Here is a 130,202-nt window from a genome sequence, read left to right as displayed (position 1 = left end):
TGCTGTGGCTCACGCCTGTAATCCCAGCACTTTGGAAGGCTAAGGCAGGCGAATCACCTGAGGTCAGGAGTTGGGACCAGCCTGGCCAACAAGGCGAAACCCTGTCTCTACTAAAAAATACAAACGTTAGCTGGGTGTGGTGGTGGGTGCCTGTAATCCCAGCTACTCAGGAGGCTGAGGCAGGGAGAATTGCTTGAACCCGGGAGGTGGAGGTTGCAGTGAGCTGAGATCGCGCCACTGCACTCCAGTCTGGGCGACAGAGCGAGACTCCATCTCAAAAAAAATAAAAAATAAAAATAAATAAATCTCCAAACTGTTCTGCCTGATGCGCAAGCCCTCCCCAATCTCAGCTCCCACTAGCACTGTTCAGCTCTCCTTGGGCCAGATCCCCAGTTGTCCTCTCTTCCAACTTCCAAGGTTATTCCTGCCCCCCTGATTTTGCCCACTCCCCTCCCCTCTTCTTTACCAATCTAAACCTTACACGTTAGTTAACATACAAAACAAATCTAAGTATTTTCCTGTGAGCCCTCCCTGATATTGAATACATAATGCTCTCACTTCCCATGGTGCAACCTCACACTTGGTCATGTTGTCTGGTTTTTGTTTGCATGTAGTTTCAGTGTGTACATAGTTCCTGCAACTAGATCATAGGGTCTCTGAACATAGGGAACGTGTCCTCTTGTAACATTTCTTCCCTAGCACCTAGCAAAGGTCTGGGGACATGATAGATATTTGTTGCTTGAGCCCTGCCTATCCAAGAAAGGGTAGGGGTGGGGGTCACAGTGGGAACAGCCTTAGGGTTCAAGACTGATTGATGAAAAATAGGAAGCAGAATCTAACTATTCTGGAAGTAATCGGGCCCATTGGACAAACTGTCCTTTTTTTTTTTTTTTCTTTTTTTTTTGACACAGTTTCACTCTGTCACCCAGGCTGGAGCTCAGTGGCACATTCTGGGCTCACTGCAACCTCCACCTCTCGGGTTCAAGTGATTCTCCTGCCTCAGCCCTTAAGTAGCTGGGATTACAGGCATGTGCCACCATGCCTGGCTAATTTTTGTATTATTAGTAGATACTGGTTTTCGCCATGTTGGCCAGGCTGGTCTCGAACTCCTGACCTCAAGTGATCTGCCCGCCTCAGCTTCCCAAAGTCTTGGTATTACAGGCGTGAGTCACTGCGTCCGGCCATACTTTTTATTTTTTATTTATTTATTTATTTATTTATTTATTTTTGAGACGGAGTCTCGCTCTGTCACCCAGGCTGGAGTGCAGTGGCGCGATCTCGGCTCACTGCAAGCTCCGCCTCCCGGGTTCACGCCATTCTCCTGCCTCAGCCTCCTGAGTAGCTGGGACTACAGGCGCCCACAACCGCGCCCGGCTAATTTTTTGTATTTTTAGTAGAGACGGGGTTTCACCGTGGTCTCGATCTCCTGACCTTGTGATCCGCCCGCCTCGGCCTCCCAAAGTGCTGGGATTACAGGCGTGAGCCACCGCGCCCGGCCCATACTTTTTATTTTTAAACTGGAAAATATGGAGAGAGTAGTCTATCCGGGCATTCAAGGCACATATCTAGGAAACCTAGGAAATACCAGTGAGTCCACATCTCGTTTCAAGACTTCTCTATATCACTCTGCCTGTACTTGCTCTCTAGAAAAACATATCTGGCCTGTGCCCCAACCCCACCAGGTGTTTCTGCCCACTGATTACACTGAGTGAGAGAATGAATTCGTCCTGAAGAATTGACTCAAGCGATGAGAATTTCAGAGAGCCTAGAAAGCTGGCAGGGAGTGTGCCACTGGCATGGGGAATATTACTCTAGTAAGACAAACTGCCTGTTCCACTCATCACAATCAGGAATGGCTTGGAGGAAAGCAAGACAAAAAGCCATGTGATAATCTATACAAATTTTATTTTGATATCAATTTGTATGGAAACAAGCAGGTGTCAGCATTATGCAGGCACAGAAAAAAGGGAAAGAAAAACTCCAGTGATAATTTATCTTGTATTTACACCGTTTGGTTTCAACAAGGACAGGAAGCTTTACTGTTAGCTTCCTGTGGGAACTCCAGTTTCTGCACCTTCCCCTGCTGCCTCTCAGCATCACGATATAGCAGGGATTTCTGGGCCTTCAATCGGCAAGCCAGGCACATGAAAATCGACTCCACATTCTGGCTCTCTTTGGGGTCCTTGGCCGATGTCTCAAACAAGAGCATGTTGTGGGCATCAGCAAATTTCAGGGCTAAGTTGGAGGGCACCTGGATCTGTTCCCTCAAGTCACACTTGTTCCCCACAAGCACTTTGGGGACTAGTGGGGGCACAGCATGCCCATTGCATTCTTGGATCCACATTTTGAGGTTGGTGAAAGATGTCATCTTGGTGACGTCATAGACGAAGACCACGGCATGTACGTTGCGGTAGTAATGCTCGACCATGCTTTTGCGGAAACGTTCCTGACCTGCTGTGTCCCACACCTGAACCTGGAACATACAAAAACGCAGAGATGGAGTCAGAAAACGGAACAAGAACAGAGAGGAGAAAACATGGTTTTGTAGCACTATAAAAATGAAGTGACACGGCGGGTACAGTGGCTCATGCCTGTAGTCCCAGCACTTTGGGAGGCCGAGGCGGGCGGATCACCTGAGGTCGGGAATTCGAGACCAGCCTGACCAACATGGAGAAAGTTCGACTCTACTAAAAATACAAAATTAGCCAGGCGTGGTGGTGCATGCCTGTAATCCCAGCCACGGGGGAGGCTGAGGCAGGAGAATCACTTGAACCAGGGAATTGAAGGTTGCAGTAAGCCGAGATCGCGCCATTGCACTCCAGCCTGGGCAAAAAGAGCGAAACTCCATCTCAAAAAAAAAAAATAGAAAAAGAAAAAAAAAATTGAGTGACAAGCCATGACACAGGAAGTGGTTCTTTGACAGATGAGCAGAATGGACTTATCAAAGCATAAAGAGAAGTTTCAGGATTTGTCAAGTTTTTCTTAAGATTGTTAACTGAAAATTTTGAGTTGAAAAAAATCTTAAGATTTTTAGTTGAAAAACTGGATGTAAATTGGTCAACTTTTCTGGAGAGCAATTTGGCAATATTATCAAGAACCTCAAAAATGTTCATAACTCTTAGGACCTGAAATCTCACTTCCAGAAATCTATACAAAAGAAATAGGGATGTGGTCAAAATTTTGTACTAATATTTTACAGTGTTATTTAGAATTTTTTTAAAATAGGAAAAACCTAAATGCTCACCAGAAAAGGAATAGCTAAAGTTCATGTCTATACAGTGGGGCCGGGCACAGTAGCTCATGCCTGTAATCCCAGCACTTTGGAGGCCGAGGCGTGTGGATCACCTGAGGTCAGGAGTTTGAGACCAGCCTGGCCAACATGGTGAAATCTCATCTCTACTAAAAATACCAAAAAAAAAAAAAAAAAAAAATAGCCAGGCCTGGTGGTGTATACCTGTAGTCCCAGCTACTCGGGAGGCTGAGACATGAGAATCGCTTGAACCCAGGAGGTGGTGGTTGCAGTGAGCTGAGATTGTGCCACTGCACTCCAGCCTGGGCGACACAGTGAGACTCCGTCTCAAAAAGAATAAATAAAAATGAAAATATATCTGTACAGTGGGATATTATGCAGCCATTAAAAATAATGTTTTCAAAGACTAAATTGTAAGAGAAATGCTCACAAAATACAAGTAAGTGAAAATGCAGAATACAGAATTTTTCTTTTTTCTTTTCTTTCTTTTTTTTTTTTTTTTTTTTTGAGACAGAATTTCATTCCTGTTGCTAGGGCTAGAGTGAAATGGCACGATCTCAGCTCACTGCAACCTCTGCCATATGGGTTCAAGCAGTTCTCCCACCTCAGACTCCTGAGTAGCTGGGATTACAGGCATGCACCACCACGCCCGGCTAATTTTGTATTTTTAGTAGAGATGGGGTTTGTCTATGTTGGTCAGGCTGGTCTTGAACTCCCGACCTCAGGTGATCTGCCTGCCTCGGCTTCCCAAAAGCGCTGAGATTACAGGCATGAGACACCATGCCCAGCCTCAAAATTTTTCATATGCTATGGTCTCAATTTTTTTTTTTTTTTTTTTTTGAGATGGAGTCTCGCTCTGTCGCCCAGGCTGGAGTGCAGTGGCCAGATCTCAGCTCACTGCAAGCTCCGCCTCCCGGGTTCCCGCCATTCTCCTGCCTCAGCCTCCCGAGTAGCTGGGACCACAGGCGCCGCCACCTCGCCCGGCTAATTTTTTGTGTTTTTAGTAGAGACGGGGTTTCGCCGTGTTAGCCAGGATGGTCTCGATCTCCTGACCTTGTGATCCGCCCGTCTCGGCCTCCCAAAGTGCTGGGATTACAGGCTTGAGCCACCGCGCCCGGCCTCTCAATTTTTTAAAAAAAATGTTAAACATAAATATATGCAAAGCACAGACTGGAAGTGTACACATCAGAACATTAATGGTTATTTATCAGCAATGAGACTATAGTGATATTTATTTTCTTCTTTTTAAATATTTTTCCTTATTTTCTTCTGCAAGTATGCATTACTTCAGGGTTTATTTGGTTTTTTGTTTTTGTTTTTGAGATGGAGTTTCACTCTTGTCGCCCAGGCTGGAGTGCAATGGCTTGATCTCAGCTCACTGCAACCTCCACCTCCCGAGTTCAAGCAATTCTCCCGCCTCAGCCTCTCGAGTAGCTGAGATTACAGGTGCCTGCCACCACGCCCAGCTAATTTTTGTATTTTTAGTAGAGACGGGGTTTCACCATGTTGGCCGGGCTGGTCTCGAACTCCTGAACTCAGGCGATCCACCCACCTTGGCCTCCCAAAGTGTTGGGATTACAGGCGTGAGCCACTGCACTTGGCATTGCATTACTTTTTATTTAAAACATATATATATATGTATATATTTTGTAGAGACAGGATCTTGTTATGTTGCCAAGGCTAGTCTCGAACTCTTGGCCTCAAGCAATCCTCCTGCCTTGGCCCCAAAATGTGCTGGGATTACACGCATGAGCCACTAGCCTGCATTACTTTTTAAAGAAAACAAAGGCCGGGCACGGTGGCTCAAGCCTGTAATCCCAGCACTTTGGGAGGCCGAGACGGGTGGATCACAAGGTCAGGAGATCGAGACCATCCTGGCTAACCCGGTGAAACCCCATCTCTACTAAAAAATACAAAAAACTAGCCGGGCGAGGTGGCGGGCGCCTGTAGTCCCAGCTACTCGGGAGGCTGAGGCAGGAGAATGGCGTGAACCCGGGAGGCGGAGCTTGCAGTGAGCTGAGATCCGGCCACTGCACTCCAGCCTGGGTGACAGAGCGAGACCCCGTCTCAAAAAAAAAAAAAAAAAGAAAACAAAGTTAGTGTTAAAATCTCACCTTCAAACCCTATTTATTTATTTATTTATTTATTATTTTGAGATGGGAGTCTTGTTCTGTCGCCCAGGCTGGAGTGCAGTGGTGCGATCTCAGCTCACTGCAACCTCCGCATCCCAGGTTCAAGAGATTCTACTACCTCAGCCTCCTGAGGAGCTGAGACTACAGTCTTGCGCCACCATGCCCGGCTAATTTTTATAGTTTTAGTAGAGAAGGGGTTTCACCATGTTGGCCAGGCTGGTCTTGAACTCCTGACCTCAAATGATCGAGCCTCCCAAAGTGCTGGGATTACAGGACTGAGCCACCATGCCCAGCCTCCAATTTATTTTTAAGTTCACTTTTTGGTTATGTAAAAGGTAACTTAAGTCACTGGATTTTTCTTCTGTATCTCAGCTTTTGGGATAAAGGCCAAATTGTGAAGAAAAAAACTGCTATCTGTAACATATGCAAAGACACAACTCCCAGGAGACATACATTCAGCCCAATATATTTCCTTTTATATATCCAACGTCTTGGACAAGGGAGATTCATGCTCAGAATGATGGTCCCAAGGCCCTATACAATTCTCAGTTATCAAAGAAAATTTGATTATGGCCACTAATTGACTGCTATGGCTCTTAAAACGAAGTATAGCCTTTATTTGGAGTTAGCAGTCAGTAAGTATAATCTGGTAAATATAATTGAATCTGTCGGCTGAGTGAAGATTTTACAGGGCCCTAGAGTCATCATTCCAAATATCAGTTTTCATTGTCCAGGCTCCCCATCATCTCCCTCTATTGACACGGTTTCCAAGTTCCTCTGGCAAGACCTTCAGATTGAACCCTTCTTCTATTCCGATTTCTGTGTCCCTCGGCCCTCGGCCAGACTCTTCTCTCCTCACTCCTGGACTAGAGCAAAGTATTTTGGATTGTGGATGTTTCCATTGCAGGGTCTCTTGAACACGGCTTGCTTGCTTGCTTGCTTTTTTTTTTTTTTTTGAGATGGACTGTGGCTCTGTTACCCAGGCTGGAGTGCAATGGCGCAATCTCAGCTCACTGCAACCTCCACCTCCCAGGTTCAAGCAATTCTCCTGCCTCAGCCTCCCAAGTAGCTGGGATTACAGGCGTGTGCCACTGCGCCTGGCTAATTTTTGTATTTTTAGTAGAGACAGGTTTTGCCATGTTGGCCAGACTGGTCTCGAACTCCTGACCTCAGGTAACGAAAAAGTGAACTTAAAAATAAATAGGAGGCCGGGCGCAGTGGCTCACGCCTGTAATCCCAGCACTTTGGGAGGCTGAGGCAGGCGGATCACGAGGTCAGGAGATTGAGACCATCCTGGCTAACACAGTGAAACCCTGTCTCTACAAAAAAAAAAAAAAAAAAAAAAAAAAAAAAAAATTAGCCGGGCATGGTGGCAGGTGCCTGTAGTCCCAGCTACTCCGGAGGCTGAGGCAGGAGAATAGCGTGAGCCCAGGAGGCGGAGCTTGTAGTGAGCCAAGATTGCACCACAGCACTCCAGCCTGGGCGACAGAGCTAGACTCTGTCTCAAAATAAAAAATAAAAAATAAATAAAAATAAATAAATTGGAGGCTGGGCATGGTGGCTCACTCCTGTAATCCCAGCACTTTGGGAGGCCCAATCACTCCTGATCCACCTGCCTCAGCCCCTGAAAGTGCTGGGATTACAGGCGTGAGCCCCAGTGCCCGACCTCTGAATACTACTTTCTGACCAGTTTTCCTCAATCCCTGCTTGTATCAGCATTCCATTCACCTCTTCAGGAAACTACTGTAGCCCTCTACTGCATGTGGCATCACATGGATTCCAAATGTGGAATTCTGTCTGCCATAATTTCACCCTTCCCAACCTGGTTTCAAGCTACTCAGCTACACCGGGTTGATTCCCTCCTCTGTACTTTGGGTCATGCTAGTCCACTCCTCCCCTATAGAATCGGCTGCCCCCTCATTGCCCTATCAAAATCTCACTCATTCTTCAAGGTTAAGCTCATGCTTCTGGCTTCTTCCTCAAACCTTCGCCAACTTCCCTTCAATTTTCTTTTCTTAGGAATCTCTGTTGCACTTTGAGTCTGCATCACACCATTTCGAATAGATTTATGTTTTCTAATTGTCTCGTCAGTGCTCTTGGCATCTCTCCAGCAAGACTGTAAGCAGTCTTTTTCTGCATCAGACCACACTCGTCACTGAGGTTGTCACCATCACCATTATCAGCAGCAGCCACGTTATCAAAAGGCAGTGATGGCCTGAACCACTGAAACTACAAGCAGTCTGGCATCCTAGATATCTGCCAAGGCGATTTCAGAGGGAACGTCTGACTGTAATCACACAGAAAAAACATAAGTCCTCAAAGACTGATTTGCTTCTGCAAGCAAGAGACAGAAAATATTTTCATTTCTTCCACCTCTCCGTGGTGTTCTGAACAGGAAGAAAGGGAGAACAGACCACAGGAGGAATGGAGGTCAGTAGGAAGACAGCAGGCATAGCCCAGGAATATCATTACCACTTGGCTCCTGATCCCCACTCCCCACCTCACCCCCCCCAGCAGTCTTCACTCTTGCCTTTTGCCTCTGAAGAAGGCTGAATCCCTACCAGCCCTCAGGCATGTGGCAGATGCTTTAACACCATGAGCTCAGGACTCTAAAAATACCTGCCACTAGCAGGAACATGGGTGGGAGTGTGTGAGGTGATTGAGGCTGAGTAAGGTTGGCCATTTGGCTTTTCTTTGGCTTCATAATTGCGTATGCCGCCCAAGTTGCCGGAACTGCCAGGAGGGCCCTCTCTGCTGGAGACCTCCTCTGTCTTTCCAACGCTATTGGGAGCCTTGAAGCTTTTATTTGGAGGCTCCAAATTTAAACTGCAGGCACTGCTCCCTTCCAGCTCTTTGTAAACCCCACCCTGAGTTCTTTGCAGACGTGTCTGTCGTGAGAGGGGAGCCAGGAAGCAGGCTGCTCGCAGCAGAAAATAGAAGAACCAGTGGTGTGGCCTCAGAAGCATCAGAAAGGAAGATCACAGCAGGCAGGTTCCCTAAACACATGAAATGATCTCATTAAAAAAAAAAGTCGCCGGGCGCGATGGCTCACGCCTGTAATCCCAGCACTTTGGGACGCCGAGGCGGGTGGATCACAAGGTCAAGAGATCGAGATCATCCTGGCTAACACGGTGAAACCCTGTCTCTACTAAAAAATACAAAAAATTAGCTGGGCGTGGTGGTGGGCACCTAGTCCCAGCTACTCGGGAGGCTGAGGCAGGAGAATGGCGTGAACCCGGGAGGCGGAGCTTGTGGTGAGCTGAGATCGCACCACTGCACTCCAGCCTGGGCTACAGAGTGAGACTCTGTCTCGAAGCAAACAAACAAACAAAACATCAGACAGGGTCTCACTCAGTCACCCAGGTTGGAGTGCAGTGGCATGATCTCAGCTCATTGCAGCCTCAACTTCCCCAGACTCAGGTGATCCTCCCACCTCGGCCTCCCGAGTAGCTGAGACTACAGGCATGCACCACCACACCTGGCTAATTTTTGTATTTTTTGTAGAGATAGGGTTTCCCCATGTTGCCCAGGCTGGTCTCAAACTCCTGGGCTCAAGTGATCTGCCTGCCTGGGCCTCCCAAAGTGCTGAGACTCTACGTGTGAGCCACCATGCCCGGTCTCTCTCTCTCTCTCTCTTTTTCCAGACAAGATCTCATCATGTCACCCAGGCTGGAGTGCAGCAGTGCAATCATGGCTCACTGCAGCCTCGACCTCCTAGGCGCAAGCAATCCTCCCTCCTCAGCTTTCCGAGTAGCTGGGACTACAGGCATGCACCAGCACACCCAACTAATTTTCATATTTTTTTTTATTTCGTAGAGATGGAGTCCTCCTTATGTTGCCCAGGCTGGTCTGGATCTCCCGGGCTCAAGCAACTATCCTGCCTCGGCCTCCCAAAGTGCTGGGATTACAAGTGTGAGCCACCTTGACTAGCAGTGATCTCATTTTGTTTGAGAGTTAGGTGTTCCTGTTCTCAGCATCTTCATAAACCCCTGGCCCACGCCAAGCAGTGAACGCATCTCCTTCCTCTTTTGCAGCTGCCTCTCCCCTCACCCTTTCCTCCTTTCCTGTGGGCACCACATCCATACAGTGTATGGGGGTGAAGACTGCCTCTTAGCCACATACATGTACCCCAGATCCTTGTTTCTCTCAGATGGCCAATGGAGTATAGTGAAGTCAAATCAATTTGGGTGCAGATCTCGGCCCAAGTCATGTTAGTACATGACTTGTTAGGTGTCCTTAGGTAAGTTAGGTTACCTTAGGTAAGTCACTTTCTCTGTCTTCAGTGTCCTCATCTGGAAAGTGATGATAACAATAATAAGGTAGGGATGCTATGAGGATTAGTAGTCCTTGTAAGTACATGACCCAGTGCGTAATATACACTCTCCCTTCTTTCATGACCTGAAATCTCCACCATTCAGTCTAGATGGGCAACAGTTTGAGCAGGCACTGTTGGAAAGGCAGCAAGCATCCCAGCTCTTCTGCTCAGAAGCTGAGTAAATGCCAGACAAGTATTTTAATCTCCCTGAACTGAGCCTTGTTTTTCTCACCTCTACAATGGGACCTTGATCCTCCTATGGTTGCTGGGATGATCCAGTGAAATAATACATGAAAAAGGACTTTTGGAAAATGTCAAGCACTCTGCAAATATTAGTTGTTGCTCTGGTCTCAGAAAGGCCATCAAGCCCTCTTCTGTCGGTATGGTTCCTTGAATCCATTGGTTTCTCATCCTGGAAATCATAGAAAGCTTGGCTTCTCGAAGGTGAGACAGAGCTAAAGGCCATCCAGTGGGGAGGGGGGAGGAGAGAGGAATGCTGGCAACATGCCATAGGTGGCCCGGGGACAGGCCCGAACTGATGAGGTGCTAGAGGAGGATGGAGGGGCACAGCGTGGGGAACTGCCAAAGAGAAATCTAACCTTTTGAACTATTTTCTGGGTGAGCTTCAGCAAGCCCCCCACCCCCTGCATGTGCTCTTAGCTGACAGGGGGATTTCTTTTCCCTTGGAAACATAACTGGCATCTTTCTATAGATGAGGCATGAATGTCCTTTTGTTGGAGGCTGATGGGGGAGGGTAGAAGTGCAAAAAAAGGAGACAAATACATCTGTAACCTTTGGAGCATGCCCCAGTGGATGATGGGAAAAGTTTAAAAGAAACCTGTTTTCAACTAGCTGGACTGTCCCATCTGCATCTAAGATCTACACACAAAGCTGACACAGAGAATGGCAAAGGAGGACAGAGACAAAGAGAAACTCACACACAGAAAAAACCAGCAAGGGAGACAGAGAAACTCACACTGATGGATAATTAACCATTAAGCTAACTGGCAGAAGATAGAAGCTCAGAAGCACTAAGGAAGACGTGATGTCATTCTGATTTCAGGCAGCTTCCAAGGAACACTTAGCTCAGCCTCCATCCACTTGATAATGTAACACAGGAAGGTATTTTTTTCCCCCAGTGATCAGTAGAGGAACAGAAATTCACAGTCCTGAGCTGTACCTGCTCTTAGCCACAGCTGACCTGCAGTTTATTTGGTCCCCAGGGCTGGGGCACAGGGAGTGCCCAGCCTGTGGGAGGAACCAAACTATTATAGACAGAAGTGCAGCTTCCATGCAAATTTACAAAGAATGATTCAAAAATTAGTTTCTTAGCCTCCCCTCTACTACATACCCTCCCTCCCTACACACACACACCCCTATTCAGCATTTTCTAATGCATTTAGGAGACAGACTCAATAAATTTAGCTACATCTGTAGGTGACAGACACATCACAGTCATTAAGGGAAGTTCCACTCTTCCTTTGGGGGTTGGGGGATACCTCCACCCTTCCTAGGCTAATGTCAGGAAAGATTGTCAGCTATCTCTTATGATGTCCCTCTGAATTCTTGTCATAGGCAACCTTGTGGGTTGGATGGACCATGGAGCTAGGCTGGAGAGAGGATTTTGTGCTCTTCTAAGCCAGGCAGCATGATGTGTGGAAAGACCAGAAGGGGAATTAGGAGACCTGAGTTCTAGGTCTGGCCCTGTGTGATCTTGGGCAAGTCACTTTCCCTCTCTGAGTCTCAGTTTCCTATCTGCAAGAGGAGGACACTGGATTACAGAATCTGTAACGTCTCTTTTATCTCTGAACATTCTCTGCATTTCACACCTGAGTTGAGACAATCAAAGTGCAAAAAGTAAACCCAGGGCTCCCACCTGTAATCCCAGCACTTTGGGAGGCTGAGGCAGGTGGATCACCTGAGGTCAGGAGTTCGAGACCAGCCTGGCCAACATGGTGAAACCCCATCTCCACTAAAAATATAAAAATTAGTTGGGCATGGTGGCAGGTGCCTGTAATCCCAGCTACTCGGGAGACTGAGGCAGGAGAATCACTTGAACCCGGGAGGCCAAGGTTGCGGTGAGCTGAGATCGTGCCATTGTACTCCAGCTTGGGCAACAAGAGTAAAACTCCCTCTCAAAAAAAAAAAAAAAAAAAAAAGTAAACCCAGTTGAGTTCCGTGTGTCCTGAATACAAATTGAAGGAGGCATCTGAAAGGCTCCTGAGGCCTTGGGCTATAACCCTAAGTCCCTGGCCTACAAGAAAGAGCAAGACTGGCTGACTGACATTCTACCTCCCTCTGTCAAACTCCCCCAATCTAAGGGACTGAATATTCCCCTGTAGAGTGGAATGCAGTGGTAAAGGGTATGGTCTCTGAATCTGGGTTGAAATCATGGCCCTGTAACAGGAAAGGCAGGATAGTGAGGTGGCGAAGTGCTTGGGCTCAAGAGTCAAAGACTGAAGCTCAGATCCATAGGCCATTGGGTTATTTCATCTCTCTTAGCCTCAGTCTCCTTATCTATAAAATGGGAATGATAACAATAGTGCTGATTTGATAAAGCTGCTGTGAGGAGCAAATAAGATAATGCATGTAGAGTGCCTAGCCTGGGCTCTTTGCTTATTCAATACATAGTTATTATTATTATTATTATTATTATTATTATTATTGCCTACTCATTGGAGGCTTTTCTTGGTGTTCATACAATTGAGTTCACCAGGACTCAGTTGTAAATGCTTTGATGGGGTGAGGGTGGGGAACATAATGATTGGAGACAGCAAATGGGGCTTCAATACCCTAGGGATGGCCTTGAAAATTAATTACAGCGTGACTCTAACTACACCAAATCAGTTGTCCCTAGCAGGGGTTCATGTATGTGCTACCCCGGGACACAGGCAGGCAGCCCAAAAGAGGCCACACCGTTGCTCTTAGACTGAGAAGAACTGGCTGAGACCTCTCTACCACTCTCCTGCAAGGGCTGGTATGTTACAGCCCAAAAGCCTTCTATTGCTGGCCATGGTCTAGGCCAGACCTCGGACTGTCACACCGGACTTTTCTCTCTCTCCCAAAGGGCAAAGCCCTTGGCAGTCATCTCCAAGCATGGCTTTGGCATGTATTCCTTGAACAACTTCAGGCTAGCCAGAGTGTGAGGCCAAATCTTCTCCTATCTAGATCACGTGCTAGCTGCCAGGCCCTGCCATCTTCCCACAGACATGCTGGTCTCTCACCTGCCAGCTCTGGTCCTGAGACTGCAGCAGCTTTACAAGAAGCAGGGTCACCATCTCCCCACTCTCACACGCTGCTCTGAGCTCCTTCAGAATCTGCCCTCAGAGGACTCCTCCATGAGCAGTGTCACAAGGCTTTGTCCTCTTGAAAATATCATCTTCCCAAAAAAAGCCTGTATTAAGCACTTATCTGCACGTGGTGTTGTGCTGAGTTCTGTTTCTAGTGAGTCACACTGTCACAGGCTCTGCCCTCTGGGAAAAAGTCTGGAATCTTTGCCAGAGACTGTAAAGTCCAGTTTGGCTAAGTACTGGGGTGTTAGAAGAGAAGGAATGGTTTAAAAATTCCTCCGAGACCACTGGGTGGTGACTCTTCCACTCGTGTTCATCTCCCATCCCTCACTTTCTAGCTTCCTCCTCCCTCCTTCTTTAGATTCCCAAACACTTCATTTTTTTCCATTTAAATTTCAGATGGGCTTATTTCCCACCTTTTAAATCCAGGGAACTCTTTGGCTTACTGTAACACTTGATTTTAAGCAAATGAGAGCATTAGGTTTTTGAGGGTTTAAGAGCCCATCCGTAAAGATATTTCTACTTTGGATTACAAAGGCATGTTTTAGAAATTCTAGAATCGTATAGCCTTACATTAAAGAAGCCAGACACACTAGAGGAAGTCTTAACCAAGCAAATGTCAACAGCCCCAGGAAAGGACAAAGACAAGATGCTGCCTTTGACTTTAAAAGGAAATGTAGCAATTCCCCTTCAAAATGCAAGGGGCAAAAAAGATCACAATTTCAAAATAATGTTCTATCTTCCTGACCCTGGGGCTCTCCCTTATCAGTACTGAGCTGTCCATCTTCCTGACATCTAGTGCGTTGGCCCAGTTTCTGAAGCCATTTTTAGAACATGTTCATTTTAATAATCAAGGAGTCAGAGTCTTGCACAGTTTCAAGTGTTTCATCAGTTACTCAGCCCTTCTCTCCACGTCACTCAGAGGAGGGGCCTTGTGGTCACTTTGGCCGTTTGACCAGCAAGAAGGAGGCTTACTGTTACCCCTGACTCTGTCTAGGGTCCAACCATACGCTCAAGGAAAGGCCAGCTGTGAGCCTAGAGGAGTTGTCTTCAGTGATTCCATTGCCTTTATAGAGGCCCCCCTCTGCTCCCCTGACACAGGAAGTTGCCCTTGTTATGTCCTCCCTCCCTCCATGCCCTGCACATTGACATATTCGTGTCATATCAGGTTTCTACCTTTTCTGAATTAAAGGTGAGCACAAATGGTCAGACAAGAATATTTGCACTTAGCCTATTACATAAACTCATGGAGGGGGGAGGATTGAGCATTTCCCTGGCCCTCGGTTAAGTCACTGCATTTTTACAAAGACCTTCTGAAGACAATACCAACAGAATGAATAAGGAGCAGTTCATGTATTAGATACCCCAGACAAGTAAAGAAAATACCATTCCAGGGGGCCTGTTACAATAAAAAACAAGTTTTGTTGATTACAAAGGGCTGGCTGGTGACCCTGCCTCAATTTCTTTAAAAGGGCTCATGGCTTTCTGCCAGAACCACCTCACTCCACCCCCATCTCAACTCAGCCCTAATCTTAACTATAAACTGCAATTTAAAATAAAGCAGCTTTTTCATTCTCCATGGATTTCCATCCTTTCCTTCCCTCTAATGACTTGAGGCTTAGCTGAAGTGGGGTTTTGCAGCCTATCGGCACCCAAGCGGTAGAAGAGACATCAGGATGTGTAAAGTGCTTTGGGATCCATCCCACAGACTAGGACCCAGAGATGCCTCCTGCCTCCCTCTGCCCACAGGTGCCGCTGCTCGGGCTAGGGGTCAAGGATGGGATCCAACATGCTTTTCCTGGCAGGACCTGTCAGGCAGGAGCAAAGGGTAAGAATGCAACCATTCTCGACCGCCCTAAAAAACTGAGTGATATGGGGACGGGACCCCGCTGAGAGAGGTGAAAAGGGGTGAGGAGGGGCCGAGGGTCCTCGGCTCAGCAAGAGGCGAAACCGCCACGCGCTGGGACGCTGGACGATGACAACCGCTACAGCTATGCCTCGGGCGAGGTCCCCTCCCAGGTCCCTCCCTTCCTGGACCTGACCCCCGGGATCACCTTGATCTTCTCGCCCTCGATTTCCACGGTCTTCTCCCTGAAGTCCACGCCGATGGTGGCTTCAGTCTTGTCTGGGAAGGTACCCCCGCAGAAGCGGAAGGTTAGGCAGGTCTTGCCCACGTTGGAGTCCCCAATCACGATGATTTTGAAGATGCGAATCTGCACGTACTGGTCCAGCGACGAGTCAAGCTCCAGGGACGCCAGGCCAGCGGCCGAGGCGGGCTCCAGGCTCCCATGGCCCAGGATGGGCTGCGCCATCTCCCCCGGACCGAACCGGGGCCCCAACCCCCCTCGAGGGCTCCACACAAAGAGAACGTCCACGTTCGTGCGCTCGAGGCGAGCGAGCTCTGTGCGCGTGTGTGTGCGCGCGTGTGTGTGTGTCCGCCCGTGTGTGCGTGCGCCGGCACCGTGTGCGCGCGCGCGTGAAGAGGGTGCCTCTCATTCCGGGCCCCCCTCCTCCTCCTCCAGCGCACCCTCCTTGCAGCTCGGAGGCACCAACACAAAAGCCAGGGAGAGGAGGAGAGAGGGAGGAGAGTGGACGAGCGGCGAGCCTTCTGCCTGTGTGCGCCCTCGGACCGGATGCTCTGGCGAAGGACCCTACGGCGCTGCTCCAGCCGCCGCCGCGCCTCGGCCCACACTCTCCCCTGCCTGCACCCCCGAGACCGACCGGAGGGAAGAAGCCTCAGGAGGAAAGGGAGGGGGTGGGGACAGCAGCACACGCCACCCCGGGATAGACTTCTTTCTCCTTGCCCCCATTTATATTATAAGTTTCGGGCTCCCCACCCCCACTGGCTCGGAGCGCACGGGATCAGCGGGCAGGGAGCACAGCTGGGGAGGACAAAGAGCTGCACCCTAAGGCATCACTGGATCACTTCGGCCTCCCTGGAGCAACACAACTCTGCAGGGATGGGGTGGGGGCTAAGGCACCTCTTTCACTTCGGGAGCAGCCGGCAGCTGAGCCGCGCCTTCCCGGTCCCCGCTACCCCGTCCCCTCTACCCCCACCCTCTACCCGACCCGCGCCTTGGGATAAAGGGATGTTCTGTCTTATTGAGTGAGCAGGTGCACTCACGGGCCCCAGGCAGCCTGAGAGGGCGCTGCCAAGACACGCAGTGGGTTGTCCCGGGCCTGCACAGTTGAGAGGAGGGAGCCAGCGGGCGCGCGTGTGCGTGTGTAGGGGGTGTTACTGTTTCTGTCACAGACTTGCCAGATGTAGGGGGGCGCGTACCAGGCGCCAACATCCCCTCATCACACCACGAGCACCCATCCTCTGAATGTTCAGGAGAGCGGCTCCTATTGGCTGCCGCAGTCGGTTGTGTTTGGCTGGCCAATGGGGAAGGCTCGCCGCGGGAGAGGGCCACACAGAGGCTAGGAGAAGGGGGGAAGCTAGTGGTGGCAGTTCCAGCAAAAGGGGACTTTGTTTATGGGGCTAGCCATTACTGGCCCAGGTGGAGGATCTTGGGACATGGCATAAGCTCCACAGTGCCTTCCACTCCCAAGCCCTCCATATAACCGTAAGTCCTTCCAGAAGGGTGGAGTTTCAGAGGGAGTTGGGAATCCCTAGGAGGGTTCACTCCCCCTGCAGCTGAATGTAGAACAAAGTGGTTGAGTCTAATTTGCCAGAAGCCTAGATTATGCTTGGAAGATGATAAATGAACACAATCTCCTTACAATATTAGGGGGCTGCTTCCCAAAGCTTACTAATCATCACACACATCTTGGTCAAGACCAGTATTCCCTCTCCCTAAAGTCATCCGCAGATTCAGAATTTGTTTGAAATCGACTTTATTGGGTACAATTTACATATGATAAAGTGCACCCATTTATTTTTAAGACTTCATCTCTCCCCCTACATATTTCATAAGCTAAGGTAACACTGACACATGTCACTAGCACTGACTTGTGAGTTATTGCTAATGCGATCAAGGTCAGGGATTCAAGCATCACAGTTGAGCTGCCATCTTATTTGGGAGGCTGAGCTGCAGGAAGAGACAAATATGACCAAATCCATTTCTGCTGAGAGAAAAACAGTTTAGTGCATAAGTGATATATCTGAGAGCAAACTGGAATGTAACTACTCAAGGACGTCCAAGTTACTCAGAATGGCGTCTTCCAGTTAATAAGTTTATAAGCTGAGCTAGCAGATATATTTACAGCTATATCATATATGCAGGTCGCCCATTCCTAAAACCCTAGATTATACTACTCAGCATTAAAACTACCCAGATAAGGATTTAATCTTAGTTGGCTAATCCAAAATCATCCTTATGAATACCAGTTTTCATTGTATTATGTATCAATCATCATTGTACAGTATTTTTGGTTTTGGTTTGCTGGATCGTTCCCCTCTGTATTGGAAGCTAATGCTCCTGATGATCTTTATCTACAGCATAGCTTTAAGGCGGAGAGGGGTAACTATTAATTAGGCACATCCTGTACACAAAGTAGAAAGGGGCTTTGCCCTTTGCCAACCCACAGCTAGAATGCCAACTTCCTGAGAGATATAAAAAAATAAACATATGTACATAATAAGATTATTTCAATGTATGCTTCTAGCAAAAACTTGTCACTGAGTCTACTTTTGTAAGGAAGAAACTTTGATTTCTGAAAATATGATATCTCAAAATGGGCTTCTTGCCCTAATAAAAGGTGTCTGTTACTTCTGTGGGGTGAGACTTTGGGGGACTTCCACTTAGATTGTTTGGAATTAATTCAATGAGTATATATTGCTTTTGCAAAAAAAAAAGATAAAAATATAATTTTTAATTAAAAGGACAGGAAAACTACCGTATTGTACCTATTGTAAAAAAATTAAACGTACTATACAATGCCCTTTGTGTTAATTGTGCATTATTAAATTACTGACTTTCAAATACATGCAGTTGTTTTCATAGGTACCTAATTATCATGATTTTGACAGTGTTTTCCAGTCCCTTTCGCAATCAGATATAATTAACTTTGTATTTAATCAATCCATGATCACTGGTTTTTAGAAATATCAATAAAAATCAATGTCTGCAAGGCTGTTAAAATATTAAGTAAATATAAATAATTTTTACGTTACTCTGGAATTGATATTTTCAATATTTATCTCCTGGCCTAAAGTGATCCACCCTCCTCGGCCTCCCAAAGTGCTGGGATTACAGGCATGAGCCACAGTGCCTGACCATATTTTCAATATTTATCCAAAGGAGCTCTAGATAAAATGTCACCCATTGCCTGCACTTCTGAACACTGATCTACTCTGCTTAATGGGTAAGGGAACCCTGGATCATTTTCACCCAATAAAGACTACTTCCTAGGCCTGGCACAGTGGCTCACACGTGTAATCCCAACACTTTGAGAGGCTGAGGTGGCAAGATTGCTTGAGCCCCGGAGTTCAAGACCAGCCTGGGCAACATAATGAGACTGTCTCCTAAAGAAAACCAAAAAACAAAACTGCTTCCTTGGTTAAACTTCATAAAAGAATGTCTTTGTAGGCCGGGCGAGGTGGCTCATGCCTGTAATCCCAGCACTTTGGGAGGCTGAGGCAGGTGATCACCTGAGGTCAGGAGTTCAAGACCAGCCTGGACAACATGGTGGAACCCTGTGTCTACTAAAAAGACAAAAATTAGCCGGGCGTGGTGGCATGCGCCTGTAATCCCAGCTACTCGGGAGGCTGAGGCAGGAGAATTGCTTGAACCTGGGGGGCAGAAGTTGCAGTGAGCCGAGATCTGCCACTGCACTCCAGCCTGGGTGACAAAGGGAGACTGTCTCAAGAAGAAAAAAAAAAAATTATATCTTTTTCTTTTTTGAAATAGGGCCTTGCTCTGTCATCCAGGCTGGAGTGAACGGGAGCAATCACTGCTCACTGCAGTCTCAGTCTCCTGGGCTCAAGTGATCCTCCCATCTCAGCTTCCTGAGTAGCTAGAACCACAGGCACATACTACCACGTCTGGCAAATTAAAAAAAAAAAAAATGTTAGAGATGAGGTTTCATTATGTTGTGCAGGCTGGTCTGGAACTCCTGGTCTCAAACAATCTTCCCACTCATCCTCCCAAAGTACTGGGATTACAGGCATGAGCCACTGCACCCGGCCCTGTAATTTCATTCTTTATCCCCATCCCACCAAAATAAATAAATAAAATAAAATAAGTAACTTCATTACCTGCAAAGTTAGGGCCAAACTCTTTTCCCAGTTCAAATCTGGCCCCACCATACTTGCCTGTGCTTATCACTGCTTCTTTTTCTTTTTTTTTTTCTTTTTGGAGACAGTCTTGCTCCATCACCCAGGCTGGAGTGCAGTGGCACAATCTCGGCTCACTGCAGCCTCCACCTCTCAGGTTCAAGCGATTCTCCTGCCTCAGTCTTCCTAGTAGCTGGGATTACAGGTGCACGCCATGGCGCCAGGCTAATTTTTGGATTTTTTGTAGAGACGGGGTTTCAACACGTTGGCCAGGCTGTTCTTAAACTCCTGACCTAAAGTGATCCACCTGCCTAGGCCTCCCAAAGTGCTGGGATTACAGGCATGAGCCACGGAGCCTGACCACATCAATACTTCTTAGTATGATGCCCCCTGAAAATGTGCTGGGGTTTGTTTTTTCTTAAACACTTCCAAGCCTTTTCATTTAACAAACAGCATGGTGCTTCCTCTATGACACTTTACAAATATTAGCTCATTTAGTCTTCCGAACACCCTCATGAGATTGGTAGATGAGGAAAATGAGGCACAATTAAGTGACTTGCCCAGGTGGCAGAGCCATGATTCAATCTGGGTTGGTCTGGATCCAAGGTCAACATGTTTAACAATGAAAAATGTTATCTTTGGTCCCAAAGTATTCATCATCTGAAATATCATTCCTTTTCCTCCACGATTTGAATTTTACTACTCATCCTTCAAGATACAGCTCAAATAACTTCTTGTATGAAGTTCTTCCATAGCGATTCCATCCCATAGTCTTCTCTCTTGCTCTGTCCGGCACGACACCGGATATTAATTTCAATGACCGGTGTATGTCATCTCCCCAACTAGACAGTGGCCACTTCCTATACAGATGCTACGTCCAAGTAAACCCATTGTAAATTGAAAATATCTTAAGTCAAAACTGCATTTAATACCCTGACAAACCCATCACAAAGTCGAAAAAACGTAAGTTGAACCATGGTTAAATCCAGATGCTCCTCGACTTACATGGGGTTAGGTCTCATTAAACCCATCATAAAGTCGAAAAATTGTTAAGTTGAACCATTGTGAGGGGTAAGTCGGGGACCATCCGTACTTTTCATACCCACTAGAGCCCCTTTTATAGTACAATCCAAGAGGCAAATGCTCAACAAATACTTGTTAAATCAATATGTAAGTTGAATATTTGAAACAGGCACATTTCATGCTCTGCATGCAGCCAAAACATTATTTCCAATTTAGCTTATATCTGGCAGAGTCAAAACACCTATTTATACTCAGCCCCTCACCTTACTCCCATAACTGAAAGTTCTGCTTAGAAGACTTCTCTTCCCATAAAGTCTGAGAAGCACAAACGCTTTTTGCTAACATCCTGCTCTCAAGCATCCTGAAACCACAGCAGGAGACCGTGTGTATCTGTAGCATCTGGTACAGCATCTAGGACACACAACTGCACTAAAAAATAAAGGTGACAGGCGGGAAGGAGAGCGCCGAATTACTCGTCCGCAAAACGGGTTGGGTGGGAAAGAGCCGGCAACTGGTAAAAGATGGCAGTACACGCCGGATCTGGGAAGCCAGGTTCCGCGCCTCGGACTCATGGAAAAATTGGATCTGGATCATAGCAAAAGAATCAGGAAGGCTTCAGTATCAAGTAACTAGTGGCCTAAAACCAAAAAACAAAGTGCGGTGCTGGGGCTACGCTGCTGTGAGATGCTGTTATCAGTTCCTGTCACCAACACAGCGACAGCACCAGGCACAACCGCCAATCAAAGCGGCCCCACGAGTCCCTCCTTGGACAGCTTCCTTAACTCGTTCAGTCCAACACCGTGCCACCAACTCGCGAATACTGGCTACCTAGAGCCAAGGTCTTTGCGAGCGTGCAGTCAGGTAGTGCATGCGCAAATCCTCTCGCCGTGCGGACCAATCGCAATGTGGCAGCGAGTGCTACGCCTGCGCAGTAGGCCTCCGGTCGCCGTTTCCCTTCCCCGGCTCTAGCAGGCCGGCTTCTCTGTCCAATGCCCACCCGGAGCTGGGAGGAGGAGTCTGCGTAGTGTGCGTGTGAAGAGACAGGGGGAGCTGGCTGGGGCTCGCGGTGTTTGACCCGTCGGTCGTGCGTGAGAGGAAAGGGAAGGAGGAGGACCAGAATAGCGGTCGCCGAAATGTTCCGGTGTGGAGGCCTGGCGGCGGGTGCTTTGAAGCAGAAGCTGGTGCCCTTGGTGCGGACCGTGTGCGTCCGAAGCCCGAGGCAGAGGAACCGGCTCCCAGGTGATTGACCCATTCCAGGCAGCCTCCAAGTCCAAGGGCCTGGCGCCTTAGGCTCTCTGTGCGTTGCAGCCCTCTACCCTCGCGTCCCCCGAGAAACTTAACACATAGTCGCGTGAATTCCAAATTGGCAGACTCCGAACCCTGAGTCTTGCAAGCGGAGGAATTGGTTCAGCCATGCCGACCTGACCTTCAAGAGATTTGAACCCAGTAGTCGGCCTGAGGCCTTTTCCGGGGAGCGTTTGCTGTTCAGGGATCCCAGAACAACTGGCCGTCGCCGCCTCCCCGCCATCCCCATTCCCCACCCCCCTTTTTAGAGCAATGAGGTCAAGTAGACTTTATCATTTACCGAATGAGACTTTAAACAGGACGTTTAAGACCTAAGCCTAAGTTTCTTGTGTGAATGAGGGTATTATCTGCTCAGCCTCGCAAACCATAGATGAGATCCATGGATTTGAATGCCCAGTGAAATAGAAACGGTGCAAGGCAAGTAAGGAGTCGGTCGGTTGTGCACCAGACACATAGAGAATTGGCCCAGAATTAATTGGAGATGCCTGAGCCGTGTAGTTCTTGGTGGTTTTTAAGGCTTCAAAGAAACAGTTTGCAGAACGCATTGTATTTGTCCTCCGTTAAGTTGTTCCATCAAATTTTAGAGCTGGAAGGGTTTTGTGGTAAAGTTCAACCCACTCATTTTATAGATAATAAACTGAGGCACAGAGAGGTGAAACTACTTGCCAAAGGTCACATCGTTAATAGGTAGAGCTAAGGATAGTTTGCTAGTCTCCAGGTCCTTAATCCCTTTGCTGTAACTCCATACTGCTTCCTAAAGTTGACCCCAAAAAGTTAAGAATGAATTCGGGTCTCTTCCCAGTAATTAGCCCATTGTACATCAGATATCCGTGAATTTATCTGAGCATGGCTTGAGCCTGCTTATTTTCGTACTGCATTACTTCATGGGGACAATGAATGATCCACCTGTAGGAGCTGCTTTAAAAAAAAATCAGTAATCTTTCAGTGTCCATCCCCAGGGCATTTGCAATGTCGGAAGTTATCCTTGAGGCTTTTACAATACAGAAACACCTGGGTGCTTTAAAAATAAAAAGTGGAAAATGTTTTCCTTGGGTTGTTAGGGTCTTTGCAAATGTGCATTTGAACAGTTTTTCCAGTTGCTATGCACAATGAAAATGTTTCCTGATAGGTGTATTTGAGTTATGTCCTGGGACATATTGCTCTTGGAACTTAAAACCTCTGCTTAGCTTTTAAACTAATGCCTTATCAATGGATGTCATCTTTGTGGGTTTTGTGCATTGAAATGATGGTGCTCTGTGCTTGTTGCACAGAAATTGAAATAACCTGAATTTTTATTTATTTTTATTTTTATTTTTTTTTTTTGAGACGGAGTCTCGCTCTGTTGCTCAGGCTGGAGTGCAGTGGATGCGATCTCGGCTCACTGCAAGCTCTGCCTTCTGGGTTCACGCCATTCTCCTGCCTCAGCCTCCCAAGTAGCTGGAACTACAGGCACCCGACACCATGCCTGGCTAATTTTTTTTTGTATTTTTAGTAGAGATGGGGTTTCACAGTGTTAGCCAGGATGGTCTCGATGTACTGACCTCGTGATCTGCCCGCTTTGGCCTCCCAAAGTGCTGGGATTACAGGCGTGAGCCACCGCGCCCGGCAATAACCTGAATTTTTTCATCCACACTGGCCTTTCAGACTTTGAGTAGTTGTTTTGCTTAAGTCTCACGACTTTTACCAGCATTCTAAAGTCTGACCAAAAGTTCTCATCAATTAAATATGCATTTGCAAAGTTAAGTTGATGTATTAGACATTGGAAAGTGGTTGGTGATGTTAGAACTACTGAAAAATACAGACTCCAGTGGTTTTTTCCACTGCATGTCTTTGTTTGAAGGCAGTCTACTGTAGAATATATTCAGACTTCCTGACATATCCATCCACCTCTTTGCATACACTTATTCTTTGTCCTTTGGCCATGCACCAAAGTATGACATCACCTGCCTTTAAAAATGGGTGAGGGTAGTGTTACAATTTCAAAAAGAAGTTCTGATACTCTCATTATAGGAATTAACTCTGTTTTGTGGCTTGATTACTAATTGCCTTTAATCTGATTTCTTTTTCATGTAGTAGCATCTACCATGTGTTTTTGCACAGGTGAGAAAGAGCGAGGTTCGTTTATACACCATTTCTCCCTCCACCTTACCTTTAAACTTCCTTTTTTTTTTTTTTTGAGACAGAGTCTCGCTGTGTTGCCCAGGCTGGAGTGCAGTGGAGTGATCTTGGCTCACTGCAGCCTCTGCCTGCCGGGTTCAAGCAATTCTCCTGCCTCAGCCTCCCGAGTAGCTGGGACTAGAGGTGTGCACCACCACGCCCGGCTAATTTTTTGTATTTTTAGTAGAGACGGGGGTTTCACCATGCTGGCCAGGCTGGTCTCAAACTCCTGACCTCATGATCCGCCTGCCTCGGCCTCCCAAACCTTTAAACTTTAAACCTGCCTTGCAACTATCTCATTGACATCTGTCACCATTGTCAGGTTCATTTCCATTAGATGTTGCATTCTGCCTTAAAACCATGATAGCTACTGTTTATTTACTTTATTTATTTGGATGCTCTGCCTCCTTCCAGAAATGATTGAAGGTAACTCATAGTCAACACTCTATGTCTGCATTCAGACACAGAGGAGCAGATAGGTTAGATAATAGATATTTTCTGTTCTGTAATATTTTGTTTGGTCACCAAACACTGCCGCCCATGTTATCAGACTGATCACCGACTCCCTGACTGTAGGTTCAAATGTTTGAACATTTTTCTCTATTCGGAATCCTTCTCACCTCTTCAAAAAGGAAACTGAGCTCCTTGTGGGCAAGGATCCTGGCTTCCTGGACACTGCCAAATGTGACTTCTTTTTGAAGCCTAAAGGATTAGTCTTTCCCCGTTCTTTCTGCTGAGACAAGGCTTTGCAGAAGAAATTCTTTGGCAACTCAGCCTTTTCTGTAACCAGTTAATAAGTTAGATTTTCTAGAAATTTCTAACTTTTTGAGGGAGTTACTGCATGTCTTAGCTTTCTTCTAGATCATGTTTCCAAAAGTTGCCTGGTCATGTGAATCGCGTCGAGGACCAATTCCTAACCTTCTCCAGGAGAGAATTCTGGGAATCTGTATTTTAACGAGCCCCTTGACATTCATATGATCAGGCAAGTTTGGTAAATACTGTTTTGGATGAGTAATGACTCTTCCCCTTCTGTTTCACTGACGTAAGGATTAAAAAACCAAACTGAGCAATCTAGAGTATCTTGTAATTTGTATCAAGCTCATGTTCTCATATTCAGAATAGTAGCAGCCATTCTCCTAAACTAAACACTACCTGAGGACATGGATTATGTCCTATTTATTTTTGTGTCGTTAGCATCTTGTACCATCTCTGGTACATGGTAAATTCTCATGACTGAACCCTAGTACAGCATTGTGAAGGACTTAACTTTGCAGAAGAGAGATTTTATTTTCTGTTATCTAAATAATTTTTCCTTGTGTGTCTGTCATCAGAATGGTTCACGCTGTACTATAGTTATTGCTACTCTGTTTCTTCTAAAATTCCAGCAAGGATTGGTACTAAAAAACAAAAAAAGGCTGATACCCAGGCGCGGTGGCTCACACCTGTAATCCCAGCACTTTGGGAGGCCGAGGTGGGCAGATCACCTGAGGCTGGGAGTTTGAGACCAGCCTGACCAACATGGAGAAACCCCATCTCTACTAAAAATCCAAAATTAGCCAAGCGTGGTAGCACATGCCTGTAATCCCAGCTACTCAGGAGACTGAGGCAGGAGAATTGCTTGAACCCGGGAAGTGGAGGTTATGGTGAACTGAGATAGCGCCACTGCACTCCAACCTGGATGACAGAGCGAGAATCTGTCTCAGAAAAAAAAAAAAGGCTGATAAACTTAAATAGTTGTTAGATTCCTTGTAAAGAATCATTTATCTACAATGGACAAACTAGGCTTGTCCTGTGTTTTTTGTTTGTTTGTTTTTTCCTTCAAACAGAGTCTTGCTCTCTTGCCCAGGCTGGAGTGCAGTGACGCGATCTCAGCTCACCACAACCTCCGCCTCCCGGGTTCAAGTGATTCTCCTGCCTCGGCCTCCCGAGTAGCTGGGATTACAGGCGCCTGCCACCACGCCCAGCTAATTTTTGTAGTTTTAGTAGAGACGGGGTTTCACTGTTTTGGCCATGCTGGTCTCAAACTCCTGACCTCATGATCCGTCCACCTCGGCCTCCCAAAGTGCTGGGATTATAAACGTGAGCCACCGCACCTGGCCATCCTGCGTTTTCTCCATGCTGGAAAAATCAGTTTGACACTCAGGAAACAAGTCTCAAGAACATATAGACCTCTTAACCATTGAGGATCCCTGGGTGCCTCAATTGTGAAGATGTGTTTTTGGAAAAGGCCTTTTGGGAGTATGGAAAAAACGGGAGATTGCAAAACCTACAGAAATGAGCTTGCTAGTTTAGCTACTATTCTAAAGCTAGTCTGTGATATTTGAGGTTACTCATTTATGATTAAGCAACCTGAAATAAATGGAATCTGGCTAAAACTTTTTTTTTTAAAAAAAACCAAAACTCTAAGTTTATTATTTTATTTTATTTATTTATTTTTGAGTAGAGATGGGGTTTCACCATGTTGGCCAGGCTGGTCTCGAACTCCTGGCCTCAAGTGATCCACCTGCCTCGGCCTCCCAAGGTGCTGGGATTACAGGTGTGAGCCATTGTGCATGCCCTGGCTAAAATTTCTTTGCAAAGAATTATTTAAAATGTTCAGTTAGCCAGGCATGATGGTGCATACCTGTAGTCCCACCTACTCTGGAGGCTAAGGTGGAAGGATCACCTGAGCCCAGGAGTTTGAGTCTAGTCTGGGCAACATACCAATACCCTTTCATTTAAAAAAAAAAAAAAAATTAATAGTAATAAGAATGTTCAGTCAATATCAGTAGAATTAGGAAGAATTTCTATTTTCTTCCTTCATTAATTCAACAAATATTTATTGAGCAAACACCTACTATGCGTCAGGCGCTGTTGTGCAGGTCAAACTGGCTTCTTAAGAATGAAACCCTAAGTGTGAGGAAGAAATTGTACTGTATGTATGGTTTGACTGCAGAAAACCTAAAATAAGTAAACTGGTGCTATAATGAAAAGGAGTAAGTTGGCTTTTCTATGTTAGTAAGACAAGTGAAAAGGCATGTTTCAGTATTTCCTAACATTTTGAAGCTGTGGGGAGAAAGGTTTGTGAGGAATTTCATAGGGAAAAGAAAATGGGGGGAGGGGGAATGTAAACAGACAATACTTAGTATGTTTTACAAAATTAAAGTCACTTTGTAGGTATGCAGAAAGTTTTAAAAGTTGGTTTATTAATGATAGTAGTGTATTACATTTCTTTTCAAGCAGTAGTTTAAATATTAACCAGTTTACTTTTTTTTTTAAGTCAATTTACTTTTCCAGCCTGGGCAACATGGTGAAACCCCGTATCTACAAAAAATAGAAAAATTAGCTGGGCGTTGGTGGCTCATGCCTGTAGTCCCAGCTACATGGGAGGCTGAGGCTGGGGAATCTCTTGAGCCCAGGAAGCAGAGGTTGCAGTGAGCCGAGATCGTGCTACTGCACTCCAGCTTGGGGACAGAGTGAGACCCTGCCAAAAAAAAAAAAAAAAAAAAAAAGTCAATTTACTTTTGAATGCTTTTTTCTTTTTTTTTTTGTTTTTGGCAAATTGAGACAAAAGCTGCTGAACTTTCTCAAATCTACACACTTAGTATTATCAGTGTGTGAAAAGCAAGCAGAAAGAGAATAAACACAAGTATGATCTTAAAACAAATTTGTTATAATGTCTGTATTTAGGGTCTGTCTTCTGGAGGAGTAAACAGAATTAAAAAACAAAAACAAAAACAAAAAACGTTTATTTTTAGTAAATGAACCAGGGTTAGGGGTGGAGGACAAACTAAATTCATTGAACTAAATCACGTGGAACTTTTCTTAACCAGTTTCCTTTTCTAAGCTCTGAGAGTTACCACTTTCTACTTCTGATGGTTCATTATTTTTGTAAGCTTCTGAAAATCAAAAGCTTGCCCAGATTGAGATAAGCTTCTGCCCCACTCATGTTTTTATTTTCATGATTTGTCATTATTTCCAAATCTCAACCATTTTATTTCATGTGGTGATGAAGAGTTCTAAAAGCAGGTAAGAACAGTAAAGAAAATTACATTTCCTTTTCTACGAGTATAGATCTAAAGTCTCTTATCTGTAATTCAGATATTGAAATTGAAATTTTAGAATGACCAAAATTTAAGACTATCAAGTTTTCATTTCTCATTTGCCAGTAAAACCTGACCTGAACTGGAGAGAGGCTACTTTATAATCTTTTTAAAATATCACTTAGCATGATTGGTCATATTAATATGTTTGACTATGAGTTGCTGCCCTTTACCTTGCTAGCTGTCACTATGTGGTATATGCCCCATATGCTTAAGACCAGATAATTCAAAGTTCCAAAATACACATGGTCCCCAGGATTTCAGATGAGAGACCACAGATCCACACTGGGCTTGTTTTACCCGTCTGTGGCCTAACATTATGAAAGCAAGGGGGAAATTCCTTCTCTAATCTCTGCAAGTATACATGGGATGCTACTACCAGTGTCCATTCTGTTTGTCTGTTAAAGCCTAGACAGGACAGGAACATATGTGTCAGCCTCTAGGCTAAGCTTGTCCAACCTGCAGCCCAACACAAATTTGTAAACTTTTTTAAAACATTATGAGATATTTTTGCGATTTTTTTTTTTTTTTTTTTTTTTTTTAGCTCATCAGCTATGGTTAGTGTTAGTATATTTTTTATGTGGCCCAGGACAGTTCTTCCTCCAATGTGACCCGGGGAAGCCAAAAGATAGGATGTACCTGCTCTAGATGGATGTTTCTCAATGTGTGGTCCCCATCCTAACAGCAACAGCAGCAACAGCAGCATCCCCTGGGAACTTGTTAGAAATGCACATTATTGAGCCCCATCCCAGATCTATTGAATCAGAACCTCTGGACCTGGGGCCTGGCCGGCTTTGTTTTATAAACCCTTCAGGGCATTCGGATACACTCTCAAGTTTGAGAACCACTGCTCTAGATTGGGGTCTGCCAACTACAGCCACAGGCCAAAGCCAGTCAGTCACCTGCTTTTGTGTGCCCCAGGAGCCATGAGCGGGTTTTGCTTTTTTTTATTTTTTTTTCCTTTTTTCTTTTTCTTTCTTTGAGACAGAGTTTCGCTCTTGTTGCCCAGGCTGGAGTACAATGGCGCAATCTCGGCTCACCGCAACCTCTGCCTCCTGGGTTCAAGCGATTCTCTTGCCTCAGCCTCCCGAGTCGCTGGGATTACAGGCATGCACCACTAGTGGCCTGTTTTTAGTATAAGCAGGGTTTCTCCATGTTAGTCAGGCTGGTCTCTAACTCCCGACCTCAGGTTATTCGCCTGCCTCGGCCTTCCAAAGTGCTGGGATTACAGGTGTGAGCCACCGCGCCTGACCTTTTTTCTTTTTTCTTTTCTTTTTTTTTTTTTTTTGAGACGAAGTCTCACTCTGTCGCCAGGCTGGAGTGCAGTGGCATGATCTCGGCTCACTGCAAGCTCCGCCTCCCGGGTTCACGCCATTCTTCTGCCTCAGCCTCCCGAGTAGCTGGGACTACACCTGCCCAGCTAATTTTTAAAGGGGTTTCACCATGTTGGCCAGGTTGGTCTTGATCTCTTGACCTTGTGATCTGCCCGCCTAGGCCTCCCAAAGTGCTGCGATTACAGGCATGAGCCCCTGGCCTACATTTTCTAAATGGCTGAAAAAAATTAAAGACAATTTCGTGACACATGAAAATTATATAAAATATAAACTTCAGTGTCCATAAAGTTTTATTGGAACATGGCCACATTCATTCATTTATGTATTGTCTTTGGCTGCTTTTATGCAGCATCAGCGGAATTGAGTAGTTGCAGCAGACACCAAATGGCCCAGAAAGCTGAAAATATTTACCATCTGGTTCTTTGCAGAAAAAAATTGCTGCTCTAGGTTGATAGTCAACAAACACGAGGAATAATCACAGAGAAGGTACACTGAGACCTTCCTTTATCTGAAAATGTCAGCATCTCCCTAGAAAAAGAAATCTACAGAACTCACATATTTCTATGTACGGGTGTTGTTATGATCATCACATCATTACATAGCTCTGCATAGTTTTACATCAAAATAACCTTTGTATTATTTTGGAGGAGTAAGAGCCAAGGAGTTGCTGGACACTTTAAATTTTGTCATTATAAAAAATATTTCATAGTCCAAAATTTTTTAGTTCTTTGGGGGAGAGAAACTCATTTAAAATTTTATTTTTCTGGTTTTCTTCTGAGCTTTAACATTTCTGTATTCCAGGACATATTACCTTTCATGCAAGATTGAACTGTGTCCTGGTTAGAGTGTGTTGCGTTTTATTTTGTGCAAGATTGGAGCCATTTAGATTACTCCTTAAATGGTTATTATAATGTCCCAGGTAGCCCATGGTTAACTTTGTATATCTACCTATTCAGTCATCTTTCTGTGTTTACTTCATTTATGGGAAAGACATGAAGGGAGAGGTATCTGATGAACTATTCATGTTTTTCATGATCTTTTCTGGAAGCTGAAGATTTCCTCACTGGGCAGCATTAAATTTTACTCTTAAAAACTTCAGCAACTTAAGAGTGTTCATTCAGCTGTCTGTAGTATTTATGTATGCAGTTTTTATGATGTTTTTCTTGATCATTTAATGGTGAATATCTGTGGGCAGTAAGTCTTGTACAGTGCACTGACGTTTAATCATAAATATGTATTAACTATTTTATTTTTGTATGTGTGTGTCTTAATAAATTATGTTTCTTAGGCAACTTGTTCCAGCGATGGCATGTTCCTCTAGAACTCCAGATGACAAGACAAATGGCTAGCTCTGGTGCATCAGGGGGCAAAATCGATAATTCTGTGTTAGTCCTTATTGTGGGCTTATCAACAGTAGGAGCTGGTGTCTATGTAAGTAGAAAAGCAGCGTGTGTAAAGAAGCTGCCAAACAGCTCCCATTAATAGACTCGATAGTACTCTGCTTTAAAACTTTTGCAACTAATTCCCCTTTCTCCTTTTGGAAAAAATTTCAAAAAGCTTTCTTTTAAGTGCCTGCTGCCTAATATCTTATGGGAGCCAATTCGGGAATGACTGAAATTTAATCTCATGTTGATTGATTTCTGCTCTTTTCACTTGTCTTTTTCCTCTTTACTTGAAAGCCACTGTGTTTTCCTAGATTCAAGTAACCCACAAAATTGTACCTGTTTTCTTGGATGTCACACACTAACCTGTGAATAAAGTCAAAATCCATTGCAGCTCCTTAGCACAATATTTGATTTTGACCTATTTGTCAGACATTTTATTTTTCCTCAGCTTGAGGTTCACATTAAAAAACAAAAAGCCTTCAATAAAAAATATTAAGTATTCCTAAAAGGAAAGCTATCCCTGAATCTCACCCAAAGACTAAATTACAGAAGCAGGGCTAGTATCACTGATTTTAGAATGGAGTTTGTTTGAGGTGAGAAATATGGTGTTTAATTGCTACGTAGTATTAGCACCATTATATCTCCTTAAATGAACTCCGATCAGCTTAGCAGGTCACAGAGGAATTATTCTGTGGGTGTTTTTTCCCTAACTTGGCAGGGTTTACTGTGACTAAGCTGATCAGTCTAAAGTTGGATCCTGTAAGGTTGAGTGAACCAACTTAGATAACACCTAGTAACACCTTGATTGAAGCAAGCTGTTTGTTTTACTTATTAAGCCATTACAAGTTTAGGGGTTTTTTTCTACATTGGTAAGACAGTGAATTTATCTTTGTTCCTTGGTTGCTAGGTTAAAGAAAGGGACGTGAAAATTATTTGAAGCTACCTATATCCTCATGCTCTGATGTGACTCCCAAATGGACAAGAAAAGTAGATAGTTCTTGCCTGTTGTGAGTCAAATCAGAGTAAGAAATAGGTGAGAGCTGTCTGATAATGTGATTTGATGAAATATACATTCTGCAATCCTGGAGCAGCATTTTTTTCTTTTTTCTTTTTTTAGCACAGGGTAACCAAAACTGCTTCCCTGCCTTTGTATTGAATGTTTCTTCATTAATTCTTAGTGCTCTATTTCCTTTTGTTTCTCTCTTGGCCTTATCTTTACCTACAGTTGTGCAGTCTCATCACCTAGGATCCCCTTCTAGATCACTAGCATCTACAGGTGCTTCTGGGAAAGATGGCAGCAACCTAGTGTACTTCTTAATTGTAGGAGCAACAGTCACTGGGGCAGGAGTTTATTATGTAAGATGCTTACACTAAAATATATTTTGGGGTAGGGTGGGTGAGACCATGGCACTAATGAAAACTTGATACATTAGAATATAATAAAACATTCACAGCATGTGCTTTCTCTAGGTGTTTATTAAAGGGACATTGTCAGTCACTAGTGAGTCCTCAAATCTCATTCTTCAAACTGTTGAAGTCCTACCAGATATAGCTAAAGCCACAAGTCTAATGATGATCACAAATCCTCATCATTACCTCTTTCTTTGAAACTTTTGCCAATTTTATAATGATTTTGTATGATACCAAATTATATTGTGCTTTAGTGCTGCATATCTAACAAGACAGTCTCAGACTAAATGTTAAATAAGCAAATAAAGGTAATGTGAACACCGTCCATTTTTGAATCATTTTAGGTAAAATGTAATTTTTGTGTTTTGTGGGAAACAATCAGCCAGACTTTGACTGTGAAAAGGCATTTTATTGAATGCTTCTGAGGAGATCCAAAAAGCCATAGAAATTGCAATATTCTCCCTATCTACCTTTCCACCTGCAGCCTCTATTTCAAAGTAAATTCATTTGGCAGTGTCCCTTTGTAATCTCTAATTTGGTCAAAAGTGGCTGAAGCAGTACAAGCTAACACATTCATGTAGATTGCTTTCTTTAATGCCTCTCATTCGTATTTCAGATACTACCCTCTGAGCCTTACTTTTTCCATTTCATATCTCTCAACTTTTCCCATCAGTTCCACCCCATTCATTCAAAAATAGATTAAAGCCTTTGTGTTCAGTATGTTGGTAACAATTTAAACCTGATAAATTCCTGGTCTGTGTTGCTGTACCAGAGTTGGATGGCTTCCACAGAGTTGACCATGCAAATTCTCTTGATGCCAAGCTACAAGACAGGGCTGGTCACTGTTCTTTTCTCCTGCCTTAGAAATATCTAAGAAGCACAAGTTCCTCTCAAGTCATTCAGTTAAATGCCTCATTGTACTCTGTGTTTATCCAACACTGGTAATAATGAAGCTACTGTATTATAAAGTGGTTCCAGGTTAAATGATAAGCTTTTGTCTACCTACAACTGTTATTGAACTGTTATGTACAGTTTTGTTTTAAATCATTGAAAACTTGATCTGAGGTGGCTTAGTTTTTTTGTCTGAAATTGGTATTAGTCTCAAGAGAACGATGAATTTAAAATCGATGTTCAGATTTGATCGGATATTGCTGTAAGTTGTTGGGAATGTTTGTATTAGTTTATTGGGCTGCCATAACAAAACACCACAGGGCCGGGCGCATTGGCTCAAGCCTGTAATACCAGCACTTTGGGAGGCCGAGACGGGCGGATCACGAGGTCAGGAGTTCGAGACCATCCTGGCTAACATGGTGAAACCCCATCTCTACTAAAAAATACAAAAAACTAGCCGGGCGAGGTGGTGGGCGCCTGTAGTCCCGGCTACTCGGGAGGCTGAGGCAGGAGAATGGCGTAAAAACCCAGGAGGCGGAGCTTGCAGTGAGCTGAGATCCAGCCACTGCACTCCACCCTGGGCGACATAGCGAGACTCCGTCTCAAAAAAAAAAAAACAAAAAAACAAAACAAAACACCACAGACTGAGTGGCTTAAACAACAGAGGTTTATTTTCTCATAGCTCTGAAGGCTGGAAAGGCCAAGATCAAGGTCAGACAGGGTTCAGTTTCTGTTGAGGGCTCTCTTCTTAGCTTTCAGACAGCCACCCTCTTGCTGTGTCCTCACATGGTTTTGGGGGGTGGGGGGCAGACAGGGAGAAAGAGTGAGCAAGGGAACTCTGGTGTCTTCCCTTTCCTATATGAGCTCCAGCCCTATCTGATTAGGGCCCCACCCTTAAGACTTCATTCAACCATTATCACCTCCCCAAAACCCCATTGCCAAATACCATCACATAAGGGGTTAAGGCTTCAATATAGGAATAGGAAACATTCAGTCCATAACAGTGAGCAGTATTTCTTCGTAACTTTTTTCTCTCATTTGAAGAAATGTTCCTAACTTAAGTATAAATATTACTTTGGCAATTCCTTTATTGGGAGCTCTTTACCTCCCTCCCACTTTACCCTCCAAAAAGAAGGGAGTAAACTGCCGACTTTCAAAAATTTTTACCATGATCTGCAGTGAGAAATACATTTCTCTTACAACCCATTTTATGACCACAAATACATAAAACAGAAACAGAGCTTCAAAAACGACTCTTACTAGGTGTCATGTAATTACTCTAGCTTCTGTTCTCTTCCATTTGTGTCTGCGTCTAATGCTGGTTGCAACCTACTAAATTGACTTCACAACCCACTAACGGCATGCAACCACGGTTTGAAAAACACTGATTTCAACAGTGCTTCCGCTGCTTGGATTGTAAATATGAACTTCTGATTCGGATTGATGTGAGAGTTTTTCCTCTTTTTGCTGGTAACTTTCACTAGGACCTGAGGCAGATCCTCAAATCTCAGTCCTCTATTTTTTGTTGGTGGGCAGAGCCAAAGTAGCCTTTAGAATATTTAATAAGATTTAGTATTTGGGCCCTTTGCCATTGTTAAACTATGGGATTGCGTTGCCTCATTCAGAAAATGACCTGTTGCCTTTCAAATCCCATTAAGTTGGATAAATGCCACCATATTCATCTGTTTAGAAAAGTTGTCTTCACTAATAGTTTTCATAAATTTATAGTTTTTCTTAACCTGACATGTATTCATGTCATTAATTGGAAATCTGTGCAAACTAGGAGTACAGAAACCCTTGGGGGAAAGGTAAAGAAATAAATACATTTATATATATATCAGACATACCAACCTCATTCTTGCTCTTTCCCGACTAAACCTAGATATTTCTTGGTCTGCTCTTCCCTTCATGTGTAAGCCATTAGCAAGTGTGAGCTGGGCTTAGGCTATTTTGGGATATTCCTCTCAATGAACATGGCCCCTGTTTATTTCTCTTTTCATTCATGTTGACCAGAGTAAGCCATCTTTTTAGGTAAAACCTCATCTCTCGTCTCGTCTCGTCTCGTCTCTTGTCTTGTCTTCTCTTCTCTTCTCTCTTCTCTTTTCTTGAGAAGTTTTCCCCTCTAGGTTTTTTTTGTTGTGTATTTGTTTTTGAGACAGAGTCTCGCTCTGTCACCCAGGCTGGAGTGCAGTGGTGCGATCTCGGCTCACTGCAGCCACCATCTCCCGGGTTCAGGTGATTCTCTTGTCTCAGCCTCCCTAGTAGCTGGGATCATAGGCGCACCCCACCACACCTAGCTACATTTTTTATTTTTAATAGAGACGGGTTTGCTGTGTTGGCCAGGCTAGTCTCGAACTCCGGGCCTCAAGTGATCCCCCCAACTTGGCCTCCCAAAGTGCTGGAATTACAGGCGTCAGCCACCGTGCCCAGCCAAAGTCCCTTTCTTAAATGTTTTTAAGGTATGAGTAAATACTGGACTTGTGTATTAGTATCTGATGCCAAGATAAAAACTCTTCCTGAAATTAATGTTAATTGAATTCGTTTATTTGATAAATTCAGTAGTAAATTCAAGGAGTAGCTATTGTCTTTTCACATACAGTACTTCTTTCTACTTCATTTGTCACAATGTTAAATGCTTCCAGGTTAAACCCAGTTCTCAGGGTCCAGGTTCCTCAATTGCAGCACATTGCCTGATGGGCTGTTCTGGAAGGAAGTCATAGAAGTATTCTTAGAATATGTTTTATGGGGTCGGGTGCGGTGGCTCACATCTGTAATCTCAGCACTTTGGGAGGCCGAGGTGGGCAGATCACAAGGTCAAGGGTTCGAGACCAGCCTGGCCAACATAGTGAAACCCCCACCTCTACTAAAAATACAAAAATTATCTGGGCATGGTAGCGTGTGCCTGTAGTCCCAGCTACTCTGGAGGCTGAGGCAGGAGAATCACTTGAACCTGGGAGGCGGAGGTTGTGGTAAGCTGAGATCACGCCACTGCACTCCAGCCTGGGCAACAGAGTGAGACTACGTCTCAAAAAAAAAAAAAAAAAAAGAATATGTTTTATGATACTTCCTCTGATTGTCTTTACTTTCTCCTACAATTAATTAATCTGAGATTTCATTTGACATATGTTCACTTAAATTCCTGTTTTGTTTACCCTGTGGGGTACAAAAGAGTGAAAGCGTTGTAGGTTTTTTTTTTTTTTTTTGAGACAGAGTCTCACTCTGTCGTCTACACTGGAGTGCAGTGATGTGATCTCAGCTCACTGCAACCTCCACCTCCTGGGTTCAAGCAATTCTCATGCCTCAACCTCCCAAGTAGCTGGGACTACAGGCGTGCATCACCTCACCCAGCTAATTTTTGTATTTTTAGTAGAGACAGGGTTTCACCATGTTGGCCAGGCTGGTCTCAAACTCTTCACCTCAGGTGATCTGCCCACCTCAGCCTCCCAAAGTACTGGGATTACAGTTGTGAGTCACCATGCCCAGCCAAAAGCATTATAATGTCAAGTCATTCTTGCCTACCTTTTCTTTAAAAGGTCTCCAATAAACTCTGGTGCTGTATGTTAAAAAAAAAAAACAACACAACTAGTCATAATGGTAAAATTACCCTTTTCCAATTTGAAAGGCTAGAGAAGATAGAATATTTGGAATATAACAGGTGTTTAAGCAAGGTGTTTGACCCCCTAGTAAATAATCTGTGTGTAGTTTTTCTGAATGAGATCCCTTCTACCTCGTGAGTTTAGGAAAAGGACAGACCATTGAGGGAATGATGGGTAACTCTCTAAAAATAGAATACAGGCGGCCATGTTTCTGACCACTATGTGAGTACGCAGCAAAAGCCAGAATGTTGACCAGGAAAACTTGTGTCCCAGCTTCCTACCCGGGACCCCTATAGATTGATTTCACAGCTAGTGTCCAGCATAGTCCAAACCCCCGTTCTGTGCTTCATATAAAGATTAGCCCTTTCTAGTGCTTTATTCTTCTAGTATAAAATGTTTTTTTCTTTTTTCTTAAACTGTACATTCAGAATAAAATATGGGGAGAATTCTTTACAGAGAGCCTAAAAATCTGAAACTGGAATATTTTCATCTGCTTACACATATTTTTTCCATACCAAGCATGTGCACACCCAGTATTTTTTATTTCTTAAGAAAACAACTTTGTCTTAGTGGTTTTGACATAGAGGAACTAACATCAGATAGACAAAAGCTTCTCATTTAATTGAAAGATAATATTACTTACAGTATGAGCTAGCTGTATGGTGAAATAAACTTTCTCCATGTTTGGATCTGCAGGCCTACAAGATTATAAAAGAGGACGAAAAAAGATACAATGAAAGAATTTCAGGGTTAGGGCTGACACCAGAACAGAAACAGAAAAAGGCCGCATTATCTGGTGAGTATTCCCTTAATTCTTGCTATGATTTGAGACTCACAAAGGGAAAGTTATAAACAGTTGGGGTGCTGTGATTCATGGATGTCTTGTAGAAGCAATGGTGGTATGAGATTGCAAGCATCTAGAAAGTATGGTATTACCCTAGAACTGGGAGTGATTTAAAGCATTTGGCTGAAATTTGGGTTTGAGAATAAAGCTAGTGATGATTATGATTGGTTGTTTTTCTGTATATTAATATTAGTCTCTTGGCTGGGCACGGTGGCTCACACCTGTCATCCCAGCACTTTGTGAGGCCGAGACGTGCAGGTCAACTGAGGTCAAGAGCTCGAGACCAGCCTGGCCAACATGGTGAAACCCCATCTATACTAAAAATACAAAAATTAGCCAGGTGTGGTGGCAGGCACCTGTAATCCTAGCTACTCGGGAGGCTGAGGCATGAGAATCACTTGAACCCAAGCAGCACAGGTTGCAGTGAGCCAAGATCACACTGCTGCACTCCAGCTTGGGCGACAGAGCAAGACTCTGTCTTTAAAAAAAAAAAAAAAAAGAAAGAAATCTCTTAAAAGGCAAGCTTAGCAAGGAAAACTATTGGAAAAGAGATGAAAACCATTTTTTTTTTTTGAGACGGAGTTTCACTCTTTTTGCCCAGGCAGGAGTGCAGTGGCCTGATCTTGTCTCACTGCAACCTCCGCCTCCTGGATTGAAGCGATTCTCCTGCCTCAGCCTCTGGAGTAGCTAGGATTACAGGCACACGCCACCATGCCTGGCTAATTTTGTATGTTTAGTAGAGACAGGGTTTCACCATGTTGGCCAGGCTGGTCTTGAAACCCTGACCTCAGGTGATCCGCCTGCTTCAGCCTCCCAAAGTGCTGGGATTACAGGTGTGAGCCACCACACTCGGCCAAAAGCCATTTTTTAAATGAGGAAATTCTTCTGGTTTTGTTCCCCTGTTTTGTTCCCTTTTTGAGTCTTTGCAGTTTCGAGTTGCTAAAGGTATATTTGCTTTCCTAAAGCACATACCCTAGCCATCACTTCCATTTCACATGATTCGCTTCAATTTTCAGAGAGGAATGTTTTAATCCTTTAATAAGCCCCGCAACTCTGGGTGGGCAGTTTGTTCTGCTTTTTTCAAAAACACCTCCTTATTCTTGAACATTGTATAATAATCCCCAATTGACCCCCTGGATTTTCTCCCTTTGTTGCTAATGGAAGGTGAAACTGAGCTTGATATTTTCCTGGTGATCTCTAGGAAATTGATGGGAAGGGCAGAAGCCTACTGATGTATACTTTCTAAATGTTTTAGAAGTAACTAAATATTTAAGCCATGTCCTAGTACCAGTTCAGAACTGATGAATGAATGACATTGGTGAAATCATTCTCCTAATTTGTCACTTATGAAATGAAAGGGATACTTGCTTTTCCTCTCCCATCAGGATGCTGTGAAGATTGTTAAGGTTAATGTAGGTCCTATGTTTTGCTAGCTTTATGTGGAGGATTGAGACAAGTGCAAGGTGATTTTTTTTTAACAGTGGCAAAGAATCATCTGAGACTTCAAGAAGATTCATCCAGTGTGTTCTGTTGCTTTCAGCTTCAGAAGGAGAGGAAGTTCCTCAAGACAGCGTGCCAAGTCATGTTCCTTTTCTGCTAATCGGTGGAGGCACGGCTGCTTTTGCTGCAGCCAGATCCATCCGGGCTCGGGATCCTGGGGCCAGGGTAAGGTACATGTTTTTTTTGGCTTGGTGCAGAGGGTACAGTCTGCAAGTATTTAGCTAATGTGAACGTTTTGACATTTGCCTCTTAAATTACTTGGCTCTGATAAGCATCATGATTTTTATGTCTGAAGGTGCTGATTGTATCTGAAGATCCTGAGCTGCCATACATGCGACCTCCTCTTTCAAAAGAACTGTGGTTTTCAGATGACCCAAATGTCACAAAGACACTGCGATTCAAACAGTGGAATGGAAAAGAGAGAAGGTGTGTTTGCTTATGTAAAATGAGCCTGACTAACAACTTCAGCTAAGCACAGAGAGTAGGTTAGGATTTTGCCACTGACTGTGTGCAGTGAATAGGAGGGATGACTTGGCTGTCCACTAGAGTCTACTACGGTCCACACTTGGTACAGCTTAGAGATAACAGTCTACAAAGGGCAAGAGTCCTGGATTCTGTTACCAGATCTACCAACAGTTGATGGTGTAATATTGGCCTCTGAAATACTAATGTTCCTATTTCTGGAACCTTTATGTTAAGTTTCTTTAGGTGAAGATCAACTTGGCCTGTATTGTCACTTCTTTTTTTTTTTTTTTTTTTTTTTGAGACAGAGTCTTGCTGCTCTGTCACCAGGCTAGAGTGCAGTACAGTGGCACAATCTCAGCTCACTGCAACCTCCGCCTCCCAGGTTCAAGCAATTCCCCTGCCTCAGCCTCTCAAGTAGCTGGGATTACAGGCACGCACCACCACGCCCAGCTAATTTCTTTGTATTTTAGTAGAGACGGGGTTTCACCATGTTGACCAAGATGGTCTCGATCTCCTGACCTTGTAATCTGCCCCGCCTCGGCCTCCCAAATTGCTGGGATTACAGGCGTGAGCCACTGCGCCCAGCCATCACTTCTTTATACTTGCCTAGACATGTCCTACAAGAGCAGAAGAAAAGAAACTATTTAACAGCACTCTCTTTGACAGCCTAGCAGGCATTTAGAATTTCAGGAGTAGAGTAGGAAGACTGTAAGGAAGAGCCTCTGTTAGAATTTTTGCATGACAGACTTGGAGATACAGGTCCAGAAGCTTTTTCCTTTTGAAGGACAACATAGATCTCTTAATTTTAGTACCATGTTCTTTGGGTTCCAGTTTTTTTCTCATTGGTGACCGCTTTGATACCGAACCAAATTTTGCAAACTTACCCTTCTCCCTCACCCCCACTATCATGTTCCATTTTCAAACAGGATGTATACTTTCAATTAAGTTAGTGGCTAACTTTATATGTATATTTATGCATATATACATACATACATACATACATACATATTTTTAGAGACAGGGTCTGGCTCTGTCACCCATGCTGGAGTACAGTGGCCAAATCGTAGCTCACTGCAGTCTCAAACTCCTGGGCTCAGGTGATCCTCCCACCTCAGCCTCCTGAGTAACTAGGACTATAGGTGTGTACCACCATGTGCTTTTTATTAATTTAAAAATTTTTTTTCTAGAGATGAGATCTTGCTATGTTGCCCAATCTGTTCTCAAACTCCTGGCCTCAAGTGATCCTTCCACCTTGGGCTCCCAAAGCACTGGGGTTACAGACCTGAGCCACTGCACCCAGCCAATATTAATTAATTAATATTAATATAGTTGTTAACTGTTTGAGGCAGAGTCATCTCAGGAGCTAGAATTAGTTGTTCCATTGAAGAGCACCATTCTGGACAACCCATTTGGGTGGATATGTGAATACCAGCTCCGTGAGTGCTCCACTTGTTCTTACTTTGAAATGAAACTAAATCTAGAGCAAGATCCTCAGCCTCAGCACTATAGACATTTGGAGCAGGATAACACTTTGCTGGGAGTGGGGAGCTGTCCAGTGCATCGTAGGATGGTTAGCAGCATCCCTGGCCATTACCCACTGGATGTGAGTAGCATCCTTACCCAAGTTGTTACAACCTAGATTGTCTCTGGACACTGGCAAACATCCCCTGGGGGCAAAATTGCCCCAGGTTGAGAACTCCTGATCTGGATGCCTGTATGTAAGCAAGTCATGACCACGATTTAATAGACTTGGAGACTTACTTTGGAAAACGTCCCTTACAGTTTCTGATAATGGAAACAGTTTTATTAAAGCTATGGGGGAAGCTGATAACAGTTCCACATGCTTATAATATTCTCCCTCTCTGCTCCATACAGCATATATTTCCAGCCACCTTCTTTCTATGTCTCTGCTCAGGACCTGCCTCACATTGAGAATGGTGGTGTGGCCGTCCTCACTGGGAAGAAGGTGAGCTAGTAGACCGCTTCCTTTGTCAGGCTGTACGTATGTGCCCACCAGCCAGTATGGTGATGTGTGTTTCCATTACCATTTATGTCTGTCCTGCCATTGTAGCTCATCAAAGAAGGATCGAGCTGCTTTAGGTTTAATAATGCTGAGTGTGTCTTTCTGGGGAAAGCACTAGTATCAAAGCCTAGGGTAGCATGCTGACTCAACTTGACCCTAAAAGCTGTTATCTCTCCTATTTGCTCTTCTACCCTTCCTCATCCTTCCTATTTTCCCACGCTAACTTCTCTCTGGGATTATTGATGAGAAAAGATTGACAAATATGTATTATTCATTATAGTAAAATAATTTGGGCATAACTCAGCATAGAAGATATTGTTAGACTTTAAAAGGTGAGTGTCTGAGTAATAAGGTCAGTTATTAGAGGGTATTTCTGGAGTCCCAGGATGGTTTTGTTATATTTTATTGTTGTTAATGGCAGGTACTAGAGTGTGTGTGTAAACTAACGGCAGTGTTCCAATAGGGAGGTGTTTTCTGAAGGAGCAAAAGCCCAGAGTAGATGAGATACACAGCATAAATGGAGGGATTGTCATTTGTTAGGAACATACCCACTTCTCCTATAAGGGGACATTAGACAGAGAAGATGGATATAGGTTTGTTGATAAGCTGGTAATGAGACATTGTGTCCCCTATGTGTAAACAACACTCAGGCCCTGCCCTCTAGGGGCTAACTGTATTAGGCAGAAACATAAATACATAATCATAACACATAGGTGTGTAGTAAGAGAGATCTGTGCACTATGTTGTGGGAAATACTGGGAAGCATGCCCAATTGAGTGATGACATCAGGAAAGGCTTTCTGGAGGAGAAGGTCTTACAGAATGGGCAGTCTTATGGAATGAAGAGGCATTCACCAGACTAGAGAAGAGTGAAGAGCATTCAAGTAAAAAAGAACAGCATTTAAGCAGAAGCACAGGGGTACAAAAAAGCATGTTTGGTGCCAGGAAATAGAAGCAGCTCGGTACTGACAGAGCTGACAGAGCAGTTAGGTACAAATTAGGAAGTGGCAAGAGATGAAGCAGGGGGCCTGATTGTGGAGGGCTTTGCATGAAAGAGCTTTTTCTGCACTGGAGAGCTGGGGAGCTGTTGCATTTTAGGCAATTGAATTTTAAATAATCACTATTGGCTGTGAGGAGGATGGATTTCAGTGAGACAAGACTAGAGGGAGACCATTTCAGAGATTATTGCAATAATCTAGGCAACAGGTGATGAGAGCCCAAATTAGAATAGTAGTGGTGTGATGATGATGATGATGAAGAAGAAAGTAAGAGGTAAAATTTGTATAGTACCTATTCTAATCTTGTAAGCACAGTTATTAAATGCTTTATGTGTACCATCTCATTTTATCCTCCCAATAATCTTATGAGGTGAATATTATTTCCCTCTTACAGAGAAATAAGTTGAAATTTTTAAAAATAAATAAATTTTAAATAATTTGCCTAAACTCACATAGCTAGTAAGCGGTAGAGAGAGAATTTGAACCCAGGTCTGTCTGAAGCCACAGAATTGGAACCCAGATATTCTGATTCCAGAGCCTAAACTATTAATAGCATCAGTGTACAGTGTATTAATTTTTTTTTTTTTTTTTTTGAGACAGATTCTCACTCTGTTGCCCAGGCTGGAGTACAGTGGCGTGATCTTGGCTCACTGCAACCTCTGCCTTCCAGGTTCAAGTGATTCTCCTGCCTTAGCCTCCTAAGTAGCTGCATGCGCCACCATACCTGGCTAATTTTTTTTTGTCTTTTTAGTAGAGACGGGGTTTCACCATGTAGGCCAGGTTGGTCTCGAACTCCTGACCTTAGGTGATCCACCCACCTTGGCTTCTCAAAGTGCTGAGATTACAGGCATGAGCCATCATGTCCAGCCAGTATTACTTCTTGATAGAAAGGTGAAGAGAAGTAGGGCGCACACTTGAGGCATGCTTAGGAGGCGTGCTTGATGAGGCTTGGTGGTTGGTTAAAGGTAGGAGATGGAGGAGGCAAAGATGATTTTCTAATTTCTAGCCTGCATGTCTGAGTGGATGGCAGGGTACCCCCAGCTGAAAAAGACATTACAAGAGGAAGAGCTAGTTTAAGGGAGAAGATAGAATTCAGTTTTGGACCATTAAGTATGAAGTGGAATATCTGTGTGAAGGTGTCTTCTGGGCAGTTGGACATATGACTGCTACGCTCAGGGGACCTGGGCTCAGACAGAGTCGAGAATCATCTGCATATGTGTAGGAGTTGAAACCATGAGAGTAGGTGAAGCCTCCCAGGGAGAACTGATCTGGTGAGAAGAGGAGTAAGGCAAGGATAGAGCCCTGGGGAACCCCAATTTTTAGGAGGCAGGGTTAAGAAGAACCCAAAACCTGAGGACAGGAGCCAAGGATATAGGGAGTTTCAAGAAGGAGGATGTGATCCACAGTATTACTGTGGCAGAGGAATCTGGGAAGAAAAGAACTGTAAAATGCACTGTGAGATTTGGCAGTTCAGATACCTTTGGGAGGCTGAAGCAGGTGAATCGCTTGAGGTCAGGAGTTAGAGACCAGCCTGGCCAACATGGTGAAAACACGTCTCTACTAAAAATACAAAAATTAGCCGGGTGTGGTAGTGCACACCTGTAATCCCAGCTACTCAGGAGGCTGAAGCACAAGAATTGCTTGAATCCAGGAGGCGGAGGTTGCAGTGAGCCAAGATTGCATCAGTGCACTCCAGCCTGGGTGACAGAACAAGACTCCATCTCAAAAAAATAATAAAATAAACTAAAATAAAACAGATACCATTGGGAAGTTAGAAAAGAGGGTAAAGTACTCTTTCAAAAGATTTAAATGAGAAGAGAGAGATGGCAATTGGATAAAAGCGTGAAGAGGACGTAGAATCAAAGGCGGGACCTGTTGGATGGGACAAGAATGTTAATAGGCTGGGCAGGGGTGGTGGGGAGCCCTCATGCCTCATGGGAAGCTGTGGAAGATCACATCTAATGGCTTCATTTGTTTTCACAATACAATAGAACATAAGATGGTTATCTGAGAGCGAGCAACGTGAGGGTTGAGTAGCGGGATTGGATTGAAGAGGGAGCTTACCAGGGACAAATCAAAGGAGGCTAAAGAAGCTGCATCAGATCTCAGTTCATGTCGTTGCCTCTAGAAAGCTTTACCCAACCCACCCTGACTAGATGGCATATGTCATATGTTCCCAGTACTACCTGCACTGTTCTTACCACTCATAGCACATGTATCACTCTTGATTACTGTTAGTGCTTGTTAAATTGTCTTAGCCACTAAACTCTGAAAGCAGTGAGGATCACTGTCTAAACTTGATACATAGTAGGCGCTTAATTGAATGGTCTCATAGCTAGTAAAGAGTGGAGCAAAGACTGGGTGCCTATTCTCTCTGACTCCAAAGCTCAAACTCTTAACCATAAGAAGGAGTAGGGTGCAAGGGAATTAAAGGTACTGGCAAAAGAACAGTTTGGATGTTCTACCATCAGCCCAAATTAGTTAGAATGGAGCAGCTAGTCAAATAAACAGAGAAAATTGAAAGCAAGTATAGGAGACAGACTGAGCGAAAGCTGAAGGGATGGAAAATTGTGACCAACAAGTAGGATAATTGAGGTAGAAGGAGCGGTTTAGGAGATAACAAGATGAGGAACAGTATGAGCCAGTTTCCAAGGTCTTCAGTGAATCAGGAGGAGTAGCGAGGAGGTGGCTCAAAAAAGTGATTCATAGGAATATAGGACTCCTCTGATGTCCCTCAGAAGAGAATGAAAGTACAAGAATCTGGAAGCAGCAGACCAGTAACCTCAAGAAGCTTGCAAAATGCCAACACCTCCTCCTGGCCTTGCGATGTGGAGTGTGGGGGAACTAACAGCCTCTACATGTAAGCTCTCCTTAAGAGAGAGCCAAGTTTCAGTGAAGGCTACAAGTTGGAGAAAGCATTCTGTAAAAATGTTGTAGATGTAGGAGGGTTATTAACAAAGTAATAATAAATAATTCCAAACAGCCAAATAAGAAAGGCTATTCCGATTCTCCTTTTTCACACATGGGGCAGGGCTTCAGGACTGTCATGACTTGCTCTAATGTTACCTGCTTTCTGTCTTTTCCAACATATGACTGCCTGAAAAAACTGGGTACCAGAAACTGTGGTTCCCATGATTACTTGGATATGGTTTCTTAAGGATCGCTTTAGGTCAAGAACTAATTCTTCTTATTGGGCTGACAACTTTTGTGTTTGTTTGTTTGTTTTTTGTTTTGTTTTGTTTTGAGACAGAATCTTCCTCTGTTGCCCAGGCTAGAGTGCAGTGGCATGATCTCGGCTCACTGCAACCTTTGCCTCCCAGGTTCAAGTGATTCTCCTACCTCAGTCTCCCCAGTAGCTGGGACCACAGGCATATGCCACCACACCTGGCTAATTTTTGTATTTTTAGTAGAGACGGGGTTTTGCCATATTGGCCAGGCTGGTCTCGAACTCATGGCCTCAGTGATCTGCCCGCCTCAGCCTCCCAGAGTGTTGGGATTACAGGCATGAGTCACTGTGCCCATCCTGGACTGACAACTTCTTATTGGCCTGGAGTTTGGGGGTGGTGATGGAAATATTCTGAAATCAGATAGTGGTGATGGTGGCACAACCTTGTGAATATATTGAAATCCACAGAATTCCACACTTTAAAATGGTGAATTTGATGTGAATTATATATATATTTTTTTCAAAGCTAATTCATCTCTACCTCTTTTGTTTATGTGTGTGACTGTACCAGGTAGTACAGCTGGATGTGAGAGGCAACATGGTGAAACTTAATGATGGCTCTCAAATAACCTATGAAAAGTGCTTGATTGCAACAGGTGAGCATTTCTGGAGATGGCTTTCTTTCCTGATACAACTCATTCAAGTTTTAGAGTCCAGCTTTCTCTGTAGAAGGTATTACTACTTAAGAAAATGGAAACCCAGACTCTCTGAAGTGGGTGACTTCTCTTGGTACAAAAGCTGGCTGTGTCCAGGCATCCTGGATCACCAGCCCTTCTGGATGATCCTTGCTCTTCTCCCAGTAAAGGCATGAAGAAGTTGCCCTTTTTTCTCTCCCTGCTTAGCCTTCACCCTGTGCCCTGTGCCCTAAAAGTGATGTTGTTTGTGGCTTCATTGCCAGTTGCAATCAGAAACCAAGAGAGGAGACAGAAGCAATTCATCAAACCCATGTAGCTATGCTAGCTGGCAAATCCTCATGAGAAACTCGAAGAGAACATGGAAGCCAAAAGTAAGGCCTTTTGGCCACCTAGGGGGAGGGTGTACCCCTTGAAGACAGACTCTCAAATCTGCTTCTCAAAGACAACTGACAAAAAGCCTGCTGGGAGGCGAGCTGAAGGCAAACAAAGCCTTCATATCCTATCCTGTTGTTGCCGCCATGGTGCTAAGTGAAGAGGGCTCCACCTTTGTGTGGTGGAGGGAGTATTGTTTGGGCTAGCTCCTGCTTGTTGGGCTAAAGGGTTTTCCTTCTCTTATTTCCAGGAGGTACTCCAAGAAGTCTGTCTGCCATTGATAGGGCTGGAGCAGAGGTGAAGAGTAGAACAACGCTTTTCAGAAAGGTAATTGTCTGCTTTAGTGTTTTCTTTGTGTTGTTTTTGAAGAGGTAGTATAATCTTGCAGTCCCCAAGCACCCACCCGGGACTTGGGAGATCCAAGTTCTATTTATGGCTCTTCTCCAGACTTGTTATCTGGCCTTGAGCAAGTCACTTCCTCTCTCTGCACCTCAGATACCTCACTCAAGGGTTTTAAGCTCCTACGGAAAAAATGGAGTGTTTGTATTGCTTGCAATAGATCCTTCTGATTGCTCTTCCATAGTTGTTTTTTCCTGATGTGTTTGATTCATTGGAACCCCTTATAGCCTGTTGGCATTTTCATTGCAACTGCTGTGTAGAGACTTCAGAGAAAAAAAGTACCTAAAGAAAAAGCAAGGGGGTGTTCTGCTGCTTAACACTGTGCGTATAAAAACTGCTGTCATTTTTTCAGGGATAAGATTTGTCCTGTCTTTTTTTTTTTTTTTTTTTTTTTTGAGACAGGGTCTCGCTCTGTTGCCCAGGCTGCAGTGCAGTGGCGCAATCTCGGCTCACTGCAAGCTCTGCCTCCCGAGTTCATGCCATTCTCCTGCCTCAGCCTCCCAAGTAGCTGGGACTACAAGCATCCACCACCATGCCCGGCTAATTTTTTGTATTTTTAGTAGAGACGGGGTTTCACCATGTTAGCCAGGATGGTCTCAATCTCCTGACCTTGTGATCCACCTGCCTTGGCCTCCCAAAGTGCTGGGATTACAGGCGTGAGCCACCGCGCCCGGCCCTGTCTTTTTTTTTTTTTTCCAAGACTGAGTCTCACTCTATCGCCCAGGCTGGAGTGCGGTGGCACGATCTTGGTTCACTGCAACGTCCACCTCCCAGGTTCAAGCGATTCTTGTGACTCAGTCTCCCAAGTAGCTGGAATTACAGGCATGTGCCACCACGACCAGCTAAGTTTTTTTGTATTTTTAGTAGGGATGAGATTTCACCCTGTTGGCCAGACTGGGTACCGTCTTTTAAGTTCTTCCTAGAACAAGGTTTGTCAGCCTCTGCAGTATTGGCATTTTGAGCTGGATAATTGTAGTGGGGGCTGTCTTATGCCATTGTAGTATGTTAGCAGCATCCTGGCCTCTTGTACACTAAATGCTGGGAGCACCTACTTGCTCTCACAACCAAAAATGTCTTCAGATATTGCCAGATGTCCTCCTGGGGAAGATAGGGACAAAATTGCCACCAATTAAGAACCACTGTTTATAGAAGGAATTTTACCATGAAGAAAGAAATTTGCATTAATAATATAGAAGTTTTAATTGAGTCACTTTATACAAGGAGAAAATTTACTGTTGCCAAAGATTTAGAAGAAACTACTTCCTAGTATTATTATCCTATGCCCCTTTTGGAAATTAATGGACTAAACTGATGTGGTCCTGCAGATTGGAGACTTTAGAAGCTTGGAGAAGATTTCACGGGAAGTCAAATCAATTACGATTATCGGTGGGGGCTTCCTTGGTAGCGAACTGGCCTGTGCTCTTGGCAGAAAGGGTGAGTATTGAGGAGTGACCTTGATATTCTTTCTCTAGTCTTATACAGCTTTTCTGTGAATCCCAGAGATGTGTTTGGCAGGATCCGTAGAGTTTAATTAAGGTTTATACAGTGAAAAGCTAAGCACTGAGATTAGTTCTGGTGAGGGATCCCTTGGTGACCAAAAAGCTGTCACCTGAGCAACTTAACAGCGATGCTTTTTAAATTTTATTTTATTTTATTTTATTTATTTATTTTGAGACGGAGTTTCGCTCTTGTTGCCCAGGCTGGAGTGCAATGGTGCGACCTCTGCTCACTGCAACCTCCGCCTCCGAGGTTCAAGCGATTCTCCTGCCTCAGCCTCCAGAGTAGCTGGGATTACAGGCATGCACCACCACAGCTGGCTAATTTTGTATTTTTAGTAGAGATGGGGTTTCTCCATGTTGGTCAGGCTGGTCTTGAACTCCCAACCTCAGGTGATCCACCCACCTCGGCCTCCCAAAGTGCTGGAATTACAGGTGTGAGCCACTGCACCCTGCCAACAGCAATGCTTTCTTTCCTTTCCTCTACCTCTATGCCAGGACTCCTTAGAAATAAAATATTAAGGAAAGTAACTTATGAAGATGATAAGAGCAATGCAGACTACAGAATTATAGGTGTCTTTTAACTGCTGCCTCGTGTAAAAAGCCAAAACCTTCTTTGGGCACATGATGGTTCCCAGCTTGACGGATTTGTGAGCTCCAGTTGGAATGTTTCATGGCAACTAGTTATCTTAATGTTCTTTTTCAGATATATGAAATCAGGGCATCTTTTCAGGAGGATGCTTCCTATTCAGAGGTTGCAAAGCACTTGTGTAAGCCTTAGGTGACTGCATGGGTGGAAGTACACAGAGTTCACCATCTGAAGCTTAATCTGGGGCCAGAAGTTCTGATACCTGTTGTATTTGCGTTACAAATGAACTTGAGCACCGAGGCCCTCATGCCCAGTGTCCTGTAAGTGGGCGCTCTGGCCTGGATTGCAGCTCTGCCCTGTCTTTAGTGAGGGCTGCCTGCTGCTCCTTTACTTCTCTTACTGTCTTCCTAGGATTAACTTTTGCTTCCTGCTATAACTACTCTGTTTCTTCTTCCCAGCTCGAGCCTTGGGCACAGAAGTGATTCAGCTCTTCCCCGAGAAAGGAAATATGGGAAAGATCCTCCCTGAATACCTCAGCAACTGGACCATGGAAAAAGTCAGACGAGGTAGAGAGACTGTTTCTATATGCTGCCACTCTATTTCCTTTGAGTGTGACCTAAGGCAAACTTCGCTTCTATGGGAACCCCCTTGACATAAGCCCTATCACCTGGCCTGTAAAATGTTTCCACCATTCTCCAGTCAGCTAAGTTCATCTAGGTGTTCTGAATCAGATGCCCCAAATTCCTGGAAGTGCTGGAAATGAGCCATGGGTGTAGGTTCTTGCGGCTCTCCAAAACTGCCTGTGTACTGATTATTGGTTTTACCATGAAGGAGACCACTGGTCAGCTTCCCTATTTCCCATGAAAGTGACAGCCTCGTAGGCTCACTCTCAGGTCTTGTTTGCCTTTACAGAGGGAGTTAAGGTGATGCCCAATGCTATTGTTCAATCGGTTGGAGTCAGCAGTGGCAAGTTACTTATCAAGCTGAAAGACGGCAGGAAGGTAAGGAAGGAAAAGACAGTCTGCCAGGAGGCCTTCCAGTTTTCCACTCCCCTTGCCTCATTCTTACTCCTTCATTTGACACCAGTAGATTATTTTTCCTGGCAGTTGCCATTAACCTGATATAATTTTCCGAATTAACTACCCCTCCATTAAAACAGAATGGTGAGAGCCAGAGTAGACACCTGTGAACCACTTTCCCTTAGCCCCTTTCTATCTGTCTCACAGAGTTTTGAGTCCTGGCTAGGGTGGCAGATTTCTGTTCGAATGACATGGGGGATGTGCATGGGATGGGGTGGTGGAGGCTTATGAAATAGAACTTAAAATCCATTTACCAGAGGTAAGTTAACCCATGATTTTTTGAAGTCCCAATTCTTAATGGCATGATGGGCCATTGTTACGCCTGTAGGCATAAATGGGAACTGTGGTAATTGACTGAATTATTTCTTTTTTGCCTCAGGTAGAAACTGACCACATAGTGGCAGCTGTGGGCCTGGAGCCCAATGTTGAGTTGGCCAAGACTGGTGGCCTGGAAATAGACTCAGATTTTGGTGGCTTCCGGGTAAATGCAGAGCTACAAGCACGCTCTAACATCTGGGTGGTAAGTGTGCTACAGCATGACCAGGCACAGTTCATTCTCCCTAGCCTGTGAACAGGTCTGCCCGGTGGTATGCTAAAGCTCATCAGCCTAACCAGATAGGGTCAGAATGTTTAGAGGCTGAGGGTACAGAATAGAAATGTGTGAACTGCTTGATTCAGAAGACCAGGTATGGCCTCATGTGCAAGCTAGTGGCAGATAAAATGAGCAGTGTGCATGCCTGTAGGAGTAGAGCTCTTCCGGTTCTACTTATTGGCATCAGCCACTGGCATAACCCCTGGTGGGCATGCACATAGCTTTCAGATGGATCTGCTGTTCCCTTTGCCCAAACGTGAATCCGGAGGATGGAGGATGAAGCAATTTATAACCTGTTCCCTAGAAAGGAAAATTACGCTGTTTTCATTTTCCTTGAGTACTATTTTTAGCTGTTTTTTACAATCTATTATGACACAAACAAGACTATAGTATGTAGGAACCATGAGGTAATTTCCCCATTGCTAGTTACAAGTGTATTGTGTTTGTTTATGGACTCTGCAACTAAGGACATAGGCACCTTGGAGGAATTTTTTTCCCCCTCCAAACCTTGCTTTAAAAAAAAAAAGATGAAATGTACTGGATTTTTAAAACTTGTTATAAAAGTAATAGGTGGGCCAGGCGAAGTGGCTCACGCCTGTAATTCCAGCACTTTGGGAGGCTGAGGCAGGTGGATCACTTGACATCAGGAGTTCGAGACCAGCCTGGCTAACATGGCAAAACCCCATGTCTACTAAAAATATACAAAAATTAGCCGGGTGTAGTGGCACAGGCCTGTAATCTCAGCTACTTGGGGGGCTGAGTGAGGCAGGAGAATCACTTGAATTCAGGAGGCAGAGGCTGCAGTGAGCAGAGATCACGCCACTGCCCTCCAGCCTGGGCAACAACAGAGCAAGACTCAGTCTCAAAAAAAAAAAAAAAAAGTAATATGTGGTCAATGTAGAAGACAGACAAAAAGGTGAGAGGAAAGTCACCTGCAGCAACCATTAATATTTTGGTGAATTTCCTTCCCTTTGTTTCCTTGCATGTAGGTTTTATTGTTGGTTTGTTTTATTCATGGCAAGCATACTATATATAATATTCTGCTCTTTTCCACTTAACACCATAAATGTAAGCATTTTCTATGTTGCTTCAGACTTTGTAAACAGTTTAATGACTATATGTTCCATTAAGTGAATTCACAGTTTACTTTACCGTTGCTTACTCGTTGGATTTTTAGGTTGCTTTGGGGGAGTCTAAATAGCCACAAAGATGAACAAAGGGTTAGAGAGCTCAAATACCACATCCTTCGTGAAGCTGGCCCAGTTCACCCCAGGCTGGAGGTTCTTGCCCTCTGGTTGAAATACTTGTCTTCTTTAATCTGTACCTTTCATATTAGCACATTACAGTTTACATTGCTCTGTAGTTATGAGCAAGGCTGTATCTTTCTGTACTAGGTTGTATGCTCCTCATAGTCAAGGTCCATGTCAGTTTTGTCTCAGCAACCCGGACAACATAATACTTTTGTATATAATAAGTACTCCATAAATATTTGTTGAATGAATGAATACTGAATGACAAAAAGAAATCTAAGAAAACATTTCTAGGTGAGAGGCAGTCACATCCAAAAACTGGTTTCTACATATAGAAAAGAATATTCTGCAAATCATGGTTATTAAATATCCGGTCTGTTAAGGAAAGAACAGGAAGTAGGCATAAGTAAACCGAACTATAGAAGATTTAGGTTAGCTTTATGGAAGCAGAATAGATTTTTTTTTGGGGGGGACGTAGTCTCACTCTGTTTCCCAGTCTGGAGTACAGTGGCACGATCTCGGCTCACTGCAACCTCCGCCTCCCGGGTTCAAGCCATTATCCTGTCTCAGCCTCCCAAGTAGCTGGGATTACAGGTGCTCGCCACCACACCCGCCTAATTTTTTGTATTTTTAGTAGAGATGGGGTTTCACCATATTGGCCAGGCTTGTCTCAAACTCCTGACCTTGTGATCCGCCCACCTTGGCCTCCCAAAGTGCTGGGATTACGGGCATGAGCCACTGCACCTGGCCTGGAATCGATATTTTAAAATGAGATCTCAGGCCAGGCATGGTGGCTCACACCTGTAATCCCAACACTTTGGAAGGCTGAGGCAGGGACATTGCTTGAGCCCAGGAGTTCGAGACCAGCCTGGGCAACATGGCAACACCCCAGCTCTTAAAAAAAAAAAAAAAAAAATTTAGCCAGGCATGGTGGTACATTCCTGTAGTCCCAGCTACTTGGGAGGCTGAGGTGGGAGGATCATCTGAGCCTGGAGGTCCAGGCTGTGGTGAGCCATGATCGCACCACTGCACTCCAGCCCAGGCAATAGAGTGAGACCCTGTCTCAAAAAAAAAAAAAAAAAAAAAAAAAAATTGAATGGGTTATCAGCTGTTTTTGTTAGTTTAAGTACAACTCTGGCCTGTAGATGGAAAACATGAATTAGTTACCATTACAAGTGTTCTTTGAGCCCCCAAAGTTTATATTTTGTCTTTAACTTGCTTTTTTTGTTTTTAATCATGTGTTCATGTTATGTATTTGTTTCCACAGGCAGGAGATGCTGCATGCTTCTATGATATAAAGTTGGGAAGGAGGCGGGTAGAGCACCATGATCATGCTGTTGTGAGTGGAAGATTGGCTGGAGAAAATATGACTGGAGCTGCTAAGCCGTACTGGCATCAGTCAATGTTCTGGTAATAGTTGTGTGCCTTGGGGACCCAATTGATTACAGTTCAGTATCTCTAGGACCATAACACAGAGTTATGGTTTGGTTTTATTATGAGCCAGTTAGCTTTCATACAGAAGGGAAAAAAGTCCATCTCATGTCCACACATTCTACCCTCAGGTAACCATCTGGCAAAAGTGTCCTGATTGGTTTTTCACCAAACTGCTCCTTTTGTAAAACATTAAAAGAGAAAAAAAAGTTATTTTAAGTGTTCCGTCTGATGTTTGTTAGACTAGGTGAATGAATGGAGATGGCACCAGCACTTCTGGCAAAATATCTCAGAGGCCGAGGTGGGCAGATCACAAAGCCAGGAGTTCGAGACCAGCCTGACCAACATGGTGAAACCCTGTCTCTACTAAAAATACAAAAATTAGCCTGGCATAGTGACGCGCGCCTGTAATCCCAGCTACTCGGTAGGCTGAGGCAGGAGAATTGCTTGGACCCGGGAGGTGGAGGTTGCAGTGAGCCGAGATCACACCACTGCACTCCGGCCTGGGCAATAGAGCGAGACTCCGTCTCAAAAAAAAAAAAAAAAAAAAAAAAGAATGTCAGAAAGCATTCCAGTCCTAAAAGATGAAGGCTGGTCTGGTGTGGTTGCTCATGCCTCTAATCCCAGCACTTTGGCAGACCGAGGCCGGGGGATTGCTTGAGCCCAGAAGTTCGAGACCAACCTGGGCAACATACCAAGAGCTCGTCTGAATTTTTTAAATAAAAACGTTTTAAAAGCTAAAGAAAAGAAAAGTGGAGGCTAAGGGGAAATACCGTAGGTTAATGAAACCATAAAACATCTCAAATTCTGAATTCTGTAAATGTGGAACACTCTTTGAAGCTTCAAAAAGGGAATTTCAAGACGAAAGTAGTGAATAGCAAAAGTGGGGACCTCATCACTTTTCAAATGTGGCATGGGATAAAAGCATGAATAAATTGAAGAACACTTCAATCGCTGCATGGATATGTGATCGTGTATAATGGCTTTTTAAGGAAAAGTCAAAGCTGTTAGGGTTAATCTTACTTTCTCATGGTCATCCCTAGATGCTCTAGCAACAGCAGATCAGTTTGGCGTCTGGTGATACGCATACTGAGTTCTTTGGTTAGCATAAGAGTGCGGTGTTGGTCGGGCACGGTGGCTCATGTCTGTAATCCCTGCACTCTGGGAGGCCAAGGCGGGCAGATTACTTGAGGTCAGGAGTTCAAGACAAGCCTGGCCAGCATGGTAAAATCCCGTCTCTACTAAAAATACAAAAATTAGCCAGGTGTAGTAGTGGATGCCTGTAATCCCAGCTACTCAGGAGGCTGAGGCTGGAGAATCACTTGAACCCAGGAGGCAGATGTTGCAATGAGCTGAGTTCTCACCATTGCACTCCAGCCTGGGCGACAAGCGAAACTCCGGCTCAGGAAAAAAAAAAAAGAAAAAAAAAAAGTGCATTGTCGTGGTGAATATGTGCTACCGTGTCATTCCTTACAGTCCCTTGACAGAACACCCTCTTCTCTCTTGTTAGGAGTGATTTGGGCCCCGACGTTGGCTATGAAGCTATTGGTCTTGTGGACAGTAGTTTGCCCACAGTTGGTGTTTTTGCAAAAGCAACTGCACAAGACAACCCCAGATCTGCCACAGAGCAGTCAGGTAAGGAAGCCCCAGCACTCCTCTTAGAAAGTGTTGAGAAGCAGTGGTCCAGATTCTCCTGAACAAGGGGTTTCTGTATTGGCCAGCGGGGGCTGTCAGTGAAAGCCTCTCTTCATGTTGTGCTTTAAAAGAAACCAAACCTCAAGTCCTCACTCTTTAGTGGTCTGAGATTTGGCAAAATCAGGTATCCTGGGCAAAGCATAGATTCAAATATTGCGGGTATCTGTCCTAGACAGTGGACAGTGGCTAACTCAACGACACTGTTGTTTCGTTTGTCTCTGGGAAGACCTATCTAAGGAAGAAAACAAGAAAACCTGAACTTTTTAGGTTGCGTTTTTTTCTTTCTTTCAGTTGTCATTTTTATTATTTTGCTTCAGGCGAATCTCAAGAACACGGCCTGAGAGCCTTAGCTTAAGACTGGCTGTCCTCCATGGGTCCTGGGCAGGGAGGAACTGGGCTGAGTAGTTCTTTAGCTGCCTCTCATTCCATTTGGCAGATCTTAGTGCCAGGTTTTCTTTAGATGGGAGGCACCTCTCTTGGAATGAACTTCTCTCCCACACATGTCTCTTTCATTAACTCCGAGACCTTATTCCTTAACCTTAGCTCAAGTTATTTAACCTCTGTGTCCTTTTGCCAGAGGTGTCTCAAGGGCAGGGTGCTCTTTAAGAAGGAGAAAGTAAGACATTATATGGATATGTAGTTCCTTTTCCTGTGTAATTCTAATGTATTCCATATTCCTTAATTGCTCTCTCCTAGTAACCTAGTAAGTGGATTCATGTCACTGCTCTGTCCACTGGACAGTGTTATTGGAGGCTAGTGGTTCTCAGAAGGCAAGGTGCCCCCTTCCCATGCCACCCTTCCCTTCCCCTCTTATCTTTCTCTAGGAAGAAATGCCTTCACTACGGTTTTTCCATATGGAAGTGCCTTCTGCTTTGGCTAAAGTATCTGTCTAATAGCACTGTCCAATAGAACTTTCTGCTGCGATGGAAATGTTCCATCTCTGCTCTGTCCAGTACATTAGCCACTAGCCACATGTGGCTTCTGAGCTCATGAAACATGGTGAGTGCAGATAAGGAACTGAATTTTACATCTTAGTTTGAAATGATGTTCATTTACATGGCTGTGGCTAGTGGCTACTGTATTTGGACCATGCCGCTCTAGAATATTTCTTAGAGGACAAGGACCAGCCTTCTGCAGTTTGAAGAAATCCAGATATCAGGAAATATTCATAGCATGAATTTAAAATGAGATAATAAGGGAGGGAAGTTTTGGGTCAGACTGACCCTGTGCCCAGGAGCTGGCAAGGAAGACCTTTCCTTGGCTTTGTCACTGGAGAGGGGCTGGTGAAGGCCAGGGTTTACTGAGGGGGCATAGAGAAACAAATCCTCTAGAAGTAGCTTGAAGCAGGCCTTGAAAGACTGTTGGCTTCTAGAATTTCCCAGGCTCATAGTAAGTTTTGATTTTGCTTCTATGTTTATTTGTTTTGGGGGCTGGCCACAGGAACTGGTATCCGATCAGAGAGTGAGACAGAGTCCGAGGCTTCAGAAATTGCTATTCCTCCCAGCACCCCGGCAGTTCCACAGGCCCCCGTCCAGGGGGAGGACTACGGCAAAGGTGTCATCTTCTACCTCAGGGACAAAGTGGTCGTGGGGATTGTGCTATGGAACATCTTTAACCGAATGCCAATAGCAAGGAAGGTAGGTGCCCATCATAACTCTTAGAGGAAGATGGGAAGTACGGCTCAGAAACACTCCTGTAACTTCATCAGGTGCCCTGAGATGCATTGTCCCCCAGGTCAAATTGTGCCTAAGCAGAACAAAGGTATAGCCTTGGCTCAGGAACATTATTTTTCACTTGGGACTTGGCTGGGTGATCTGGGAGTTGGCAGGCTGCTTGTTTGGGTTTAGCAGAGAGCTGTTCCCACACCTCCCTCCCAGTGTGATATGGGGACTGCCCCAGGTGGCCCCATTGTGTGGGCATGGCCTGAACGCACATGGAGTGAGTTAGGGACCTATTGTTACTCTCTCTCCCTCAGATCATTAAGGACGGTGAGCAGCATGAAGATCTCAATGAAGTAGCCAAACTATTCAACATTCATGAAGATTGAAGCCCCGCAGTGGAATTGGCAAACCCTCTGCCACCCCTGAGGGGTCGGATGGGTAAAGGAGCATTTTTTTATTCTGCAGACTTTCTCTGTGTATAAGTGTGAATGATCAAGTCCTTTGTGAATATTTTCAACTATGTAGGCAAATTCTTAATGTTCACATAGTGAAATAAATTCTGATTCTTCTAAATTAAATTTTGTTCTCTTGTCAAGGGGGCAGGTGGGTGAAGGAGGAAAGCCTATTAGAAAGCAAGCAAATTGCAGCACCCACCAAGGGCAGGATTTTTGTCAGCCACGTATTCGTGCCCTACTCCACCCGTGAAACTCCTTTCATTTCCAAACTTCCCTCATCCCTCCAGACCTCTTTGCACACACCTGCTGTGGCCTCGGCCCACAACACTCGACTCCCCTCCTCTCCTCTCAGGAAGTTCACTATCTCTGAAGACTTTCCCAGCCTTCCAAGCCTCATCCTTGTGTATGTGTCTCCCTGCTAGCCCATGACTTCCTGGAAGCAGGAGCCCTGACGTTAAGGCCTTGCTCACGGTTTTATCTCCAGAGCTTAGCACAGGGTCTGCTTCATACTAAGTGCTTCATAGATCATCGTCGAATTAGTGAACAAATAAACGTATGGAATAGACTCCGTTTAACCTGGAACAACTCCCATCCCAGAACTGGATTGGGTCCTGCAGGGGACAGAAAGGGCACTTACTACAAATCTGAGTTCAGAGACCTGGTGCTTCACAGTTAAACCTGGAGACGGACTCGTGGAAGGACCATCATCTCTTGACTCTTCTGCCTGTTGTCCTCATGCCAGACATCTGTCCTCTCTTAAGCTCCTTTTTTCTAAAATACGCTTATGGGCATACCTCACTTTACAGATTATTTCCTGGGAATACAATTCAGAGTTTCACAAGTCAACTCATTGTTTGGCATTTTAGATTGCTTAACTTTTAAAAATCAAATATTATTATTATTATTATTATTATTATTATTATTATTTTGAGATGGAGTTTTGCTCTTGGTGCCCAGGCTGGAGTGCAATGGCACAACGTAGGCTCACCACCTCTACCTCCTGGGTTCAAGTGATTCTCCTGCCTCAGCCTCCCGAGTAGCTGGGATTACAGTCATGCACCACCACGCCTGGCTAATTTTGTATTTTTAGTAGAGATGGGTTTTCTCCATGTTGGTCAGGCTGATCTCAAGCTACCTACCTCAGGTGATCCGCCCACCTCAGCCTCCCAAAGTGCTGGGATTATAGGTGTGAGCCACCGCGCCCGGCCTAAAAACGTCAAATCTTATTTAAGAGGAATTTGTTACTACTTTCAAGAGTCCTGTTGTGAAACTCCATGTATATAAAAAGAAAATTACTACTAGTCTGGATTTTTTTTTTAATATTGGGTTTGATTAAGGGCAGTTTCAGCTTCAACCAAATCCCCTCTGAACTCTGGGAGAACAGGCCAAATCTCCACCATAAGAATTAGCAGTATAGGTATACCATGCAATACTATATGTGCAATACTATATGGATACAGGTTTAGTCGAATGTGATCATATCCAAATGATATATCCAAATCCATATGTAGAAAACTCATCTAGAGTCGGGTGCAGTGGCTCACGCCTGTAGTCCCAGCACTTTGGGAGGCCAAGACAGGTGGATCACCTGAGGTCAGGAGTTCGAGACCATCCTGGCCAACATGGTAAAACCCCATCTCTACTAAAAATACAAAACTTTGCCAGGCATGGTGGCGTGCACCTATAGTCCCAGCTACTTAGGAGGCTGAGACAGGAGAATTGCTTGAACCTGGGAAGCGGAGGTTGCAGTGGGCGGAGATTGCACCACTGCACTCCAGCCTGGGCAACACAGTGAGACTCCATCTCAAAAAAAAAAAAAAAACTCATCTAGTGTCCTGTGATATAGAAATTATTATACAGCAGTAATTGCTGCTTACCGAGATGGGGGTAAGACTAAGATCCTAGTGTTCCACAAATCATTAAGAAAAGATCAAATTGTGATTTGTCTTGCTTTAGTGTTGTATACAGTTTTGTCAAATTCTTTGACAGTAGTTATCCTTGTATGGTATGTCATTGTAATTCAGTGGATTGAAATTAAATGATCTGTTCATCTAATCAGTGTTCATTGGGTGCCTACTCTGAGCTAGGTAGATGTCAGAATAGGAAGATGGATAAAACATGGCCACTGCTTTTAAGGACGACCTGATGTCGGTGAGGAATGCAGACACATGGATGCAGAACTCCAATACAATGAGCTACGTCCATAGAAGGACACAAAAAGTACTGTGGCCATGCCAGGAATGGAGAGATCAGCCACAGCAGCCATCCTGAGTCAACCACTGCTGTTAGGCCACTTCCTAAACCACCACTTGGTCCATGTCCCCTCCCTGTTTAAAAATATACAGTGACGGCCGGGTGCGGTGGCTCAAGCCTGTAATCCCAGCACTTTGGGAGGCCGAGGCGGGTGGATCACGAGGTCAGGAGATCGAGACCATCCTGGCTAACATGGTGAAACCCTGTCTCTACTAAAAATACAAAAAACTAGCCGGGTGCGGTGGCGGGCGCCTGTAGTCCCAGCTACTCGGAGGCTGAGGCGGGAGAATGGCGTGAACCCGGGAGGCGGAGCTTGCAGTGAGCCGAGATCGCGCCACTGCACTCCAGCCTGGGTGACAGAGTGAGACTCCGTCTCAAAAAAAAAAAAAAAAAAAAATATATATATATATATATATATATATATATATACAGTGACTCCCTGTCACCAACCACATCAGGTTCAAAGTCTCCTGTAGTACTAAGCCCACTCTGCCTGTCTCACCTTCCCCGTGACTTTTAATGCAGACATGCACACACACACACCTGGTTTATTGCCACCTTTAAACTTGTGTTCATGCTCTTCACATCTGGAACGCCATCCCTCCTCCCTTTACCTATCCAAATCCTGCTCATCTTTCAAGGCCTACATCAAGTCCTCCCTTGGTGGCATGGTACCAGTTGGACTAGTGCCCATGCATGATTTCTCTCTGAACTCCAGTTGCACTTAGCACCTTTGAGTGTAATTGTTCTTTAAGTCATTCTAAAGGAATTGGCAGCTGTCTCAGAGCAGAGCCCATGTTTTCTTCTCAGGATGGGGACCATATGCTGCACCCTGGTGAGGTGCTGAGCAAGTCCTTGGTCAGTTGGCTGGATGATGCTAGATAACAGAGCTGACTAAAAATGCACCTCTGTCTTGTAGCCTCTGATATCTGTAATTCAGGTTGTTTATGGGAGGATGTTCAGATCATAACCACTTCACTCACTGTCACAACTTGCCACTTACCCCAGGATGCATTTAATCTGCCCAAGCCCCTGAGGATCCTGGGCTGCAACTTCTTTCTTTTCTTTTCTTTTTTCTTGAGATGGAGTCTCGCTCTGTTGCCCAGGCTGGAGTGCAGTGGGTGATCTCGGCTCACTGCAACCTCCACCTCCCAGGTTCAAGCGATTCTCCTGCCTCAGCCTCCCCGGTAGCTGGGATTACAGGCACACACCACCACGCCCGGCTAATTTTTGTATTTTTAATAGAGGTGGGGTTTCGCCACGGCAAGGCTGGTCTCAAACTCCTGACCTCAGGTGATCTGTCCGCCTCGGCCTCCCAAAGTGCTGAGATTACAGGCATGAGCCACCAGCCTCTAGGGTCTGATTTCTGACTCCACAGACAAGCAGTGCCAGTCAGGGTTTGGCCCTCAATACCTGGTCTGTGATCAGCTTAGACCACACCACAGTGCAGTGCAGGGCTAGTCCCACCCTGGGAAGAAGAGGCAGGCTTTGCCCAAAGAGCAGGCATCTGGAGCCCACCCATTTGACTTCAACCTCGCTTTCCTTGGCCATTTCACAAACGGTATCAGATGGTCCTTGGCACCACTTAGTGATGGTCCTAACCTCTGCCTGGCTACCTGTAAGCCACAGCAGGGAGTGTCCTAATGTTTTTAAAGGTGGAGAGGTGGAACTGAGGGAAGGAAGGAAGTTTGATTGGAAAGGGGTTAGATTAAGCCTCTTAGTGAAGGATGAGGTCAACATTTGTGATTTTTGTTGTTGTTGTTGTAATCAACAGGGCCTGTTTTGGAGACAAGAGGCTTTAAACAGAAAGGGCTGGGGGTGGGACTCCACAGTGACCTACTGCAGGCTGCTTCCTTGAAGGAAAATCAGCAGCTTCTCAAGAGACCCATTTATACAAAGGAACTCTCCCCTCCCTTCCCCCACTGCCCCTTCCCTTTCCCGCTCCTCTCCAGTTTGGCCGCTGCCACATCCCCTTCTGTACGTCCTTCCCTGACTCCACCTAAAGCCAGGCACCCTTGCTGCCCTAGAGATTGTTGGGACTCGCTCCCAGTGCCTTGCTTTCTGGGCAGAGGGGAAGTTCTGCTGGGCCCAGAGGTGAAGTAAGACTGCCTCTGGTCTCTTTCCCATCTTATCAGGGAATTCCTGGCGGGCACAGACACGCGCACACAAAACCACACACAGATACACTCAGCCCAAGCCAGTGATGACGTTCCCCTGCCTGGCTGGTTCTACATATGGGTGTGACTAGGTCAAAGAGGACAGGGAGGGTCTAAATATTTAGATACTGGACTGCCAAGCCCTCGATGGGAACCAGAGATCCTCTCAAAATGAACATTTGCAGAAAGAAAAGCAGCCCCTGGCGTCTCTGGAAGCTCGCCCAGTACTGTCGGCCAGGACTTGATGTTGCTACCAACTGGCCTGGCACTCACGGCTAGATCTGGGTGTTCTGCTGAACATACATTCATAGGACATCAGCATTATACAAGGCTACTCTGTGACCGTGGTGGATTGAGACAAAAACAAGACCGCTCCATAATCATGTGAACAGATGAAAACGTGAACATTGCCTGAACCTTGAAAATGACCAAACACCCCCCACCCCCATCCTGGTTTTTCTGAGTAGCTGCTGCTTCCTTACCAATTGCAGCTTCAGCCTCGCTCTTGTCTGCCCTCCTCTTAGATAAGATTGAGTTGATAAGATACTCAGTCCAATCACAGAATCACCAGCATCCAGTCCAGAACAAAGCCTGACTTCCTTAAACCTTCCTCCAAATCCCCTGACCCGACCTGAATCCTCTAAGTCTTTTCTAGCGCCCTCTTCCTGAGGCATGTCATGATTCCCCCATGGGGTGCCTTCTTTCTTGCCGCAATGAGCAATAAACCCAACTTGTATGACCACCGTGTTCCTGGTCTTTGACCAGAGGGAGTTGACAATTTGGACACAAATAGCCAAAATATCCTCTGGAGGACCACTATCAGGCAGAGACCCCAGTGAAATTCGCCTAGTCCTGTGCCTTTCTGAAGACCTTACCTAGTCCTGGTGGAGCCTCCAAGGTCTGTGTTTCGGTTGGGGAAAGCCCAGGAGTTGTGTCTTGTGTTGGGGGACAGAGGTACCTGGCTTCCCAGGCAGGTTCTCACCTAGGATGTCTTGGCATTTGCAGTACAACACAAAGATGCTTCTCAGGGAGCACCTAGCACAGGTATTGAATTTATAAATAATATACAAATAAATGTATTCATTTCTTTAACATTTTCTGAGCAATTAATGCATGCCATAGTACTGTACTAGGCTCTGGAGATAGGAAGATGAGTAATATATTGTCCCTGTCTTCCTTCAATGGCTTTATAACTGAGTGGTGGCCACAGACAAGTCAACAGGGATTATCAGTGTCACCTAACTGCTGGGAGTATGATATGTGAGTTCCGATTGGAACTTCATTGCTTCACCAGTTGCTTTACTGTTCTATCTATTCTAGGCATTTTTAAAAATAGAGATGAGGTCTCACTTTGTTGCCCAGGCTGTTCCCAACTCCTGGGTTCAAGCGATCCTCCCACCTCAGCCTCCCATAGTGCTGGGATTACTGGCATGAGCCACTGTGCCTGGCCTATTCTAGGCTTTTTCTTCACCGACCAAATCATAGTTCCCCCGTTTTATGGTTGTGTCTTCTCTGTCATCACTTTGGAAAGAATATGGAGAGTGCCCTGCTTCATAGAGGATGGAGCTGACATTCCTTTCACCCAGAGATTACACGTCTCCCTCTTCACTCTTCCTCAGATCTTTCATTCTCCCACGTCCTCTCGGAATCTCTGCAGTCTTCCCCTCTTGTTTTCCTTTTTTTTTTTTTTTTTTTTTGAGACGGAGTCTTGCTCTGTCGCCCAGGCTGGAGTGCAGTGGCCGGATCTCAGCTTACTGCAAGCTCCGCCTCCCGGGTTTACGCCATTCTCCTGCCTCAGTCTCCCGAGTAGCTGGGACTACAGGCGCCCGCCACCTCGCCCGGCTAGTTTTTTGTATTTTTTAGTAGAGACGGGGTTTCACCGTGTTAGCCAGGATGGTCTCGATCTCCTGACCTCGTGATCCACCTGTCTCAGCCTCCCAAAGTGCTGGGATTACAGACTTGAGCCACCGCGCCCGGCCCCCCCTTTTTTTTTTTTTTTTTTTTTTTTTTTTTTTGAGATAGAGTCTTGCTTTGTCACCCAGGCTGGAGTGTAGTTGTGTGATCTCGGCTCACTGCAACCTTCTCCTCCCGGGTTCAAGCGATTCTCCTGCCTCAGCCTCCCAAATAGCTGGGATTACAGGTGCCCGCCACCATGCTAATTTTTTTTGTATTTTTAATAGAGATGGGATTTCGCCATGTTGGTCAGGCTGGTCTCGAACTCCTGACCTCAGGTGATCCACCCACCTCGGCCTCCCAAAGTGCTGGGATTACAGGTGTGAGCCACCGTGCCTGGCCACCCCTTGTTTCCCTTTTCCCTGTGTTTCCTCTTCGGGTTCCAGGGGCTGCTCCCTGCTCGTGTGTTTTCTCCCAAAGCAGAGGAGCACAGTGAAAAGAATACTCTTCCGGATTTCAGCTGCAGTGCTGCCGCTCACTGCCTGGATGGCCTTGGGCAACTAGTTTCTGAGCTCTCTGCTTCCTCATCTGTAAAATGAGAGAACAGACTAGATCATCTCTCACCTTCAGCCCTGACCTCCTGTGTATGCAACAGTCTTTCGGTGTTTGCATGGGACTTTCTTCATCTCTCCATCTCTCAGTTGCTGTTTACCTCTAAGGTCTAGAGAGACTGCCATCTCCCAGTGCCTCTGCTGTCCCTTTGGCTCTACTAGATGTACAAGTTTTGCTGGTTTCTGTTTTGTTTTTAGTTTATGGCTTTTGTTTATAGTTTATTTTTCTTTGACCTACCCAGTTACATTTGGACCTGGGACCCCCTAGAAATTGTACATTGTACATTATCTTATTTCCTCTCCATGGAGAGTTTGACAGCCTCACAACTGGGCTCCATGAAACGGGTTATCCTTCAGCCCCTAAGCTAAAGTTTGGCTTCAAACCCAGAATTTCCCCCAAGGAAGGCTTGACAGTGGGACTATTGTCAGCCATGATCCTAGCACACGCATTCCTATGGGCTCCCAATTCCCAACAAACATGCCCTACAGAACTGCTCTGTGGACAGCCATCATAACCCAGGCTTTCAACCTAATACTAAGGTGGGAGCTCAGAAAAGCTCCCTCATGCCATATAAGCCCAAGCCCTGAGACCAGCCCTTCTACCTCCCACCCGCCTTGCTCCTAGTCCATGGCCATTTCCATATTGACCATGGCCTTGGCAGAGCCGTACCCTGAAGTGCAGTGACAAGCAAGCCAGGAAGCTTGCAAACTTCAACACCCAGCTTTGGCTTACCGTACAGACAAAAGGAAATTGCACACAGGGAAACAATGCCAATCCAGTACCAGATTTGCTGGGTGGGAAAGGGTGCTTAAGGACTATGCCTCTCTAGAAGGAAAGGGGAGCTTTAGGTGTTTCAGAGGCCTGCAGGGCTCCTCCAGCTTGAAGCCTTCCCTGCCTGGGCCTGAGGCCCTTAGGCAGCTTGTGGAAACTAATATTCTAAGCAACCAGGGTGTGACTCTGGTTTCCCACCCCAGTGGAGAGGTGATGAGACAATCCAATCCTCTCATCCCTTCCACTGCCCTCAAACTAGTAGCACAAGGGGGTGGTATGAAAACCCAGACTTCTGGGCCTCCAAGTCACCCCCACCCTATCCTGAACTGGTCCACTATCAAGTTCCAGGAGAAAGGGCCAGTGACCTCTCAGATGATCAGCTTGACTTGCTGCTGGGGTCCAGAACAGCTCAAGGCTCAGAACACTCCACACTTGTCCCTTCAGTGGCAGAAGCTGTTCCACATCCCGCCTGAAGCAAGCCTGTGTTCTCACTTGTTCATTAAAACAGGTGTTTCCAAAGACAAGCCATCAGCTTCCAGGTGAACCCCCCAGGCAGTCCCAAGGTTCTGAAGAGGGAAGGGGATCCCCAGACCCCTTCCCTTGGGCAGGCACTCCCTGAATGCAGTGGCTAATTACAAAGGGATACCTTTGTGAGAGCTTTGCCCCATCTTGCAAACATGCAATTCCCTCCTGGCTCTGTGCACCCCCAGAACAGCACAAGTGGCCAGGTTGGAACAGGGGAGCAGAGGTCTCCATGGGGACTCCCACCCACCACTGCCCTCCCAGCTGCCCCACCGAATCCTTCCCGGGGAGCCCAGAGCCGCCCCAGTTCGCCTGTCAGGACGGGAGGAGGAAGGGAGGTGGAAACAGAAAGAAAGGAATCCAGCACTTTGGGAGTCCGAGGCGGGCGGATCACCTGAGGTCAGGAGTTCGCGACCAGCCTGGCCAACATGGTGAAACCCTACTAAAAATGCAAAAATTAGATGGGCGTGGTGGTGGTCGCCTGTAATTCCAGCTACTCCAGAGGCTGAGGCAGGAGAATCGCTTGAACCCGGGGGTGGGGTGCGGAGGTTGCTGTGAGCCGAAATCGCGCCACTTCACTCCAGCCTGGGCGAAAGACCCAGACTCCAGCAAAAAAGAGAAAAAAAAGAAAAAGAAAAAAAGGATTGAAGGGAAGTTTCAAAGGGTGTGCCGGGGAGCGGGGAAGAGTCTCATTCTCATGAGTCAGCGGATCGGGCTCAGTGTGACTTCACTGCTTCCCCAGAAGAGGCGCCCGGGGCAGGAGGCCGCTCAGAACGCAGCAGCAGGAGTGGAAGCTCGGGGCGCTGGCTGCCTGCGCCGGGGAGGGCGCGGGACAAGGCTCGGGGCTGGGCTGGTCAGGCCGCTTGGGGCTGAGGCGGCGAAGGGAGGCCTCGTGCCAGCGAGGAAAGCTGGGGGCAGAGGAGCCGATATCTCCTCCTCCTGCTGCTCCTCCTTGGACGCCAGTTCCCGCCGCTGCCGCCGCGTTCCGCGTGCAGGTGGCGCTGCAGAGGCGCCCGGCACTGCTGGGCGGGTGGGGGCGCTCAGCCCCACCAGGATCGGGGCTTGGAAGGCGCGCGAGCCCAGAAAGGGGGTGGAGAGAAAAAGGCCACCAGCCCCCGCTGCTTCTCGGGCGGTCCCCGAACTCGAGAGAAGGACGCGCTCCCACCCCAGTGGCGGGAGAGTACGGAGATCAGCCCCGCGGCCGAGCACCCCAGGTCGGAGGCTGGTTCCTGCGCGCTTCTGCAAAGTCTCTCGAGCCACCTCCCAGGTCCCGCAGAGCCCCGGGCGGCTCCTAACTTCAGCAAAGGGATTGCGGTTTCAGGCGGTCTTTGCTCTCTGGGGATGGTGCTCTTGACCCTCGGGCAGTAGAATGGAAACTTTGAGTCGTGTCTGAGGCGTTGGGGGTGGGTTTCCCTGAACAGCCACTCTCTAGCCTGGCTCCCATGAGACTTAGAACGCATCTCCAGCATAGGGATGCAGACTGTGGCCAAGGCTGGGGCACAGCCTGACACTCTGCTCGGCCAAAATGAGAGATAGAGACTCTGCTCAAGTCCGGATCTAGAGGGACAGTTAGGTGTTCCGTGCTTGTCAACCCGGTCTTCTGCAGCTATATAAGGAAAAAAGAAAAAAAAACAAAAACAAAAAACTAAGAGGCTCATCTGGGGCTCAAACTTGCAACCTCTGTCTTCATAGATAGAACTTCCTGTCCTAACTTCTTGCAGGCCCTGAACTCTAGAAGCCATGATGCTGCCTTGGACATCCTTGTGGTGCTTGGTGGTTATGAGGTGGCTGTTTAGTTAACATATTGAGAATATTAAGGCACAAAAATAACCTTGTGGCCAGAACCTGTGGGGAAAAGTTGTTGGGGGCTCCAACCCCGCCCTTTCCAGAAGCTGAAGTGGCCACTTCTGTGATACAACTTGACATAAAATCTATGGGCAGAGTGTGTCCCTCTTTTCTGTGCCAAGAAATAAAAGCTGCACCCTGTGCTAGCATTCTGGGTGCCTCTCCTCCCCTCTCAGTCCATCCAGTTCTCCTGCTTTCAGGGTGTCCAAAACCATCTGAGAAAGTTATCTAAAGACTTTCCATAAAGAAAGGGAAGGGGCGGGGGGAATCCAAAGGATCCTAAACGTTCCCAGGTCTCACTGTGTGCCAGGAGAAATACCGTCTGTCTCCTGCCCAGACCTCAGAGCCCGGGCCTTTTTCCTACAGGGCGGTGCCCAGCTATTCCTGGAAGCCCCCTCCTTTCTACCAGCCCCCTCCCCAAGGTGTCTCCTCCCAGAGCACGACCGAGGAAAAAGATCAGATTAGCAAAGCTTAACGCCCCCCTGCCCCCTCTTTCTGTCCCCAACCTGACCTGCAGTCTCAGCCTGTGCCCTCTCCTGATGCCACGGCACCGGCTTCTTCTCCTAGAGCAGGACCTGAGCCGTGAGCTCTTCCCCAAGCCCCCCTAGGTGACCAGGAGAGGATCTGATATACTAATTTGTGTTAATGTGATAATGGGAGCTAATGGGGTCACGTGCTAACCACGGGTCCAAGTTCTAACTCAGCATCACAAACTCAACCCCAAGTTAAGGCTGCAGGGATGGGAATTTTGGGCTGACTAATCTCCACAGCTGGCTGGAGGGGGTGGGGGAGTGGGAGGAACCGAAGCCCCTGGACGATCCCAGGGTCTGGTGCCTTTGAGCTGCTGTCTCGGTTTCAGTTTCATCCTTGGCTGACACGTTCCTCTGAAGAGTGGAATTGCTTTGGTTTCCCTCCAGTCCCTCTCTCGTCCCTGGCCGCCTCCCTTTTGGATTGCTAGCTCCACTCGGTCAGCCCTTCTCTTTGTGAGGGGAGAGATGGGAAGATAATTTGGCAGTGACGATGAAAAAATGTACACGTAGACACCCTGAGACACACAGGCTCACATACCATACTGCTTCGCAGACAGACATATGCACACGCCCTCCACGAACACACACGCATGCACAAGGGGACCTGACATCCAAGACTTGAGCCCACACATACACGCATATGCACACACACGCACACCCCGAACACAGTTACACCCTCACTCACTTCTGTGAGACCCACACAGACATGCACATAGCCAGGCAAGGCCCAGAGAGCCATGTTGCACACAGACCCGCATGCACACTCACACACCCTCACACACACAAACCAGCAGCAGCCGCCGAGTTGGATGGCTTCCTCAAAAGAGGGCTGGAAAGCTTGTTTGCTGCCAGCAAAGGGGCCTAGACATTCCGTGAAGTGACTCATACTGCACCTTTATACACATTGTTATATTTTTCTGCATTCAACAACAACCACCCTCAACCCTGATGTGGGGGCAGGGTGAGGAAACCGGAGAGTGGCTGCATTTCCACTGGGCCTCTGCTATGCCTCTGTCTAGCAAATGTTTCAGGCCTGTCCTCACTTCCCAGTGGATTGTGGCAATCCCAAAGAGCAGAATTGTCTACCTCCTGGTACAAACCTCAGCCCGGGCCTGCCCCTTGGGAGAATGCAGAGTGGATGAAATTGGGGTCTAATGAGTTCCCCTCATAGACGTCTACTCCCCCATCCTACCTCATCCCTAGTCCTGGATACCTGGGGCCAGGCCCCATGGTCCCACTGTGGTGTCCCAGTCTGAGCCTCTCCTGATCTCTCCTCTCCAAGTGCCCTCCCCAACTCTCCTGAATCTGGCCTTACTGCCACCTCCTTGCACACTTCTGGGCAGTGGCATTCACTTTATATAATACATAGAGCCCTGTGCAGTGTGACTGGAGGCCCCTCCCTTCCCCTGGGTCTCTTCTCCATCTGAGGAAGAGATGCCAGCTTGATGGCTACTTGTGTCCCCATCCCCCAGCACACTCAAGGGCCTGCAGAAATTCACTTTGTGCTCGCTCTGGCAAAACCTCCCTGTGTTGACAATCTTGGTTCGCCTGCACGGAGCTGTGGGGAGATCAGCCAAGGCCAGGGCCTCCCCAGCTTCACTCTGAGGACACATCAGAGGTCAAAGAGACGACACAGGACAGGCGTTGGGCCAGCAGATATTCATGGCTGAGGGGTTAACTCTGGCACCACTGGACAGTGGCCCCAAACCCCTGGATGTTGTACTGCCTCTGATAGGAGCCCAGGGCAGGTGGGCTCTTTGCCCTGGTCCCAGGGACTTTTGCAAGCTGAGCTTTGGCTCCAAGGTAGAGGTTGGGGATCAGTAGAGTTAGAGACTTCAGGGCGCTTGCCCTCATCTCATTTGCTGACTCTGCCCAAAGCCACTTCATCCTCACTTTTTTTTTTTTTCTTTTCAAATGAACCACACGTTTGAGTCTTTCCATCTCCCCCACCCTCCAAATTTCCCACCATCCCAGAGGGCCCTCCTGAAGAACACGGAATCTGTTTCCCAAACAACAGGCCCACTCCCCAGCTGTCGGGGGTTGGGGGGTAATGCCTCCCAGCAGCCACCACGCTCAGGGTTGACGTGGCGAGCACCTACTCACGGCCAGCAGCGCCTCCTGTGTCGGCATCATCTCCTCCAGGCAGCCAGCCCTCCTGAGCTGCTGTCCAGCTTGACGACAGGTGAAAGCCAGTGATCTTCTGAAGTTTTGTAGGGGCTTTCATGGTGCTGGGAGGAGAAATATATAACTGTTTGTTTTTTCTTTTTTCTTTTTCTTTTTTTTTTTTTTTTTTGAGACGGAGTCTCGCTGTGTCGCCCAGGCTGGAGTGCAGTGGCATGATCTCAGTTCACTGCAAGCTCCGCCTCCCGGGTTCACGCCATTCTCCTGCCTCAGCCTCCCGAGTAGCTGGGACTACAGGCGCCCGCCACCATGCCTGGCTAATTTTTTGTATTTTTTAGTAGAGATGGGGTTTCACCGTGTTAGCCAGGATGGTCTCGATCTCCTGACCTCGTGATCCGCCCACCTTGGCCTCCCAAAGTGCTGGGATTACAGGCATGAGCCACCGTGCCTGGACAATGTATAACTGTTTTAATAACTGTAAACTCAGCAGGGTGAGCTGCAGGGACCGAGTGGCTTTCCAAGAGCCCCAGTCAGGAATGCCTCCCAGCCTCTGAGGGTGGTGCAGATGAAAGTTGTGATCTGGGAAGTGGCTACCAACTCCATCCTCTCATCTGCATGCCTGTGCTTTAACCTGAGTCCACCTCCACCCCCAATATAGGCCAAGGCAACAGACCGTCATCGGTGAAGAAAAGTTATGGTATAACCAGCCCATGTTGCACACAGATCCACATGCCAAGGAGTTAAGTGAGGGGAGGGAGGGAGAAATCAGCCACCTTGTCTCCAAAGAACCTGGGGTGGCCAGGCGCGGTGGCTCATGCCTGTAATCCCAGTACTTTGGGAGGCCGAGGCGGGTGGGTCACGAGGTCAGGAGTTCAATACCAGCCTGGCCAATACAGTAAAACCCTGTCTCTACTAAAAATACAAAAATTAGCCGAGCATGGTGGCACACACCTGTAGTCCCAGCTACTCGAGAGGCTGAGGCAGAAGAATAGCTTGAACCTGGGAGGCGGAGGTTGCAGTGAGCCAAGATCCTGCCACTGCACTCCAGCCTGGATGACACAGCAAGATTCCATCTCAAAATGATAATAATACAAAAAATTAGCCAGACATGGTGGCAGGCGTCTGTAATCCCAGCTACTCGGGAGGCTGAGGTAGGAGGGCTGAGGCAGGAGAATCACTTGAGCCTGGGAGGCAGAAGTTGCAGTAAGCTGAGATTGCACCATTGCATTCCAGCCTGGGCAACAAGAGCAAAACTCTGTCTAAAAAAAAAAAAAACAAAGGACCTGGGGTGATTTGCAGGAAAACATGGGCTATCAGGCACTGCTTGAAGAAAGGAATTCTGTTTTGCAGCTATTCAACAAGCTTTTTAGAACAAACACTGCTTATGCTGACCAGACACAACCTTGACTTGGAGATCTCTGCATGCCACTTGGATACCCATGGCCTTGTCACGTAAACCCAACAGAGGCAAACCTGGGGTTATTGAATGCAACAGAAGAATGAGTACTGGCTTTATAGGAAGGATTATAGGGGGCTTCTCAGATTTATAGGTGGGAGGCTTCCTTTTACACCATAACCTGTCTCCCAGCTTTTGAATACACTCCTCGTTCCAAAATTCTGATCGATAGGCAACTTTCCTTTTCCTTCCTTTCCTCCCTTTCCTTTCCTTCTCTTTCTTTCTTTCTTCTTTCTCTCTTTCTCTCTTTCACAGTTTCTCTCTGTCACCCAGGCTGGAGTGCAGTGGCATGATCTCGGCTCACTACAACTTCTGCCTCCCGGGTTCAAGTGATTCTCCTGCCTCAGCCTCCAGAGTAGCTGGGATTACAGGCACCCACCACCATGCCCAGCTAATTTTTGTATTTTTAGTAGAGGTGAGGTTTCACCATGTTGGTCAGTCTGGTCTTGAACTCCTGACCTCAGGTGATCCACCCGCCTCGGCTTCCCAAAGTGCTGGGATTACAGGCGTGAGCCACTGTGCCTGGCCAATAGGCAACTTTTCTAGTATGTGTCTATGGTGGTATGTTCGGGCTCTGGCCACAGAAACTGTGGCGTTGTGGTATTTTGCTCTGGCCACAAGTTTGAATAGAATTTGTTGAGGACAAGGAGTTAAGTGAGCAGAGGGAGGGAGAAATCAGCCACCTCGTCTCCAAAGAACCTGGGGTGATGTGCAGGAAAACATGGCCTATCAGGCACTGCTTGAAAAAATAGATAAAGGCCAGGCATGGCGGCTCATACTTGTAATCCCAACACTTTGGGAGGCCGAGGTGAGAGAATCACTTGAGCCCAGGAGTTCAAGACCAGCCTGGAAAACATGGAAAAACCCTGTCTCTACAAAAAATACAAAAATTAGCCAGGCATAGTGGCGTGCATCTGTAGTCCCAGTTACCCCAGAGGCCAAAGAGAGGGAGGATCGTTTGAGCCCAGGAGTTGGAGGCTGCAGCGAGCTATGATCGTACCACTGCACTCCAGCCTGGGCAATACAGCAAGACCTTGCCTCTGGAAAAAAAGAAGAAGGAGACAAAGAGGGTCACTGAAGGCTGTTAAAGTGGAAGGACAAGTTGAGTGTGCAAGTAGGGAGGTGGAACGACATGGGCTGTGGGCAACACAGAGGCCCCTCTGCTCTTTGCAGGACTGAAGTTTTGAGACCACCCAGTCAGGGTTGGAGACTGGGGGAAGCAGGGCTGGAAGGAGAAAGGCTCAGAGTGCTCCGCTCATGGTGCAGGCTGGGCATCCATGGGCAACTCGAGAAGGGGAATTCCTGCCAAGTCAGGGAATGAGCCATTGGTAGAAACAGCGTGGCTGTCGTCAGGAGAGTGGTGATCTCAGCCTGGCTGGCCCCATCTGGCTGGGGCTCACCCAGCAGGTAAGTGGAAGAGCGGCGAGCCGTGTGGGAAAGGAGAAGGGCAGCCAGGAAGGTCATTCAGGTGGCCCACGGCTCCCCAAAGCGAGGTCAGCCTTTTTCATCAAGGTGGGTGGGGCTTGTTTTGGCTGCAATGCGCAGATCATGGGGCTGTGGTTAGTTCTGAGAGGCTGGGGAAGGTGGGAACTTATGGGATTCCCACAAGTCGTGGGCTGCAGGGCGCTGGCAGGCGTTAGGGCCAGTCACCATGAGCTGGTTGGCAGTGCCGACCTGTCTTCCTGCCCTTCCCAAAAGGAAAACCTCTCCTTGCGTGCTGCCTTGAGGCTTCAGCCTTGGTTCAAACTACATTCGCTCACCGGAGGGATCCACCATTAGTCCTGAGCAACTTCAGCCCTGGCCCTGTCATACTTTCTCCTGAGAGCTGGGTTGAGAAAGGGAAATGAAGATGAACATGACGACTAAGAGAGCTAACATTTATTGAAGACTTACTAGGCACCAGACACCGCCATAGACATTTTAATCTCATTCAGTCCTTGCCACAGCCTTGGGAGGTAGGTTCGTATCGTCTCCAATTTAAAAATAAGAAAAGCGAGGCTGGGGGCAGGGAAGTGAGGATGGTTAATGGGTACAAAAATATAGTTAGAATGAGTAAGATCTAGTACTTGATAGCACTACAGGGTGCCTGCAGTCAACAATAATTTATTGTACATTTAAAAATAACTAAGGCCAGTCGCAGTGGCTCACGCCTGTAATCCCAGCACCTTGGGAAGCCAAGGCGGACGCATCACCCGAGGTCGGGAGTTCGAGACCAGCCTGACCATCATGGAGAAACCCCCGTCTCTACTAAAAACACAAAAATTAGCCGGGTGTGGTGGCGCATGCCTGTAGTCCCAGCTACTCGGGAGGCTGAGGCAGGAGAATCACTTGAACCTGGGAGGCAGAGGCTGCAGTGAGCAGAGATTGCACCATTGCACTCCAGCCTGGGCAAAAAAAAAAAAAAAAAAAAAAAAAAAAAAAAAAAATCAACTAAACTAAAAGAGTATAACTGGATTGTATATAACACAAAGAAAGGAGAAATGCTTGAGGTGATGGATACCCCATTTACCCTGATGTGATTATTACACATTGCATGCTTGTATCAAAACATCTCATGTAACCCATAAATACATAAACCTACAATGTACCCATAAAAATAAAAAACAAAAATAAAAAAATAATTTATTTTATTTATTTATTGTTTTGAAATGGAGTCTTGCTGTGTCATCCAGGCTGGAGTGCAGTGGTGCAATCTTAGCTCACTGCGACCTCTGCCTCCCATGTTCAAGTGACTCTCCTGCCTCAGCCTCCTGAGTAGCTGAGACTACAGGCACGCACCAACACACAGGTGAATTTTTGTATTTTTAGTAAAGATGGGGTTTCACCATGTTGGCCAGGCTGGTCTTGAACTCCTGACCTCAAGTGATCCACCCACCTCGGCATCCCAAAGTGCTGGGATTACAGGCATGAGTCACCGCGCCCAGCCTAGTTTTGCTTTGTTTTGTTTTTAAAGAAGAAAAGTGAGGCTCAGAGAGTTTAAGTGACTTGCCCAAAGTCACACAGCTGGTAAATAGTGAGCTGAAATAGGAACCCAGGTCTGTCTGAGGTTACAGACCACTGAACTCTTAGCAAAATGGGAAAGTGTGTGTGTGCGCGCGCGTGTGCAGACGTGTGTGTCCATTCGTGAGTTTCAAAGTCAAGGTAAAGAGGGCTTAGGGACATCTGGAACCTACCCCAAATTTGAGAGGGCACCCTAGTGGATGAGAGGCCAGCAGAGAACTGTGTGTCTCCAGGATCTGGAATCCCCTGGGAAAAGCATGCCCGCTTGTAAAAGACAAAGTGCTTGTTTTGGGGACTTGATTCCGAGTACCCAGGAGGTCTCATGGGCCGGCGCCCCAGTCCAGCCACAGGATCTTTCCCTGGGAACTTGTAATCTGCAGCCGCCTTTGTGGCCATCATCCACCACCATTCCTGTCCCCCAGTCCTGCGCCTGGGATTATCCTTTCCCAAGGCAGGAGAAGCAGGCCGATGCTGGAGGCTGAGCAGGTCCTTCAACCTGAAGCCCTTTAGAAGGCCCACATCCCCTGGGGCCCCTTTAGTCTTGCTGCTTTCCGCCAAGGCTTAGGTCTGGCTGCCCCCCACCCCCAATAAGGCCACGTGGAACTATACAGAGTAACAATTCCCAGCGGACTCTCTCCAGAGCCTCCTATCCGCAGATCCATGTAGGGGGCGATATTGATGTCGAGGCAGGTCAGAGAGGGCAAAGGGGAGATAGAAGGGGAGCGTGCGTGAGTGGCTTTCAAGTGGGCGCGTGGAGTAGAGCAGCCTGGCTTTGGACAGGGGAAGAAAGGTACGGATGGGCTTTCTTCCAGCACCCGAGCTCTGGCTGTCTTTGCACTTGCTGGGCCAGCCCCTCTGCCCCTAGCCCTTCCCCTGACTCATATCTTTCCTGCGTCCCCCACCCCAACTCCCCGCAGGAGTCCTAGACTCGACTTCCCTACGAAGTCGCCGAAACTCTCCAATCACCCCAGGTGTTCCGCCCCGGATTCTGCGGAGTCGGGCATATCGTTGCAAAATTGTATCCTCTGGGCATCTCGCGGCCTCACCCGCCGCACGGCCCGCCCTCCCGCTGGGGCCCGCACACCCCAGGAGCTCAATAATGTGGAGCGCAGGGCTTGGCCCAAAGGCGTCAAGCAAGTCTCCACTTGCACGGGCCGAGGGGGCTGGACGAAACCTTCCCGAGTCCGCGGGGAAGGGATTTCTTTGCGGGGCGTTGTGTGAGGGCTTCGAACCGGGAAGGGTGCCGAACGAGCAGAGAGCCCCGGGGCCCGCTGGCAAGAAGCAGAGTAGGGGGTGCCCGCCCGGGCCGCGGGGCACGACGCGGGCTCTGCGGGCGCCCTGCCTCGTGGTCCCCCGGGCGCGAGCGAGCCGCGAGGGGAAGGAGAGGCCGCGCGGGCCCCTGGCACGGCTCCCCCTGCCGTGCTGGCGACCGCGGCGGGCGGGCCGGGGCGGAGGGGCGCTGTTTCCACCGAGATGCCTCGTCCCTCCCTCGTTCCCTCCCCCACCCCGCCCGCCCGCGGTCCCTCCCGTCGGTCCCTCCCTCCGGCTCTTCCCTCCCTCCCGCCCTGCCTCCTTCGCGCCCGCCCCAGCCGCCGCCTGCGGGGACGTGTGTGTCTCTAGTGCAATTTCCCCTTTCGCTCGCTCGTTTCGGTGCAGGTCTGCGCCGGCTCGCGCCCCCTCCCCGGGTGCCCCCGCCGCCCCCTGTCTTGGCCCGGCCCTCCCCGGCGTCCGCCCCGCTACCCGCGCGCTCCACCCCGCCCCCCGCCCGGTTTTATCAGGGGCGCCGCCGTCTCACCTGGTATTTGCATCTCTCCCTCCAACTTGCCATTGGCGGCGCGACGTGTGGGAGAGCCCTGCGCCTCGCCCGCCCGGACCAGCCTGCCCCGGCGCCGAGGTGAGTCACGGGCGCGGGGTGGCGGGGGCAGGCGGGCGGGGAGGAAGGGCGGGCGGGGAGGGAGGGCGGGGGACGGCGGCCCCGGCGGCCGCGGGGACGGACCGGGCGCCGCGCTCAACTTCCACTTCTCCTTTCGCCGGCGCCGAGCTCCCGGCGCCACTCGCCTGGCCTCCGAGGGGAGAGGACGGGCTGGCGGGGCTGGGGACCCGCGTCTCGGCCCCCGGAGCGGGGAGGGGACCACGGAGACAGACCCTGGCCCGGCGACCAAGCTGGGCCCGTGAGCCACTCGGCCTCAGGTACGTCGATGGCGCCGGTTCTTCGAGCCTTCGGGGACCTGGAAAAGTTTGCCTGAGGGCGGAATCGAGAGCGCTGGGGCCCCGGCGTGGGGCTGGGGGCCCGGGGAAGGGCTGGAGAGTCGCGGCGTGTCGCGAGCCGCCCTGGCGTCGCCCCGCCGCGCGTGTGCTGGAGAACCCGGGCTCTCGATCCCGGGATGGAAATGGAATGGATTCCCCGAGTCGGGGAGTCGGGGTAGGGGCCCCTGTTTTCCCTCACCCCCAGCAGCTCGGGTTTCGTGACGGGGCCGATCGTGACAGCGGGGCCCCCAGAAGCTGGGCGCCCGAGGGCAGAGGAGGTGGGGCGGACTGTGGCGGAGCTGCTAGAGTGATCCGACTGCCCCCGGGGCTTCTGGGGCCAGGGCTTTAGGGTCACACGCTTACACGCGCACGCAGACCTATGACTTGGAGAACTGGATCGCCAAAATAGAGACCTCTTGGCAGGGGCCGGAGTTTCCGTGTGAGCCAGCCGCCAGCCTTCCCGCTCCCGCGTTCCCGCTCTCCCCGGCTCTCCCGCCTCCCCGTTCCCTCCCGGGCCGCCGCCTAGGGGACTCAGCAGCCGCACCGTGCGGGGTCCCCTCACGCCAGCGCCTTGCTTTGGAGGCTTGAGGGACTGCTGAGGCGGTGACCGCTTTATGAATTCCTGGCTCGTCCACCGCACCCTAACCCTAACGCCTTTTTCTCACCACCGTATGCCTGGACATCACCTTCCTGACCAGAGTCACCTCCTGAACCCTTGGCACCTCGGCTCAGTGAGGTCCTCCTGGGCCGCCCCCGCCCCCCACCATACCCCAGCTGAGGGATTTGATGGCCATTTGATTCCTGCCCCTCATCCCTCGGCCTGTGATAGAGAGGCCTGTCTGGTCCTGCAGCCTCTCCGGGTTAATGTTTGACAGTTCATTGTGGCTAATTATTTTAATTAGCTCTTAAAGTGGGAAGGAACAGTTAACCTTGGACTTCTCGATTTTGGCCTGGTGGGGCCTCAAATGGGAGGAGTGCTGGGGAGGTGGGGAGGTAGGAGCGGAAGTGAGGTCACCACCCCAGGGCCTGAACCACCACTGCTCAACCCCAACAGCTGGTGGGCACGCCCATTGGGGACTCACCCCCTGCGAGCTGACCCCTGGCCCGAGTGCCAGGTTGGAGGTGGGTGAAGGGAACAGTTCTAGCTCTTCCCTTTGTGGAGACTTTGGCACTGAAAATGCCCGGGGAACACGTATGCCCGGCAAGAATGCCAGTCCTTCCTTGCAGTTAGTTACACTGGGTTTTCCTGGTTATAAAGTGCTTTCTTGACCATTAATTCAGACTCAGTGCATCCAGTACAGGAGCAGCTTAGGGGGAGCTCTCTGGAGTTCAGTGAAGATTATCAGGGAGGACTTCCTATCCCAGCCAGCCGGTGTGAGGAAGAGGCTACCTTGCATGTGGTTGTTTCTGGGGCTGGATTCAGAGCCTGGGATCTCTTGTTGGGGGCTGGTGGGGGGGGGGGACCATGAAGCAGGCTCCATACTACCACCCTCACCCAGCCTCTTGCTGTGAGCCGAAGGAGTGGCTTGTTTGCAACTATGTCTGGCATTCCTCCCTCTGCTGCACTGTTTGCTCGGTGGTTGCTCAGGAACTGGCGCCCACCCCTGGACAACCTAGGGGCCCAAAATCCACTCTCCCTCACCTAGTGCTAAGTGGTGACACAGTGGCTTCTGTCTTCTCTGGCGTATACTGGGATCTAAAAAGGAGGGTGCTGTGGTCTGTCTCTAGGGGCCTGATGGATAGCATGTCCAAAATGCCCCTCATCCTGCAAAAATCAGGCCCTGTGTCACAGAGACCCAGCTAGACACAGGCTGAGGAATTTGCTTTCCTGGGAAACCTCTGCTCTTCTGCTCTTAAGCTTGGCCTTCATCCTTTCAATATCCCCTACCCCCGCAATTTTCTCATCTTACATCCAGTTTTTGTTTATGTTTAGTATTTTCTTTTTTTTTTTTTTTTTTAAATTCAGGGTCTCACTTTGTCACCCAGGCTGGAGTGCAGTGGCATAGTCACAGCTCACTGTAATCTTGAACTCCTTAACTCCAGTTCTTTTTTTTTTTTTTTTTTTGAGATGGAGTTTCTCGCTCTTGTTGCCCAGGCTGGAGTGCAATGACATGATCTCGGCCCGCCGCAACCTCCACCTCCCGGGTTCAAGCGATTCTCCTGCCTCAGCCTCCCAAGTAGCTGGGATTACAGGCATGTGCCACCATGCCCGGCTAATTTTGTATTTTTAGTAGAGACGGGGTTTCTCCATGTTGGTCAGGCTGGTCTCAAACTCCTGACCTCAGGTGATCCACCTGCCTCCGCCTCCCAAAGTGCTGGATTACAGGCGTGAGCCACCGAGCCCAGCTACCTCCAGTTCTTTTTTTTTTTGAGACGGAGTCTTGCTGTGTCTCCCAGGCTGGAGTGCAGTGGCATGATCTCGGCTCACTGCAAGCTCCGCCTCCCGGGTTCACGCCATTCTCCCGCCTCAGCCTCCCAAGTAGCTGAGACTACAGGCGCCCGCCACCACGCCCGGCTAGTTTTTTGTATTTTTAGTAGAGACGGGGTTTCACCATGTTAGCCAGGATAGTCTCGATCTCCTGACCTCGTGATCCACCCGCCTCGGCCTCCCAAAGTGCTGGGATTACAGGCTTGAGCCACCGCGCCCGGCCTACCTCCAGTTCTTAAAGCCTGACTGTCTAGGTTGAAATCCCAGCGTTGTTATTTACTAGCTATGTTATCCCAGTCAATTGTATGCCCCAGTTTCCTTATCTGTCACATGAGACCTACCTTATAACACTTTGGTGAGGATCAAATACATGAATGAATACATATAAGATGCTTATTAGAGGCCGGGCGCGGTGGCTCAAGCCTGTAATCCCAGCACTTTGGGAGGCCGAGGCGGGTGGATCACGAGGTCAGGAGATCGAGACCATCCTGGCTAACACGGTGAAACCCTGTCTCTACTAAAATACAAAAAAAATTAGCCGGGCGAGGTGGCGGGCGCCTGTAGTCCCAGCTACTCGGGAGGCTGAGGCAGGAGAATGGCGTGAACCCGGGAGGCGGGGCTTGCAGTGAGCTGAGATCCGGCCACTGCAGTCCAGCCTGGGCAACAGAGCCAGACTCTGTCTCAAAAAAAAAAAAAAAAAAAAAAAAGATGCTTATTAGAATAGCACATGGCACACAGTAAGTGCTAGCTGCCCTTACGATATTGCCTAATGCAGCGCCTAAAACTCAGATTCAATTCGGCAAACACTCGCTCAGAGCCAGTCCTAGTACCAGGCCCCAACGAAGTGGCAGTGAGGAAAACATGGATGTGAGGAAGACACCACCTGCCTTCCGGGATTGCGTGTACCTTTTCGTGTGGGCTGGAGTCGGAGCAGGGGTATGGGAGGGGGCCAGGGAGAGAGGATACATCGTCTATATAAATAATTGTAATCAGAAGCCGGGATCAAATCCCTGAGCCAGTGTGGGGGATCAAGCACCCTAGACTTGGGGGCTTCTCTTTGCCTGAAGACCTTGGCCAGATTCTGGTCTCGATGCACCCCCCACCCTCCCCACACACAGAGTCTTGCCTAGGATTTGGGTGAATTCGAGGGAAAGGGACACTGGCTTCTCTTCTTTTCTTTTCTTTTCTTTTTTTTTTTTTTTGAGATGGAGTCTCGCTCTGTCGCCCAGACTGGAGTGCAGTGGCGCGATCTCGGCTCACTGTAACCTCTGCCTCCCAGGCCCAAGCAATTCTCCCTGCCTTAGCCTTCTGAGTAGCTAGGATTACAGGTGCCCACAACCTTCCCCAGCTAATTTTTGTATATTTTAGTAGAGATGGGGTTTCACCATGTTGACCAGGCTGGTCTTGAACTCCCGACCTCAGGTGATCCTCCCGCTTTGGCCTCCCAAAGTGCTGGGATTACAGGTGTGAACCATCGTGCCTGGCTAGGACACTGGTTTCTGCATGAGCTACAGATGGCAATCTTGCAGGATGTCATTTGTTGGGTTCCAGGGCAGGATGGCATTTCTTAGGGACACCACCATACATCCCTATAGCCCCCTACAGTGGAAGGGCTCATGTTTGCCACGCCCCCTGTCTCCCCAGGATCCCCCACTGAGCTGGGAAAGGCCCTGGGCAGCCTTCTGTCCTCAGGGTAGGGCCTGACCCCAACCCGGGCTTGGCATCTCTCCTGGATTTCTAAGCTGCAAAGAGGTTTCTGGCTTCTCTTCCAATTTATTCTCTTTGTGGTTCTCAGACTGAAAACTACTTCTGCAGGGGAGAAAGGAAACTCCTGCAAGGTACCCACAATCCCATAGGTGCTTTCCTAGGGTCAGGGGCTTTTCTCATCAACACCAACCTGCCTGCAAATCTCTGGCTGCTGAGCCTCGTGTGTCCTGTAATAGCAGCCTCACTGCTAATGCCCTGTAGCTCGGGCCCCAGTGCTGGTTGCCAAGAAACTGCTGGTCGGGGTGCTTATGAGGGTTCTGACCTCATAGGGGCTGCTGAGTTTCAATTCAACAGACATTTATTAACACCTACTGTGTGCCCAACCGATGCTAGGTGCCGTGGGGGAGATGAGAGGAGGAGGCGCTGGGGAAGAGATGACTAAGACAGTGAAACAATCAGAGGCGAGGACAAGCAGCCGGGCCAGTGGCTGGTCAGGTGCTAATTGTGCTTGTTGGAGCAGAGGCCAGCGCAGCCGGGACTGGAGGTCAGCAGCAGCTGGAGGAGGGAGGGAAGGCTTTGTGAGGGATGCGGGCCTAGGCTAGACCTTGAAGGGGGGTGGGGGGAAGCAAGGGGGAGATTTGGCTCAGCAGAAAAGGAAGAAAAGACGCCTTTCTCTCTATTCCCTGGCCACGAACTGACCTTCGAAGCCTGGATGATTGTTTGGCAAGTGCGTGTCACATAAAAGACCAGGTCAGCGAGTGTGGGTGGCTCGGTGCAAACCCCTGTCTCCACTCCGGGAGATACAAACTGGCTGGCCAGCCTGCCACCCAAGCTGAGGGGATTTCATTTGAAACCCCTCCCTCACCAGACACACACACACACACACACACACACACACACACACACACACACACACACAGGCTCCTGGAGAGGGGGAGAGACGGCAGGGGAGACGTAGAGCACTTAAATGACAGGAAAACTGACATGCCACACGTGCTCATGGCAGTCGCAGGCTGGCTGGATCCCACCTTTCCCTAGGGTTTTGGGATTTCTCTGGAAGCCCAGAGCTTCAGGTGGAGGAGAGAGATTTTCATAATTGTTCCCCACTCCACCATCTGGGAAATGAAGAATGTAGAGTTTCGTGTGTTTCTGCCCAGACCGCTAAGGACTAGCCATATATTGCTTCCACTGATTCTGTGTCTCCTAAGGCTGGACATGGAGGAAGCTTGACCGTTGTTGGGTTTAATTGGATAAAAAACTCCCAGACATCCCCCTGCCACATGCACACACTCATCATTTTCCCTCTCTCACTGCCCTGCCCCCTCCCCAGCACATTTCAGCACCAAAGGGACATACCAGAGGGCCCTGACTTCTTGGTTGGGAAATCATGCCCTAAGGTGAGTTTCTCAGCAAAGAGACCCCAGCCTGCTTCCAGGGTAAGGAGGAGGGTCAGAGAGCAGGGAAGGGTGTTTTATGCAGGAAGGTCTGCAAGGGAAAGTGCCAGAACATTTCTCAGAGAGGCTAACAAGAAGCAAGCTAAGTAGTTTGTCTAGGCTGAGCAAGCTTTCCCTTGAGTTGCCACCTTCTTTTTTTTATTTTTTTATTTTGAGACAGAATCTCACTCTGTCGCCCAGGCTGGAGTGCAGTGGCGTGATCTCGGCTTACTGCAACCTCCACCTCCCAGGTTCAAGCAGTTCTCCTGCCTCAGCCTCCCAAGTAGCTGGGATTACAGGCGCCCACCACCATGCCCAGCTAATTTTTTTTTTTTTTGGTATTTTTTGTTTTTGTTTTTGTTTTTTTTGAGACGGAGTCTCGCTCTGTAGCCCAGGCTGGAGTGTGGTGGCGCAATCTCCACTCACTGCAAGCTCCACCTTCCGGGTTCACGCCATTCTCCTGCCTCAGCCTCCCGTGTAGCTGGGACTACAGGCGCCCGCCACCGCGCCCGGCTAATTTTTGTAATTTTAGTAGAGACGGGGTTTCACCGTGTTAGGTCAGGATGGTCTCGATCTCCTGACCTCGTGATCCACCCATCTCGGCCTCCCAAAGTGCTGGGATTACAGACGTGAGCCACCGCGCCCGGCCTCTTTTTTTGGTATTTTTTAGTAGAGATGGGATTTCACCATGTTGGCCAGCCTGGTCTCGAGCACCTGACCTCAGGTGATTCACTGTCTTGGCCTCCCAAAGTGCTGGGATTACAGGCATGAGCCACCGCGCCCAACCAAGTTGCCACCTTCTTGATGGGTTATTTTCTTGGCCCAGTGTGGGCACTTCCTGCCTCTCAGAACACCTGACTCTCCTGAAGCTTCCTTTCCTCTTCCAGTGTGACCCAATATCCTTCCCAATACACGTTATTGTCTAGAGGAGGAAGAGCACAGGCTCTCTACATTTATATGCCAAACTTACTGGCTGTGTGACTGTTTGCGATTGAGCTAGTTACTTAACCACTCTGGGAGTCAGCACCCACCTCACAGGGTTGGAGTGAAGCTTAAATGAGACGATGCATATAAAGCACTCAGCAGAGTGCCTGGCATGTAGTACCCACCCAGTAAGTGTTCACTGCTGTTATTATTATTCCTGTAACAGTTATTATTATTGTCACCATTTCCCCTTCACACACCCTTGAGTTTGCCAGCCTCTAGGGACCAACCACTTCTTTGGCAATGCTGGCAGGGCATGCCACACCCATTTCTGAAACTAAGAGGGAGATTTTCCAGGTTTTTCTGCTTTTTGTTAACTCGGCCATTGCACAGGATGGGAGGAGGATGTAATAGAAGGGGTGTGTGTGTGTGTGTGTGTGTGTGTGTGTGTGTTTGTAATATACTGAAAGGCAGGCAGTGCTGTAGTGAGCAAAACTCAAATCGTTAATATTTGTATTAACATGGCCTTCTTTAGTCCTTCACCATTTTCATTTTGAGCATCATTCATTGCAGAAATAAGAGTAAGTTAGTTTCTTTGAGAGAAGGCCTAATGTTGTACTCCTGGGAACTGTTTAGCAATCATCAGATTGTTGTTATTACCCTACTGAGTGTAAAATTCTGGGAGCCAACTGGCTGACTACCACTCACTCTCACCCTTCACTAGAATAGATGATGGGTCCATTCTGGGCCAATGCCCAGAGGCCTTGAGTTGAGGCTGGGGCACTGCCTTTGCCCAGAAGAGCTCCCAGGGGACTAGGGGCCATTCCCCTTCCAGAGGCCTCCCAGAGAGTAACTTGGAGGTTCCATTTGCTATTGACTGGATTGTGTTTGCTTGAGGAGCCTGTGACCACCCGCAGGGACAGGCAGCCTAGGATAAACTGGACCACCCCTGAGTAAAGCACTCCACTCTAGTCCCTTGGTCCCCACCCCTCAGTTAGAACTGCTAGACTTTGGGGGATGGGATGGTGGCAATTATTCTTAACCTCCCGAAATTCCTGATGACCCGATAACAAGGAGGTACTTAGACATAGAATGAGGAGCTAATCTTTTTCCTATAATGCCCCCTGAGGATAACAGAGGCTATTTCAGCTCCGCTAATTCTGTGAGAATCTATGCACAGAAAACACCTGTCTCATTAGGTGACCACTTCTAATTAGCCATTCTAATAGGTGTGCAGTGGTATCTCATTGTGATTTTAATTTGTATTTCTCTGATGACTGATGATGTTGAACATCTTTTCATATAGTTGCTGTCCTTATGTCTTCTTTGTTGAGGTGTCTGTTCAAATCTTTTGCCCATTTTTAAACTGAATTGTTTGTTGTCTTGTAGTTGAGTTGTGAGAGTTCTTTATATTTTTTGGATACAAGACTTGCATCAGATACATGCTTTGCAAATACTTTCTCATAGTCTGTGGCTTCTTTTAATCCCCTTCTCAGTGTCTTTTGACTTCAGCAAACATTTTTAATTTTGATGAAAGTGCAACTTTTCAATTTTTCTTTTTATGGATCATAGTTTTGGTGCTGTAGCTAAGAACTCTTCCCCTAGCCTTAGTTCACAAATATTTGGTCTCATATTTTCTCTTATAGGTTTTATAATATTAGTCTTTACATTTTAGTCTATGATCTGCTGAGTTAATTTTTCTGTTTTCTCCCTCCCTCCTTCCTTCCCTCCCTCCCTCCCCTTCCTTCCTTCCTTCCTTCCTTCCTTCCTTTCTTTCTTTCTTTCTTTCTTTCTTTCTTTCTTTCTTTCTCTCTCTCTCTCTCTCTCTCTTTCTTTCTTTCTTTCTTTCTTTCTTTCTTTCTTTCTTTCTTTCTTTCTTTCCTTCCTTCTCTTTCTTTCTCTCTCTCTCTCTCTTTTGCTTTCTTCTTTCTTTTTTTATCTTGGTCTTGCTCTGTTGCCCAGGCTGGAGTGCAGTGATGTGATTATGGTTCATTACAGCCTTGACTTCCTGGGCTCAAGTGATCCTACCACCTTAGCCTTCCAAGTAGCTGGGACCACAGGAGTGTGCCACTATGCCGGGCTAATTAAAAATTTTTTTTTGTAGATGTAGGTTCTCACTATGTAGCCCAGGCTGATCTTGAACTCCTGGCCTCAAGCTATCCTCCCAACTCGGTCTCCCAAAGTGCTAGGATTACAGGTGTGAGCCACTGCACCCAGCCTTTTTTTTCTTTATGCATATGAATATCTAATTATTCTAGCACTATTTGTTGAAAAAGCTATCATCAGTCTACTACCATTGTCTATATGTTGGCCCATTTCTGCACTCTGTATTCAATTCCATTGATTGGTCTACTTGTTTCTCTTTACATTAATGCCAACTGTTTTGATTACTGTAGCTTTATAATCATTCTTGAAATCAGGTAGTATTAGCCTTTCAACTTTGCTCTTTTTTGAAGTTGTTTTTGGCTAGTTTAAGTCTTTTGCGATTTCACATGATTTTTAGGGTTGACTTGTCCATGACATTTTCTTTTAATATTTGCATTTATCCCACTTGCGGTAATTTTTGTTGTAACAAATATGTTTGGTGTTTTATTTTATTTTATTTTGAGATTGAGTCCCACTCTGTCGCCCATGCTGGCGTGCCAGTGGTGCGATCTCAGTTCACGGCAACCCCTGTCTCCTGGGTTCAAGCAATTCTCCTGCCTCAGCCTCCCAAGTAGCTGGGATTGCAGGCATGTACCACCACACCCAGATACATTTTTAAAAAATATATATTTTTAGTAGAGACGGGGTTTCACCATGTTGGCCAGGCTGGTCTCAAACTCCTGACCTCAAATGATCCACCCGCCTTGGCCTCCCAAAGTGCTGGGATTACCGACATGAGTCACTCTGCCCAGTCTGGCATTGTTTTTGTTTGTTTGTTTGTTTTTTGACATGGAGTTTCACTCTTGTTGCCCAGGCTGGAGTGCAATGGCGCAATCTTGGCTCACTGCAACCTCCGCCTCCCAGGTTCAAGCAATTTTCCTGCCTCAGCCTCCCGAGTACCTGGGATTACAGGCATGTGCCACCACACCCGGCTAATTCTGTATTTTTAGTAGAGACGGGATTTCTCCATGTTGGTCAGGCTGGTCTGGAACTCCCCACCTCAGGTGATCCACCCGCCTCGGCCTCCCAAAGTGCTAGGATTACAGGTGTGAGCTACCGAGCCCGGCTTGTTTTTTATATCTTATTTTATAATCATGTTTGTCTCTTATGTTACCATTATTTTAGATGATGCTTATCTTTTAATTGATATTCTTTTTTTTTTTTTTTTTTTTTGAGACGGAGTCTCGCTCTGTCTCCCGGGCTGGAGTTGCAGTGGCCGGATCTCAGCTCACTGCAAGCTCCGCCTCCCGGGTTCACGCCATTCTCCTGCCTCAGCCTCCCGAGTAGCTGGGACTACAGGCGCCGCCACCTCGCCCGGCTAGTTTTTTGTATTTTTTAGTAGAGACGGGGTTTCACCATGTTCACCAGGTTGGTCTCGATCTCCTGACCTCGTGATCCACCCGTCTCGGCCTCCCAAAGTGCTGGGATTACAGGCTTGAGCCACCGCGCCCGGCCTTAATTGATATTCTTAGCCTAAAAAGTTTCTTAACTTTATTATGCATTTGTAAAATAGGACTACTTATTTGTTATTTGCTCTTCATTTATTACCAATTTTTGGTGAATAAATCCATGACTATCTGCCTCATACATCATTTTATAGATGCCAATCATATTCTTGTTCAGCCTCGTCTGTCCAGAAAACAAAAGGCTTCTTTAAATAAAATGTTTTCCTCATGTTCTCTTGAATCACTTTACTTCTCAGACCTGATCCAGAATGAAGTGTTTCCTGAGGGTTCAGTGATCAACCAATAACCCCAGGGTGGAAACACTGTGGTTTTGTACAAAGAGAGAATGCTTTGGTGATGACCTGATCATCAACTGCCTTCTCAGTGCCACTTGGAATAAATGACTCTAGCTAATAAATCTTGCCCCTAACAGAGGCCTGGAGCAAGAGAGGAAAAGTAACATTAGAGCCTTGGAGTCATTTGCCCAACTCTACAGCTACCTTACCCCTCGTCTGTAGCCCGAAGATCTATCAGGACCTGTGGTCTCATTTCTAGGGATCTCACTCTTGTTGAGAATTTACGTGGACTTCATTAATGAATGCCCACTTCTGTATTAGTCAGAAGATGAAATGGGCTTTGATCCCATGGATTTTACTACCTGTTGGGGAAACAAGAGATACCCATGAAATAATTAAAGGGCAATTCAAGACCCTGTGGGATTAATAAATCTTGTGGTAGAATTTAAGGGTCATGGGGGTTCAGAGAAGGGGGTTCCATGGGTGCAGACCATAATTTTGAGGGTATAACCAGCTCTGTAGGTTGGGGGACGTGATTGGGACCTTGCTGGATAGGCACTATTCGATTAGCCAAAAAGGAGCAAGCAAAGGCATGGCAGGCCTGAGAAACTCCGTGAATGAGCCTGGAATGTTCCCTCAGGGGACCATGAGGAGACCACTGGGCTTCAAGCCCAGGCTTAAGTTGGGAAATCATGGGAAACAAGCCGGAGTAGGTAGGGTGGGGTCAGACTGTGAAGGACCTTTGGAAACTAACTGAGCAGATGAGTTTGGACCATAAGGCTCTGTCGAGTCCGGCTGGTGTGGTCACAGCCATCGATGTCAATGTGTGTCCTGGAGTAGGAGTTGGCGCAAGCTCAGAAGCTGAGGGAGGAGCTAGGCAGAGGCTGGGCCAAGACTGGAACTTGATCTTCCTCACTCCCAGTCAAGTGGGCTTTCTGCCGCACCAGGCCTAGTTTTTAGCTTTCCAAAGGATTTTCACATTCACTCCATATAGCTTCCTAACAGAACCCACAGGTATGGGGTATAGATGGTGAAGACCAGCTCACTCCATGGCTACTGGGATGACGGGAGGTAGAACCACCGAGAAACACCCTATTGCTCACCTGCTGGTTGGCCCCACCAGGTGACCACTTGCCCTGGAGCCCCTTCTCAGGCTCAAACATGTTAGTTCCAGATGGTCTCCTTAAATGAAAATGTTTTAAGAGCCAGGCGGTGGCTCATGACTGTAATCCTAGCACTCTGGGAGGCCAAGGCTGGTGGATCACTTGAGGCCAGGAGTTAGAGACCAGCCTGGCCAACATGGCAAAACCCCGTCTCTAGTAAAAACACAAAATTAGCAGGGCGTGGTGATGCGCGCCTGTAATCCCAGATACTTGGGAGACTGAGACATAAGAATCGCCTGAACCTGGGAGGTGGAGGTTGCAGTGAGCCCAGATAGTACTGCTGCACTCCAGCCTGGGCAACAGAGTGAGACTCTGTCTATATATATATATATATATGTGAGAGATGACACTTAACACAATATCAGCTATTAACACATTAACACTAAATGGTTTATGATTTTTTTCTGAGTGGTAGACAAACTTGTTCTAGGGAAGATGAGATGGTGGCCTGAAAGCTTTTTGTTTTTTTAGTTTGTTTGTTTTTTGAGATGGAGTATCGCTTTTGTCACCCAGGCTAGAGTGCAGTGGCGTGATCTCGGCTCACTGCAACCTCCACCTCCTGGGTTCAAGCAATTCTCCCACCTTAGCCTCCCGAGTAGCTGGGATTACAGGCTCCTGTCACCACACCCAGATAATTTTTGTATTTTTAGTAGAGACAGCATTTCGCAATGTTAGCCAGGCTGGTCTCGAACTCCTTACTTCAGGCGATCCACCCGCTTTGGCCTCCCAAAATGTTGGGATTACAGGCGTGAGCTCCTGCACCCGGCTGGCCTGAAAGTTTCGATAGAGGGAAGAAATGTGGAGCCCCAATGGCCACTATGGTCAGTAAGCCTGCGTGGAGCTCTGGATAGCATGAAATCTCTAGGGAGGGAGGCCCGAGGCTGCGAGAGCCCTGTGACGTGGCATGCCTGTGGTTACATAGCCCATTAATGGCAAAATTGACTTAGCAGAGTTTTTCCAAACTTTCCTACCCAAGTGCTCCCAAACTACTGAAAACTGTATTCTAGAGACCTAGAAGGACATAGTCTCTTAAAATTTCTTGGAAGTATGACTTTTGATCTTAAATGTGAATGTTGCAATCTACTGCCTCGAGTACATTTTAAGTGATTTATCAGTGAACAAAATGGAGGCCCCTGGAAAATGAGCCCGATCCGGACTGTGGCTTTGACGCCTAGTCTGGGGCTTGGTCAGCTTTGGCATGCAGGCCCTGTCTCTGTAGGACCTGCCTACAGGTGGGTCAGAGGTTGAACTTTCAGAAATTTAGCCTCAAGTGCTGTAAGGGAAATCTGTCACCCTCAGCATCTTCATTTGCTTGTGGTCTCCATCCCTGTCTCCCTTTGTGATTCAAACACATTCGATGGAAAAATCTAGGCCCTTCTGTCCTGGGAGATAATGTTTTTGGCTCGCTCAGTGGTTAGCTCTGGCCTCATCCTAGCCTTTGGGTGGGTGCATAGATCCCAGGATGGGTTGGACACAGACAGCTTGGGACCCATGAGGCTCAGAAGCCTGGGTGTGGATTGGCCAAGATTGTGCCCAAGGACTTGCCAGCCTCATCTCCTCCATCACAGCCAGCCTGCAGCCCCTCATTCAGCCTTACCTTTAGCTTAGAGTGTTTACAGTGCTCTCCAGTAAGAAACAAATATATCTGCCTGGACTCGCAGTGCCTTCCAGCCTAGAGCTACCCTCCATCATCTCTGGGTGGCTAAGGACAGAAGAGCTGTGGAGACACTTCAGGTCAAAGTTAGCTTCCTTAGCAGCACCAGCGTCTCATTCCTGTCTCCATAGCCTGCAGATAGAGAAGGTACAATTTAAAAAGAACGCATGCCCTCTCCAGCTTGAGCAAGCTGCATAAAGCACTATGAATATTCAGGTTTAGCTCTGGCAGGCAGGGCCCCAGGCACTGCGGGCCTGTGCCAGGCAGCAATCCTTCGTCCACACCCCCTGCCTGCCTGTGGCTCAGGGGGGCTCCGGGCTGCGGGAGCCCGTAGTGACGAAAGAGCAGGTAGGGCCCTGGGCAGGCTGTCTGGGCCAGGCAGGGCGGGGGCAGCCGGCTGGGTGAGGCCCAGATCCCCCAGGCTGATAAGGCAGCCTGTAAACACCCTGCAAGGGGAGGGGGCAGAGGGCAGGCGACCAGATGGCAGGAGAGGGGGGAAACCGGAGCCCAGGCCTAGCTGCAGGAAGTGGGGCTCGATGTGGAAACATCCTGTCCAGCGGGGGCTAGGCTGGTGGCCATCAAGGATCACTCCCTCCACCACGAAGGCAAGCTCAGTGCAAGGTGGGGCTGCTGGCCTGGGCGCCAGGCCAAGAACCTGGTTCCTGACATCTCCAAAGGACACGATCAATGGGTCTCTATTATGGGTTGTTCTACCACCTAGCACTGCTGAGGCGAAATCAGAACTGAGCTGCCCCTCATGGAGACAGTCAGCAGGATTGTCTGAGAGAATTTGACTCTCAGGGGGAAATCTTCATCATCACTATCAGTGAGGAGCATCGATTCGAACACTTAATTGTGTCAAAGGCCTCCTGCAGCAACCAAAGGAGAGCCACGAATCTGACACTCCGTTCTATTCTGCCTTATAGTGCTCACTTTTTTTTTTCTTTTCTTTTCTTTTCTTTTTTTTTTTGAGATGGAGTCTCGCACTGTCACCCAGGCTGGAGTGCAGTGGCATGATCTCGGCTTACTGCAACCTTCGCCTCCCGGGTTCAAGAGATTCTCCTGCCTCAGCCTCCCGAGTAGCTGGGATTACAGGCATGCGCCACCATGCCCAGCTAATTTTGCATTTTTAGTAAAGACAGGGTTTCTCCATGTTGGTCAGGCTGGTCTTGAACTCCCGACCTCAGGTGATCTGCCCGCCTCAGCCTCCCAAAGTGCTGGGATTAGAGGTGTGAGCCACCGCACCTGGCTTTTTTTTTTTTTTTTTTTTTTTTTTTTTTTTTTTTTTTAGAGACGTGTTTCATCATGTTGTCCAGGCTTGTCTCAAACCCCTGGCGTCAAGCCGTCCTCCCACCTCAGCCTCCCAAAGTGCTAGGATTACAGGCGCAAGCCACCATACCTGGCCCCTTGCAGTACTGAACCTCAGAGGTTCAGAACTGGCCGAGCTTAGCAACACATTACCAAACTCGCCCACTTCACTTTACAGATGGGGAAACTGGGATCCAGAGAGGGGCAGGGACTTGGCCACATTAATGGCAGACCTGAAATTAAAGTCCTTGATTGGAAGTGTTTTCCACTGCTTACCCCGAGGAAAGCAGCTTGCATAAGGTTGGACCTGCCATGCATACTCCGTGACCCTGTACTTACCCTTGCTAGGATTATAGGGAGGCCGGGAGGAGGAAACAGCCTTGGAGCCATCAACCAGAAGACCTTAGCTTATGCATGGCCTTCAGTGGGCCGCTGCCCCTCTCTGGGCCTCAGTTTAAAAAAAAAAAAGACAACTGCTTTATTAGATATAGTTCAAATACCATAAAATTCACCCTCTTAAAGCGTACACTTCAGTACTTTTTAATCTATTCACAGAGTTGTACATCCATCACCAGAATCCATTTTAGAACATTTTCGTCACCCCCAGGCAGGGCGTGGTGGCTGATGCCTGTCATCTCATTTCTTTGGGAGGCTAAGGCAGGCAGATCACTTGAGGCTAGGAGTTTGAGACCAGCCTGGCCAACATGGTGAAACCCCATCTCTAATAAAAATACAAAAATGAGCCCAGTGTGGTGGCACACACCCGTAGTCTCAGCTACTCAGGGGGCTGAGAATAACTTGAACCCAGGAGGCAGAGGTTACTGTGAGCTGAGATCGCGCTACTGCACTCCAGTCTGGGTGACGGAGTGAGACTCTGTCTCAAACAAAACAAAACAAAACCCAAAACATTTTCATCACCCTCAAAAGAAATCCCATACCCATTAGTATTCACTCCCCATTTTCTCCCAACCCTTGGGCCTCAATTTTGAAGATATTTCCTACAAACATGTTTTGAGGGGGTGGAGCACCCAGCAATATTGTTTAGGCAGATGGGCTACCAAGCTTACTAGGAACTTCAATACAAGGAGACTCTACCACAGAGAATAGGGTGGGCCCGTGATTAGTCCCCTGGCCCTGGGCCTGGCACCTATGAGGTGTTCAAGGCTGACTTTCCATAAATATTTGAATAAACATGTGAACCAACACCCTAAGATAAGAGCCCAGACTTACATTATGTGTAAGCCAAAAGCAAGTGTATATTTATGGGGCAGGGACCATGCTGTGGCTACTTCAGGTTTGGAGCCAGGAACTCTCTGGAAACAGCAGAGCTTATAGGAAGAGTCGGCCTCCACATCATCAGAGCTGGAAGGCTCCCCCTCCACAATACTCTGTCTCCGCAACTGACCACAAGAGCTCACATGGTCACCATTTTGGTGCAGACTGGGCCCAGGAAGTTAGAATTGACTTACTAGATGGAGCTTGGGTTGACATTGAGTCCTTGAGGGGCATGGGACACAAGCCTGGGAAGCCTCTGTTGAAGCGGCCTCACAGGGCCTCTGAAGCTTGGAAGTGGAGAGCTGTGAGCCAGACTTGAGCTAGGGATCTTAGCAGATGGTTGCTAGCATGGACAGAGGGAAAAGCAGGGACTTCAAGATCAAGGTCACACCGGCCCCAGTTTGAGTTCTGCCTCCATTCTCTGGCAGTGGTGGCCTTGATCATGTTACCTAATCTCTGAGCTTCACTTCTACTGTTTTTCAAATGAAACTGTTAAAACAGAATTATTACCAAAACAGATTTCACTGAAAACAAAGTTCATTTCATGTAGTAGTTGGAAATAAAGCTAGGTTCAAACCCCGGCTGTGCCACTGGCTGGCTCCTTTGCAGGGACGGTGTAGTGTAAGACTAAAAGGAGATACTTTATATCCAGGGCCTGGTGCTACAGCAATCCCACAGCCCGCACCCCAGAACTACACATCCCTGCCACCTTCCCTGCACACCACCCTGTCACCTTGTCAGTTTTACTGTTTGACCCTCCTTTTCCCAAAGCAGGGGGAGCAACTTGAAGTGGTATCAGAGAGCGCAAAAGAAAATCTTGCCCACATTTACGCGAGCACCCACGCCCCTCCGCCCCTCCCCCAGCAGGCCATGCCCGAGGCCACAGTGGCCACACCCACCACACTGGGCCCACCAGCGGCTCAGGTCACTGCCAACCCCACAAGTACTCGCCCTGAGCTGGCACCAACCTCAAGCGCTTCCACCCCCTCCACCCAAACGCGTGCCACCAGCTTTAAGCCAGGCTTGCAACCAAACCCTGGCCCTGGGTTTGTGCTGCAGATGTAGGGAGGGGCTGGCAGAAGCCCAGGTGCACAACCAGATGTTGTCTCTAAGGTTTCCTTGGTGTTCTCCCTACCAGCTGTGAAGCCGTATTCACTCCAGCTTGCAGGAGTGGACAAGCAGGCACTCCCCTCAGGGGCGGCGGGGTCCTATCTTGAAGGAACTGGTTCCTCTTTGTCCTGGGGGGACATAGAGTGAGAGGGGACAGGGAAAATGGGACCCTGCTCTCTCTCTCTTTTTTTTTTTTTTGAGATAGAGTCTCGCTCTGTCGCCCAGGCTGGAGTGCAGTGGCGTGATCTTGGCTCATTGCAACCTCTGCCTCTGGGTTTCAAGCGATTCTCCTGCCTTAGCCTCCCGAGTAGCTGGGATTACAGACGCCCGCCACCATGCCTGGCTAATTTTTGTTTTTTGTTTTGTTTTGTTTTTTGTTTTTTTGAGACAGAGTCTAGCTCTCTCACCCAGGCTAGAGTGCAGTGGCGTGATCTCAGCTCACTGCAACCTCTGCCTCCTGGGTTCAAGTGATTCTTCTGCCTCAGCCTCCTGAGTAGCTGGGACTACAGGTTTGCACCACCACGCCTGGCTAATTTTTGTATTTTTAGTAGAGATGGAGTTTCACCATATTGACCAGGCTGGTCTCGAACTCCTGACCTCGTGATCCACCCGCCTTGGCCTCCCAAAGTCTGGGATTACAGGTGTGAGCCACCACACCCGATCAATTTTTGTATTTTTAGTAGAGATGGGGGTGTCTCCATGTTGGCCAGGCTGGTCTTGAACTCCTGACCTCAAGTGATTCACCCACCTCGTCCTCCCAAAGTGTTGGGATTACAGGTGTGAGCCACCGTGCCTGGCCCCTGGTCTCATGCCAGGAGGCCTGGCTGGACAGGGTTCTTGGCCAAAGATATAAGAATATGGCCTCCGAGCTGAGAGAGTTATGAAGATCACCTTCTCAGCCATTTTTTTTTTTTTTTTTTTGCAGGCCCATCCAGAACCATCATTTATAGGAATCCCTTTAGCTTCTTGCACAGCTGCTTGAACCTCAGGGAACAATATGACCACGGGGAAGCCAAGGTGATTGTGTCCATTCACCACGAGGACCCCGAACCAGGCAGCAAGGCTTCTAGAGTCAGCATCACGTAGTTCTGGCCTGTCCCCAGGAGGACTGCCAACTGGGCAGAGAGGTCCAAAGCCTCAGGCTGCTTATAGCTGTTCTGACCCATGGCCTTGGGAGGGTCTCACTGAGTGGGTCACCTGCCTGCACAATAACCTCACAGGCACACAGCCCTACGGCTAGGAGCCCCACCTTCCTTGCAACAGCACCTGGGAGGTACTTATGAGTGTAAGTCACCACACCAAGTCATCAGCCACCATGGAATGTGAGAGTTTCCTGCTCCATCACCCAGAAAATGCCTCTACCCTTGACCCACATGTGATATAATACAGTTGACCCTTGAACAACATGGGTTTAAACCGCACAGATCCACTTTATATGTGGATTTTTTTTTTTTTTTTTGAGACGGAGTTTTGCTCTGTCACCCAGGCTGGAGTGCAATGGCGCAATCTCGGCTCACTGCAACCTCCGCCTCCCGGGTTCAAGCAATTCTCCTGCCTCAGCCTCCCAAGTAACTGGGATTATAGGCACGCACTACCATGTTGACCAGGCTGGTCTTGAACTCCTGACCTCAGGTGATCCGCCTGCCTTGGCCTCCCAAAGTGCTGGAATTACAGGCGTGAACCACCGTACCTGGCCTATATGTGGATTTTTTTTTTTTTAAATAATATTCCCAAGATTCGAAACCTGAGTACAGGGAGGGCCACCTTTTTGGATTTGTGGGCTCCATAGGCCAACTGCGGGACTTGGGTGTGCGTGGATTTTGGTATTCACAGGTGGTCCTGGAACCAATCCCCAAGTATGCCAGGGGACAATTGTACTTTGCCCTCCATTGTTGCCTGTGTCCATTGGTGCTAGGGACAAGGTCCCTGCAAAATTATGAAGTGACATTGATTTCAATGTCATCTGCCCCAATGAACTAACCTCTCATCCTCTTGCTTCATTAAACCTGTCTCTCCATTCGAAGCCACCCTGGGCTAGTCCCTCCTGGACATTGACCTCAGCATTTATATTCCAGTTTTTTATCCAATCCTCTAAGATCAGGCTCACTCCATCCCTCAAGGTGACAGCTAGGTAAAGTGATAAAGTCATTTCTACTCATCTGGTAGCAGGAGAGGGTTTGTGGAGAGGATTTGTGGTAGCAGGAGAGTCCCAATCTCCCTCCCAGGTACTGCATCCGCCTGTACCTGCTCCTAGCCCAAAGTAGTCTGGTAGACCTGCCACTGGGGCGTCCCCTTGTGTAGACAGCTGTCTCCTCGGCCTTCCTGTGAGGGATCCTCCCCACTCACCACGCAGGGCCCTCCCCTCTCTGCACTCCCTGACCTGTGTGAGGCAGGGGCGGGGCTGGGAGGGCTAGCAGGCCCCGAAGGGGAAACTGCTGAAACCTCTGGGACAGGAAGTGGCAGAGAAGGGCTGTTTCCGCTGGCAGAGCAGGGGTGCGGTGAGAGCTGGCCCTATCTCCTACTCCACTGCCTGTCTGCTGTGGGCCCTGGGAGACTGGGGAGAGGTGAGAGTCCTTTCCCTGCCTCCCTCCCAGAAAAGCAGAGGCTTTTAGCCCACCTGACTGGAGGGAGGGGAGGGCTCTTTCAGAGGAGGCCATCTTCATTTTGCAAGGAGAGGAATTCTGAGAGGAGGGCAGAAAGGTCAGCAGAGGGGAAGGGTGGGGCAGGGCAGGTGAGTGTGGAGTGAGGGAGGCCCACTGCGGGGGGGGGGGGGGCGGGGGGCAGCGGAAAACCACAGCTGGGCAGAGGACCCTTCTGTAAGCTTTTGTTCTGAGGATCAGGACGGTGCCTGCTAAGAACTGTGGGAGATGGCAATGCAGTTGATCACTGCCTGTCTAAGTCCTAGGGCTAGACAGGCCCTTAGATCACCTCCCTCATTGTGCAGATGAGGTAACCGAGGCACACAAAGCAGAAGTGACCTGCTAGAGGTCACATCATGGGCAGAAGTCACGTCTCCTAACCCCAGCCCAGGACCTTCTTTCTGATGAGAATCTGCTGAGTTGTATTTGGCATCCCACACCTCCCTGCAGGCACCTCCATCCCCAAGTGCTCTGTGACATTCTTCTCAGAAATGAACATGATTGGGTAAGTGTGGTGGCTCACGCCTGTAATCCCAGCACTTTGGGAGGCGGGGGTGTGAGGATGGCTTGAGGCCAGGACTTGGAGACCAACCTGGGCAATACAGCAAGAACCCATCTCTGAAAAAGAAATAAATACAAATTTGAAAAAATATATATTTTTTGAGACAGAGTTTCACTCTTGTTGCCCAGGCTGGAGTGCAGTGGCACGATGTCGGCTCACTGCAACCTCTGCCTCCCAGGTTCAAGCGATTCTCCTGCCTCAGCCTCCCGAGTAGCTGGGATTACAGGTGCCCACCACCACGCCCAGCTAACTTTTTTGTATTTTTAGTAGAGATGGGGTTTCATAATGTTGGCCAGGCTAGTCTCAAACTCCTGACCTTAAGTGATCCACCTGCCTCGGCCTCCCTAAGTACAGGGATTATAGGAGTGAGCCACTGTGCCCAGCCTAAAATAAATTTTAAAAAACAAATGAACTTGGTGAATTTATTCACACTGAAGCCTTTAGTCCAGCACTCAGCAAACCTTTCCTACAAAGAATTGCTTGAGCCCAGGAATTTGAGACCACCCTGGGCAACATGGCAAAACCCTGTCTCAACAAAAAATACAAAAAGTTAGCCGGGCACGGTGGTATGCTCATGTAGTTTCAGCTACCTGGGAGGCTGAGGTAGGAGGATTACTTGAGCCTGGGAGGCAGAGGTTACAGTGAGCCATGATTGTGCCACTGCACTCCAACCTGGGTGACAGAGCAAAACCCAGTCACAAAAAATACATATATGAAAAAACACTATATGTCATGAAATATTTTTCTTTTGATTTTTCCCAATCATTAAAAAATGTAAAAACCAGTCTTAGCTCATGGGCCATCTAAAAATGGACCGCAGGGCTGGGTTTGGCACATGAGCCATAGTTTATAACCCCCTGCTTTGGTCTAAGAAGTCAAGCTAAGGTGTCATGAGGAAGAGGAGAGAATGTGCCAGGTGGGGAGGAAGCAAGGAAGGCTTTGAAAAGAAGGTGACATTTGCCTCAGATCTTGAAGGACTTGTGGACATTGGGCTTGCAGAAGTTGAGAAGGGGCCTGTCAGGCCTGGGGGGCAGTATGATCACAGGCACGGAGGTGGAGGTAGGGAAGGCACTGTGGAGGTTCAACATGCTCTGCATGTGTGTGGCTGCTGCTGCTGCTGCTGCTTCCTTTTTTTTTTTTTTTTTTTTTGAGACAGAGTTTTGCTCTGTCGCCCAGGCTGGAGTACAGTGGCGCGATTTTGGCTCACTGCAACCTCCATCTCACGAGTTCAAGCGATTCTCCTGCTTCAGCCTCCTGAATAGCTGGGACTACAGGAGCGCACCACCATGCCTGGCCCTAATTTTTGTGTTTTTAGTAGAGACAGGGTTTCACCATGTTGACCAGGCTGGTCTTGAACTCCTGACCTCAGGTGATCTGCCTGCCTCGGCCTCCCAAAGTGCTGGGATTACAGGCATGAGTCACTGCGCCCAGACAATTTTTTTTTTTTTTTTGTATTTTTTAGTAGAGACAGAGTTTCACCATGTTCGCCAGGATGATCTTGAACTCCTGACCTCAAGTGACCTGCCCACCTCGGCCTCCCAGAGTGCCGGGATAATAGGCATGAGCCACCACGCCCAGCCGTGGCTTCATTGTTATTGGCCAGCCCTGAATCTTTGGCTGCTGTGTGTTCTTGCCAGAGGAAAGGGTTGGCTTTTCTGAGGATGCCAGGAGACAATGAGCAGGGAAGGAGGCGAGGAATGAGAATCACTTGGGAGTCACAATGCAACTAGCTGTGTCACCTTGAGCAAGTCACTTCCTCTCCTGTGGTATCTGAAGTTGGATAATAAGAGGGATGGAAGCAATGATCTTTCAGGTCTCTTATAACTTGTAACTTCGATGTCCTGGGACTCCTCTGACTCAAGGAGAGGAATTTTTTTTTTTTTTTTTTTTTTTTTGGGACGAGGTCTCACTCTTGTTGCCCAGGCTGAAGTACAGTGGCGCGATCTCAGCTCACCACGGCACCCACCTCCCAGGCTCAAGCAATCCTCCCACCTCAGCCTCCTGAGTAGCTGGGACTACAGGCATGTGCCACCACGCCTGGCTAATTTTTTTTTTTTTTTTTTTTAGTAGAGACAGGGTTTTGCCATGTTGCCCAGGCTGGTCTCGAACTCCTGAGCTCAAGCAATCCACCCGCCTCGGCCTCCCAAAGTGCTGGGATTACAGGTGTGTGCCACCGTGCCCGGCCTTCTGTCTTAAGGAGAGGTTTTAGCAGTGCGGGTGAGAGAGAAGGAGGAACCCCAGGAGCTCTCGATGACTTCTGGAGCCGAGGCTGCCCTCCCTGTCTGGCCAGGCCCTGGTAGGCTGTCTTCCCACCTCATCCTTTCGGGCACCCCTCCCTTCTGTGAAAGGGATGCTGGAGTACTGCTCTTGTGCCTGAAGTACTGTCCTTTGCTTTTGCTGGCCTGGGGATTGGCCAGTGGCAGAAGGGCGCATTTGGGAGGAGCAGCCGGTGCCAAGCAGGCAGCAACCACACCATGGCCCCTGCTGCCCAGGAAAGTTCCAGATCTGAGCAAGGAGGCTTCGCGTTAGTTTCTAGGACACACACTGGCCTGGCAGGGACCTTGACAAAGAACACTGTCCCTTCAATAAAAGTTATCTGACTTAATATCCTGTTGGTACCAAGTCATAGATTATCCCAGCTTCTAAAAAAACCACTAATGAATTTAATTAGTCTCTAGTCAGTGTTTGTTTTCTTGAGATGGAGTCTCGCTCTGTCACCCAGGCTGGGGTGCAGTGGCACAATCTCAGCTTACTGCAACCTCCCCCTCCCAGGTTCAAGCGATTCTTTTGCCTCAGTCTCCCGAGTAGCTGGGATTACAGGTGCCCACCACCACGCCCCAGCTCCTTTTTGTATTTATAGTAGAGATGGGGTTTTGCCATGTTGGCCAGGCTGGTCTCAAACTCTTGACCTCAGGTGATCCACCCTCCTTGGCCTCCCAAAGTGCTGGGGTTACAGGCATGAGCCACCGCATCTGGCAATATCTTTTAACATTCTTACAGCGAGAACACGCTGCACATCTTGGGGTCTCTACAGCTACTGTATCTCCCCATAGTCTATCAAGTTCTTTCCTTTGGGGTGGCTCTGGGATTCACCTCCTGACTTCCAGCTACCCTACCTGGTCTCCTTCCATCTCCTCCACTCGCAGACTCATTCTTGTTTTATTTATTTATTTATTTTTGAGATGGAGTGTTCACTCTGTTGCCCAGGCTGGAGTGCAGTGGCGCAATCTCAGCTCACTGCAACCTCTGCCTCCTGAATTCAAGTGATTCTCCTGCCTCAGGCCCACTCTTATATCCAGATCAAACTGCCCTTCCTAAAGGGCTGCTTGTTATACCCCTCCCTTGCTCAAGAATCTACAGTAACTCACAGTCAGTTTCCATATTAAGTTCATATTCCACAGTTCCATGGATCCACTTATCCAGCTTCCCAAGCAATGTTCCTCTCTCCCTCTAGTCAAACTGGTTTCCTCTCTCTACCATACATTTTATAGTTGTTGCTTTTGTCCCCTCAGCCTTCATTTCATCCCGCCACCTCCATTTCCCTTTCTTCCTCTCTGTCTAGGTAAAGATATGCTTTACCACAGCCCCAAAGTAACAAATCAGACCAGGGAATTGGAAAACACGCTGGCCAGGCATGGTGGCTCACGCCTGTAATCCCAGCACTTCGGGAGGGCGAGGTGGGTGGATCACTTGAGGTCAGGATTTCGAGACTAGCCTGGCCAACATGGTGAAACCCCATCTCTATTAAAAATTTAAAAATTAGCTGGTCGTGGTTGTACGCACCTATAATCCCAGCTACTCAGGAGGCTGAGGCACACCCTGGAGACGGAGGTTGCAGTGAGCCGAGATCGCGCCACTGCACTCCAGCCCTGGTGACAGAGTGAGTGAGACTTCGTCTCAACAAAGAAAAAAAGAAAAACACGTTTGGGGCATAGCAGAGAGCTTTTGCCTACATTAGCTCATTAGCCTTTTGCAACAACCCTTTGAGCTAAGTAGGAGATCCCTGTTTTACAAAAGACGAAAGTGACCTGCCTCAACCCCAAGGCAGAGCTGGGACTTCTAGCTGGAAAGCTGATGATCTTAGGGTCTGCAGGGGCTTCTGGGGGCTCTCCTAGGCTGGAGCTGGCAGACTATTATACTGGGGTTTAGTGGCTGCCACACACTTGGGTTTCTCCCTTTTCCTGCAGTGGGTTCTCCCGTCATTGGCTTAGTGCCACTGCCCTGTGCCTCGTCCCTGAAGCACTAGAGATGGTGATGTGGTGGCCGCAGGCACTTCCAGGGGGTGCTCTTTTGGCCTTCTCAGGGCAGCTGGGGAAATAGGTTGTCTTTGTCACTAACCCTCCCCCTCCTCTTCCTCCCCTATGGGGCTTCTGTAGTGTAGTGCTCTTTCTTGCCACATAACCACAACCCAAAGAGCTGGGGCGGGGTGAGGACAGGAGACCCATAGCGCTGCACCAGCTGCAGCAGCCTGCTCCTCCCTCCCTGCCGGGCCCCCAGCCCAGGCGAGGAGTCAGCCCCTTCCCACCCAACAGCTGGAACCCTCCAGCCCCACCCTGTGTATTCTGGAGCCAGTGGGGTCCACCGTCTGGAGCTTAATGGGGCCCACAGCCCCTGTTGCTCTCTGGGAGGTCACCTGAAACTCATCATCTGGATGAACGCTTTTTAATTTTCAAAGTGCTTTTCCACTGCCATCTTTATTCACCTGAGACTCCCTGGTGAGCGCCTGCTAAGCCTGGATTACTCACAACCCTCACCCGCTCGAAGGATGACAGAAACCACAGCCCAGAAAGATGGCCGACTTTTCCATGGTCACACATCTTGCTAGGATGCAGCCGGAACGCTTCCCTCCTCCTCCTCCCGGACCCTAGGCAGTCTACACTGTGGGTGGGCTGTGGGTCCCCTGGAGAAAGAGGAGAAAGCATCTCTTTGCCTGGGACCTGCCATGTAATCACTCCTCCTCTGGGACAGACCAAGGCCTGGAAAGAAGGTAGGGGAAGAGGAGAGCTGAGAAGGGTGTGAGAGCGGGGCCTGTAACTGGGGAAGAGTCCTGGGCCCACCTCGCCGTCAGAGTTGGGACAAGCCCTATGCTGGAATCAGGTGGTGACAGAGGAGCAAGGAAGGAAACTGGGTTTCTTGTAAATAAGCGCAGAGAAACCCCAACCAACAGAGCTTGCAAAACCTTTCTTTTTTCCCTCCCTCTTCCTGGTTTCATCTCAAATGGAGTGGGTGGTAGAAAGAAAGGAATAGGAGAAAGAGCTGACAAAATAGCGGTGACTAGGACCCCTTCACTGGGCACTTGCTTAAGGAGGAGGGTTAGCTTGCTCATTGGAGTCCAGTCGTAACTGGACTGAGGTTGTGGGTTCGAGTCCTGTGGATGGGTGAATTCTGCTTTGCTCAGGACTACAGACTGGATATAGTCCTGACTCTGGCCTTCTGTCTCTTAAATTCACGCCACTGGTCACATGGTGCAGCAGGCAGTTCCCTGCTTGAGGACTATTCGCCGGAGGACGGGCTGTTTTTCAGTCGAGGGTACAGCTGTTCCTGGGGTAGTTTCCATTTTGCTTGTGGTTGTGGGGGAGGGGTGTTGAGGGAGTGGGAAATGGCATGAAGGAAATTGTCACTTCCTTTCCAGAGAATTCCAGAAAGGTTTCATGGAGGATGAGGTATTTCAGGAGTTAGAGCTGGCTCCGAGGGGACAAGGAACCGGAGAAGGAGAATTGTGCTTTGTGGCCCAGCTGACCATCTGGCCTCCATGTTTCCTGGCATGTGTGAAAATGCCACGGGTGTTACCGGCAATTCTGTGAGAGCCATTGGCTCAGCTGAACGGGTGTAGATTTAAACTCACTCCACGGAGACTGTGGACGTGGCTTTCACATTAGGGCTATTTCCTGTAGGGGAGGCTCAGATGAGTGGTTGCTGGACACTGCCTGGTATGTTTCAGTGACAGCCCCAAGAAGGGTCTGTGCGTCTGAAGGGGGCTGAGTTGTGACACAGGAGCAGCCCAAACCACTTCTATTTTGCTTCGGTTTTGAAATGCAGTCAGAGCCACAGAGGTGTCTATTTGTGGGCCGGGAGGTCGGCGCCTTCGCCTGCACACTCCCTCCTGCGGTCCATACACTCAGAGAGCACCCAGGGGCACAGACTCTCGCACAGGCTTTGCTTTTGGCCCAAGTAAGACAGGCGCTGGGAGCCAGAGACCCTGTAGGGCCTCAAAGGGGGCGAAGGGAGTGGAGCTCTTGCCACCCTGCCAGTGGACTGTGACTGGAGCAAGCTGTGAGCTGTGCAAGGATGGGGCAAGGTAGGGGAATTCACCACCAGTTACTAAGGGTTCCCAGGCACCTCAATTCCCCGAGCCAAGTGTCCGTGTGTGCCCCCTGAATCCTCCACTCACTGGGGAGGCAGCATCCAGGACTCTAGGCTACGGAAGCTGCATCCCAGCCAAAGGGCCCACTGGAGGGGAGCCCCTGGTGGGGGCCTCCCTGGCCTGCAGGGCGCACCTCCTATGGTGGTGGCATCTTTGGTTTCAGGTTCCTGGGAGAACGAGGTTATTTTGAAGGACTGAAGGGGGGTTCACTCCTCTGCTGGGGAGAGTGAGTGAACATGCAAATGAGCTGCTCTCCACCTCTCACTTTCAAATCCTCAAACATCTCAAGGGGGAGGGGGAAACTTTCTGGACTGGAAGGTTAGGGCGGGATGGTTTCTCAGCCTCGGCCAAAAGAGTAGGACAGCTACTTCCTCCCCCTCCAGCCCTTCAAGACCTTAGCTTCAGGCTCGGGGCAGATGATCACGAGGATGAGCCTTGGGTGCCGGGTACAGCCTCACAATACCTCACAAACTCGAGCCCTCAAAGCCTGCATCCACCAAGTCCTGGATTTTGCTACTTCAACATGTGGACACAGAAAAGAATGCCCTGGGAATCATCTCTCTTTGATTTCAAACCTCTCTGCATTGGTGACCAAGGATCCCATTCAATGCAGTGCAGGGCCCTGGCTGCCTCCCTCCCCCACCAGCTCCCTAGCACATGGACTTTGGGGGATCTCACCCCCGTGACCCATGGGCCACATAGCTGGGACTGGCATTCTCTTCCTGAGAACCCCACCCCCATCTTCAGCACAGCCACTTCCAGCCAGCATTAGCTCGGGTTTGTCATTCTCACGAAGGCAGCTGAGGCTGGCCCAGAGGAGGAACTGACAACTGAGCTTGCGGCTTTGCCGGCCAGACCAGGGCAGCCCTTTGACACACAGAGGCTCTCGTGCACACGTCTCCATGCTTGGGACACATGCACACACCCTGCACACGCATATACCTACAGTGCGCTTGCACAGCCACAGCCAACACAAATAGCGCACCCGGGTAAATGACAATGCAAAAACATACAGAGGTCACCCCAGAAGGTATGCGCATTTTTCTCATTCTCACGTAAGGCAGAGTACGTGACACCTACCCGCATCCACTGTGTACAGATAAATGTTGCCCAGAGAACACACCTCACAGTTGCTGACTGACCCATACCACAAATCTATCCATCCATCCACCCATCCACCCGTTCATCCCTTCATTCGTTCATGCATTCATTCCACAAACACAAATTGAGTGTGTTACATGCCACACATGACGCAAGGTGCTAAGGTTTCATCAATGTACAACTCAGTTGTTCCTGCCCTCAAGGAAGCCTCTGTCTTATGGGGGAGGTAAGGAAGGTGCATAAAAGTAGCCCAGGCAGACAGCACCAGCAATGAACCCGCAAACTTGAAATCCTGATCTGGAAAGAAGAGATGAGCAAGCCCAAAGGGAAGGGCTATAGCGGGTGACCTTGGGGGAGGGGACACACACAGGAGTTTCATGTTTAGACAAAGTGGGATTAGGTGAAAGTGATCACCTTTAATTTGATTAGTATGAGAATGTTTCCTGGGGGCAGACAGAAGGCCTGTGGGAGGGCGGGAGCTGCTGTGGAATGCAAGCCTTGGGGCGCTTAGGTTAGTGGCGGGAGGTGGGGGGACAGACCTTCCAAGCATAAATGGCCTTGGGAGGCTTCACAGACCAGTGGAGAATGGGTTGCAGACAGGGTCTGGTGGGGGTAGGGTGGTGGTGGGAGGAGTGAACCCAGGGCAAGGGCTGCAGGTTCCCAGGCGCCTCCTCCCAGTACTCAGCCTCTCACTCGTCCAAAGGGTCATTCAGACCTGACAGGTTGAGTTGAGCGACTTCTCCCGACTTTTTGCTGGGGTGGGTGGAAAGGTGTGGGGGTGAGGGTGGGGGTGGGGTGAGGGCACGGCCAGCCCTGTGGGCTAACGGAAAGGAAGTAGGAGAGGCCTGGGTGTCTCCTGTGGGGGAGAGCGGTCATCAGGGAGGTCACCGTGGTCCCCCTCCCTTTCCTCCCCTTTGCCCCTCTCTGAAGTTCCTCATTTCTTTCCGGGCCAGGAGAAGGTTTGGCCACCCCGGCACTGCCAAGGGAGTGTCAAGGAGGTGGAGTGCAGTGTGTGGCTCCCACTATGGTGCATGGCCCTAATTCTTCAGGCGCTCATGGTGAGGCCAGGCTGTTCGTGGACCCACCCACATGCACATCCACACACTCAGAACCGAGCTCAGGGGACGAAAGACGTGGCGCCTGGAAGTGGAGAAGCTCCAGTGATGGGGTGGAGGAGTAGAGCTGGCTGGCGAGGAGGGAGGTGGGAGGGCTGGGGCTGTGGGAGGCAGGCCTGGGTGTGACCACCCACAACACGCACATGAGGCGCCTGGGCACTGACAGCCCTGAGGAGTGGCGACAGGGGAAACAAATGCAGGCCCGGGCGCCATGTGACACCGTGAGCGCTGAGGGCACGTGGGGCAAGAGGAGGTGTGTTTGGGCTGCGGCAGACACAGAAGATTTCCTGGAAAAGGGGCCCAAGCCAGCCCCAGAGGATGGGGAAGGTTCCGCCTGCCCCTCCTCCAGCCGGGGCTCTCCTCGCCAGTTCCCAGGGTGACAGTTCAGTCTTGAAACTGAAAGCAAAGCTGAACCAAGAACACAAACCCACACACAGCACAGAGGCCACGCTCTCTGGCGGGTGGCAGCGGTGGTGGTGAGGGTGGGGAGTGCCGACGAGAACAGGGTGCGTGGCCCGCCTGTCCCCCGGTCTCCAGGCTCTCTGGAAGTTTGGCTCCATCTGAGAGTCCCATCCCTGAGAGCAGAGGCAGGCCACTGCTGGTCCTCACACAGCACAACCCCCACAGTGAGGCAGGCATGGGTGTGACCACCCCCACTTCTTCCTCCGTAGACATGGCTCCTCAGAGCTAACTGACCCCCACTCCCAAGGTAAAATTAGGCTGACTTCACCTGGAGTCAGGCAGAGTCAGAAGAGCACTCTGTATACCCACAGACCCCCACTCAGCCCCTCACACGATTCTTCCCCCAAGCCAAGGGAGTTACAGGGATTCTCCATGCTGCCACCTTGTCCATGAGGCCAGGCCGGGCGCCCTGACTCCCCCTATGGCCATGCCCTGGGGATTAGTCTTCAGGGTGGAGAGAGTGCAAAGTTCCTCCATCTGTCAGTTTCTCCAGGGGAAGGCGGGGAGGCAGGGAGGGAGGCTGTGTGTCTTTGGGACTAGCGTGAGATGCCTATGCTGGTGACCCAGACAGGCACCAACACTCAGCCACTTCCCGCTGGAGGCCATTCAGTTGACTTCCTCTCTCTCCTTCTTTCTTTCCCTGACCTCTTTCTTCTCTGTCGCTTTTCTTCTCTCCTCATCCTCCCCTTTCCACCACTCCTCTATTGGCAGTCTGCCTTAGCATGGCAGGGTCCCTCTGGTTCATAGGCAGTTCCGGCAACGGAGCTCAAGGAAGGTGACTTACTCACTGTCCCCATCTCTCCCTTCTCTCTAGGTCGCTCCTGTGGTTGGTCCAGCCCAGAATGCAGCCTTGAGCCTGGCTTAGGCCACCACCTATTCCAGCTCTCTCCACCCCCTATTTTACCGCAGCTCGGGGGGTAGGCTCTAGGCTCCAAAGTACCTGGGTAGTGTCTCTTCATCAAGAAAGCCCTACAGTTCTGGAGGGCTCTGATAATCCCATTGTCAGCTCTCTGAAAAGACAGCATGGCTATTACCCTACAGCCCAGTGACCTGATCTTTGAGTTCGCAAGCAACGGGATGGATGATGATATCCACCAGGTATGGCCCCAGAGAACAGAGCACAGTCAGCCCATGTGGACAATCAGATAGACACAGACAGCCAGGCAGACAGCCAGGGAGCCAGCCGGCTGCACAGCTAACCAATCAGCAAATATCCATCAAGCACCTACTATGCTCAGGGCACTGGGCCTGCGTGCCAGCCAGTCACTCATGAGGCTGGTCCGGAGTCACCGGGCAGTCATTTAGGGAGCTGGCTGCCCACATGCCATCATCGAGCCAGCCAAACAGCTGCTAAGTACATCAGCTGGGCTGTTGGTTAGTCAGCAACATGAACCGAACGCATAAGGGGTACACTGACCATCGAATGCATTTTTCGGCCACTTCTCTTCTCCCAAAGTGTCACAGTGAGAAAGCTGTGGAGACAGCCACATAGCAAGAATGAGCGCTGCCAGCTGAACTGTGGATGAGTGTCCAGGCCCTGACATTTTCAGAGTCATCTTTTTGGCCCCAGCCTGAGGATCCGGGGCAAGCTGGAAATGAGGTCTTTTGGTGGGAGGAAGTTGGAAAATAGGACAGGATTCTGGCGCTCACTCAGGTCCTCACTGCTCCATACCTTCCCTGCACTGGCACGTTTTCTGTGCATTTAGATGTACCCATTGAATGGTGTCCTGGCAGACTCATCACTGCCCTCCATTCTCCTCCTTCCACAAAATGGAGAGAGAAGAGGCATCCAGGCACAGTAGAAGGAATGGAAGATTAGGAGTCAGGAGCCCTGGGTTCTGATCCCAGTTTGGCCACAATGTCACCTGAGCAAGTCCTTTCCTTTACCCTATTTTATTTATTTTATTTTATTTTATTATTATTATTTTTTTTTTGAGACGAAGTCTCTCTGTTGCCCAGGCTGGAGTCCAGTGGCATGTTGTCGGCTCACTGCAACCTCTGCCTCCCAGGTTCAAGCCATTCTCCTCAGCCTCCCGAGTAGCTGGGATTATAGGCACCTGCCACCACCCCCGGCTAATTTTTGTGTATTTTTAGTAGAGACGGGATTTCACCATGTTGGCCAGGCTGGTCTCCAACTCCTGGCCTCAAGTGATCTGCCCAGCTTGGCATCCAAAACTGCTAGGATTACAGGCGTGAGCCACCACGCCTGGACCCCTACCCTATCTGACTGCTGTTTCCCCATCTTCACCAAGAGGCGATCCAGCTGGATTATCTCCAAAGGGCATTCCAGTCTAACTCAGATGCTCTCTATTCTAAATCCTGTGAGGATGGAAAACTGTCCAATCTCTAGCGGCCTACCAAAGCCTGCCCCCTAGTGGCCTTTGAGCACATTGGACATTCTGTCTACCTCCTTACCTAAAGCAGCTCTATTTTATTGAACATACGTGGTGTGCCTAGCCTTGTGGAGGGCATCAGACAAGGAGAAAGGAAGAAAAATCTACCATACATGAGTTCTCAATGCTACTTGTCATTTTTCATTTGTTTCTAGTCCACTCAGCAGTTGTTTCTTTTCTTCATAGAGACTGTTTTTCACAGAAGCAGTTCTTACCTTCCAACCTATTCCTCCACCCTCAGTGGACAGCCTCTCCTCCAATCCACAGAGAAGTTCAAAGCCCAGGATGCCCTCAATTTCCCTCTCTTCTCTCTTTTTATCTGTAATATCTGTTCTTGTTTCCTTCCCACTGGCCCAGGAGAAAGAAATGTTACTTTTCCTTGCAAGGGTAACTCCCAACCTCTGTACTTAATCTGTTCTCTCCTGCATCCTTCAAGACCTCAAACCGGCCGGGCGCGGTGGCTCACGCCTGTAATCCCAGCACTTTGGGAGGCCGAGGCGGGCGGATCACAAGGTCAGGAGATCGAGACCACGGTGAAACCCCGTCTCTACTAAAAATACAAAAAAAAAAAATTTAGCCGGGCGCGGTTGTGGGCGCCTGTAGTCCCAACTACTCGGGAGGCTGAGGCAGGAGAATGGCGTGAACCCGGGAGGCGGAGCTTGCAGTGAGCCGAGATCGCGCCACTGCACTCCAGCCTGGGCGACAGAGCGAGAGTCCGTCTCAAAAAAAAAAAAACAAAAAACAAAAACAAAACAAAAAAAAAACCCTCAAACCATCCATCACATCCTGTCTCTCGTATCTTTTACTTTTCATTTTTATTTTTTGAGATGGAGTTTCACTCTTGTCACCCAGGTTCCAGTACAGTAGCACGATCTCGGCTCACTGCCACTTCTGCCTCCTGGGTTCAAGCGATTCTTGTGCCTCCGCCTCTGGAGTAGCTGAGATTACAGGCACGCATCACCACGCCCAGCTAATTTTTGTATTTTCAGTAGATACGGGGTTTCACCATGTTGGGCAGACTGGTCTCGAACTCCTGACCGCAGGTGATCCGCTTGCCTCGGACTCCCAAAGTGCTGGGATCACAGACGTGAGCCACCGCGCCCGGCCTCCCGTATCTTTTAGATCTCTCAGATTTCTTTCCTCAACTTTGAACATCTTTCAGATGTCCCCAACCCGAAAAGAAAAACAACTCTCCCTTCTGTCCCCACCTTCAAAATAGCACCTTTTTAGTTCCTTTCTTCCACCCAGGGTAGTCTCCACACTCTGTTTTTACTTTCTTACCTCCCTTTCACTCTTTTTTTTTTCTTTCTTTTTTTTTTTTTTTTTTTTGACAGGGTCTCACTCTGTCGCCCAGGATGGAGTGCAGTGGCTCACTGCAGCCTCAACCTCCCCAGGCTCAGGTGATCCTCCCACCTCAGCCTCCCAAGTAGCTGGGACAACAGGCGCATGCCACTGCACCTGGCTAATTTTGTGTGTATGTGTGTGTGTATATATATCTCTCTACAGAGAGAGAGAGAGAGAGTTTTGCTCTCATTGCTCAGGCTGGAGTACAATGGCGCGATCTCGGCTCACTGCAATCTCCATCTCCTGGGTTTACGTGATTCTCCTGCCTCAGCCTCCCAAGTAGCTGGGATTACAGGCGCACACCACCATGCCTGGCTAATTTTGTATTTTTAGTAGAGACGGGGTTTCACCATGTTGATCAGGCTGGTCTCAAACTCCTGACCTCAAGTGATCCATCTGCCTTGGCCTCCCAAAGTGCTGGGATTACAGGTGTGAGCCACCATGCCCGGCCTAATTTTTGTATTTTTTGTAGAGATGGGGTCTTGCCATGTTGCCCAGGTTGATCTCAAACTCCTGAGCTCAAGCAATCCTTCTGCTTCAGGCCTCCCAAAGTGCTGGGATTACAACAGGTGTGAGCCGGCCAGGCGTGGTGGCTCACGCCTGTAATCCCAGCACTTCAGGAGGCCAAGGCAGGTGGATCACCTGAGTTCGGCAGTTCGAGACCAGCCTGACCAACATGGAGAACACCTGTCTCTACTAAAAATACAAAATTAGCCGGGCGTGATGGCGCATGTCTGTAATCCCAGCTACTCAGGAGGCTGAGGCAGGAGAATCGCTTGAACCCGGTAAGTGGAGGTTGCAGTGAGCTGAGATTGAGCCATTGCACTCCACCCTGGGCAACAAGAGGCAAAACTCTGTCTCAAAAAAAGAAAAAAAGAAAAAGAAAAAAAAGGAAAAGACAAAGAAAAACAACAGGTGTGAGCTACCACACCCAGCCCCTTTCACGCCTCTTAGGAAACTACTTTTATTTTGAAATGTATGATAAATACAAAAAGGTGCATAAATCATATTTAGATATAGACATGTATTAAATGAATACCCAGGCCCTTACCACCCAAATTAAGAAATAAAACATTACCAGTCTCCTACAAGCCCCTGATACCTAACACTTAATGAGAGCTTAGTCTACGCCAGAACCTGCTCTGAGTGCTTTATGTGTATTGATCTGTTTAAACAATCCTAGGGGGTCAATCATGTGATCACTCTCATTTTATAAATGGGGAAACTGATACACAGAAAGGTTTGGTAACTTGCCCAAGGTCATAATGCTAGTGAGCAGCAGAGTTTGGTCTCAAGCCCAGGCACTCTGGCTCTAGATCAGCACAATCCAACAGAATTCTCTGGAATGAGGCCAGGCGCGGTGGCTCACGCCTGTAATCCCAGCACTTTGGGAGGCTGACGCAGGCGGATCACGAGATCAGGAGTTTGAGACCATCCTGGGCAACATGGTGAAACCCCGTCTCTACTAAAAATACAAAAATTAGCCAGGCGTGGTGGTGTGTGCCTGTAATCCCAGCTACTCAGGAGGCTGAGACAGGAGAATCGCTTGAGCCCGGGAGGTGGAGGTTGCAGTGAGCTGAGATCGTGCCATTGTACTCCAGCCTGGGTGAGAAGACCAAAACTCCATCTCAAAAAAAAAGAAAAGAAAAGAAAAGAAATTCTCTGGAATGCTGGAAATGTTCTGTTTGTGCTGTCCATTATGGGGCCACTAGTCACATGTGGCTATATAGCACTTGAAATGTGGCTAGTGCAATTGAAGAAATGAATTTTTAAGCTCTCCAAAGTTTTTATTTACCTCTAAATTTAAATAGCCGCCCGTGGCTAGTGGATATCATCATGCACAGTGCAGCTCTAGACGCTAGGACCTTAATCACTATACCCAACTGCTTACCTCCGTCTGTCCTCACTGAGATCCACTGCGACTTGGCCTGGGACCCCAGCACTGCCCTCACACTGATCTAGCCAGGGTGACTGCCCACAGCCAAATCTAAAGGTCTTTTATCCATTTTTATTTCTCTGGATCCCTCAGGAACACTACACAGAGAGGACCATTCTCATTCTTTTTGCATGAAAAAAAAAAAAAAGAATTATCATCCACAAACAGTTCTTGAGACTAAACAACAACAACAAAAAGAATTATCAACATTCCCATGAAAGAAAATTTGGAAGATACAAAAAAAGTAGAAAGGGGGAAAAAAATCATTCAAAACTCCATAATGAAAATAAAACCATGGCCAGGTGTGGTGGCTTATGTCTGTAATCTCAGCATTTTGGGAGACTAAGGCGGATGGGTTACCTGAGGTCAGGAGTTTGAGACCAGTCTGGCCTACATGGTGAAACCCTGTCTCCACTAAAATACAAAAATTAGCCAGGTATGGTGGCAGGCGCCTGTAATCCCAGCTACTTGGGAAGCTGAGGCAACAGAATTGCTTGAACCTGGGAGGTGGAGGTTGCAGTGAGCCAAGGTCGTGCCTGGGTGACAGAGGCAGACTCTCATCTCAAAAAAAAAAAAAAAAAAAAAAAAAAGAAAAGAAAAGAAAAGAAAACTATGATTAACATCCTGGTACATTTGCTTCTATATAGAGGTTTTTTTCTTTTTTTAAATAGAGATAGGGTCTTGCTATGTTGCCCAGGCTCGTGTATGAACTCCTAGGCTCAAGCAATGCACCCGCCTCAGCCTCCTAAAGTGCTGACATTGCAGGCATGAGCCACCACATGCAGCCTCTATATGGAGTTTTTTTTTTTTTTAAAAAAACACATGCAGTCATACTGCTTTTTAATTTCGCTTTGCTTAATTTCAGAACACTTATGTTCTCTAGGGGTTGAATTCTCATCTCAATTTTCTTATCTACTCCAAGGGACTGAGCGACCACCAGCTCCCTTTTGAACTCTTAGACACTTATTTTTGACTCCCTGATAGGCATCTCTATTTCAGATGTCCCAAAGGTACCTCAAGCTCACCACATCCAGACATTGTAGCCCTTATCTTGGTCCACAGCCCGCTCTTCCTCCTCTTGGGCCCTCCCTTGGCATGAGCAGTATCTCCATGTCCCTGTTGAATAAAGCTGGAAATTGAACCCCTCTCCCCCATCCAGGCAGTGACTGAGTCCTGACATTTCTACTTCTATAATGCCTCTGTTCTGTCTTCATTCCCACTGTCATTGCCACAGATGGAGCCCGAAGATGTCTGAGCCCCTAACTCTGGCTGTGAACTAGGTCCCCAACCCTGACTCTAGGCTGAATCCCTCTGTCCCCCGACTATAGGTTGAGCCCCTTGCCCTTGCCATCAACTAGTCTATTCCCAATGGCCTTAGAATGAATCTAATCCTCGTAGACTGAGCCCTAACCTGGCCACGGATTAAACCACAACTACAACCAGTTAAAAATGCTTGCCTGGCCAGGCGCGGTGGCTCATGCCTGTAATCCCAGCACTTTGGGAGGCCGAGGCGGGCGGATCATGAGGTCAGGAGATGGAGACCATCCTGGCTAACACGGTGAAACCCCGTCTCTACTAAAAATACAAAAAATTAGCCGGGTGTGGTGGTGGGCGCCTGTAGTCCCAGCTGCTCGGGAGGCTGAGGCAGGAGAATGGTGTGAACCCAGAAGGCAGAGTTTGCAGTGAGCTGAGATTGCGCAATTGCACTCCAGCCTGGGCGACAGAGTGAGACTCCATCTGGAAAAAAAAAAAAAAAGAGCTTGCCCTTGGCTGGGCGCAGTGGCTGTAATTACACGCCTGTAATCCCAGCACTTTGGGAGGCTGAGTTGGGTGGATCACCTGAGGTCAGGAATTCGAGACCAGCCTGGCCAACATGATGAAACCCTGTCTCTACAAAAACTACAAAAATTAGCCAGGCATAGTGGCACACGCCTGTAATCTCATCTACTTGGGAAGCTGAGGTAGGAGAATCGCTTGAACCCAAGGCGGAGGTTGCAGTGAGCTGAGATCATGCCACTGCACTCCAGCCTGGGCGACAGAGCGAGATTCTGTCTCAAAACAAAAACAAAAAGAAAAACAAAAACTTAAAGTGCTGGTGGTGCAGAGCTAACCCATCTCTGTTGATCAAGAACCCACTGAAAGCATCACCTAATGAGGCTGGACCCAGAGTGATGTCATCCTATACAAAGGACAGTCCCTGATGAACCCAAGAATAAGGACTTGCACAGAGGGCCAGATTCTGGTAGGGTGGGTTTGCTGGAAGAGCTGGGTGGGTCTTGAACCACATCCCTATCTTCTCCATAGCTGGAAGACCCCTCTGTGTTCCCAGCTGTGATCGTGGAGCAGGTACCCTACCCTGATTTACTGCATCTGTACTCGGGACTGGAGTTGGACGACCACAATGGCATCATAACAGACGGGACCTTGTGCATGACGCAGGATCAGATCCTGGAAGGCAGTTTTTTGCTGACAGGTCTGTTCCCTTCCTGGGCAGAGAAGGTGTGGTAGAAAAAGGGGTTGTGTCTTTAGGGAACAGCAGCCCACAATGGCTTCTAGTAACCCCGTGCAGAATGGGCAAGGCCACCAGCCAAAAAGTTGTGCTGCTTCACAGAGGAGGGAACTATCTTAGTAGATTCATGGTCTGTGGAAATGGGGTGGGACGATGAGGAGTGAAGACCAGATGAGGGGGTGGAGAGTTAGGTCAGGAGGGGTGCTGGGCCCTTCCTGGCTGTCCCTCAGTACCTCTGGTCAGGGTCCCCTGCTTCTCCCTCACTTAGCACTCACTTCAGGGTCAGCGTGAAGGATGCTTACCACCATCCTTTCTTCGGGCTGACCCTGATTATAGCTGTACCCCCTGCCTTGTGCCCTGAGGGAACTTTTCTTCTCTCCTCCCACCATGGAACCGGACCAGATGACAATGAGGCCACCTCGCACACCATGTCAACTGCAGAAGTCTTGCTGAATATGGAGTCTCCCAGCGATATCCTGGATGAGAAGCAAATCTGTAAGTTTGAACCCCAGTGCCTGAACTCAAGGCAACAAAATAATTCCATTTAAAAATATGAAATCCGTGTATTGGTTTCTCAGGCATGTGTGCACACAGGTATACATGCACCACACCCACCGATATACATATGACTTTTATCCTTTTGTATTTTGCTGACGGGTTTATTTCAATTAGCACGATGTCCTTAAAGTCCATCCATGTTGTAGCATGTGTCAGAATTTCTTTCCATTTTCAGGCCAGGCGCAGTGGCTCACGCCTGTAATCCCAGCACTTTGGGAGGCTGAGGCGGGTAGATCACTTGAGGTCAGGAGTTCGAGACCAGCCTGACCAACACGGTGAAACCCCATCTCTACTAAAAATATAAAAACTTGCTGGGCATGGTGGTGCAAGCCTGTAATCCTAGCTACTCAGGAGGCTGAGGCAGGAGAATCACTTGAACCCAGGAGGCAGAGGTTACAGTGAGCTGAGATCGCGCCATTGCACTCCAGCCTGGGTGACAAGAGTGAAACTCCATCTCAAAAAAAAAATTTTTTTTTTCCGTTTTCAGGCTGAATAATATTGGCCAGGGTGCCTTTCTCAGGCCCCTCTGCTCTTTTGCTTAGCTCCCAGGAAGACTGAGAGATGCAGCATGTGGCTCTTTTAGAAATAAGTGATCCGGGCCGGGTGCGGTGGCTTACACCTGTAATCCCAGCACTTTGGGAGGCTGAGGTGGGCAGAATATGAAGTCAGGAGTTCGAGACCGGCCTGGCCAACATGGCAAAACCCCATCTCTACTAAAAATACAAAAATTAGCCTGGCGTGGTGGCACATGTCTGTAATCCCAGCTACTTGGGAGACTGAGGCAGGAGAACCCGGGAGGCAGAGGTTGCAGTAAGCCAAGATCGTACCATTGCACTCCAGCCTGGACAACAAGAGCGAGACTCTGTCTAAATAAATAAATAAATAAATAAATAAAATAAGTGATCCCTGCCCATCTTACCAAGATCCTAACTCCCCAGAGGGCCCCCAAAGCAGGCTCTTCCCAATGCCCCTCAGGCAGATACACAGGAGGGTCCCCCCAAATTGCCTTCTCCCAAGGGGTGCTATGGCACAGTGAGGGAAAGCAAACCATAAAGCTGAAATATGAGATATTTCTAGTCCTGACTCTCCCCAGTATTCATCCAGGATCCAACAATCGGTGCCTATTTGTACTGGGCACAAACTTACTGTGTGATCTTGGGTACATGACTTCCCCTCTCTGGGCCTGTCTCAGTTTCCTCATCAGGAAAACACAGGAATGGGGCTACACGATCTCTAAGGCCCCTTTGAGTCGTAAAATGAGCCAAGGACTAAATTAAGGTGGCCCTTTACCTGGGGTGCCGCCTAGATCTTCCCCACCACCAGCAGTGGGCTATAAATGCGGCAGCGGTGATTGGGGCCAGCTCGTGCCCACAGCTCTGCAGATGTTTCCTCTCCTCGTGGTACAAGCCACATGAAGCATTTTCAGGTGTATCCTGTGTCTGGGGTTCGGGGGAAGAGCCCCCCTGCCCTCCCTTGGAACCTACCCATCTCTCCAGCTCTGGGAGACCCCGCTCCAGCCCTGCCCTGGGCCCCGCCCACCTCAGGCCTTTCTCCTTGCAGTCAATACCTCCGAAATGCTTCCAGACTCAGACCCTGCACCAGCTGTCACTCTGCCCAACTACCTGTTTCCTGCCTCTGAGCCCGATGCCCTGAACAGGGCAGGTGACACTAGTGACCAGGAGGGGCATTCTCTGGAGGAGAAGGCCTCCAGAGAGGAAAGTGCCAAGAAGACTGGGAAATCAAAGAAGAGAAGTAAGTGGGGAAGAGTGAGTGTATGTGTGTCTCCGAGGGGATGGGCGGGGCGTGGGGGGCGGTCAGGGCTTATGGATGTGTTATGAGGCCAGCTCTCCGGCGTGACACGGATGGACCAAAAGGCCTCCCTTCTGTAAAACCTGGCCTCATCCATTAGTCTGCCAGTAGGCTGACATTTCCCATGCTGCCCCTGTCTGCCCTGGATCTGCATAAACTCTTTCAGAAACATTAATGATCTTGATAGGTTGAATCCTAGGCTCGGCGTTTGGACACCAGGCTCGGACCCCTGGCCAGTCCCCGGACCTCTGGGGCCTCAGCCTATAAAAGACTAGTCATGCCGGGTGCTTATCTCCCTCTGCAGAGCTTATAAAGCCGAGCCATATATGAGAGAGGACTTTGGGCTTTCCCAAGCCCCGGTGTTATTGATTTACTCAGGCGATGGCTGCTTGATACTGCCTTGTCAGCATGGCAACCAAACCTCAGCACCGCACTGACCTGTACAACAGCGGTGCCTTTAGGCTGCCTTTCCATATCAGAAGTTAGGCTAGGCAGATTCTGTTCTCACAAAGGTGACTTATTTGCAAGCACTCGGTTTCTCCACATTGTAGCCATGTTGCAGTGCTACCCTGGGGGCCTGAAAATGAGGGTGCAGAGGCCTGAGGGCCGTGGCTGTGGAGAGCAATCTGGGGCCTCCAGCCCCAGTGACCTGCCTCCTCCTTGTTGGCCTTGTCACAGCCAACTCGGCCAGCTCCCGGGCCCTCTCTCGGAAGCTGCTCCTCATCCTACTCACCTTTCCCTTATAGTCCGGAAGACCAAGGGCAACCGAAGTACCTCACCTGTCACTGACCCCAGCATCCCCATTAGGAAGAAATCAAAGGATGGCAAAGGTACGGACAGCTGGGACTCAGGTGAGGTGGGGAGGGAGCCCCTTCCCTGCTGCCAGGGTGCCCCAGCTGCCCAGGCTGCCCCTCATGGCCTGCCCCTCTGCAGGCAGCACCATCTATCTGTGGGAGTTCCTCCTGGCGCTTCTGCAAGACAGAAACACCTGTCCCAAGTACATCAAGTGGACCCAGCGAGAGAAAGGCATCTTCAAACTGGTGGACTCCAAAGCTGTGTCCAAGCTGTGGGGGAAGCAGAAAAACAAGCCTGACATGAACTATGAGACAATGGGGCGGGCGCTAAGGTAGGAGCTGTTGGGACACAGAACCCCTGCCCTGGGGATCACCAGCCCTTCCTTAAGTCCAAGGAGTCCTCCTCGCTTTTGTGGAGACCTGATTGATCATAAGGAAACGAGTCTCGTAACTTTCCTCTTAGCTTGCTCCTATGTCCATTCCCCAGGCCTTCTTTTTTCTTTTTTTCTTTTTCTTTTTCTTTTCTTTCTTTTTTCTTTTTTTTTTTTTCTGAGACGGAGTCTTGCTCTGTCACACAGGCTTGAATGCAGTGGCACGATCTCGGCTCACTGCAACCTCCACTGCCTGGGTTCAAGCGATTCTCATGCCTCAGCCTCCTGAGTAGCTGGGATTACAGGCGGATGTCACCACGCTCAGCTAATTTTTTGTATTTTCTTTTTCTTTTCTTTTCTTTTTCTTTTTTTTTTTTGAGACGGAGTCTCGCTCTGTCGCCCAGGCTGGAGTGCAGTGGCACAATCTTGGCTCAATGCAAGCTCTGCCTCCCAGGTTCACGCCATTCTCCTGCATCAGCCTTGCAGGTAGCTGGGACTACAGGCGCCCGCCACCACGCCTGGCTAATTCTTTTGTAATTTTAGTAGAATCGGGGTTTCACCGTGTTAGCCAGGATGGTCTCGATCTCTCGACCTCGTGATCTGCCCGCCTCGGCCTCCCAAAGTGCTGGGATTACAGGCGTGAGTCACCGCACTTGGCCTAATTTTTTGTATTTTTAATAGAGATGGGGTTTCGCCATGTTGGCCAGGCTGGTCTTGAACTTCTGGCCTCAAGTGATCTGCCCACCTTGGCCTCCCAAAGTGTTGGGATTAGGGGCCTGGCCTCCTTTTTGCTTTTTATAATGGAAGAGCAGTTCAGCATCCCCTCTTCCCCAAGAAGGGCTTTCTTTACATCTGCAAGCCAGGGCCCCAGGGAGGTGGGCTTGAGTTGTCCTAGAGGTGGTCTCTCAGGCTGGGGGATTGCTGTCCTCGCCATCCATCCCCTCACTCTCAGTTCCCTCCTTCAGTCATTCCCTGTCCTCTACCCCAAAGCAGGGGGTTGGAGGGGGTGGCATCTGAAAACCTTTCTGTGATCCTTTGAGTCCTCAGGGGGAAATCTCAGGAATGTCATAAAAGCCTTCCAAGTCCAGGTGTTGACATATCCTTTCCCTTGCCCTTGGGCCCTCAGCTGGCTCCCCAGCCAGCCTCACTCAGCCTCATGCTTGCCTAGCCCTGGGAGAGGAGCGCTGGGGAGATGGAGGTAGAAGGTCTCCCACCCAGCTCCCGGCTAACTCCCAACTCCCCACCCCTCTTCCTCTAGATACTACTACCAAAGAGGTATCCTGGCCAAAGTGGAAGGGCAGAGGCTGGTGTACCAGTTTAAGGAGATGCCCAAGGACCTGGTGGTCATTGAAGATGAGGACGAGAGCAGCGAAGCCACAGCAGCCCCTCCTCAGGCCTCCACGGCCTCTGTGGCCTCCGCCAGTACCACCCGGCGAACCAGCTCCAGGGTCTCATCCAGATCTGCCCCCCAGGTCAAGGGCAGCTCTTCTTGGGAGAAGCCAAAAATTCAGCATGTCGGTCTCCAGCCATCTGCGAGTCTGGAATTGGGACTGTCGCTAGACGAGGAGATCCCCACTACCTCCACCATGCTTGTCTCTCCAGCAGAGGGCCAGGTCAAGCTCACCAAAGCTGTGAGGTAAAGGCACCCAGGTTGCATGAGTCTTCACATAGTACATCACTTTGGGGTTCAGTTTTCTTTTTTCTTTCTTTTTTTTTTTTTTTTTTTGAGATGGAGTCTCGCTCTGTCACCCAGGCTGGAGTGCAGTGGCATGATGTCTGCTCACTGCAACCTCCGCCTCTCGGGTTCAAGTGATTCTCCTGCTTCAGCCTCCCGAGTAGCTGGGATTACAGGTACCCACCACCACACCCAGCGAATTTTTGTATTTTTAGTAAAGACGGGGTTTCACCATGTTGACCAGGCTGGTCTCAAACTCCTGACCTCAAGTGATCCGCCCGCCTTGGCCTCCTAAAGTGCTGGGATTACAGGTGTGAGCCACTGCACCCGGCAGGGCTCAGTTTTCAACTTCTTGCCAAGCTCTGCTCTGTCTCCAGGCTCATGGGATCCTCCCAGAGCCATGGAGAAGCCAGTAGGGCACTTGTTGGTCAAGAGAGGGAAAGTCACTTGCCTGAGGTCACATATCCGGGGGCTTACACAAGAGCGGCTCCCCAGGGAGCCACCAGGGCCTCCGTGTCCTGGCCCATCCTCCTAAGCCTCCTCTATTCTAGAAAAGAAGCAACAGAGAATGTTCTAGAGCCGCCTGCTGTGAACCCCTTGGGACCTCCAGGCGTACCCGGCAAGCTCTCACTACTTCTCATCCCCACTAAGGGGCCTCCGATTTTCCCTGAGAAGGTTGGACTTGTTGGGTTATGTGTATGGACCTCCCACTAAGCTGGCGCGGGTCAGTGAGACACCCTTTCGAGGAGGGCAGGCAGAAGAGTGGAATGGTGAGGAAGATGAGCTCTGGGGTCACAAGGCCTGCTGTGTAGTGCTTACTCACCTATGTACACTCGCTGTGTAAGCACTAGAGCAGGGACTCACATCGAGGCCTTGTGAGACCCCAGCATCCCCACTTGGAAGAAATCAAAGGATAACAAAGGTATGGCTGGTCTTGGAGCAAGTTATTAATACATAACCTCTCTGTGCCTCACTTTCCCCAATCTATAAAATCAGATTGTTCTTATTCCACTTGTGGGCTGTTTTCAGGATTGAGTGAAATGCCACATGTCAATCACTTAGAATGATCCCTGACCTATAAACCTATATACTAAGTACTTAATAAATGTGAACTACAGCTGGGCACGGTGGCTCACGCCTGTAATCCCAGCACTTTGGAAGGCCGAGGCAGGTGGATCACCTGAGGTCAGGAGTTCAAGACCAGCCTGGCCAACATGGTGAAACTCCGTCTCTACTAAAAATACAAAATTAGCTGGGTGTGGTGGTGCTTGCCTATAATCCCAGCTACTTGGGAGGCTGAGGCAGGAGAATCGCTTGAACCTGGGAGTCAGAAGTTGCAGTGAGCCAAGATTGCGCTACTGCACTCCAGCCTGAGTGACAGAGCGAGACTCCGTCTCAAAAAAATAAAAATAAATAAATACATGTAAATAAAAATTAGCTGGGCATGGTGGCACACACCTGTAGTCCCAGCTACTTGGGAGGCTGAGTCAGGAGGATTGCTTGAACCCAGGGCTTCAAGGCTGCAGTGAGCAATAATCGTGTCACTGCACTCCAGCCCGGGCAGCAGAGTGAGACCCTGTCTCTAGAAAAAGAAAAAAAAGCAACAAAACAGCAAAGAAATCGACAAACACCTTCAGCTCCATTCCTCTCTGCCCCGCTTCCTAACCAGCTGGGGGACACCTCCTGCCTTAACCAACTCTGTTCTCTGTTTCTTCTCAGTGCGACTTCGGTGCCCAGCAACATCCACCTAGGAGTGGCCCCCGTGGGGTCGGGCTCGGCCCTGACCCTGCAGACGATCCCGCTGACCACGGTGCTGACCAATGGGCCTCCTGCCAATACTACTGCTCCCACTCAGCTCGTTCTCCAGAGTGTTCCAGCGGCCTCTACTTTCAAGGACACCTTCACTTTGCAGGCCTCTTTCCCCCTGAACGCCAGTTTCCAAGACAGCCAGGTGGCAGCCCCAGGGGCTCCACTGATTCTCAGTGGCCTCCCCCAACTTCTGGCTGGGGCCAACCGTCCGACCAACCCAGCACCACCCACGGTCACAGGGGCTGGACCAGCAGGGCCCAGCTCTCAGCCCCCTGGGACTGTCATTGCTGCCTTCATCAGGACTTCTGGCACCACAGCAGCCCCTGGGGTCAAGGAGGGGCCACTGAGGCCCTCCTCCTATGTTCAGGGTATGGTGACGGGGGCCCCCATGGAGGGGCTGCTGGTTCCGGAAGAGACCCTGAGGGAGCTCCTGAGAGATCAGGCTCATCTTCAGCCACTTCCAACCCAAGTGGTTTCCAGGGGTTCCCACAATCCGAGCCTTCTGGGCAACCAGACTTTGTCTCCTCCCAGCCGCCCCACTGTTGGGCTGACCCCGGTGGCTGAACTTGAGCTCTCCTCAGGCCCAGGGTCCCTGTTGATGGCTGAGCCTAGTGTGACCACATCTGGGAGCCTTCTGACAAGATCCCCTACCCCAGCCCCCTTTTCCCCATTCAACCCTACTTCCCTCATTAAGATGGAGCCCCATGACATATAAGCACAGGGGTCAGGGCAAGTGTGACCCACCAGGCAAAATTGAGCAGCATTTTCATAGGGACCGACTTCAGTAGCACACCTGCCCCTGCATTTCAGTGGGATGTCAACACACTTGACCCCCAGTTCCCCAGCTCTGCCTGGTGTCACTGTGGCCAAACAGTGCCCAGCTTAAGCATCCCTGGCATCAGACTATGGCCTTCAAGAGCACTAGGGGATATGCTTTTGCCAGCATAATGGGCTGACTTGGTGATGGAGGGAAAAACCCTTGGGCCAGGCAGAAGTTTGTGGCCAGGGTCTGTGCAGCAGTTTCGTGAGAAGAGCGCTTCTACTTGGCTCTATCTCACTGGCTGCATTCCCTACACAGGGAATTTACTACCCCGTATGTGACTATCCCTGTATGTACTTGTGTGTACTTGTTGGTCTGTATCTTAGTTTCTTTGGGGAGGACAGGGCTGTAGCTGTGAGGTCTTGTCTCCAAAGGTGTGTGTATGTCTCCGTGGATCAGCCACAGGGATAGGGATTTTGTTTTTAAGGGAAAGCATTCTCTAATTCCCTTTGTTCATGCCAAGATTCAGTTGCTCTGAGACTATGGGGTACAAGTTTGATCCCCTGAATCTGGAGATGTTGTAGAGCTGGAACGAGTGCAGAGTAGGAACGCTTTGATGCGCATGCACATTGGGGAAGATGCGCTCCTCAGGGACACGAAGGCCGAGTAGGATAAAACCACGATGGGAGGGAAGGGAAGTCAGCTCTGGGAGCAGCACTCACTGGCTGGACCAAGGTACTCTTCCTAGAGTTTGCCGTGTTAGCAACCACAGTCACCATGCGGTCAGGCTGGAATCGTGGGCCACCCCAGAGTGCTTTGCTGAAGGATTAGACAGGGGTGAAGTGCCCTCCAGCCTCAGAGCTAGCCACAAAGCCCCCAGTCAGAGCTGAATTCATTGAATATTTGTGCCTCGGGCTTGGGCTGTTTGTGTGATACCAGCCCCCCGCCAGACAATAGCCTTTGCTGACACCCCAGCCTACTTCCCCGATCCTGGGCTCCCTCTTGATAACTTTTTGACATTTTCCAGCTGTCAGGCGTCACTGGGGCTAGTCCAGCAGCGACCTATATGGGGCCCACCCCCATTCCTGCTCAAGCACGGGCACCTACCACATGGTTTCTGCTGCTCAGCCTGCCTGCAACTCACCTCAAAGGCGAACCAGCCTGCCTCCATGATGACTGCAGCAGACCTCCTCGGGTGGACCGATGCCCCTCATCTCCCACTTTCACACCTAACCCTGACTCCTTCACCAAGAAGACGGGAGTCGGCAGCCGGGAGTTCCCATGGCACCTCTCTCTCTTCGTGGCTCCCTGCTTCCCCCTTCCCTCTTTCCAAGGAAGGGTCAACCTATTCTCTCTCAAAGCCAACCCCTAGGCCAATGGCCTGGATCTCCTCCCCTCTCCCTTCTTTAAACGAGCTTGCTTCCCTCTTGCCAAGTTTGGGGCAAGGCTAAGAAATTTCAGCCACAGAAACAACTCTATTATCTGGTGACTTTGGGTAATGTGAATCAGTGCCTGAGGACCTTTGCTGTGTCCTTGGTACAAAACCATCCACTTGACCTAACTACCTCCCCTGGCCGCGCTCTCGCTCTTCTCTTCTTCGCCAAGCCAATTATCACCCTCTCCCACTCTCTTCTTCTCCCTGCCCCCTGGAGGGCACTGCGTTTAGTTGTGCAAATGTATTTTCTATGCGTGTTTCCAGCAGTTGGCATTAAAGTGCCTTTTTCTAATAAAATCAGTTTATGATGAGTTTCCTGATGGTTGAAAGTGAGCATCTTGATAAAGGGTCACCATTAAAAAATTTTGCACAAAGGTGCTGCATGGGTTGGGGTAGCCCCATCCCCACCTGAAATCTGGTTTCTGCCACCCCTACTCCAACTCCATGGAAACTCATTGCTGGAAGGTCATCAGTGACCTCGTGGTGAAATCAAATGTCTTCTTCACAGTCCTCGACCCTCGTAAGCACACACTAGCTGGGCTCTCCTGCGTCCCCCTTCACCCTTTCTGGGGCTGGTTCTTCACCTACCACTTCCAATGTGGCTGTTCTTCAAGAATCTCATCCATTTGGGGCTCATTGTGGCTCCTCGGAGATGGGTCTTAAATCTAGAGCTCCAGTCCCACCCTTTCTCCTAAGCACCTGGCTCACATTTCCAGCGATCTGCTGGACATTTCCACATGGATACTTGTCAGCCCCTTAAAGATAGCCCCTCTATTGAGTCAGAGTCTTGCTCTGTCGGCTGGAGTGCAGTAGCATGATCTCGGTTCACTGCAACCTCTGCCTCCCAAGCTCAAGCGATTCTCCTGCCTCAGCCTCCTGAGTAGCTGGGAGTACAGGCACACACCACCATGCCCGGCTAATTTTCGTATTTTTAGTACAGCCAGGATTTCACCATTTTGGCCAGGCTGGTCTCCAACTCCTGGCCTCAAGTGATCCACCCACCTTGGCCTCCCAAAGTGCTGGGATTACAGGCGTGAGCAACCACGGCTGGCCAACAATGGATTTTTTAAATTATTTCCACACTCACAAAAAACCTTTCCAAGATGATGGGTTGATGGGTGCAGCAAACCACCATGGCACATGTATATCTATGTAACAAACCGGCACATTCTGCACATGTATCCCAGACCTTAAAGTATAATAATAATAATAATAAATCAAGCAAACAAAAAGGCCATCATGACTTGCCTATTTCTGTTAATGGTGCCACCGTTTTCCTGACCTCTTAAGTTTGAAATTTCAGAGCCGTCTGATCGTTCCCTTCAATTCACCCCCATTCCCCTCTCCCATCTCCTGAAGTCCAGCGTGTGGTTTGCAATGTCCGTAAAACCTCGCCTTTATTCCACATGCCCAGAAGCCCCCACCCCAGCTCAGACTACACACAGGCTCCCGGTGTGATGTCTCAACCCCTCCCATTTGCCCTTTGATAAAATGCCCTCAGTGACGACTCCTGGCCTATAGGTAGGGGTGATACTCAAAACACTTCATCTCTAATCCTTTCTATACTTAATCCTTTCATTGCTGAAGCCAGTCCAGGGGTCCTGGAGTAGGGATGGGGGAGCACTTGGGCTCAGGGCAGTAGCTCCGGAAGTATTTTAAGCTTAGCATCAGCCCTGTCTTCAGGACAAAGCTCCAAGTCCTTGGCCTGCCATCAAGACCCTTCACCTTTGGGTCCTAACTGACTTCCCCAGTCAACTCACCCTGCTCCTCCTGCCACCACTCATACCCCAAGGCACTGCTCCAGTCAAACTGATGGATTTGCTGGCCTGTGAACATGCCTCTGTTTACAATTTCCAAACTCTGTGCTTTTGCTCTTATTATCTACTATATATAGTCTAAGCCATTTTAAACCTGGAAACCAAGATCCTCCATTTATCTTTTACCTGCTCTAGGCAATACAGACAAACTCAACATTATTTACACACTCTTGTGTTTTCTTAATGAATAATCCTCCCTTCTATGTATCTTTTCCTTTAGAAATACAATCCACTGGCTGTGCATAGTGGCTCATGCCTGTAATCCGAGCACTTTGTGAGGCTGAGGCGGGCAGATCACGAGGTCAAGAGATCGAGATCATCCTGGCCAACATGGTGAAACCCCGTCTCCACTAAAAATACAAAAAGTAGCTGGGCATGGTGGTTGGCACCTGTAGTCCCAGCTACTCGGGAGGCTGAAGCAGGAGAGTCACTTGAACCCAGGAGGCGGAGGTTGCAATGAGCCGAGATCGCGCCACTGCACTCCAGCCTGGCGACAGAGTGAGACTCCATCTCGGGGTGGGGGGGGAAACACACACACACACACACACACACACACACACACACACACACACAAGAAAAGAAAGAAAATCCATCCCCAGCCAGGCACGATGGCTCACACCTGTAATCCCAGCACTTTGGGAAGCTGAGGTGGGTGGATTACCTGAGGTCAGGAGTTCGAGACCAGCATGGCCAATATTGCGAAACCCCATCTCTACTAAAAATACAAAAATTAGCCGGGCTTGGTGGCACGTGCCTATAATCCCAGCTACTAGGGAGGCTGAGGCAGAAAATCCCTTGAACCTGGAGGCAGAAGTTGCAGTGAGCCGAGATTGCACCTGGGTGATCAGAGCAAGACTATCTCAAAAAAAAAAAAAAAAAAGGTACAATCCATCCTTCAAGATCTGATTGGTTCCGCTCAATCAGAATGTCCTTCCTATCCTCCTAGTACCAATTAAATTGTGTCCCTCCTTCAAGACTCGATTCATGGACTCTGCCTCCCCAGACCAGCCTGTCCTAAGTGAGCTATTTTAAACTTATTGTAATTGCCACTCTTTCAGCAACTGATCATGAACACCCTGTGACATCTCTTCCATTATAATCACAAACTGTTACTTAAATCTTCAATGACCTGTACCTATTTAGTGTCCCCAATTAGTACATTACCTCCTTGAATAGCGGGAGGGACTGTATCAACCACGTACGGTGGCACAGTACAAAGCATCAAGGAACGGTTACTGATGGAGCCGGTGGGAGATGGGGACCAAACTTTGAGGTAGGTGGCCTCTGACCTCCCCTCTGCCCAGGCACTCGCCCCAGGTGCTCCACTGCTCTGGGCCTGCCCTCCCTGGCTCAGTGCCCTCATGGTATCCCCAACCCCACCCCCCACCTTAGCACTCAAACTTTGTTACTATTTTGAACATCCTCTACCTCTAAAGCAACTTCCCTGTCCAGTTTCTTTCTTACTCCAAGTGTGAAACTAGCTAAACTGATTAACCTGTGCTGATATAGTTATGGGAGAGGGCTAGAGTAGAACCTCAGGAGACAGGTTAATTTTAACCAGAGTCAAGTGGCAATAAGTCTCTGCCTTTTCGTGGTTTAATGGAGTCAGGAGTCAAGAGATGACCCTCATCTCCCAGCAGCTGATGTTACTCCCTCCTCTGGGTTCCCACAGCACTTCGTTTTATTTTTCTGAGATAGAGTCTCCCTCCCTTACCCAGGCTGGAGTGCAGTGGCGCAATCTTGGGTCACTGCAGCCACTGCCTCCGGAGTTCAAGCAGTTCTCCTGCCTTAGCCTCCCGAGTTCAAGCAGTTCTCCTGCCTCACCCTCCCAAGTAGCTGTGACTACAGCTGCGTGCCACCACGCCCAGCAAATTTTTGTAATTTTAGTAGAGACAGGGTTTGATCAGGCTGGTCTCGAACTCTTGACCTCAAGTGATCTGCCCACCTCAGCCTCCCAAGGTGCTGGGATTACAGCCCTGAGCCACCTCACAGCATTTTGTAAATACCTCTTATGGTAGCACTTAGCACACTGCAGTTCCTTAATGACCTGTTTATGTAGGGTTCCCCGCCAATAGACTGTGGAGCTCCTCAAGGACAGGGACTGTGTGTTAGTCGCTGATGTATCCCCCAGTGCCTAGCACAGTGCCTGACACACAGTAGGTTCTTAATAAATGCTTATTGAAAGAATGAACGGGTCCTGATTTTAATTCTGGGACCTCTGCCCTATGCTACGGCAGGCAAGAGGAGAGGGAGGGGGACAATCCACACTTGGGAGCTAAGGCGGCTTTCTGCCCGCTCTATAACACTGCAGGGGGCTGCTTCCTTTGCCCCTGGAGTGTTACAGACACCCCCGGATCACAGGGTCCACGAGGAGCCCAGGGGCTGCTTGCCAGCTGTGCGTTGCTGCCACCAGGTGCCACATGCAACTCCTGAACTCCCGCCCTTTGCTGCTGCCCGCTTCCAGGGACTGCCTCGCCACTATTTCCTCACCCTTGGGTGGGGCTGTCGGGTGGAAGTGTCAGCTCCAGTGGGTGGGGCGGGACAAGAAGTTATTCTGAGGGTCACAGGCCTTTCTGATCCCATCCTGTACTCCAAAAGAGGCAGTTGCCTCCAGCTCTGAAGTCGCTGAACCTGGGGTGAGTGAGCTTCTTCCCCTCCTGGACGGAGGTCCCAGCCTCCGAGAACTTCGGTCCTGGCGCGCCGGACGTGGAGGCCGACGTCCAGCAGGTGGCGCTGTCGAGCCAGCGATGGCGGGCGAGTCGCCCGGCGGGGCCCGGGAAGGGAGGGGCACCCAGGGCGGGGCCTACCGTCCCTGGCGGAGGCGGCCGCGGCCGCGGCCGGCGTCTTCCAGTCCCTCGATCATGCCCCTGCGCCCACAACTGTCCCCGGACGGTTCCGGCCGCCACCAAAGCCCTCCGCTGTTCCGGAGCTTCGAACTTTCCCCTGGGCCCCCGCCCCCTTCACTTTCCAGGGGGAATTTAGCTGGCCGCCGAATGCGCTCCCCCATTGGCCAACTGCGCTCTGGCCCCGCCCCCGGCGCCCCCTCCCCCAGCCTCGCGGACCAGCAGGTGAGCACGCGGCGCCGCAGCCACCCGGCCTGCCCTTCGCTCCCCTCGCGCGCCGCTGCCTTCTACCATGAAGCGGCAGAGCGATCGAGGCGCCCTAAACAGCCGTTTGCTAGCGGAGGGACCTGACCGCCGGCCGCGCGAGCGCGGCTCCCAAGGACCGGCGCGGGGCCTAAAGACGTCGCTCCAGCGGCCGGACGCTGCGGCTCGGCCGGCTCCCCGCGCGGTGGCAGCCGGAGCGCTAGGGAAACAAGTGGAGCCCCGGCCCGTCCCTGCTGCGGGGTCCAGAAGGCCCGAGCACTTCGCGTCCCCCTGCCCAGCAGTTGAGCAGATGCCCCTGGGGCGGACCCCACCCTTCCCCAAACACACACACACTGGTCTTTGCATGGGTGGGACACAGTTACCCACCAAGGCCTCCCGGTTATTGGGTTAGAGTATGGAACAGGGCAGGAGTTTACTGCCCCATTCACCATCGCCGCCAACCCCACCTACCCCACGCCAAATAGGGATGCAGAGATGATCCCTCCTCCCACCAAGACTTGAACAGAGCCTCTCTTTCAAGCCCAAAGAGCTTTCTGATAAGACCCTCATTAACCATAGGCTCCTGAGCTCTGCATGAAGGAGGAACTAATGTTGGCTAAACAGATCTTTTTGGTCCTCAGTGTGATGCTTTGTCAGTAGGTGGGTACATTGGCCTCCATTTGGCTGATGGAGCAATGAAGGCTGGGAAAGATTAGGTTCTCGCCCAAGGTCAGCCTAGGTAGTTAGGAGTGGTGCTGGCTCTTTCCTCTACACCATACTAAAAGGACTGGGAGATAATAAGAGGCCACCAAGCCATCCTCACCCCAATCCTGACCGGGGATGTAGATTTAATGCCACGGCCCATACTTCCTGCCTTAATCTTTCCAACCTGGCAGAAGGGCAGTGGGACTCCAGGTAAGCTGTGGGCAAAGAACCCAAAAAGCAATAAAACAATCTGCTGTTTGGTTTTGCTTTTAACTCCCCTTGTCTCCAAGCCTTTGCTCAGATTGTCCCTTCAGTTCAAACGCTCTTTCCCTGCCACCTCTAATTCCTAGATTTCTACCTTTTAAAGTATCAACCAGGTATCACCTCTTCTAGGATGTGTTCCCAGGGCCCTTGCCCATCCCTCTGAGCTCCCATAGCATCCTGAGCCTAGTTGAATTCTTATACTCACCACATGGCTTTCATAACCTATCAACATGTCAGATTTCTGGATTTAACTGCAAGTTCCAAGCACAGTATCGACCTGAATTCAGAACCACTGTGGGCTTGTTTAGGAATCGGACAAAAGTGGCTATTGCATAGGGCCTTGGGATCAGAAAGTGGGGAGAGGAGGACCAATGAGGAAGATTAATGCTATGGTTCAAAGAGGATGATGCTTGGGCCTGGGTCGAGTCAAGCTTCTGAGGCTTGAGCAAAGACAGCAGCTTAGAGTTCACTCCTGGGGATGGCTGGACTCCAGCCGGCCGGACGCACAGATCCCTTCGCCTCTACACTCTCTGACAGGGCTCTCCAGACTCGAAAGCCACAGTGAGAGGCCCTAAGAGAAAAGAGCTTCAAAAGGCCTCATCCCAGGCCTCTCGAACATCCTCTTCCTCTGTCACTGGTGCATTCTGGAACCAGCAATCACAAGAATCATAGCTTCTACCACTGTTTTTCTGAAGTGGGAGGAAAAACTGCAAAATCTAGGATGGGCATCTTGCCTTCATGGTAGCTTGGTGGCAGGAAAACAGAACCGTGGAAGGCCTGCACTGTGGGCGGGGAGCGCTGGCACAACAGTGAGGGCAGTGATGAGGCCATGCAGCCAGATGCCACCTCGGCAGGGTGGCCCAGGGCAGGCAGAGGACTTCCTTGAGGCTTATTCCCACAGCCACCAAAGAGAGGGCTACTTCCTCCAACCCTGTTACTCCTATGGAAACAAGGACTGCCCAGGCACCTGCTTCAACTCCAAACCAAAGCAACAGGAGCCAGATGCTCCATTTGCCCCACTGGCCCCGCCCCCAGGATTTACCCCTTTCTTTTTCTTTCTAGATCGTGACCCAACGTTCACTAGTCACTCCACCTTGCCTTCATTCATCGTACCTCTCGGGACCCACAGCTGCAAAGCAGGATGGTGGGGACTCCCTATTTACTGAATCACAATGCCCACCTTCTGAAACCACCAAAAAGTCCCAAAGGGGAGGAGAGAAAAAGAGAGACGGGAGACAGAAGCCCTGACACAGGTTTTTCAGTATGCAAGTGTTTTTGACTCCACAGCCAGTTGCTTAAAATGA

At 48.7% G+C, this 130,202-nt stretch overlaps 3 protein-coding genes and 1 long non-coding RNA gene across 8 annotated transcripts; 2 read left to right on the top strand and 2 right to left on the bottom strand.

The window, feature by feature from the left end:
- Positions 1–1,888: 1,888 nt before the first annotated feature.
- RAB33A (RAB33A, member RAS oncogene family) lies at positions 1,889–15,390 on the bottom strand. The gene is made up of 2 exons (XM_005594560.4): positions 15,042–15,390; positions 1,889–2,473 (listed from the first exon to the last, which is right to left on the bottom strand). Exons 1-2 carry the CDS (start codon positions 15,297–15,299, stop codon positions 2,018–2,020), a joined length of 714 nt encoding a protein of 237 aa, XP_005594617.1. The 5' UTR covers positions 15,300–15,390; the 3' UTR covers positions 1,889–2,017.
- Positions 15,391–21,248: 5,858 nt separating this feature from the next.
- Positions 21,249–57,214, top strand: AIFM1 (apoptosis inducing factor mitochondria associated 1). Of its 2 annotated transcripts, none has more exons than XM_005594553.5 (16): positions 21,249–21,466; positions 31,716–31,846; positions 37,084–37,183; positions 38,772–38,896; positions 39,027–39,157; positions 41,072–41,162; positions 45,954–46,038; positions 46,700–46,776; positions 48,174–48,282; positions 49,392–49,499; positions 49,846–49,934; positions 50,392–50,532; positions 53,122–53,264; positions 54,796–54,920; positions 56,421–56,617; positions 56,956–57,214. In XM_005594553.5, the coding sequence occupies exons 1-16, from the start codon at positions 21,361–21,363 to the stop codon at positions 57,025–57,027; spliced, it is 1,830 nt and encodes a 609-aa protein (XP_005594610.1). In that variant the 5' UTR covers positions 21,249–21,360; the 3' UTR covers positions 57,028–57,214. The 2 variants fall into 2 exon arrangements, with proteins under 2 accessions (XP_005594610.1, XP_005594609.1); XM_005594552.5 differs by lacking the exon at positions 31,716–31,846 and adding an exon at positions 30,394–30,536.
- Positions 35,318–69,910, bottom strand: LOC102117857 (uncharacterized). Its single transcript, XR_006695439.3, has 4 exons — positions 69,778–69,910; positions 37,031–37,085; positions 36,311–36,344; positions 35,318–35,494 (listed from the first exon to the last, which is right to left on the bottom strand). It is a non-coding gene; the product is annotated as an uncharacterized lncRNA (long non-coding RNA).
- A 5,957-nt stretch (positions 69,911–75,867) lies between these two features.
- ELF4 (E74 like ETS transcription factor 4) lies at positions 75,868–123,337 on the top strand. 4 transcript variants are annotated; one of them, XM_005594557.5, is made up of 9 exons: positions 75,868–76,149; positions 106,448–106,731; positions 113,611–113,779; positions 114,218–114,310; positions 115,934–116,125; positions 116,929–117,012; positions 117,116–117,308; positions 118,606–118,983; positions 120,742–123,337. In XM_005594557.5, exons 2-9 carry the CDS (start codon positions 106,657–106,659, stop codon positions 121,544–121,546), a joined length of 1,989 nt encoding a protein of 662 aa, XP_005594614.1. In that variant the 5' UTR covers positions 75,868–76,149; positions 106,448–106,656; the 3' UTR covers positions 121,547–123,337. The 4 variants fall into 4 exon arrangements, with proteins under 4 accessions (XP_005594614.1, XP_005594612.1, XP_005594615.1 ...); XM_005594555.5 differs by lacking the exon at positions 75,868–76,149 and adding an exon at positions 76,217–76,445; XM_065538004.2 differs by lacking the exon at positions 75,868–76,149 and adding an exon at positions 100,991–101,578.
- Positions 123,338–130,202: the final 6,865 nt, after the last annotated feature.

This window comes from Macaca fascicularis, chromosome X (assembly GCF_037993035.2).
Source record: "Macaca fascicularis isolate 582-1 chromosome X, T2T-MFA8v1.1".
Classification (NCBI taxonomy): Eukaryota; Metazoa; Chordata; class Mammalia; order Primates; family Cercopithecidae; genus Macaca; species Macaca fascicularis.
This window is presented reverse-complemented; position numbering and strand designations above follow the sequence as displayed.

Excerpts from the sequence above, each read along its gene's own strand:
- ELF4 (XM_005594557.5), top strand. The coding sequence starts at position 106,657 with ATGGCTATTACCCTACAGCCCAGTGACCTGATCTTTGAGTTCGCAAGC. Across the intron at positions 114,311-115,933 it reads CCTGGATGAGAAGCAAATCT|TCAATACCTCCGAAATGCTT; the intron begins GTAAGTTTGAAC and ends TTCTCCTTGCAG. Across the intron at positions 117,013-117,115 it reads GAAATCAAAGGATGGCAAAG|GCAGCACCATCTATCTGTGG; the intron begins GTACGGACAGCT and ends GCCCCTCTGCAG.
- AIFM1 (XM_005594552.5), top strand. The coding sequence starts at position 21,361 with ATGTTCCGGTGTGGAGGCCTGGCGGCGGGTGCTTTGAAGCAGAAGCTG. Across the intron at positions 38,897-39,026 it reads CTCGGGATCCTGGGGCCAGG|GTGCTGATTGTATCTGAAGA; the intron begins GTAAGGTACATG and ends TTATGTCTGAAG. Across the intron at positions 49,935-50,391 it reads AGCTGAAAGACGGCAGGAAG|GTAGAAACTGACCACATAGT; the intron begins GTAAGGAAGGAA and ends TTTTTGCCTCAG.
- RAB33A (XM_005594560.4), bottom strand. The coding sequence starts at position 15,299 with ATGGCGCAGCCCATCCTGGGCCATGGGAGCCTGGAGCCCGCCTCGGCC. Across the intron at positions 2,474-15,041 it reads TCGAGGGCGAGAAGATCAAG|GTTCAGGTGTGGGACACAGC; the intron begins GTGATCCCGGGG and ends TGTATGTTCCAG.